The sequence below is a fragment of the Archocentrus centrarchus genome, chromosome 15 (assembly GCF_007364275.1).
Source record: "Archocentrus centrarchus isolate MPI-CPG fArcCen1 chromosome 15, fArcCen1, whole genome shotgun sequence".
Classification (NCBI taxonomy): Eukaryota; Metazoa; Chordata; class Actinopteri; order Cichliformes; family Cichlidae; genus Archocentrus; species Archocentrus centrarchus.
This window is the reverse complement of record NC_044360.1, coordinates 9,122,777-9,266,955: the sequence shown is the minus strand read 5'-3', so window position 1 is coordinate 9,266,955 and position 144,179 is coordinate 9,122,777. Positions and strand designations below refer to the sequence as shown.

Genomic DNA, 144,179 nt, shown 5'->3' with positions numbered 1-144,179 from the left:
CTAGATAGAGTTCCTGCAGAAGTCTAAATCAGATCTTATGTGTTCAGCCTCAGTTACTGCAGTGATTTACCTGGGTAAAAAGAGAGTCATATTTGGGACACACAAAACTCTGACTTTGAGTTCAGCATAGGTCGCTAACCTGCTAATCTTGCAAAGTACAACCTGACAACAGCAACCACCATCATTAGAAGTCAGTGCACTTCTGTGGAGCTGGGTGATCTGGAAATCTGTGCCATCTCTGAGATTACATGCTGATGAACTGCACTGAATATCCACCTTTATTTAAATTTGCTCAAGTTTGCTACTATCAGCCATTTCATCAGCACTGCATTCACTTTCTTTAGTGTACTTATCAGAGGAGAGAGTCCATTAACGTGGCAGATTATAAAAGCTTTAGTATATTTTGTTGAAAGTTTTTCAGGTGTTGTCAGGGTTTAACTTTTGCAACAATATAAGTAGACAAGCAAGCACAGGTGTTGGAAAATTGTAGATGCCTTGCAGTTGAAGTGTGACTGCTTACTGTTACAAATTTGAAAAGAGCAGCCATTTTATTCTTAGTTTTTGATATTTTTAGTTTTGTCTCTGTCTCTTCTTTCAAGAAGTTGTACCACACAGTGCCAAATACAAAGTTCACCTCTACTTGCACCACACCCTTATCCATTTGGATCAGTTTGCATCTTTCTTATGAATTCACATTCAAATGAGCTGCTTTGAAAATGTGCTTAGCATAGTCTGAAAAAAGCCTTTAGAAGCCCGAGGAAAGGACAGGATTTTAATAGGCAGTCAGATTTTCACTTTTATCCATCCATTCATTTGCGGAAGGGAATGGATGGATGCCTGGACACTATCCCAGCTGTCATAGGGCGAGAGGCAGGGTACACCCTGAACAGGTCTCAAGGCCAACACACAAAGACAGACAATCATTCACACTCACTTTTACTGGATTAATTATATTAATTAAAGACATGACTTTCAGATAAATGTTCATCTGCTGTAGTGTATTGTATTGCATTGTGAAAATCTGTACCAACTTCAGTTTTTGCATTTTGCTCCTTACAGACCCTTCTTTAAAAAAATTGATTTGAAAACATACAAACACATTAATAGGAGTGACTAGAATTTAATTGACTTCCTCCCCAGTGAATGCTTGTGTCCAGTCTTGGCAGGTTGTCACTATGGGTTCAGTAGGCAGCTGTGTGGTTGACAGTCTATTACTGGTTTCCTGATGGCCTCAGTGTATGCTGTCAACTTGGAAATCCAGAGGGGGAAAACAAACTATTTATTCCATGTGTCCACATTCTCCTTCTCCCTTCATTTTGTTCTTCTTCTGTATTCGTCTTTTTTCCCAAAGCCCCCTCTTTGTGCCAGTTTTGTTGTTGCTTGTGTAGCACTTGAAGCTGAATTTGATTTGTTTGAAAAGTGTTAAGTGCATGAGATTTTACTGATTTCTTACGTCTCCCTTGCCCCCCCCTTCCTTACATTAAATCTGTTCTTCTGTCATATGCTTCAAGATCTCTTTTGTATCTTTCCCATTGTGTCTTTACCTCCTTTTAATGTTACTTTATGGTAATAATTTTACTGTTTTTTTTCTTGTGTTTTTCTGCAGCCTGAAGCCATCTCGACATTCACCTCTGAGCCAGCTCTTGTCTCCTTTGCCGAGGTCTTCTGTAAAACCTCTGAAGGAATGAAACATGTGAGTTTTACATCCAGAAATAGATACGGGTGCACTGTGAAGGCAGGTTTCCTCCATAACTGCTTATCCTTGGAGTCATGTTGCTGTTGTGGGTGAGCAAAAGAGAGCCTGTGGCTGGTTTGACGAAGCACAAGGAATGTAAAATGGTATTGCAAAACACTCAGACTTAAACAGTGGGTTTGTTGTTTGTTTGTGTATTTGTTTGCTTGTTTGTTTGTTTACTTTTTGGGGGGGGGGGCTTAAGGGATGCCAGCTCAGTGATGAGTTATGGTTTACTGTATGAATTTAGTTATTTATTTTAAACATATGTGTTAAATATAAGTGCAAACAGCCGGTAACACTAGACCTTTTTATTTTAATATCCAGGTTCATGCAGCATATAGTTAATTTTTAGAGAGTTATTCCAGACAAACACACTAAGGTTTTTGTAACTTTTCCAAGGAAGTCTGACCTTTCAAAGGAATGTAGTCATTTTATATCTCACATCTTCATTGTTAACATGGTTGGGAGGGAAATATAGTTAGACTGGAATCAAAACCCTTTAGCGTAAGGAAGGAACCAAGTTTGTGGAGGAGCTCTGACTTACAAAATGGAATTACAAAAAGATAATTAAATGTTTTATGTGTTAGAAAAGTGAGCGTCAATGAAAGCAGCAGGGAAAACACCTGAATAGGTCTCAGATAAACAATAATTTACATACACTATGTATTCCCGTGTCCTGATTCAAGTCTTCTACAGGAGAACTCATTTAAGAGCATGATTTTATCCTTTTACAAATAAATTAAAAACGACTGTTCTGTATATTAACAGTAAAGAAAATTTTAGGAAGCTACTAGAATAAACAGTAAACACAAAGATGAGTAAGAATAGTACAAGTAACAGGATAATGCATGTTTCATCTATGCTTGCTTTCCTATGTAATATTTATATTTTGAGTGTGACTGCAAATACAGGTTGTCTGTAATAAATGGATGACTGTAAGGTCTTGCCCTGTGAAGGAAATTAGATAAACAACCATATCAAGGAGCATATCAGCTTTCAGTAGATATGAGATGGAATTAAAAGCAGATAGGAACTGTTGACCAGACTTTGTGTCTGTGTTTTGTATGTTTACAAATGCTAATAGATTGTAGAGTTGTTAAATAAACCAATACCTTGAAACATGTGTCTGTACAAGCAAACACAAAACAAGTTTCAAGGATGGCTACAGTAGGTCTTGGTAGAAATATTCTTGACCTTGGCATTGACTCAACATGCCAAAAAGAGTGAAATAATAGCCATGCACATGGCCCTTTAAGCCCATTCTGCATAATGCAAACTAGTTTTGCAAATATTAGGTCATAAAACCAAAGTAGTGAATAAATTTAATAGTCACCAAAGTTATAACCCCCTAATATTCTTGCACAGGCCATTTTAGACATCTGTACTAAATTTCATATCTATCCATCTAGCTGTGTTTAAGGTCTTTGATTCAGAATCACAAATTCCATGGTTTTAATGAGCTGATCATCACTTTCAACAATAAATATGGTGAAAATGAGATCACATAACAAGGAGATTGACTGATCAAGTAAGAACCACAAACAGATTTGGGGATTTCAATCAAAACAGTTTTACATACAAGCATAATTAATAAAAGAAGCTGTGAGTAAAACTAAGAAGAAGTTGACGTTGAGGTGCTGCAATGTGGCACAAGTTGTGCACAGATTGTATAGATTGTCTTGACCAATGCTTGATCTTCTTATTAATCACTTGACTCTTATTTTGAGTAAAGAGGCTGCATCATCACGTCAGGTTAATTGGTTAGATTGCACAGAGGTCATTGGTTTCAACTTGCATGGTGAAACGGAAGAAAATGTATCATTTTGGAGCATAGCATTCTGTAATTAAATTTAAGAACAGGAAAACATCTATTTGCTGTTCACCCGGGTTTATCAGTTCAATCTCAACAGCTCTGCCTCTACATCTTATTCTTTTTTTTTCTTTTTTTTTAAACTTGTTTATTAAATGTAAACATAGTCTGTAAATTCAGGAAATTATTTTCTGGCATGTAATTGCAAGATTTGTTGCTGTCTGGTTTTAATGTAGTGTGAAATAGCTCCATGTCTAGTGTTGAATGCACAGATCCTAACAGGCTCCATATTTCTCATTATGATTAATGCTTAAAGTCTGGAATTTGTTTTCAGTCAGTGTTCAACTTCTATATAACAAAATGATTTAAGTTGTGTTCTGGGGAGAGAAAAACAAAAAACTATGATCCATATTTTATACATATTCCCCCATTTGCTCAAAAGTAATTGGACAGTTGACTGACAAGAGGTTTCATGGTAAGGTGAGGCCTGATCTCTCCATTACTCCATGACAAATTAACCAAGCATTGGTAGCTTTTCACTGGAACTCTCAATATGAACTCCAATGAGATCATTAGGATTGAATACAGAAGTAAATTGATTATAGAGATGGCAAAAGGTTTAAGAGAAATCTGGTACATTGGCCAAAAAGAAGAAATGCATTGGCCATCCAGTTAAAAAACAAACAAACAAAAAAACTGTTCACATCTATCCAAGTCAAGAACCACCCTTTAGGCATATCATTGTCAAAATCAAGAGGTGCCTTCATGAATGGAAATGAAGCGGGTTTACAACAAGTTGCAAACCAGAAAACAATTAAAAGAGTCTGGACTGTTCTGGGAGGAAAAAAAATGGAAGAAATTGGACATTTTTCAGTCAGTCACCTGATCTCAACCTGATAGAGCACACTTAATGAAGAGAAAACTGATGGTAGAAAGACCCAGAAACAAGCAGCAGCTGAAAGCAGCTGCAGTAAAGCCCTGCCATAGCATCTCAAGTGGGGAAACACAGCACTGTAGATAAATGGCCCTAATTCTCAAAAACTGAAAGTCTGAACTTAAATCACGTCGGTTTTGTTTTGTTTTGTTTTGTACACTTTGGCTGTATTTATCTGAAGTGGAGGGGAAACAATATGGAGGATTTCAGGCTACTCGAGCTATGATAATATGCTAATGATATGAAGCCTCTTTCTCATGGCTGATTGACTTAGCCTAATCAGGTGATCATACTGTGCTGTGTGATTGGCTGTACCTACCTGACCTTTATTAACTGAAATGGAAAAAGTGGGGATTCCCTATATCGAGCAGCTGACCTAGATCACTGAACAGCTGGCAGTAGCTACATAGGGAGAAACTGGGGAATCCCAGATTTCTAGGTAAAGAGCCAGTCTATTTATAGTGACAGCAGTTTTAGGTGGCAGCCTGTGATGCCAGCTTCTGATTAACTGAGGCATGTTGATCAGGGATGACTCTTGGCCATAAATAGTATAGATTATGACTCATCATTGAGCAATATTAAAGCTATACATACTGCTCAGCAATATTGCTTAAATGTAAACATAGTTGCATTATATTTTGTACATGGTTGCATTATGATTATAGCGATGTTACATAATATATACAGTACAATAATATGATACATAATGCATTGATATAAGAAGATTATGTACTGTAGTATGGGTGCATTATGTAGTAATATTCCTGTATACACTTGAATATGATGTGAATACCTTGAGAGTATGCATTATGTCTGACTTATTGTTATAGATTATATAAATAGACATTTGGTAATATACACCCTTCTACAAGAGAGCAGTATGTACTTTCTCTGATTTGATAGAATATCAGTCTCGTAAAGCATGCTTAAAATTATTGAGTATTGTTAATATTGAAAACACATTTTTGCTGGAATATGCATTATATCTTTACTAATCTGGGGTGACTAAAAGTATTTGGATAAAAGTTTAGGGCAAGGCACAATAGTTTTGTAGAAGGTAATAAGATTTCTGAAGAAGGGTTTTCTATTATGAAATGGGGCTGTAATGTCATCCTGACTAATACATTTATTTTACATTTTCATTAACTGCAAGAGGACATTCGGATCAGTGATGGGTCTTGTTTGTTTTTGTGTGTGTGTGTGTGTGTGTGTGAGAGATTTATATATACTGTGTGCTCCAATCTTGTTGAGTTAACACTCAGTGTTTTCTTTGCAGAGAGAGGACACTCTAGTGTTGTTTTCAGCTATGCTGTACGAATGTGTGACACAGGAGTGTCCTGAGATGCTGCCCACGTATATTGCTATCGAACAGGTAATGAAAACACACACTTGAGTATTGCGATGACTGCAGAATCAGTCCTCCTGACTCTTTGTTGGCAGTATTTTTTAGTATTTATAAAGCAATTAACAAGTAACAGTAACACAAATCTTCCAGCAAATAAATTCCATGAAATGAAATTGTGGTATATCTCAGATTCGTTTTAAGTTTTTCATTATTAAGAGAAATTAACAGGAAAACTTTTACCTAAAAGTTTGAAAATTAGTGCTTTGAAGCATTGTTGTCAAATATCTGGACTAATAACATGGTATTTTAGCAAATTTTTTACAGTATACAGTAGAATTTCTTTCTAAGAAATATAGATGTGGCATAACTGGATATACCTTACAGCCCTGAAGTAGCTGCTCTGCGTCTTTTAAGGTATGTTAACCCATTGATTTTGGTGGGCCTCTTAGGCAGTGTCAGCTCTGCATCGGGGTGACTTGCTGCAGACCTTTCCCCTGTGGCAGCTGCGTCTGGTGCTAGAGTTGTGGGACAGCAGGATGCAGCGCGGTCCCAATAACCGGCGCGACACCCTGCTTACTTCTGAATTTCTGCCGGTCATGAAGAACGAGGTGGATGGAACGCTGGACAGCTGGCTCAAAGGTGAAGAGAGATTACGCATACATGTCCAACCCTTTTCTTCGATAACCCACAAATCGTAATACAGCTGGATCCATAATTTTTTTGGACAGACATAATTTTTGTAGTTTTGCCTCTATACACCAACTCAGTGGATTTTAAATCATTTTATACATAGACCCTCAATTTTTACAGGACAGTTGACTGACAAGCGGTTTTATGGCCAGGTGAGGCCTGTCCCTATTTACTGACAAATGAAACAGACATAATAGCTGAAGATGATTGAATTTGTATTTTTTAACTTTTCGATGCAATTTTAAATATGGGGCCCAAAGAGATGTCAGTGCATGTGAGCGAGGGCATAAAGCTGAAAAACCAAAATAAGTCTGTCAGAGAGAAAGCAAAAACTTTAGAAGTGGCCTAACAATCTGGTATATTTCTTTAAAAAAATGAGTGCTTTGGCCAGCTCAGCAGCATCAAAAGGCCTGAAAGACCACAGAGGAAAACTAAAGTCCAAGATGACAGAATTATTTCTATGGTTAAGAAAAAAACAACTTCACAACAGGGTACAGGGCTATACAGCTACAAAGCTGATAAGATGGTGTTGATCAGTGCAGATAAATAATGACCAAAAACATACAGCAAAAGCAAGCCGAGAGTTTTTCAAGGCAAAGAAATTGGATCTTCTTTAGCGGCCAAGTCAGTGACCTGATCTCAACCCACTAGAAGGCAAAACTGAATGCAAAGAGACCCACAAACATCAGCTGAAGGCAGCTGTAGTAAAGACCTAGCAGAGCATTTCAAGAGAGGAAACACAGCATTTAGTGATGCCCATGAACTCTAGACTTCAGTCAGCCATTGACCACAAATGATTTAAAACAGCTCTTTTATTTAAAACAATGTTAGTTTGTCCAATAAATTTTGAGCCTCTGAAAATGGGGACTGTGTATAAGAATAGCACTTAACAGTCAACGCAAAACGTTTGTAAAACCCCTGTAATTAAAACTGAAAATCTGTATTTTAATCACACACATGTTGTTTGATTTAAAGTCCACTGTGATGGCGTACAGAAGCAGATCTACAACAAAACATTCTTTGTCAAATAAATAATGGACTTAACTATAAGTGGGGTACTTCAAGGATTAAGGAAGGCGGTTTAGTCTTACAAACCTTTAAAGTATATGTGATGTGCTCAAGTTGAAACTACAAGTAGAACATCAAGTAGAGTCAGATCATAGTGTTTGATAGACAGTTGAATGTGGGTGAGATTTTTAAGTGACCTTTGGCTTAAGCACTAACAATATCTGTACTTTGCACAGTTAAAGATGAATCAAGAATGTGAACATAATAATTAATGAAAATTATTACTTTCATCCCAAACACATTGAACACACAGGGATGCATTACACCCAGCAATAACAATAATATATAACAAGTATGCCCTAAAAAAAGCTGATGTTTTTTGTGTTCTAACAGTTCAGTTCCTGAGTTGAGGCTTTTAGTGTTTGCTTGCACAAACATCTGTCTTGTGAAGATTTAAGAATTCACATCTGTAACTAATTCATTTTACCCAAAGCACTGCTGTTAAAATGTTAAGAAAGGAATGTTTCAACTTCAACTAGATTCTTGACCAGCAGAGATGGGGTTTTCCTCTGTGCTGTGTAAAGAAGAATCTGTTTGTGTTTCATTTCTGATTGCATTTACACCACGCTTAAACAGATGCAAAGCCACATGGCATGTGTTTGTAGAAGCAACAATAGTTTGCTGTTACACGTCTGATGTGGGTATCAATTGATCACGATGAAAACAACATGAAGCATGCTGAACAAAGGCTCAGATATCTTCTCTTTCTCAGAAATACATTTCCAAAAACCACTCCAAACCTTCTATTCACTGTGGGCCCTGCTCTCTGTTGAAGTGAGTGAAACAGTGTAAATTATTGTCTCTTACCCGGTAATGACACAAGGGGGATGTCTCCTGTGTTTCTCATATTGCTAAAGTAAGGGGAAAAATTTAAAGCACAACTCACTAATGACGTCAGACCTTTAGACTGCTCTGAATGCTCCATTTATTTATTTTTATTTATCTGTTGATTTTATTTATTTTTTCTTTTTAGTTCTTGAATTTCTTTAATCTTCTTTCAGCTGCTTCCTTTAGGAGTCACCACAGTGGATCATCTGCCTTCATCTCACCCTATCCCTAGCATCTGCTTCTGTCACATCAACCTTCTGTACGTTGTCCTTCACTGCATCCATGCATCTTTTCTGTGGTCTTCCTTTTTTTCTCCTGCCTGGCAGCTCCATATTCAACATCCTTTGTCTAATATATCCACTGTCCCTCTTCTGCACTTGTCCAAACCATCTCAACCTTGACTCTCTAACTTTGTCTTGAACTTCTGTAATGAAAGAGGATTTGCCTAATATGGTCATCTCAGACATACATTTCTAAGTGTGATCACAGAAGCCACATCCACCTGTTGCTCAAACCTTCTATTTATGTAGAGCAGCCAATCAGAAAAAAAAAAAATAGCCAAAAGAAAGAGGAGCTGCAAGGGCTTGTTTCAGACAGTAGATGAACTGAAAGGCTGCATTAATGCCAAATATACAATAAATAAGGATTATTTAGAATTGTGAATCATAGAAAACTAATCTGGCAGCATACTCTGCTTTGGTGTGTGGCTTTGAATGCCATCACCTTGGCCTCCAGTATCACTGTGAAGAATCTTGGAGTCATATTTGACCAGGATATGTCCTCCATTGCTCACATTAAACAAATATGTAGGACTACTTTTGTTCTCCTACGCAGTATTGCTAAAATTAGAAACGTCTCGTCTCAGGGTTATGCTGAAAAACTAGTTCATCCATTTATTACTTATCAGCTGGACTGTTGTTATTCATTATTATCAGGCTGTTGTAAAAGTTCCCTGAAAAGCTTTCAGTTGATCCAAAATGCTGCAGCAGCAGTACTAAATGGGACATATTGGCTCTCCCATATTGGCTTCCATTCATTGGCTCCCTGTTCTTGAAATGAATTTGAAGTCCTTATTCTCACATACAAGGTCTTGAATAATCAGGCCCCATCATATCTCGAAAAACCTCATAGTAGCAATGGAACTCTTTACTCTCAGACTACAGGCTTACTTGTGGTACATACCGTATTTAAAAGTAGAATGGGAAGCAGAGCCTTCAGCTATCAGGGACCTCTCCTGTGGAATCAGCTCTCAGTTTGGATTTTGGAGATAGGCACCCTCTTTACTTTTAAGATTAGACTTAAAACTTTCTTTTTTGATAAAGCTCATAGTTAGGGCTGGATCAGGTGATCCTGAACCCTCTCTTAGCTATGCTGCTTTAAGCTTAGGTTGCTGTGGGACTTCCCATGATGCACCTGAGTATTTCATCTCCATTCTCCTCTTTTCACTTACCAGGTCTTTGTATACCACTGCTGTATTTCATTACATTTTTCTTCTCTTTCCCATAGTATGTGTTTTGTCCTGTCTCCCTGTGCTCTCCTTTTTCCTCTGCTCTTTCCTCGTCCCCAGCCAGTCGAGGCAGATGGCTGGCCCTCTCTTAACATGGTTCTGCCGGACATTTCTTCCTGTTAGAAGGGAGTTTTTTCCTTCCCACTATTGCCTAATGCTTTCTCATAGGGGATTATCTGATTGTTGGAGTTTTCTCTCTAATGTTGTTGGGTCTTTACATTATAAAGCGCCTTGAGGCGATTGTTGATCTCATATGGTGCTATATAAATAAAACTGAATTGAATTGAATGGAGCAGGAAATTGGCATAATAGTCCACTTTAAGGACAATGTGACAAGTTTTATGAGGTGGAGTCAGCAGTCCACCGTGTGACAACTGTCAGCTGAGTAAAGTCAGCTGTTACCCAGACTCCATTCAAAAGTAATCTCTTGTTTTTCCTACTGCTAAACAAGCTTACTTGCATTAATATCACCATGTGTATTAACCTTGTGGACACATGCTAACAATTATAACGCTATTTACCATGTTACCATTAATTTTCACAGTGCCTACATGTGATAAGGAGTTTGCTCTGTTGAGCAGCAGTGTCACATGCTAAGTATTTCACAGGCAGGATGTGTTTCAGCTTGTTTTCCTGTAACGGGTGTAGCACATTAATGTCAAAGTTTAGAAGTTAAACAGACTGTGTATATAGTTAAACAAGCACACATTCCATCACAGAATATACACACACACACACACACACACACACACACACACACAAAACCACACACAACATACTAACACACACTTATAGTAATAAATGCATAGTAAGCGGCGTGGGAAACAGGTCGTTGGAGGAGACTGCATTCATGCAAATAACTCAAACATGCCTTCACTTTCATGTTGTGTGACGCCTCTCGCCTCTGGCAGACAGCTGAAAGGAAATCCAAACTAGCTTGACCTCAAGCATCAGGAATGTTAAAGTTCTCTGGAACTCACCCATGAATGAAATATGTATCAACCCTTACATTGCCTTCTGTCTTTGTCAGAAGTAACTTCATGCAGCAATGAATTCATGCATAAAGGAAACTGACATACACCTGAAGTCACACAGATTTCCCAATGCTTATGGTATTTGAAACTTTTTGCAACCTTTTCTCGTACAAGTGTTCTGAGAGAGAGACAATGAGATTCCTCCCTTAAAATTACCAGGGGTGTTTCCTGTTGAGATACAATTAAGGATGTGTGCATACCCTGGGGACAGAAAACACAGTTCCACAATGTTAGCTTGCTTGAAAATCAGCAGTCAAGAGGTGAATTTGCATGCCTCATACAGCAAATATCCAGAATTGCATATTTGCCACATCTGCCTCCACTGTCTTACTAGCATGACACACATTTCAGTGAGATATGAAAGATAGTATCAAGTACAGTTTTGTTTTGTTTGTTCAAAATATACCATACTTGATAATATCAACGCCACAGACTATCAATCTGCTGTTCTATTTGCTGTCACCATTACTAAAGTGAAGCTGTAAACAGAGGTCAAATACTGCCTGTTGAACAGCTACTGGTTTGCTTTAAAGCAGCCTTTTATTACTGTGGTTTCATTGCAGAACCATCCTTCATAAAGTTCTTGGCTCTCACCAGATCACTGGAGCAAAGGGTTCAGTGCTCTGGCTTTTAGTTCCAGAGGGATATCAAACAGGTATAGCGACCACTTTCTGAGTCCTGTCGTTTTAGGCATAAAAATCGCTTCTTTTTTTCTTTTTTTTTATTAATTTTTGGAATTCATTCAGTGTCTATAAGCCAGATTGGTTCACACTACCATGTATGGGCAAAGATTTATGCTATGGCAGATCAGCTGATGGAAACAACAGCAGTATTAGTATTTCACTAGTTGATTTACTAGTGTTAAAATACCCAAATCTGTGTAAATACTGTAAATAAAATAATTCTTTGCATTGTCTCTGTTTTCTTTCCTAGAAAACAGCTCAGTATTGAGGTCCTACATGAGGGGCGAGGCCGTCTCAAAGGAAACCCAGTCAGTCATGTTGGCCAGCTTCTTGGTGTACCGGTCAATCCCCTACCTCAAGAACACACACACACAGCTGGAGAGTAAGACAAACATGTGGTCACATGAAACTACATACCTTTACCTGCATATGCATATATTTGTATGTAAACATCCAGCATACTGTTGACAGCAGCAGAAATTTAGCACCATCACCTAGATTACTGCAAGACAACTCAGGTGGAAAGTAACATTTCTAACATCTTGATCATACAGAACGACTTGAACCCATTGCAGATAGACTTAATCTGATGAAAACTGTTTACTTGTCTAAGGCTCTATTCTCTCTCCCTGCAGGTTGCAGCTCATTTGGGGATTTATTGTTACATAGCAGCCAGTTGGGCATCCCTCTCAGAGACCTGCTAAGGCTGGTACCTGTCCTACTGGGTTCTGGATCTGGACCACAGACAGTGTTTGGATTCCCATTGCAAGCATTTTGATCGTGATTTTCAGAACTAGTACATGGGCTGATAATCTCTCAGAGAAACCCTTCAAAGCCTTACACTGCTAGCACCTGTGGGACTGACCTCTGCCTTTAACAGCTGCAAATGGGTGCAACAAGTTGGACAAAATGTGACCATTAGACATCTTTTGTCTAAATGTGTCACTGCGGCACGGCTGCCTTGAATTGAGAAGTGACTTTTTCCCTCTCAGCCTCTATGAAATGAAATAACTAATATTACTATCTTTGTAACATATTTGTATTTAGGTTGTGTTTTTTTTTTTGTTGTTTTTTTTATGGCATAAAGAACGTTTAGGCTGCAGTAATCGTGCAGTACATGTGGCAGTTGAAGATTTTCAGATTGCTCACAATTTCAGTGGCAATCAAGTTAGACCTGAACAGAAAGAACTGAACATCATAAAAGTCAGCTGTTGTCACAAACCAGTTTTCAAGTTGGGTTCAGGCCGCCGTGTTGCGTGAACATGCTGAAAAGCTAGAAAAGGCAATAAAAAGCAAAAGTACCTGCACACTCCGTGAATATTGTGTTTATTCTGTGGCTTAATGTGTACCAGGGAAATTCCTCGACATAATCGAGACATCAGCTGCCTTATTGTTTTCCTCTTTGTTATCTCGCCTACCAATATGTGGAGGGAGGTTATGTTTTTGGTCGTGTTGGTCTGTCCGTTAGCAGGTAACATGGAAAATTATGAACGGATTTTGAAAATTTCTGGTGTTGTTGGCAATGGTACAAGAAAGAATTGATTACATTTTGGTGGTGATCATGATTTGGATCATGATCAAAGGAGGATCGATGATCTGATGATCCAGAATGCTAAAAATTACAGGGTCAAAAAATAATTCACTCCTGTACAGTAAGAAATATAGCCAGTGACATAAACCCCAAAATGTAGCTGAACTTGATGAAGTATGACAGCATTGGGTGGTATCTATTGTCGTATCGCCACATAAAAAATTTAGGTTGAGCGAGATATGCGCTCTGAGTGCCCTTCTAGTTTAATCTTATTATGTCGATTACTTTGAAGAAATGTGCAACCTATGTTTTAGGAGCCAAAACCACCCGAGTGCAGTTCCGCCTGCTAGATCTTAAAGGTGCCGCTTAGCAATGGCAGCAAATTAGGAGAGGTAACCATGTCAGCTGACGTGTGTTACGTGATGCACTTCAAGTGACACGGGTTACAAACTCTTTGAAAATGCTGCATTTCCTGGGTTTTTATGTTTCTGACAAAACCCGGTGGCTTGCTGCTTATTAAACCCTTAGAAGAACTGCATTCATCTTTTTTGATATGCTGTTGCCAGCGTCCTTCATGTCTTGTTTATTTAGCTCAGATCTCACTGTTGTGGTGCCAGCACGGCATCACTGTGGACAAGATAAAGGTCCTTTGAAGTGATGCATGAAAAAAAATAAAGGGTCTGTGTTGTTTTGGGTGTCTCGCCACATGAAAGGAATCCCCTGATCTTCCAGTGATTAGTTTTGTAGTAAAGCAATGTCTTCCACAGGTTTGCTGGTTACTTGCACTAAAAGTGGGAAGTTTTCTCTCTACTTTATGTGCTTTTGTCTTATGGTCAAACTGAATTTTGCTTTAATTTGCTTTGTGAATCTCTATATCTACAAAGAAAGTGTTGATATGGCCTGTGAACAAATGGCCACCTTCTAATCCTCAGCAATTTTTAACCTTTATTTAACCAGACCACATGCCTTGGATCTTTTCCTGCCTTGGAAGTTTGAGTTATGAATTGTTTAATGACCATAATACGTAATCTGAATGGCCAGATTAAAATGTAAACAATTCCAAGAAATTCAGTCAGCAGACTGAACTGCACAGACACACTGCTAGTAGTAACAAAAAAAAAAAAATCATTGATATCTAATGAAATAAGGCATTGTGCACAGTGTAAAGGTGTTTTGTTGAAGACATTTATAGTTTTGTGTTGCTGTTGGATTTTTTTTTTAAGCTGAGCTTAGATGAAAAATTTGACACCCCAAACTGTGGGATTTTCCTAACAGTTCATAAATGCAGCAGAAGTGCTTAAAAATATGTAGTGGAGGAAATTCCAGTCAGTGAAAACTAACTGACCATTTCATGATGCTTATCTCTTCCAAAGTGTTTAAAGAGTCAGATTTCTACAAAAAAAGCTTCAACAGCAATGAGCAGAAATAAATGGTACTTAAATTAAATGGATGAAGTGATACAGTAAGTCTTGGACAAAACTAAAGAAACTAAGAAAACCATGTTGGATATACCAAATTTTTAAGAAAGTGATGGGATATTGTTTATTATAAGACTTGATTAAGCTTGTAATTGCAGTATGAGTCACTAATATTAAGAAATTGAAGCTAATTAAAATTTTGAGATTCAGTGACATTTGCACCCTGTGAGGATAAAACCAAATATGATCAGGAACCCGTTACAAGAAGGACACTCCTTACATTTTCTGATTATACTTTCATGACTGCTTGACTCATTTTCACATCTTGTGCTACTTACTGCAAAATGTGTTGGTGTCAGCTATTAAGGTGCAGCCCTAAAAAAACCTTTAAGTTAGCACTCAGAGTGTCTTGGATGTTTTCCTCTGGTTCCCAGATGCTTTTATGAAGTTGCCTGAGAGCATTCAGATTTTAAGTTTCAGTATCAAAGTAATCCAGTGAAGGTTGTCCATACATCCATGGATTGCTTGCATACAAGAATTTTTCAATAGCTAGTTTGGGATCGTTTTAATTGCATCAGTTTGCAAAAATGTAAATGGACTATATTTCCAAAGTTTTCACTCACCCATCAAATCATTAAGTTCAGGTTTTCCAATCCCTTTCATGGCTACAGGTGTATAAATTCAAGCACATAGGCATGCAGACTGCTTCTACAAACAATTGTGAAAGAATGGGTTGTTCTCAGCTCAGTGTATCCACCTGTGCAACAAGTCCAGTCGTGAATCTTCATTGCTACATAATTTTCCACAGCCAACTGTTAGTGGTATTAAAACAAAGTGGAAATGATTGGGAACAACAGTGGCAGGCCATGTAAAATGACAGAGCAGGGTCTTTGGATCCTGAGGTGCATAGCGCGCAGAGGTTGCCAACTTCCTGCAAAGTCAGTTGCAAACCTCCAAACCTCATGTGACCTCCAGATTAGCTCTAGAACAGTGCGTAGAGTTTCGTGGAATGGGTTTCCATGGCCGAGCAGCCGCATCTGAGCCTTACATCACCAAGCACAATGCAAAGCATCGGATGCAGTGGTGTAAAGCGCAACACCACTGGGCTCTAGAGCAGTGGAGACGTGTTTTCTGGAATGACGACTCATGCCCTTCTGTCTGGCAATCCGATGGAAGAGTCTTTGGTTTGGCAGTTGCCAGGAGAACAGTACTTGTCTGACTGCAGTGTGCCAAGTGTAAAGTTTGGTGGAGGGGGGATTATGGTGTGCGGTTGCTTTTCAGGAGTTGGGCTCGGCCCCTTAGTTAGTGAAAAGAACTCTTAATGCTTCTGCATATGAAGCTTCCAACTTTGTGGGAACAGTTTGGGGATGGCCCCCTCCTGATCCAACATGCTTTGTGCGCTAGTATGCAGTCAAGGTCCATAAAGACATGGATGGGTGAGTTTGGTGTGGAAAAACTTGACTGGCCTGCACAGAGTCGTGACCTCAATCTGATAGAACAACAATGAATTAGACCAGAGTCTGTGAGCCAGGCCTTCTCGTCCAATGTCAGTGTCAGACCTCATAAATGGGCTTCTGGAAGAATGGTCAAAAATTCCCATAAACACTCCTAAACCTTGTGGAAAGCCTTTCCAGAATAGTTGAAGTTGTTAGCTGCAAAGGATGGGCCAACATCATATTAAACCTTATGGATTAAGAATGGGATGTCACTCAAGTTCATATGTGTGAAAACATTACACTTCCTGTTTACAATACTCAGTTATAGGAACTGTAATAAGAGTAAGAATAACAGGAGCATCAAAATCAATAAATACTAACCCCTTTTATCACGCTTTTCTATTAATATCTGGATATGTTTCTGTTCCAGTGTTCGAGGCTGAAAACCCTCCACCTTAGCCTTTAAAGTCCTTGAAAAGTCTTGGATTTTGATTCCCAGCTGGGTATGGAAATCCTAATGTCATGTAGTTCCTGTGTGGGAGGGTTTTGAAGTGTGTGTTTAGCTTAGAGTCTTAGATCATTTCTAACCAACAGCTCTAAGAACATTCCAGAGCAAATGGAAAACATCCGAGCAAACAAGTGGCCCACACCCACCTCGCAGAGCTGCAACACACAGAGCAGAACTTCACGCTAGTGTCAAACTCTTGAGATGATAAAATGTGGTTGTATTTTAATATTTTTCATCAAATTCCTGTTTCCATTTACTTACGTTGCAGATGAGGTAAACATTTCAGCTTCCTACAAAATAAGTTCCCTTATGACATTGTGTTAATTCTGTCTGTCATCCACACATAAGACAGGTTATAATGAAAGCACAAGTGTCCTATCTGGTTTTTGAATTTACCCTTCCTTACACTGAGGCTAAATTCCATGGTTTTTGTGGACATAACAGGATTTGAAGCATCTGCTAAGCACTCCTTTGGCTGGTCCACCCACATTTAAACACTATTGTGTTTCCTGCTGTTCTAAACAAGTCCTCTCTGATGGTTTTGACCTTGAAAAGGCTCTAAAATAACAACCAGACATGATTCACATAGTTTTGAAGGATGAAAAGACATTTTCAGCCCCAGTGCTCAAGATCTGGAGTTTTATTTTGCCTCAAGAAGACAATTGTGGTCATTCTATTATGTCTTTCTAACATATTTCCTGGCTTTTATCTGAATTTGTCTGAATTGTTTGGGTGGATATGGTGCTTGAATCCACTGGTTCCTTTTCTCATCACAATGAAGTCCTTTCTTTACAGAGACATAAAATAAAAACCTCCTTTGTTGGTTAGCTTCTGTGTGCATAGGAACCCACAACTGGGTCCATAAGTATTTGGACAATGACATCATTTTTTATAACTGTGTTAATATATAAAAATTTACTGTATATTAACTAATGAAAATCAGACATTGCTTTTGAATTGTTCAAAAGAATTATGGCCTATTTCTCATGAGCAGACTGCCCCAGCTGTTTCAGGTTTGATGGGTGCCTTCTCCAGCCAGCATGTTACAGCTCCTTTCACAGATGTTCAATAGGATTTCGAATCAGGGCTCATAGAGGGCCACTTCAGAATAGGCAACTGTTCTTAGCCATTCCTGGGTGGTTGTGGCTGTATCATTATCCTGTTGAAAGACCCATGACCTGCGGCTGAGACAAAGCTTTCTGACGCTGGGCAGCACATTTTGCTCGAGAATTCGTTGATAGTCTTGAGATTTCATTGTACCCTGCACAGATTCAAGACACCTGGTGCCAGTTGCAGTAAAGTAGCCCCAGAACATAACCGAGCCTACTGTTTCACAGTATTTTCTGTGTATGCTTCATTGTTTGTGTCTGTGAGCACAGAGCTGATATGATTTGCCAAAAAGCTCCAGTTTTATCTCAGCTGTCTAAAGAAGCTGTGGTTTGTGAATATGCATTTTGGCAAATTCCAATCTTGCTTTTGAAATTGTTAACTAGTGGTAACTTCCTGAGGCACACCCATGGGGGAAACCCATGGGGAACTGTCTGACAAATTTGCTGATTTAGCACCTTCTAGATCACTATTTTGGTTTAAAAGATACCACAAAATAAAATTGCCAACGAATACCTTTATTAGTCCCACAATGGGGAAATTACAGTTAACAGAACACCCATCCAAGAAATACAAACATACAGACAAACACAAACAGGGGGGACAGGTGTCTGAGGTCATGCAGCGATTTTACCGGCGCTACCTTTTAGCAGGAAAACAGAAAGAGATACACTGGGATAGGTAGGTTCAAAAAAATCATCTCGTACTGTGTTCATTATGAACACCTTACGAGGTTCCAAAAAAACACCTCAGCAAAGCAGTAGCACATTTAAAGCCTCGAGAGCACTAGGGTGGGTAGGGGAGGGGCTGCCAGCGGAGACGAGCAGGATGTGATGGCCACACAGCTTCCAAGACCAGCAGTTCATGATAACGCTCATGATAAGATGGTATAGTCAGCCTTGGTTGCCAGGATACCAGTTCATACAGGCCACAACACGGGGCGGGGGTGAAGAGCATCTGTGTACAAACATCTCCAAGAGGCGATTTAGAGAGACAGCATCCAAGGCCGTCTGGGAGCCAAATTCCAAATAGTGCAATTGTTTTGGTTCAGGTCGTCATAACTATTTGCTGACAGACTTACAGTTTTCTGGTTACCTCTCAGAAGTCCAATAATCCGAATTTGGTTCTACTCTGCCACGCAGAACAGAGACTCCAAAACTCCTCCAGATGTAATCCATTTTGAATCAGCTCTACTGAGTCTGATTGAGTTCGTACTGTTTCTGCATCCCTCATAGGCAGCCTTACTAGGGCCTAAACAGCTGCCCGGATACCAGGTATCCCCAGGTCCAATTTGGGAAGAGAAATCCTGGTATCAATATATATACCACGTCCACACAGTGCAGCCAGGAACGTTATCTTCCATCCCCACAGGAATCCATAACATAGCCAGCCGGGTGTGTAGTCGGACCAGAGGAAAGAGGGTTCCCCTTCTCCCAATCTCCTCGTGATGAGAATTTGGCCATCAGTAGTGTTGAGAGACCAGCTGACCAGATCCATAATTTAATTTCCAGTTCGGGGATGTGTGAAGAGATGCTCTAAGCAGCGAAGCAGCAAAAAGCAGGCGTACATAGGGAAGGCTGGGGAGAAGAGAAAAATGCGTCTGTCTCCACCGAGAGCAGGAAAAAAAAAAAAAAAACGCAGTATTTAGCAGCAAATGGACAGCTATTGATAATGGTCAATAGATAATGAAATGGATATTTCCCACAGGGAAATGAACATTGGAAAATGGGTAATGTATAATGTAACTGATACAATATCTCGCTCAGGTTAGTATTATTGGATAACAGGTAATGAGTCAGATATTTCCCCCAGGAAAGCAAATATTGGCTCATTAATAATGAATAAATCCTCATCTGCTGAACATGTAAATGAGGAGCTGTTAACAGGTTAACCATGGTGTGTTTTCAAGTTGATTATAATCAATGCTAGCTTGCTTTGCTAACCCTAAGAAAGGGAGAAATTGTTAAATGCAGCTTGCCCCTTTCCTGTATTTTGTATTTTTTTGCATACTTATCAAACTTAAATGTTTCACATTATTCAGATTTTAATATAAAATAAATTATAAATATAAAATCACGATTTCATTTATTAAGGAAACAAATCTTTCCAAACCTGGGTGAAAAATTAATTGACGCCGAAGCCCAATAACTGGTTGTGCCACCCTTGGCAGCAAGAACTATAATCAAGCCTTTGCAATAACTGGCTCTAAGTCTTTCACATCACTGTGGAGGAATTTTGGTACTCTTCTTTGCAGACCTGTTTTAGTTCAGCCACATTGGAGAGTTTTCAAGCATGATCATTCCAAAGCATCTCAGTCTGGTTTAAGTCCAATCTTTAAAAAAAAAAAAAAGTCCAAACTTTGACTGAGCCACTCCCAAACCTTTTTTTTATTTATGTAATTACTTGGAGTAATTCAGAGGTGGACTTGCTGGTGTGTTTCAGATCATTTGTCCTGCTGCATAACCCAAGTGATCTTAAGCTTCAGGGCACAAACTGATAGCCAGGCATTCTTTTTCAGGATTTTCTGGTACAGAACAAAATTCATTATTCCATCAATAACTGCAGGTTGTCTAGGTCCTGGAGCAGTGAAGCAGCCCCAGACTATCACACTACCACCACCATGTTTCACTGTTGGTATGATGATCTTTTTTTTTTTTTTTTTGAAATGCTGTGTTAGTTTTATGCCAGATGTAACAGGATGCAAAGCTTTCAAAAAGTTCAAAAAAGGTTTGTCACTCATCAGTCTAGAGAACACTTTCCTCACAGTTTTGGGACTCATCAAGCTGTGTTTTAGAATATGTGAAATGAGCCTTTGTGTTCTTTTTGGTCAGCCGTGATTTTCACCCTGGAACTCCCCCAGGGATGCCATTTTTGCCCAGTGTCTTTCTTATTGTTGAATCAGGAACTCTGACCTTTTTTTTTTTTTTTTTTTTTCTTTTTTCTAGCCTGTCATGTCTGGCAGTTTTCGCACTCAGAATATGATCCGAATACGCTGGTGTACCAAACATATTTGCTTTTCCAAGAATAGCTCTTTAAGTTTTACAATAGGATACTCTTGTTAGCATGTATTTAGTTTGTATTTTGATTTTATTTTATTTATTTATACCAGGCGTGACAGGCAGAAAGGAAAGGGTACAAAAAGGAGTGAGAAAGAAAAACAAAAACAAAACAAAGGTGAGAAAAGAATAATCAAAGAATGATATCCACATATCTACACCTGCACACACATACGCATACACCCAAACACACACATAATCCTGCTGTTGCTTGCAAGTAATGTGTGTATGTGCCTCTGTCATGGAACGTACCAGGAACTCTGACCTTAACTGAGGCAAGTGAGGCCCACGGTTCTTTTGTGACCTCCTGGATGAGTTGTCAGTGGGCTCTTGGAGTAATTTTGGTAGGCCGGCCACTCCTGGGAAGGTTTGCTGTTGTTCCAAGTTTTCGCCATTTGTGGAGAATGGCTTCCACCATATTTTACTGGAATCCCAAAACCTTAGAAATTGCTTTTAATCTTTTCCAGACTGATAGATGTAAATAACTTTGTTTATCATCTGTTCTTGAGTTTTTTGGGGGGGTTTTTTGGCAAAATGTGTTGCTTTTTGAGGTCTTTTAGCCTACTTCACTTTTACAAACAGGTTCTATTCAAGTGTTTTCTTGAGTCAACAGCTCTGGTAATAATCAGGTCTGGGTGTGGCTAGTGAAACTGAACTCAGCCTTCCAAAAAAATGTGGTCATGTGGCTGTGGATAGCTTTCTTCCCTTAATAAATAAAATCATCATTTAGAAACTGCAGTTTATATTTACCCGGGTTATCTTCGTCCAATATTGACATGTGTTTCATAACCTGAAACGTTTAAGTGTGACAAATATGCAAAAAAAAGAAAAATCAGGAAAAGGGGCAAATACTTTTTTACAGCACTGTAAATGTAGAGCTAGTAAAAAACAATATACATAATGAAAATATATCCAAATTTTATTATTTGCACTGCTGCCATTCATTGACCTCTGTGCTTGCATACCAACATGCCACGCATGTAGCATTGTGTTTGAGTGGTATCTAGTAACACACTGCAATTTGTAAGATAACCAGGCACCCAGTGTCTGTGCTACATATTTAGCTGGCTGATAATATGCATGTGGTTTCCTGGAAACACATGCTGGTTCAGTCAACACATCTTAACAAACATTCTGGAGAAAAGTCACATGATGTTAATCAGTAAACAGAACCCAGGAACAGGAACTGGGATGGCCTGTGGATGTCTTTCAGATGATCAAAGTCTCGTGGTTTTAATAGTCCTCAAGTCTCGACTGAGGGCCATCTAAATTACTGTACTTCTTTCTTGAACTTCCTCATATCCCCACTGTTGTGATGCTGCAGGGCCACATGTGTTCAGACAGAAAAGGAGGCATCACACATTTTCTGGGTGGGTAAAGGCTCATGCTCATAGAGAAACTTAGTTTGGGGCATTACAGAATGCAGATCATTGTGGGAACACATTCTTTTGCAGAAAATCTGTGTTTAGATCTTATCTCAGTTTTTCCTCTGAAATTCACAAACACAAAGTTAGGTAAGCCTGTTTAGATACCTGGTTTAAATCTAAACAAAGAGAAACTAAACTGAAGTTCTCTTTACCTGGTCTCCATTTCTTTGCGGTTGCTAAATTAAAAGTAACAGCAGATATCATTCGATCGAATATGACTTTGAGACTTAAACCAGTCCAGACAAAACTGCATTAGCACTTACGTGTAGAGATTGATGCCAATAATTTATTTTCAACAGTTAAAGAGAAATACTCCTCGCTGCATAGCCAAATGGTTCAAATGGGTAGAGCTGGACCTAACACCACCTTTCTGTAGGTAAGGTGGAGCCTGTCTACAGACCAGTTTGCTGTTAATACTATTCCATTAAAGTTCACCTAGAGGATGGTCAGACGAATCATTCTAAAGGACTGAGTAACTGTAGCAAAAATCCCACATCTATTCTTAGTTTTAGTAACTATAGTATGTATCAGAATTTGAATGTCCCTTATAGGAAAGGATAACAATTTTGCCCATAAAACATCATTCTGCTAAAGTGTGCTAATTCTAATTAGAATAGAATGCCTTTATTGTCATTATACAGGATGTACAATGAGATTGGAGGGCCACTCCTGTTCAGTGCCATGTAAAAGAAAATCAAACTCTCTAAAATAAAAATATTATAATCTAGTATGATCAATATAATCAAGAGATATACAGAAATAAACAATGTGTAAAATATACAAAAAATAGAATGTATAAAAATATATACATACATTGGTGCATCTGTACATTGTAAGAAAAGTAAATATGTGTATACATATAATAATGAAGATGATGAATATTGCACTTGGTGAATGAATATTGCACTAGTGAATGAATACTGGATATTACACAATATAGGAATGTCAGATATTGTTCAGTATGAATAATATAATATTGCACAGTTACAGTGGGTGAGTGTGAGAGTTCAGGGTGGTGATTGCTCTGGCGAAGAAACTGATTGCTCTGGCAATTATTATAACGAACTGCTATTCTAACTGGATATGTGGATTAAAAAGTTGCAGAGTGCTGTATGACATTACTAATACTTACAAAAACTTATTTACTACAATAGAAAATCCCTTAATTTTTTTTTTTTTTTTAAAAGGAACTTTACTTTTGTCTTTACCTCATAACGAAAACATTCTTGTGCCCCACAGACAGTTGGAGCAAGAGCCAGTGCATCTCTAATGAAAGCATGTTAAGACACATTGTTTACACCCTTCTTCACTATTGCATGGAAGCTGGGAACAGTGCGTTTGGATTGGCAAACTAGGGAGGTAGCTGCCTTTTATTTTTTTGGGGGGGGGCAAGGGTATGCTCCAGCTAAAGGGATTACACTCCTCAGTCTCCCTGGGAAGGTTGATTCAGGAAACTCTGATTCGAGAAAAGCAATGGGGTTTCCGTCTTGGTTGCAGAAAACTGGAGACCAGCTCGTTATCCTCTCCAGGATATTCCAGGATGCATGGGGGTTTACCCAACTAGTCTGTGTTTTGTGGACTTGGAGAAGGCATTCGATCACATCCTTCAGGGTGTCCTGTGGGGCTTGCTTTGGCAGTATACAGTATTGGGACCATTGTTAGGGGCTGTTCAGTTCCTGTCCAACAGCAGTGAGAAATTGGTCCACATTGCTGGCAATAAGTCAGTTTCCGGTGGCTGTTACCCTTTGTCACCAATTGTCTTTTTAAGGATTTTTATGGATTGAAATTTTGTGCAGAGCTAAGGGGCCGAGGGTGTCAGATTTGGTCCTCTTTGGACTCTCATCTGTTTTTAATAGATGATGTGGTTCTGCTGGCTAAATCAAGCCATGACCTCCAGCTTGATGTCTGAGTCCATGGTTCTCAAATGGAAAAGGGTGGAGTGCTCACTCTGGGTGGGGAAGGAGTCACTGATGTGAGGTAGTGAAAGAATGACGTCTTTCTTCAAAGAGTGGAAAAGCTTTAGATATAGGGTGAGGGATATTTGCGAGGTGCTCAGAGTAGAGCCACTACTCCTCCATATCGAAAGAAGCCAGTTAAGGTGGTTCAGGCATGTGATTAGGATGCTCTGCATGCCTCCTGAGTGAGGTGTTTTGTGCATGCCCAACTGGGAAGAGGGCCTGGGGCAGAGTAAGGGCATGCTGGAGAGATAATATCTCTCAGCTGGCTTATGAACACCTTGGTCTCCCCTTTCAAGAGCTAGAATAAGGTCTGGGCATCTCTTCTTAGACTGCTTGCCCCCATGACCAAGATCTGGATAGATTGCAGAGGATGGATGGATGGATGGATGGATTGATTAATGAATGGATAGTTTTAGGACACTGTTGTGCCCAAATGTAAACTTTATTCTTGTTTCTTCGTAAATATATTTACATTATAAGCTAAATCGTCTATTGTTAGATGTGTGTAAGTCATGCTGGATCATATCTTAAAAGTACTGTAGAATGTGAGATTGTGTAACAATGAGTTGTTTTGTCCCAGACTACAATGAGGCATGTCTTGGGAAAGAGACATCCTTGACTGAATGCAGTTTTTTGTAACGTCAACATTTGCAACATTCATTAAGCCTGTGGGAAAAGATCTACCTCCAGAAAAAAAAAGAGAAAAAAATCTGTTGTGTTTGTTTCCAAAATAAGCCAATCTAAGTGTGTCATGGGTGAACACACCCTCAGACTCTGGCTTTTCTCATGTTTTAACTTTACACACAGGAGCACTAACACTTGTATTTTGTTATAACCCTCCTACAAACACGGCCCAACTGTGGACCACCAAGAAGGCAAAAACAAGAAAACCAAGAATTATGCAGACATGAATAAACAGGACAATTTATAAGGAATTCTGAAATTATGCTTTTACATTAGTAGATACAGTAATTACAGAGAAATCCAGAACTGTGTACAAACAAAGAGCCTCAAAAATGTATTAAAAACTGTCACTTCCTTTAAGATTTTCTGAGTAGGGTCAAGAAGCCAGATTGTACAGTAAAATCTAAATGCCTGTCAAAAGAGCTGGGAAATAAGCATTTGCATATATTTTATATTTTAGAACAGAATACAAACTTTGCAGCTAATCTTGAAACAATAATACATGCTTTTAGAACGTCTCGTCTTGATTACTGTAATGCACTTATGACTGGAATAGCCAGGCCTCTATTGCTTGTCTACAGCTGGTGCAAAATGCTGCTGCTTGATTTTTATCTGGTGCAAGCAAGCGAGAGCACATCACTCCAATTTTAGCTTCTCTTCACTGGCTTCCAGTTCATTTACAAATCCATTTTAAAATTCTTTTACCTGTTTTTAAGTCTCTTAATAGTCGTGGCCCATTTTATCTATCTGAACTGCTGCACCCATATGTTCCATCTTCTGTTCCCTTACTGTAGGTCAGCAGACCAGATGCTTTTACTCGTTCCAAAGACGCAACGCAAACTCAGAGGCGATCGAGTTTTTGCAGTCGCAGCTCCAAAATTATGGAATGATTTGCTATTGTATGTCAGACACGCTCCTTCAATTGCTGTTTTTAAATCTCGTTTAAAAACACATTTTTGTTCCTTGGCCCTCAACCGAGTGTGAGACACTTTTATAGTTCTTAATTTATCGATTTATTTATTTAACTCTTACACCTTTGTTTTGTTTCTGTATCTCATTGCCTTTTGGCCTGTCTTGGTCTTTTATGTATGATGTTATCAGCCCTGTTGTTTTTAAAAGTGGTTTATCAATAAAGTGGTATTGTATGTATGGTAGTTAACAAAAGGCAGTTGACCTTTCTGGCCAATCCACAACATGGCAGTCCAAGAGTTGCTGCAACCACTGGTGCCGTCGGTCTTGGGTTCCTCCTGAGGTGGCGCCTCATGTGGCGAGAGTATGCAGGCATCCTGTAAGATGAAGGAACTGATACCACTGACTGGCTGCCACGCTCACCTGACCTAAATCCAGCAGAACATTTCTGACACCGCTAGGTTGCACCTCATACTGTCCAGTAGCTCAGTGATGCCCTGGTCCAGATCTGGGAGGAGATCCCCCTGGATGCCATCCATCATGTCATTAGGAGCATGCTATGATGTTGTCAGGCATGCATACGAGCAGGTGGGGGTGGGGTGGGGGGGCCTTACAAAATACTGAGTACCATTTTGAGTTGCTGCAGTGATATTTCGGCAAAACAGACTAACCTGTCACAACATTTTTTCACTTTGATTTTTGGAGTGTCTTTGCATTCGGCCCCTCTGTAGGTCGATAATTTTCATCAAACAATGAGTGTCATGGATGCCGTGGTGGCTCAGAGGTTGAGCAGGTGACCATATACATATACCGCGTGAGGGTGTGGGTGGCATAGGTTCAAGTCCCGGCCTATTGCTATTTACCGCATGTCTCTCCCTGTATTTCTCCTTGTGATTTCCTGTCTCTCTCCACTGCAAATAACAAATAAAGCCATGAAAGGCCAAAAAAATTCTTAACAAAAAACAATGAGGGTAACACAGGTGCTGGAGCCTATTTCCAATCCCTATGAGATAGTTCCCCATCCATCCATCCCCCTGTCACCATATCTGTAGAACATCTTTGAGATGAATGTGCAACTGATACATCTGCTGAAATTATGTGATGCAATCATGTCAGCATGGAGCAAAATCTTGTCAAGTAAATGTCATCAACAATTTTGGCTTTTTGAAATGCTAAGTATTTAAAATAATTTGGCCGAGAAATGGTCAGGCTAGGTTTTGTTCCTGTTATCAAATTTTAGCTGAGCTAATTGTGTGCTGCCTTTTCCTCCATATTTAACAGTCACATATGAGAGTTTTCAAGTTGAAGAACTGAAACTCAGTAATTCTTTAGAAAATGTGAGATCACAGGGAAATACATTTAGTTTTGAGTAAAGAGAAACTGACTAATCCAGGGCTGCCCTTATTCACTCTCATTTCTATGCTCAATAGAAATCTTGTTGTTTGTTCGTCTGAATTACCATCAGGGATTAATACACTGGAACTTTGGTTAGTTTTTTGACAAACTGGGTGAACACTTTTTTCATAGCAGGAGATCCTGAGATGACAAAACTACACTTCATCCTCTATTTTATTTCTAGACTTCATGCAACTAGCGGTTACATCAGTTCCATTGCTTAAACTGAGTTTGCACGAACACAGAAATTATGTAAGTCTGAACAGGAAATTTCTCACTCAGCATTTACACTGAAACTGGGCAGAGTTCATCTTGGTTCATTTTGTTAAATAAAGAACTGTGTCCACACGAGGAAGTGATCATATGCATTCCACTGAGGCCAAAGCATCTTCAATGACATAGGTTACCACTTCCAAACATGCAGAGCAGTGAAGAGGACACCCTTTACCATCTATTAATAGTGCATTGTTAGTTCTGAGCAAGGCACCAAGAGCCAAACGAAACATGCAACAGGGAAGTCACCCCAGCTTTCGCCCAAACTTCTGCTTTTGCTTCCTGTGCGTTCATGAAAATGTGCTCTATTTCCCTGTCTTTTAATGCATGATTGCGTTTAATATATCTGCATAATGTCTTGCTCTATGAAGCATGGCAGATGAACAGTATATAATATGGGTTCCCTTATCAGGTGCAACACATAAAAGATGGACTTAGTCACCATGACGTCATCCATTGGTTAGCAAAGTCCTGTTGGTCTCAGGAGTTTGCTAATGGCAAGATGGTTTGTTGCCACAGTAGCTGGGGGCAAGTTGTCAGTCACAACATAGGCCTGCCCTAAAGCATACCCCACTCTCTTCTTTTTGATGAATTAGAATTTGTTTTGCAGGAGTCAGCCTCTGCTGCCCGTCAGAGCTTCACCTCAATGTCTTTTACATATGATTTCATGTTAATTAGTAAATGCACATTTGATGAGCATTTACCTGCAAGCATCTTTGTGACTCACCAAGCTTCCAAAGCTGCTATGGGGTAGACACTTTAAATGCCACTAAATTTTGAAATGTGTGAAATGCCCACAGCAATCTCAGAGATGGTTTGCTGTCACATCCCCTTCTCCTAAATTTGGAAACAATACCACAAGGGTAATCACACTGTTGACATTAAACTATTATTTCTACACATTTTAATGTATTTTTATGCACTACTCCCTGGTTCCAGGTATTCTTCTTTAAAGTTTGTATTCTGCTTTAAGACTCGTGCACTGAGTTTACATGCACCATTGGTTCATAAAGATCAGTGAGAGTATGTATCCTGAACCACTGTTAAAGATGTTTAGGTAAAATATGTCTCCATGGGATCTAATTCAACACCGATGGCCAGAGGACTCCATTCATGAGGCTTCTCCTGGCGCCACATAGAGGGCTGGGCTGACTGAAAACGGTGGGTGTGACCAAAAATACGAAAATGTATTACACTGCAAGTCTTGGCAGACTCTTCAGTATGAATGGTGGAGCTAGAGCGGAGTTTGGCGCAGCAATTAAGAAAGTTAGTAAGAGGGGAGAGAATGAGGCAAAGCGCTTAAGTGTCTTGCTGTGTGTTAGAGGATGACTTTTACGTACTGCAAAAGTTTGAAAGTGAAAGAAAATGTGTCAGGTCATATTGGTGCAAAAGCGCGCCTCACAAATGTTGGCTGAATTTTAAAAAAGAAACAGAAGTGCAAATTTTGCGCCTGACCGCCAGTGATGTGGGGGTAAGTCTGTCAGTTCATATTACTTTATAAATTACACGCATAAATGTCAAATTCTCCACAGCTGTACTCCCTTCAAACCCCAAACGAGGAAGCAGACTGACTTTGATGAAACTTTGCATTCACTAAAGCAGATTTTTTTTTTGCAGGTTCACTGCGGTATTTCAGTACTTTTTGCTCAGAACTAGACACAGCAGAGATGCAATCTGTTTTAAGAGTTTCAGAGAGGTTTGAGGGCCGTGCAACGCTCGCTCATGCGTAATGGGCGGTTTGCACAAAGATTAAAGGAAGTATGCGGTGTCAGACAGAGATAGTAACCCGGCCTTCCTCTTCCTTTTTGTATTTTTTAAAAATGTTATTGAATGACTAGACCTGAAACGGTTTTCTCTGACATGGCTGCACCCTATCCGCATTTTTTTCTGTGTTTAGTATCCAAGCGCGTCACGCGAGCTCCGCCCGGTTATTATTATCGTGAGAAGCCTGCAAAAAAAAAAGAATCCATGTGACTTGTGTGAACTTCACTGAGCCTTTTTATAGTTCATTCTTATCAGCATGTGGTTGGCGAGCGTCACCTCCTGGAAAATAGTCTAACCAGAGCGCAGTGAGCGTCTCTTCGTTGAGCCAAAACTGCTGTAGCCAAGGAAGCGACTGGGAGAGGTGCGTTTACGTGCTGTCGGAAACGAGAAAAGCTGTAAAGAACACCCCCCCCAAAAGAAAAAAAAAAACTACACAGAAGTTAAGAAGTAATTGTGCAGTTCTGAATTATATATATAAAAAAAGAGCAATGACATACAGGTATTTTGTACTTCACCATCAAAATGATGACAACAACATAGCCTGAACACATGGATTTTTAAAATGGATACCGAAATTTGTTTTTTTAAAAATCTGATTTTCCCACACACTCGCCGATTTTTTTCTTTAAGACACACGGAACATAAACCGATTTTTCTAACTTTGTTATGTGCAGCTACTTATTTATTTCCTTGTTTATGCTCAGCCTGACACTGTTGGTTGTTGTGTTTGTGGCATTCCATTGTGCCAACAGGGAAGTTGCAGTTGCCCTCTGTTGTGCAAACTATGCAATATCAACGCTCCTAACATGGTTGAAGGGTGTCTCTACTGTCATACTGTAAGTGCCGATACTGATAGATTGGCAAATGGGTAATATCAGGCAATAATATTGGCACTCTGATACATTGGTTGGGCTCTAGAATAGAAAAGTTTAAACCACTAATTGCCACAATTAAAAAATAAAGTAACTGCCAAATTAGATTCAGCTTTCCTTATTTCCATCCATCCATCGACTCGTTCTCTCCATTTTTGTATTATCTTTTTAAAATAAATCAGAACTTATTGCTTGATACATAAAACACAATAAAACAAGATTTTTGAGCATTTAGGAAACAAATCCAGGTAAGGAGAAAAAAACAAACAAACCCCAAACTGAACATCTGCTCTGGTTTAAAATTTTAAATTTTTCTCAGTAACAACCAATCAAATGCATTGTAGCATGTGTAAAAGCCCATAAAAAGCATTGCCTAACAGCTTAGGCTGAATCACAGTATCTCTGTGACAGTGTAACAGATTTAGAGTATACTTTGTCTTACTCTCGCCAGCTCTAAAGTGAAGGTCAGGTTCCAGGCCTGATCTCCAACTGTTCTCCAAGCTGTCTGACCCACCACTGTGTTCTCCAGCTTCAGCACGGCACTCACTTCCACATTAAAACACACACTACCTACTGAGCTCTACCTACTGGCTGTAGCTCAGTAGGTAGAGCAGGTCACCTACTGATCGGAAGGTCAGCGGTTCGATTCCTGGCTACTCCAGGCTACATGCCAATGTATCCTTGGGCAAGATACTTAACCCCAAGTTGCTCTCCGATCATCCTGTCGGAGTATGAATGTGTGTGAATGCTAGTTAATTAAAAGCACTTAGCTTAGTATAAACATGGAAGTGCTTGTATGAATGTGAGTGCATGGGTAAATGTAAACATGTTGTGTAAGCGCTTTGAGTGCTCTGACTGAGTAGAAAAGCGCTATATAAGAGCTAGTCCATTTACAAAAACGCTGATTTTTTTTTTTTTTTTTTAAGATTTTCTTCCACTTATATATTTCAGTTTTCTTTTCTTTGCAATGACAAAGGATAGCTTACTAATTAACTCACAAAGCTATCTCACACTTTTTGATTGAATCGCTTATGACGTTTTCATTTTCTGAGACATGTGGTCTGAAGACCCAATTATAGATGGTATATAAAAGAAAAGAATGCCATTGTGCAAGTGCCTTTTTTTCTAATGACAGCAGTAGGCAACTCATTTGATGAAAAATGGAAACCCAGTGGGAAAATGACCCTACTTCTCTAAACATTTTCTTGTTGGGTTTAGGGTCTTGGTTACTAGTTTCAAGTTTGTTTGTTTTTCTAACACAGCATGATGTACATTTGTAAATTATGGTTTATATTAGAGTAATACAGACAATAAAGAGGTAAAACTTATGGGTGATATCATGGTGGCTGTATCCATTTTTAAAATTTTATTATACAGTTATTGAGGTTGCTAATCAACTGTTGATTTGAAGGATAAAACCCTGAGATCAAATAATTCTTACTTTATATCATCTTTCATGTGGTTTGCACAAACTTCAGTTAGACTCTGGCCAAGGACCTCATAATTAATAGCTGAGCAAACATCATTGTATAAAAACTTTGGATATTTGGGTGCTCATTTTTGCACATTTGTTTGCAAATTAGAAAGGGCTGGTTAATTCATCTGCTCTTAAATGGGGCACTACAGTTACAGCTTAAGCTAATTTGACATGAGCAATTTGTTGGCTGAAATTTCACCACATGTTCTACTTTGATGTCAGATTGTTTAATATTTCCAGCAGTGTTTGAACTAAACACCAGCAGGAACAAATATTCCCCGAGTTTTTTCCCCTTCTCTTTTTTCTTATTTCCACTTGGTTTTCCATCACGCGCAACTTAAAATACTAAAGAAACAGCATGAGACAGTACCACTCAGCTTTCTACTAACTTTCTTTTTCATATTTTCTTTTGGCAGTTATCCTAGCACCCCCTCATTTCTCTGCTTTTTGGACTCATTAAGAGTAAAGATGTCGGCTAACTCTGGTGTAAAGCGTGTGTGTGAGTTTCATAATGAGCGACATGGGGTTTCCCTGTCCCTATTTTCTTCATTCATGTGGCTGGAGTCTGAGAAGTATAGAGTTGCCATCCCGGATATGAGCTGAATATTGAGTGAGTGCGTTTGAAGGAGAGAGAGGAAGAGAAACTGCACATATGTGAGAGTGAGCATGAAAAAGTTTGTGTGTGAAAGGCAGACAATAGGAGGAAGCTTTTTTTGAACATTTTATTTATAGCTTTATTTTATGGAGGTTTGTTCTTTGACATGTATTGTGATCCCTGTGTTTGTTCAACTCTCTTTGTAACACACACAATCGTGCATTTCTTCTTTGTGTTGCCTAGTGACCCGCTGCAATATAGAAACTTCCTCTTGTCACTTGCACCATTTTGCATCCCCGGTACCTAAATTGGAAGCTTACCAGGAGGAAGTAGCAGAGCTCACACTTGTGCACTTCATCTCATGCTTATATAATGTATTTGTGTCAAAGACAGAGACAAAATGAAAGATTGCATTTAGGATACCAAATATATGTTTTCCAGTAATACTGATAAATGCGAATTATCTGCTGATGTTGTAATACTGTAATGCTGAGCAGTAAGTGAAAGGGCTGTAGGTAAAGCAGGTTTCTCAAGCTGTGTAGCATAGTGTAGAGCTGCTGCACCTCACTTGTGTAGGCCTCTGTGTGAAAAATTCTGAAACTCAGAAAGTGGTCACCTTGGTCACGTATGTTTAAGTACAAGTGTCACAATAGCAGCTTTCAAATGACAGCGTCTCTACAGTATTTTTTCTTACCATGACTCTGTGTCCGAAAACAGTGTAATAAAGAAAAGAAAAGATTGACTTGATGTGAGAAACCTGATAAACCTCTTGGGTTTTTGACCTATTTCTGTTGTGCCCTCTAGGAATTACTGAACCACAGAGATGTCACATGGTTGTTGTATTCATGATGACAGTAAATTTCTCTCTTGAGTATAGCTGTGATATTCAGCCATTGTTTTGTGAGTAGGTAAGCATGGAAATGAAGTCAAAACAGGAACTGACAGATTACAGGTTGCTGTGCGTGTGCTGTGCCTTCATCTAGACACATTAGGGGAAATATACATAAAAAGTTGCTATAGAAACACAGGCAGAAGTAGGGAAAGGTAAGAGTCGAAGCTGTGAAGGTCATTTCAGGTTCAACTTATTTCTTAAAGGCAGGCGAGAGTCAGCTTAATTTAAAATCTGTTTGTTTGTTGAAGAGAATTGCAGAACCAAGAAAGAGATTGGATTTAAATGATCGACATAAAGTGAAACCCCACTGAAAGCCAGAGCTGACCAAACCAGTTTAACCCACGTTAATGCTGAGACCTCTTTCCTGTAAGATTATATTCAGTGAGGTCCAAACCTGAAGAATCCAAAGAATCCACCTCTTATTTAATTTAAAAAGCTGAAAATAAGATTATGAAGTGAACAGTGTTCCATCCATCCATCCATCGTGACAGACACCCATTCACACTTACATTTATACCTACAGCCAATTTAGAATCACAGATTAACCCAACATGCAGGCTTTGATCCATGGGAGGAAGCTGGGGTACCCAGAGGCACAGGGAGAACACTCAAACTCTGCACAGAAAGGCCTCAGTTGGCTGGTGGATTCATAATCAGGATGGTCCTGGGTTCCACTGTGTGAACTGCATGAGGAGCAAAGTCAAAAGAAACCTGATGTTTTACCTTTGATGTTGAATCTCTGCTGACAGACAAATAGATGTCAAGGCTTTATTCATAATCTAATGTATTTGTTCTAGTGCATTTATGACTTTAACCTCATTGATTGCATCATTTCCATGTTGCTTTGTCACCCCATGGTTATTACTTCCCCTTGTATCAACAGATTTTTTTTTTTTTGTCAGTTTTGTCAGTAGTGAAAAGAAGCTTAAATATCAACCTTTGAACTGTTGCAACAATTTAGTTAGTAAATGTACATATCTGGCAGATACAGAATAATTTAAGTGACAGAATATTTATGCTTCTGTGTGTGACTCTAAGGAGAATGTGTAGAACTTTTTAGATTTGGTACTGGCACTTTTATGCATGTGAAGCTAATGATAAATATTGATTAGCTCACGATGATTATAGCATTGCAGCATGAAAAGAAAACATCCACATGTACGAGTTTACAGGAGATGTTGCCTGTACTGTGCTGCGGCTGGGTTGCTTCACTTCTCTGAGCATGCAGTCAGCAGAGGACTGTAGAGGCTACTTCATGTTGCAAGGAGAGATGCAAACCACAGATGGCTCATTCAAATGAAAGTAAACCGTGTGTCTATTTGTGCACCGACCAAAGGCAAATGAGTAGGCAGCTTTTACATCACACACCGCAGACATACTGAAATTTCACTCGAGTCATCTTGCAGTCACATGTGTGATTCTTACTGGCTCCCACTGAGCTCGAATAATTGTGTCTCATTACTCAGGTTAGAAATGAAATTACTTCTAATTTCACATAACACTTGTTAAATTGTAATTGTTAGGTTTTAATTATATTGGCAAAGAAAGACCAGATAAGTCCACATAAGTCTGTATACTGTAATTATTAGTGTCATTCAAAAATCTAGCAGTTGTACGTATATTTTAATGCTCTCACTTCAGCTGGAGTAGTATCTTGTTCCTCCTCTTTTACCACCTTTGGTCTTGATGAAACCTTCCCACGACCACAGTGGATCAATTCACAGATGTAAAGCGGCTTTTCTTGACACTTTAACAGTGGATTTTCCCTCAGCAGCCACTTTCATTTCCAGCTCTAGCAGTTTCAGTAAAGAGGTTTAGGGTCTCAAAATGGTTTCAAAGGCACAGTATGACATTTTGGATTTTTTCTTAAAATTTGCTGAAAATTAGATTGAAATATATACCAGCCTCATATCTGTACGTATCATAATGACTAAGCTGGGGGGTGGGGGGACAGCTAAGGTGCCAAAATTTTGTTACTGTCAAGGTTTACAGTCAAGCAGCAGAGATTCTCCAGAGTGTGACTGAGCTTGAATGGTATTCATTGGGAATCTAAAACCACAAAAATACAAAGATGCAACATGTTAAGGTTAACCAGTGAGATTTAGAGGGGCTGAACAAAGCTAGCTGATTCTGTCAGCTACTATACAATAATGGTACAGCTGGTTAATAGCTCCTACATCAATTCTGTCTACCTTTGAAATTGTACTATATAAAAAATATGTATGTGTGTGGGATTTTGTGATTCACACAAATTGTTAGCCAATGAATGAGCATGTGGTTTCAGAACAATCACGAAGCGACACGACTGCTCTATGTACACAAAAGATGGTGGAGAACTTTGCTAGTCACTATCTGCTAATGTGTGCTAATTTCCTTGTTCCGGTGTGAGAATTAACCCGATGTTCAACATTTGACTTTTCTCCCGGATCCTTCGAGCCCCTCACTGCCCTATGGGAAGCACTTAGAAACAGTGGGAAGGAAAAACTCCCTTTTAACAGGAAGAAACCTCCGGCAGAACCAGGGAGAGGCAGCCATCCACTGAGCCCAGTGACATCTGTTTTTTAGGCGCTTCAGTCTTTTTAGATGTGTCACTGAATTGTAAGTCTTTCCTCCCTTGGTCTAAAAAGCGCAACTGCATCATTTCCGTATTGCTTTGTCACCCCCATAATTATCACTTCAAATACAAACAGATACTTCTATACCCACTGCTTACTGCCTTATCAATAAGTCGGAGTGAACCTGTTGCAACAGCTACACCAGTTGCCATCTTTCATATGTAGTTTTTGCTGCACTTGTGAGTATCCTTCTTCAGCATGTGAGGATAGACTAGAACACTTGTAGGTTTATGCTGCTCCTGTCAGTTCTGGAAGAACTGGAGCCTCGGTACATATGCTACTTAAAGTTCATACTTATGGTACTAAAAAAAACCCAAATAAATACCATCACATTTTCAGAATTTTGGTATCAGAAGCTATCATAAGCATGAGTTCTGGTGACAGCCCTAGTACTGAATCCCTACCTGCCACCATCCTAGCTCCTCTGTTGCAGGTGCCGGGCCTAACAACTTTTCTGGATGCTCTTCTTAAAAAAACTGTTATGTCTTTACTTTTTTGAACAATAAGACAGCTATACAAGTGTCCAAACACTGAATGAAGTAGCTGGATTTAAAGATACTGAGCACCAGTGTAAAAAAATAAATAAATAAATAAATAAAATATATAAAATTTTCAAATTAAATGTGCTAAAAGCTCTCAGATCCTGCAGTGTCAGTAAGCTCTGCTATGCTGTAAAGATACTGATTCACACAATTCTTGAGTCTTCGTTTTTATTAGTCTCTTTCAAAAAGTGCACATGGTAATCATGTACGTTTTGTTCCTCACCACAGCATGATAATGCAAACACATTCACAGTCACTAGCGTCACTCACAGCAGTGGGGCAGCAGCACTTCCTCTTCTGTCACTGTCAAGTCTCATTTTGACATAATATCCTCAGGCAGGCTAAAGCCCTCTTATCTCTCCCATCTCAGCTTTTCAGGAACTAAATAGCAGCCTTGTTTGTAACTTGAAGGGCGTTGTGTTGCACATTTCGGACTAACCAATGGGCTTTGAACATGAGGGTTGTTAAGAAACACCGTCTTTTAAAACAAGAAAACCGCAAAGTTTGTTTTATGAGACATTCACATGATGAGAACAAGAGATTTTGCTTTGGAAAACTCAGAATACAGTTTTTCGTTATCCATTTATTCATGGGTGAAAGTGTTAAAACATTTGTGAAGGTGTTTGTGCAGACCGTGAGTGAGTGGGTGCACTATGTGTGCATACCTGTTGCTCCTGTGGCCAGATTTAACCTTTTATCCTTTTTTAGGCAAAAGTGAAAGTACAGTTGCTTTGGAGGCAGCTCAACACGTGAGCAGCAATTCTGTCTTATTCTGTCCAATGTTATGAGCTCATAACTTGATATATTTTCTCTGAGAGCTGTCTTACTGTACCTCCAGTTAGAGTGGGTAGAAGTTTTCATTCCTAGTCTCCAATATTTCAAGGTATTGTATTTGATTATTGATGAAACAGAAGAAATCTGGCAAAGCCTTCATTTCTTTTAGTCTGTGTCAGTGTTATCAGACACTGAGCTGTGCTGAGATCATGTTTTTTTTGAAGTATGCACAGCAGTTATGAAAAGCTGTAGTGGAAGCGGGGAGAAGGAAGCAGAATGCAATGCATGCAGTTTCTTTTTAATTAATAGTTTGATATTGACACTGATGAAATGTTAAGCCTGAATTTTAGGGCCTAGGAAAGACTTAGTAATGCGTGTGAAGGCTGCAATTTGCCTGTTGTAAAACTGCAGTCCTGTACATTAGCTTTACCACCAGTAACTTTAAAAGTTAATATTTTTATCCTGTCAGAGGAACTGCAGTAACTTTAGCACAAGCAACAGAACTAATTTGCATATCTTAACAGGAAACACTCCCATGTCTGATATCAGTACTTTGAAACAAGTTCTCTTCCTCAACTGAGAATTGTTCTTGTGAGAGTGGTCGCAAAATGCTCCACCACACCCATATTGGGCAGGTATTTTTGGGCGGCCACGCTAGTTCACAGTTAAAGATACTGGTTTCCAGTAAGATGCTACTCTACTGTGAAGCTGAGAAGATGGAGAATGTGTGACAGTTCTTGGGTAGTCGCCAGTGGGGGTTTAACTGTCTCACACCGTGGAACTTATTGATAACTAACGGTTGCCACGAGTGCACTGTTCACTACTGTGGTGTTTTTAGTCAGAGCTACTGGTTTCCAGTAATGAACTGCAACCAGTGGCTTTACAGCAGAGGAAGTGGTAGTGGCAGAGCCTGAAAGTGCATTCAGAAAAAGATGAAAAAGTCTTCACGTGTCAGTTGCTTATCTTTCTATGCAAAAAATTTTTGCAACATGTGCATTTATGTATTTGCACTTTATTTCATTGCACTGATGATACTGCAGCTTCCTGTGACTGAACAGAGTGAAAAAGGGGTCAAAGGTCAAACACATAGTGCACTGCAATGAAGAGGACAAAGGTGCATGTGTGTGCATCATGAGGTATTGCAACACTTGCTCACTCACTTCTCATCCGCCATGCTTAAAAACTGAGCTGGCACACAGAATTGGCTTGTTAGTGGCTTCTGCTGTTACAGTGGCAGAGAGAGCCTGTGTCTGACACTACACCTGTCAGGTTTACAATTTAAACGCTAGGAAGTTTGCACAGTATATGTACATCCTATTTTACTTTGTGAATGGAGGTGGAGCATTGAGTCATACAGAGTTATATCGCCACCTTGTGGAAAATTACAGACAGTATTAAACAGCCAAACTCCTTAATCATAGAGCTACACTACCACTTTGTCTCCACCTGCTGTGGTGGACATGGAAGCAAACTTAGCTTAGCTTTTACTTTTCAATGTGTATTTCTCCAGCTCTATTTTATTATTATTTTATTTTATATTTAATTATTGTACAGTGTTCTTTACTACTACTTCTCATACCTGCAGTCTTTTAAGGGAGAAATGTACTCAACAGGGTGTGCAAACATAAAAATGGACAAATAAGACAGAATGCAACATTTGTACTGATTGTAGAGCATGTAGCTGAACCTAATTTACAGCCGGCTTTACTTTCAAATGAATGATTAATAAGTAACTGAATTAATCTGTGTGTGACAGTATGTGAAAGTATACAGTATTTATACTGTATAGAAACGCATAATGTAATAGAAACAACAACTAAAAGAGCTGCAAGAAAGCACTCTTTCCATATGACAAAGACGCACCAGACTGATTTAAATTTCTCAACTGTTGGATGGGTCTTTCTATGGTATGACAGATTATTCCAGAGCCTGGGAGCACGAATAGAGAAACCCTGGTTACCTTTAAATTTTTAGGCCAGAGGGGGCGCTGTGGGTTCATATGGCAGCAAGGGCAGGAAACTGTTAACTGTGACTAACACAGAAGTCTTAGTATATGGCACCTCTAAACTGCACAACACCGTATTTATTAAGTAAAAATGCAGATTGGGAAGGTGGGGACAGATAGAAGGTAAAGTCTTCAACCAGAATCAACCCATGATAGGTAACCATTTACTCCAGAACCTGCTTGTAAAGGCACCTAACATGTATTTACACTCACCAGCCACTTCATTAGTTACACCTTGCTAGTACTGGGTTGGACCCCAGTTGCCTTCAGAACTGCCTTAATTAACAATGTGCTGGAAACATTCCTGAGAGATTTTGGTCCATATTGTCACGATAGCATCATACAGTTGCTGCACATTTGTCAGCTGCACATCCATGATACAGAGCTCCTGTTCCACCACATCCCAAAGGTGCTCTATTGGATTGGGATTTGATGACCATCTGAACCCATTGTCATGTTAAAAAAAAAAAAAAGTTTCAGATGATCTGAGCTTTGTGACATTGCATATTATTCTGCTGGAGGCAGCCATCAGGAGATGCAATTATAAAGAACCAGACGATACCCAATTGGTACTAAATTTTTCCAAAAATTATACCACCGTTACACCAGCAGTCTGAACCATTAATACAATACAGAATGCATCTGTGCTTTCTTGCTGTTTACACCAAATTCTGACCCTACCATCGAAATGTCACAGCAGAAATCAAAACTCCTCAGGCAACATGTTTTTTTGTTTTTTTTGTTTTTTTTTAAGTCTTCTATTGTCCAATTTTGGCGAGACTGTGTGAACTATACCCTCAGTTTCCTGTTCTTGGCTGACAGGAGAGGCACCTGGTGTGGTCTTCTGCTGCTGTACACTATCTGCTTCAAGGTTCAACATGTTCAGAGATATTCTCCTGCATACCTCGATTTCAGCAAGTGTTTATTTGCGTTACTGATACCTTCTCATCAGCTTGAATCAGTCTGGCCAATCTCCTCTGACCTCTGGTATCAACAGGGCATTTTCACTCGGAGAGCTGTTGCTGTCTGGGTACTTTCTCTTTCTTAGTCTTTCTCTGCATTCTTTGTAAGCCCTAGAGATGGTTGTGTGAAAAAATCCCAGCAGATCATGAGTTTCTGCTTTGAGTTGCTGCCATTTGTTTGAGTGATTAGATATTTGTGCTGATGAGCAATTGAACAGGTGTACCTAATGAAGTGGCTGATAAGTGTATATCCATACAATGTTGAAGTCACTATGAAAAACATTTAATAACTGCATTTTTAATAAGTGGTATTGTCAGTTTTTTTTAATTTAATATTCTGAATATCCCAAGGACAACTAAATTTTACACAGATGAAATAACAGCGACAGAAATTCCTTGTCCTTACTGTGAGTCCTAGTTCATGTGGTTTTAGTATCAGCAGAGGGCAGTGTATTCCACATCATCCGCATGAGCTCAGCATCTGTGTGTTGGATTTCAGGCTGGGTGGATTTGTGCCCTCCAGCACACTACCAGTGGATTCTTTGAACCTCGGCTATCTCCAGAGATTGCACAGCTGAAACCACGCCCCCTTGGGGATGGAGAGATTGACTGGTTGGCGAGTGTCAGCTGGAGGTATTGATTGGCATACTTAAAGGCAACAATGGAGGAGAGCAGTGAGAAACAGTCGGGTTCTGGTTCACACAGTAGAGCAGACCAATCAAGGGAGCTGTGACGATGTGTTAGGCTGATTCCTTGTGTGTGTGTGAATCCTTTGTAATGAATATTGATTGAGTTGAAGTTTGCCAGGGACAAAAAGGCGGCTGCACCTGTTCAGTTCTCCACTTGTCTCTTAAAAGCTTAAAATAAAATAAAATATAAAAAATCTGCATGTGTCAAACTCCCTAAAGGCATAATTTATAATTTAATCTATATTTAACTTCCATTCAAATGAACTATAAATGGAGTAAAAAAAAAAAAAAAACAGTAACATGCTCATAGTGACTCTTAAAAAAAAAAGAGAGAGGAATTAACCATCTTAATCTACATGCTAAAATTATTAAGTATTATTAAGAAACTAATAGGTAGTAAACACATATACCATCCTTAAAAAAGGGTCAACCTCATGGTGGTGCCAGAGAACTGTAAGAAACTGGATGACTTGACTTTTTCTCCCAAATGTTCTGAGATGTTTTAGTCTGGACCATTCTGCATGTACCATATATTCTGTAATGGTTGATCTTTTACTCTAGTTTTGTTTAGTTTGCCCAGGTCTCAGTTCTTTCACTATCTTAAACTTCATCTACCATCAGGGACGTTTGGATCTATTGTAATTCACAAACTCCCAAAACTGGACCGACAGAATAAAAACCTGTCCCCGTTTCTTCTTTAGGCAGAACCTTCACTTTGTCTTCATGTAAACAAGGCAGGGTATGTAGGAACATTAAAATAATGTAAAAGGCAATTTACTAATTTTTTTTTATGGTCCTGTGATAAAACTCAGGACTCAGGCTGACTAGAATATTTGAAAAAAACTATAGAATAGGATATGAGCTGTTACGCATACCCAACTGTAAAAGTTATGTATTTAGACATATTTCATTGAAAACAGGATTATATTAAGCATACTAAGCACAGGCTTTGATCCAAAGGAGTTTTTAAAAATGTCTCTGTGTGGACAACAGCAACACTGCACTGGAGGCATTACATTCATGAGTTTTACATCTGACAGACTCTTGTGATCACAATAATTTTTTAACGCCTTAGGAGATTTTTTTTTTTGGCACAAATATTAACTTGGGCTCAAGTATGCACTGTTCTTCACTGTGACCTTGCTGCAAGTGATTCTGGCCACAACCCAAAGGTTCATTTGCTTAATTTGACATATAAGTGTTTGCAAAGAAAAAATGGAGTGATGATGTTTTATAGCCAAAATGTCAAAAGTCAACTCTTGAAACTGCACTGGAAGGCATATTAATATAATTCATTGGAATTAATATGAACTGACGTGAACACCAGCAGTGATTGTTCTTTGTTTAAAAAAAAATTCCTTTTTACTATCTTCAAAACAGGTCACCAATGGCTAAAGACAAAACAAACAAACAAAAAAAAAAAATGAATGGTCCTAAATTTGAAACTAAGTTTGAACTAACTATAATTTTCGGCAGTGACCCAGGAAGAGGAATGCAGTAGGGATTTTGGAACAAATGGAGATGTTCAGCAAAGTCAATGAATTGAATTACGGTTGTGGTCAAAAGTGGAACATTCATCATGGGCATGAATGTCATGGTAATATTAGGCTTTTAATGATGTCTTTAAACTGTTCTTTTTTCAAGGTGGAATGATTGTACAGCATACAGCTTCAGAGACTTTACAGAACAAAAATTGGGGGCACAAGTTTGAATTTATTTTGGATTTTCTCTAATCCACATACAGTCAGAGGTATACATAAACACTGAAATGTATTCATACACTTACTTAAATGTTTTAATACATGGTGCTCCAATGTCTTTTAACCTGACAAGGCCAAGGACTATTAAGTTCCCATTAGTGATCATGATTGACTACAACTGGTTGTTTCTTTTTGCCAGCATAAAAAAGATTTCTTTAACAGCACTCATTGGACTGACCAATAGTCTGGATAATGGGAAAGTGCAAGGAACTCAGTGATGCTTTAAGAAGGAGAATTGTAGATTTGCCCAAGTTGAGAATGTCTTTGGAGCCATTTCTAAGCAACTGCAGATTCCAAGTTTGAACAATTGTACGCAAGTACAGGTTATGTGGATGTATCACCACTTTGCCAAGGTCTGGAAGAAGACCCAAAGTGTCACCCTCAGATGAGAGGAAATTAGCTAGGATGTTCAGGAACAACCCAGGAACCACTGAGGCTTGAGCCTGCCATGAATTAGAAACTGCTGGGAAAAAAAAGGACTACTTCCAAATCCTGTAACTTCACCTCAAATCAACAGCTAGACAGTTGAAACTTGGACACAACTGGGTGTTCCACCAGGAAAATGTATAAAGCAGGCTAACAGTAAACTTTTGGAATGGCCTTCCCAAAGACCCGACCTCGTGAGTGCTTAAAAGCCGTGTCCATGCCAGGAAACCAACCAATTTAAATGAACTCTGCCAATTCTGCTAAGAATGGTCAAATATCCAGCCAAAATGACACCAGAAGCTTGTTGATGGCTACCAAAAGCAAGATGCAGCTTGCTAAGGGCCATTTAACCAAATATTAATGAGGGTGGGGTGGGGTGCGTGCATATATTTGAGCCTATATGTATACTTCTGACCCTGTGTGGATTAGAGAAAATCCAAAATAAATCCAAACTTGTGCACTGAATTAACGTAATTAAAGATGTATGCTGTGCAATCATTCTGGTGTGGTAAAATAGCAATTCAAAGAAATCATTAAAAGCCCAAAATGACCACAACATTCATGCCCATGATCAGTATGTGGGCATGTATGTAAACTTCTTACACCTGTACTTTTAACATTTCAATTTTTGACTCTGTATGTCACTAGTTTTCCTTATCATGTGTCCATTTCATACAGTTGAGTAGTCTAAGGTCAGAGGCAGCATGTTTTCTTGACATACATGCTGTTGTTTCTAAATTTAACACCTTAAAAACAAATTATATTTGAATCACCATCAATTAGAAAGATGTTGGTTTATGGAAAAAAAAACAGCTTCTGTTTACCCATAACGTTCCACACTGTGGCAGGCAGAAGAGTCTGGATTTAGTTTGTGTTTTGGTTTGACTGGGCGTTTGATTTAGAGACGCAGTCTGTCTTAAAAACTTATTTTGGAGACAAATGTGAAAGTCAGACACGGAGTGACCTGGAAACTTTGGCTTTCATTTGTTTCCAGTCAGAAAATGTAACGTAGATGCCGCCTCCAGTGTTGTCTGGATGGGTTACACTCATACCTTTGAGTGAGAACAGAAAGTGAATAGGCCTATTGCCAGATGTTGATGAAATGTTATAGTGTACAGTTGCTTGCTCTTTTCTTCTGAGAAGGGCTACCTTCAATGGCCTATAATTTTAACTAAAGAGTAACACTTGCTGACTCTCAATTCCAAGTGCAATTTGCAATATTTTTTCTGGAAGGTTTATAAAATTGCACTATGAACTTGCCAAACTCATAAAATCTGTGAATTTTTTTATTAGTGCATGCATTCATCATCTGTCAAAATGTTAACAGTCTGGGGCATGTCAAGTTTTAGATAAATGTGTTTAAATGACTTTTAGTTTCTATGGGGCTGAGTCACTAATGGAGACGGAGACATAGCCCTGGTGGTCTCACTCACAGCAGACACATTTTCTTTGTCTCTCTGCCACACACGTTCAATCCATTGGACCACACACACATACCATCTAGGGATATGCACATTACTTCCCACAATCACATGCAAAATGTTAGGATGCAGACATTGGGACTCCACATCCACACTCTGAGACAAATAACAGTCTGTTTCTGAGGGAACTGTGCCCCCTCACACACCATGTCTGTCCATATGTCTTTGCAGGCTAATCTGGAGCACAATGGGATCTAAGAGTGCCACCTGGAAACTAATAGTGTTTAGGCTCAAGAGGAGTTGAGTCATAGCCTCTGTTTCCTCTGAGTCATGACCTCGGACCGGCCCAGTCTGGATCAAGAAGCAGAAGAGACCAAAGGCTGGGGGTGAGATTGTAGGAACTGTATAAGGAAAGATAATAAAACTGAGACAGGGAATTAACTTGTTTATTAGTTGTAATTTTCTTGCATTTATAGTAAATTAAATGTTTTCATGTAGACTGTCTTGGTGCTAATTTTTGAGGCTCTTGTGGGTTTGTATTGTTAAATACACATATCCTTAAGTTGCTGAGTGTTCACAGAGCCTTCTTTATAATGAGGATTCCTTACTGGAGGTTTGGTTCACTTACAGCAGTACAGTTTTGCTGAAGTTTTCAGCAGTCAGTCTGGCAGCAAGTATTGGACTTAGTTTGCAAAGATGTACAAAGAATGTACAAAGAATATTCATATCCATCCAAAAAAAAAACAAAAAAAAACCCTGGACTTCTGTAGTGTGCAAGCTTTTTTTTTTTTTTTTTTTTTTTTTCTTTGTGAGAGTGTAAAATAAATAAATAATTAAATGATAAGATTTCTGCTTGAGCTGACACATGCTTTATGTATTATTTCATGAGATTAATGTGTGTAGGTGTAGCAGTGATTTACAGTATTTCACAGTAGTGGTGAAAACTAAAGGAATGAGTATGCCTTATCCAAGGAGTCCCATAAAATCTTCATTAAAAAAAAAACAAAACAAAAAAACAAAGTGACTATCAGGCTGGTATGTGCTGCATATTTGATGATGGATAAACGTGTCATGACGGTAACAGAAAAAGTGAGATGCAGTAAATTGGTGTGTGGGTGTTGGACCATTCCCACTTGTAAAATTTCTGAGCCCTTCGGCCCAGCAGTGTTTCCATGGTAAACACAACTAGACAAATTGTTCCACTTGCGTCAAAACCGCCACTGCAGCAACCAGTAATGGCAAATTCAGGGTTCAGAGGACAGAGGAGGGAGTGTTATTTTGAGAAGATGGAAAGGTTCTGGCAAAGAGATGACATGATGGAAATCATAAGGTGAGATTAAAAGACATCTCACCATTTGGACATTTTAAAATGTATTTTGAATACATTTTTTCAGCATGTCCACTATAGTGGACAACAGGATGATGTTCATACAAACAAAATAGGGGAACTGAACGATTTAACTAATATGTAATATGGTCATTAACCAAGAACTCCAACCAAGACTCCATAGGGGAACAGAATGTGAGATATCCTATTCTGCATGGATTTTGCACCCCCTATTAGGACATGGGGATGCTTCTATAGGACACTCTGGCTTGCATGGCCATGCCCCACGGCTTATCCATAAAACACCTGTGCTGGCGTGAAGTTGCTTATAGTTTGATTGCAATGTGTCTCCGAGCTGCCTTAAAGCTGGAAAGTCTTTTACTCAGAGAACCGAGTTTATGCACTCAGGCTATTTCTCCACTCCGTTACATAATCCATATGAAAGGAGTAACTCTTTACCATCTCTTCTCGGGGTGTCTTAGAGCCCAATATCCAAACCACCACAGCTTAAGTAAACAAATGTACATATTTGCATTGACAAGTGTCTGCCACGACTCCAGGGTTAAAGCAGACAAACTGCACTGCTTAAAGTTAAATGTTGCCTTTCATGTGACCTGTTAAGGTTGTGCATGTTTCTGTTTATGTTAGCGGTTGGTTTAGCAACACACAAAAAAGCTAAATAGTTAGAGTCTAAGTGTGTGGTTATTTCCTGAAGCACCAGTTTAAATGTTTTTGTCAAACTTTCAATAATACCAGTAGGGTATTGTTTTTTGGCCATAACAAAAAAAATATAAAATGCTGACATGGCAATTTTTTTCTTTTTATTTTTAGTTGGATATAAAAATTTTGATTAGCAAATGTGTTAGGATAGCAACCATTCATTTAAAGAGGAGTTGGTGATAAAGTTTATTAATGTACTAACAGTCAAATGGCATAACAGTTCTGCTAGTGCTGGCTGGAAAGCACACTGAGAATAACCTGACTTTGTTCTAGAACAATTCATCATTCTTATAAGGTTAAAGCCAAACAGTTCAAACACTTAAAATAAAGGCCAAAATAAAGGCAGGGCAGAGTGGGTCGTCACACCCCCCTCCATAAAACCAGAGTCCTCCATAGGATCTCTGGCCCTAATCAAAACTTAAGCTTAACCAGTTTAAACACATTACCCTGATTTCACTCATTAAGGTATTAAAATAAATTGGAGCTTGAATCAATACATCTTCAGCCACATCATGACCTCCAATATGCTGGCTGTTCAAGTCTGACAACTGGGAAAAAAAAAAAACAAAAAAAAACCACCAAGCGCAAGTGTCAAACACAACAGAGAACCAAGGTAAAAGTTTAGCATCCAGACCACCACACTACAAGAAGTCATCTCAAGTCATCTGGACAGACTAGCCACAGACAAGTTACACAAGGAGGCTAACAACAAGGCTGGTTTTTAACCCCAGCCAGAACAACCCCCACACAAATGTTGTACAATCACTTTAAGCTCACAGTAACCTACCCAAAAGTGTGACAGTCACAAACCAAAGGATTATCTAGACAAAGATACTATCCAAAAACAAAGCTAATATAGTAACAAATAACCCTCACCAAAAGTGATCGGTCACAAACACAAACAGCAGGTTACCCAAGATGTTACATAATCCGTACCAACTTCACAAATGTAACTTCAAAGACTTCTCTTAGCAATACACAATAAAAAAAAAAAAAAAAAAAAAAAAAAAAAAAAAAAAAAAAAAACTCACCTAACCAAACCCAATCCAAATGCTAAACTGTCTTTGCTTGTTCCAGCTCATAATGGAGCCACTTAAATACCTTTTAACAGCCCTCAGCTTTTGCTTTTCCATGTCATGTATTTGGCAACATGCTCCACTTGGCTGTGCAGAAGACATCTGATAACAGGTGGCTCTGATCATGACTGATCAGCTTCCTTGTGCCCAGCCACCCACACTCCTTTTTAGCCAACTGCAGCTCAGTCTCCAATCATATCAACCAGCATTGCTCCAGGTCAACTAGTGCATCAAAGAGTCAGGCCACACAACCAAATTGGAACTCCCCCCTCTACTTATCTGCCTACCCAACTTACCTATTCCATAAACCCTAGTCTTCATGCAGATTAGCAGTGGGCTATTTTAAACACTTAACCCAGCAACCCAGTTAAGGCCCCAGCAAGCTGGTTACTCACCTGCCAGCTCTGGAAGTGTACCCGAGCCAAATGCTCTAACCGCACACCACACAAAAACAACAAACTAAAAAAAACAAACAGGTCCAAAAGAACCATGTTGCTATTCCTACTGAGGGTGAGTCCACATTAGCCAAAACTCACTGCACTAGTGAACCACTCAATCACTGTTGATACCACCCCCCTGCCTGAGTGGGTAACACACACAAGCTGCAGGACTAACCTTACCATCCCGAGACAACTCAAATCAACCAGAGTTCAACTTCAATCCTAAAACACATCTCCCTAGACATAGGGTACAGCAAACCATCAATATTGCACCTTACAAACCCAATGTCTCAGCCGCACCTCACAACATCACAACGGCCACAAACCATTCCAGCATTATCCCAGACGAGCCCCCACTTGTCACGAACCGGGCCGCACGGCCATGACCAAAAAAAAGGGGAGATGCACAGCAAGGCTGATTTAAAATGTATTTTATTCTAAATTAAATGAACAGAAGCAGAACTCAAACCAAACATGATATGTGTAGTCAGTACAATCAGTAGTGTCAGTGAGTGCATAAGTAAAAAAAAATAGTGTCTGCAATGTTGCCAGGTGCAAAAACCCAAAGTAATGTCCCAAGGAGGAGAGCCCCCAAACAATTAACCTGTGGGAACTTATAGAGCACTGACACACAATGGGTCCAGGTGTTGCCAGTGTCACTAATCAGCAAACGAGCCACTCCAGCCCTCCACTGATTACCAGAGACCTGCCACACAAACAGGCCAAAATAAAGGCAGGGCAGAGTGGGTCGTCACAACTTATTAAACAAATACTTGTTATAAAATAATTTCAGTAATAGTGTTATTTGGCTAATGCAATGCAACAGCCATCACAAATGAAAGTTACTGTGTCACAGAGTTATGTTTGCACAAGATACAATCTGTAGTGCTGGTGTCATGCATCGCAGGCCCACCAAACTACTGATAAAAAATGAAGATAAAGTTTCTTGAACTTTGAAAAATCCTAAAATGGCAATGCAGGCAAAAGACCCAGCTTGGCATATAACAGCATAAGTCATAATTTGGTTGGAAAGGTCATCATGGGCTAGTTTATGGAGGAAAACCCTGCTCGGTGCCTTTTAAAGGAAAGAGAAAAGGGAAAAGCTGAATTCTTCAGTTTAAGGGTGTCAGATTTGTTTTAGACCATCATGGGACATTTCAGCTGATCAAGGCAGAGTTTAGCAGCTGTTTCAGTTATAGGAAAACAGGCCTATTCACTGATGGATTGGAAGAGTTTGTTTACTAATTACTTAAAATCTACAAAATACAATTTTGTTGCAGGTGTCTACATGGTGTCTCCACCATGTAGACGCGGAGCTGCAAAACTGATGCAGGACCTTAATACATCTAGTCATGTGGACATTCATAAGCACATACAAATACTTTTTTTTTTTTTTAACTATAACTTAAAATGTAAACAATAACTGGAAATCTAGAAATATGAAAAAACAAAACACTGTCTTCACAGTACACATATTCCAGCTGCAAATGAGCAGGAGCTTGATTCCCACACGGACACTAAAGATAGAACGCTGTGCTATTCATTCTGATAATATGTGTAATGGCTCGCCTTGACTCATCTATAGACTCAATCTCCCACAATCCTCCCACAATGAGCACTCTGCTGAGCCAGCATTTCTCAAGGTCTTACATTTTCTCTTGTTCTCTATGGACGTAGTCAGCATAGCTACGTGGCAGTGAAATAAACAGGCTTATTTTTCTGTTTTGGAACACCCAAGTTGATTTCCGGGTCCTGATAAGTATGTGGTTGAAGCTGTTTCATGAAAACAACCTCATTATTTTGTTTTAAATATTTTATTGATTTTTGTCCTTATTCTTATGGATAAGGAAAATAAAAATTGCTTGTTGAAATGTGTGTGCTGTATTGTGACGACGTCTTGAAGTTTCTTGATAAAGCAGATTAAGTTTCAGTTTCTGTGAAGTTCTGTTTTTTTTTTTTTGCATGTTTATCTGTGGCAGCTGCTCATATCAACTGCCTGTTTTTTTTTTTTTTTTTTTTTTTTTTTTTCTAGGTGATTTTTTTTTTTTTTTTTTTTTTTGCCAGAGAGCTGACACGTACCAAAATTCTTTCAGTGTAGGTTTCATGAGAATCATAAATTGTAATTCATGTAAAAGGTTATAGTTCATTGCTCATCTTTGGGGATTTTTAAGGTTCATGGCTTTTCCAGCAGCTTCTGGGTTGTGATATGTATTTTTAACATTTAGTAACTTCTGTGTATGTAATTTGGATATTTGTAGCATTTCCAGTGGCTAGGTTTTAGGGATGGTTGCCAGTTAGTTGAGCCACTGTGATTGAAACCAGGATGCCTTGGCACTGTGAAATGTCTTAAATCCTATTGACCGAGGTGACACTTTGACTTTCTGTTTGGCTCCACGTGCTTTCTGTTTGGACCACTTATAACCTTATGCATTTTGCTGACTTTTCAACTGATACAAAAGTCAATCAGGTAGCAAGTGCTTTAAGTCACAAAAATGATGACTGATTTCTACTTATGCTGACACACAATGCCCATTTAACTTCATATGACTAATTTGTGTAAGTGCATTTGCAAAAATGATTTACAGAGGCATGGTGGAAAGTAAAGGGGCTGGGAATCTGTAGGTACTTAGTGGGCTTACGGCTTTCCCAGTTCATATGTTTAAAACACTCACGACCCATATCTGCAATGTTTGGAGCAGGGTTTCAACCACTGTTGGCACAGTGGTTCTCAAACTTTTTCCTGCCAAGCCCCACTTCAAAAACTATGCCCCCATATTTATGGATGGAGTAACATTAAAATGGGTCTAAATTGAAATTCAGTGAAATACAGGGCAGTGCAAGCATAAGCAAATTCTTTTTTTGTCCATTTTCTCTACAAAAATCATATCAATTCAATTCAGTTTCACTCTGTATTTTCCCTGGTCAGCCGCACCCCACCCCTTTTATTCTTCACCAGTGGGGCCTGATCCACAGTTTGACACCCACAGCGTTATCATATGTTAAATTAGGATTATGAGCATTGTACATACATCGGTTTTGTTGGGGTGAGTAATAACCAGATGAAGTTGGCATGTAGTGCACCTTTTTGCTAAATGCTACATGGCTATAGGTACTGCCACTGTAGTACGTTTCGCTTATCAGTAGCTATGGCAATACTGAGATGATCCAGTTCTGTTGCTTCAATTTTAATAAACAGAACACAAAACATTTAAAGTTTCAGAGAGCAGCCAAATTTCCCGTTTCTTTTAAAAAAAATCTGCCCTAACTGAAGCATGTAGGGGTCATGCTAATGCATACTGAATGATCTTCTACTAGACATTACCATATTGAGCCTGCATTTTAGCAGTAATGCTGCAAAACTGTCATATCCTGTTCATCAGCAATATACAGTAATTAACCAGGCTGAACTACAGTAGCATCCGGTGTAATCTTCTGTTACTGCCAGTATGACTATGCATAATTTGCATGAGACATCATACCCAAGTCTATACTTGTCTGTGTCTATGGGTATATAATAAGGGTGTGTGTGTGTGTGTGTGTGTGTGTGTGTGTGTGTGTGTGTGTGTTGGGAAAAGTGTGGGAACTGCAGAGGAGGAAATGTGTATTTATGAAGTTGGCTCAGAGTTCCCATGATTTCCTCCGGATAGGAGATGTGGCTGGACAGGGGGGAATTTGTATTACAATAACTTCAGAGACAGACTGATTCATACTGTCAGTGCAAACTGTAAGAGAGTATGTTGGGGTTAAGGTTACATGTGACTGCATTGAATATCACAAGAAAAAAACTGCAATAGAATGACACACTCTCAGAATCATCCAGTAATTTTGTAACTCTATATGTTGCAGTGTTTGTATGTCAGTATGTGTAGTGCTCGGCGAGGTGATGAATTCTTAAATGTCACCAAAAGGGCTGGACAAGATAACAACGAAGATGCTTTAAGGGCTCTGATTTACAAAAAAAAAAACAAAACCATTTCTACCAGATCAAAGATGGAGGATTTAAAAGAAATCATCACGAGTTGCCTGAGCCCTGGGCCCTCCCGTGTTTGCTTCCAATAAGCAATTGAAGATATACCACTTTTGTGATTCATCAGTCTTTAGAGTTCATCAAACTTATTGTCCCAAAGTTGCACTTTCACCATCAACTTTATTCCCGGTTTTGACCTCAGAGCCCTACCAACTGAGTTTCACTTGTGTAATTATACATAGCTCATACAGTGAGGCTGCACTTGCAAACACCACCTAAATTGCAGAACTTTTGCAATGCAGTATGGTTTTAGAGAGCTATGTTCATTAGTTATGCCTTGCTATTACTAGATTGGGCATCCTTTTGCCCACAGAACTACCTTAATTCTTCACGGCATAGATTGAGATCTGGTGACTGTGGAGGCCATTTGAGTAGTGAACTCATTGTCATATTAAAGAAAGCAGTTTCAGATTATTTGAGCTTTGTTACATGGTGTGTTATCCTGCTAGAGGCAGCCATCAGAAAATGGGTACACTGTGATCATGAGTGTGGCAAGGAAATATCCCACCACCATTACCCCAACACCACCAGCTCCAACCATTGATACAGGCAGGATAAATCCATGCTATTCATGTTGTGTAAAATTCAAATTCTGATCCTGCCATCTGAATGTGATGGCATAAATTGAGACTCATCAGATGAGGGAACATTTTTCCAATCTTCTATTGATTAATTTTGGTGAGCTTGTACAAATTGTAGCTCCAGTTTTCTGTTCTTAGCTGACAGGACTGACAACTGGTGTGGTCTTCTGCTGCTGAAGCCCGAGATGTGCATTAAGAGATGCTCTTCTGCAAAACTTGATTCTAATGAGTGGCTATTTAAGTTACTGTTTCCTTCCTATCAGCTTGAAGCAGTCCGGTCATTCTCCTCTGACTTCTGACATCAAGGCAATTTTGTTAACTGTGGGTCAATAGATATTTTTTCTTTGTCAGACTTATAAAAGAGAAAATAATCAGGTTGTTCAGGATATTCCAAGTAGATCAGCAATTTCTGCCTTTCCTCCCCATTCTGATGCTCTGTTTGAATTCATTGGGTTGTCTTGACCATGTCAACATGCCTGAATGTCTAGAGTTGCTGCCAAGTGATCAGCTTATTAGATATCTAATAAGCAGATGAACAGGTATACCTAACAAAGTGGCCAGTAAGTGTCTTAACTCTTTACTGGGCAAAGAATCATATATGGCAACTTGATTTGTGTTATAACAGAAAACACAAAACGTCACAAAAAATGAAAAAGTCTAAGATTGAAATTTTGAATTTCCAAGAATCTCAGTGAGTGCTCTATGAAGTGTTAAGAATGTAAAAACAAAAGTGAAAATTATGCCATGTCAGGCCACCTGCTGTGTATAAAAGATAATAATCTAGTGTTCTTCGGGAAATGGTTCTAGTGTTCAACTCTCCTTTAGAAACCCATCTAGTTTTTTTTATATTTCTACTTGTGCTGTCCTGAGGGATTGGAGGGATGTTTCTTTCTGTGGCCACTAGGTGGTGCTTTTTCTGTTTGGGGATTATCGCCATTTCTGCTTATCCTCTGTAACCCGTTGGCAGCCATATTTGTTTTTCCCTTGCACTTTGATAGAGAGCACATTGTGGATTCAGGTAGCCAAAGTATCTGCTATCATCCTCATCTGGGAATCACTATAGGGAGCATAGTCTGTGAGTATGGTTGTAATAAGATGCCTATGTTTGTTTGTTTGACATGGATATTTTGTACAGTTAACCAGGTTAAGTTGTGTTTTTGTTTCATCTGGCGTTTCGTATGTAATGTGTTATGTTGATAGCTTTCAGCTAGCCAAGCTAGTAGCCATGTATGTGAAATAGGCTTTAAGAAACTGGTAATACATATGGAGCATGTATGTTAAAGGGGGTTCAATGTGTTCATTATTGTCATTATTTGCTTCTTTCATTTCAGTTTTACCCCATTCTCATGCTGTTAACCTAAATGGTGGTGCTTAATAAATCCATCATACAGAGACTACAGTGTGTGGAAGGAGTTGTCTGTCTGCCTAGTGAAGAAAGGGGACTCTTTAACGAGGGCAGAACAGTAAAAAGACTGGCTCGACGGTGATTTCAGCTTTGTTGGATAGCTATCAGACTAGCTCAACCTTTCAACCATGATGTCCGACGCAGAAGGGAAAACTCATGACACTAGATCAGTGTGCTCACATGCATCAAAATCGTCAAGGTTGTCGACACGCTCCAATAGATCAGCAACTAGCTTGGCTGCAATAGAAGCACGCGCCAAGGCTGAAGCAGCACGCGCCAGAGCATCTTATGCATAAAAGGAAATTGATGTTAAGGTAGACAAGGCTCAGCTAAAGGTAGAAGAAACATTCCTTGAAGCTACGCTGGAGGCCATCCAGCAGGAGAAGGAGGCAGATGCAGCTTTAGCTGAAGCTACTGTCCTTGAAGCAGCCATGGAGGTGGCAGACAGCCAGACGCCGTCCAGACCTCACGACACTGACCAAGACTCAGCTCGCAGATCTGCAGAAAGAACTGAGAAGTATGTTCAGGATCAGTATGCCTACACAAGAGCCATCATTGACAATTCACAGCCTGAGACTGAGGTCAAGGTTCCCCCAGCTGAGGTAGAAACTCCTCCAGCAGGCCCTAACACTAAGCCACTGACTGATTCTTCCCCAGCGCATAAACCTGTCCATCTAGAGGGGATGCAGCAGTTATTTCCACATGTCCCTATTCACACTGAAGCTACTTCAAGCCAGCGCCACTCAGTGGTTCATTTCACACCTAAAAAGGGAATGGGGCAGAACATCCCACAGTTTAATTCTAAGAACTCATCGTCACCCAGGGATAATACAAGGGATAACGACCAGTCACTTAGAGGACCATACCATGCATTCCAGGAATCCCGCTCCGAGGTCTCAGATTTAGCAAAGTTCTTAGCTCGCCGTGACCTACTGACAGCTGGACTCACAAAATTCAATGATAAACCTGAAACTTACTGGGCCTGGAAGTCTACTTTCTCCAGTGCCATTGAAGATCTAGATTTGAGACCCAGTGAGGAACTTGACCTGCTAATTAAATGGCTTGGGCCAGAGTCTGCCGAGTATGTGAAAAGAGTGAGGTCAGTTCACATCAGACACCCCGCTGAAGCCCTTAGTATGGTCTGGGGAAGACTAGAGGAGAGCTACGGATCAGTGGAGGCAATGGAGACTGCGCTCTTTAAGAAGCTGGAACGTTTCCCCAAAGTCTCTTATAGAGACCCACAGCGTTTGCAGGAGCTAGGCGACCTGCTCCTTGAGCTGCAGTGTGCCCAGGAGGAAGGTTACTTACCGGGGCTCTCCTACTTGGACACTGCACGCGGCATTAGTCCTATTTTGGAGAAATTGCCCTTTACTCTTCAGGAGAAATGGATGGTGCATGGAACGAGATACAAACGACAGCACAATGTCAGCTTCCCACCCTTCTTTGTTTTCTCCAGCTTCATTCGGGAGGAGGCAAGGATGAGGAACGACCCGAGCTTCACTACTACAACCTCCAGCATTGCACCACCTAAGGGAGAGAGATTCACGGTGAAGATGTCAAGGACTCCAATAACGGTACACAGAACAGAGGTGAACAATACTCAATTAAAGGATGAAGATCAAGGGTTGGACAGCCCTAAAAAGCAGTGTCCTATTCATAAAAAGCCACACCCACTGCATAAATGTAGAGCTTTCAGAGAGAAGCCCCTGGAGAGTAGAAAGGTCTTCCTTAGAGAAAACGGCACATGTTTTCACTGTTGTTCTGCAACCTCTCACCAAGCAAAAGACTGCAGGGCCATCATTCAGTGCTCAGAATGTAATAGCGATAGGCACATCGCAGCCCTTCATGCTGGTCCAGCACCTTGGTCAGTAAAACAAACTATCAGTTCTTCTGAAGAGCATGGCGGGGAGGAAGAGGAGTTTCCCTCTCCTTCAGTCACCACCTCGACTTGCACAGAAGTCTGTGGGGATGGCACTACCGGGAAATCGTGTGCCAAAATCTGCCTTGTTTATGTGTATCCTGAAGGTCAGCCGGAGAGGAAGGTGAGAACATATGTTATCCTGGACGATCAAAGCAATAGGTCTTTGGCCAGATCCGCCTTCTTCAAGATGTTTGGCATCACCAACGGCACCTCCCCTTATACACTGAAAACATGTGCAGGGGTACATGAGACTGCTGGCCGAAGAGCAAGGGGGTTTGTTGTGGAATCCGCTGATGAGAAAACCAGTATGGCCCTACCTACACTTATCGAGTGTGACCAGCTACCTGATAATAGGGCGGAGATCCCCACGCCAGCAGCTGCAAGACACCATCCTCACCTCAGGTCTCTAGCTACCAAGATACCCCCACTCGACACCAAGGCCGAGATTTTGCTCCTGTTAGGAAGAGACATCATCCAGGCATACAAAGTCCTAGAGCAACGCAATGGACCCCCACAAGCTCCCTTTGCACAACGAACGGCTCTTGGCTGGGTAATAGTTGGAGAAGTCTGCCTTGATGGTGCTCACAAATCCTCCCATGTGAACACCTTCCGAACCAACATTGTGGAGAATGGACGACCCAGCCTCCTTAGTCCATGCCCCAACAAATTCAATATCAAGGAGAGCTTCAGCTCCAGTGACCAGTCACAGAATTCTCCTACTTTAGACCATCTATGGCAAACCGCGCCAACTGACAGAACAGGTCTCATGGGAGAGTCGGTTTTCTGCTACACGAAGGAAGATGACAGAACAGCCCCTTCTATGGAAGATCTTGCCTTCCTGAGGATCATGGAGAAGGAATTCTGTCAGGACGACTCGAATAGCTGGGTAGCTCCACTCCCTTTTCATAGCCCAAGGCAACGCCTCCCTAATAACCGTGAACAAGTAAAGAATCGTCTCACTGCACTGACCCGTATGCTCAGGAAACACCCAGAGAGGAAGAACCATTTTGTCGAGTACATGAATAAACTTCTTGAGAATGGGCATGCCGAAGTAGCTCCACCCCTACAACCAGATGAAGAGTGCTGGTACTTACCACACTTTGGAGTTTATCATCCCCAGAAGCCGGGACAAATAAGGGTGGTATTCGACTCCAGTGCCCAACACCACGGGGTGTCCCTCAATGACGTCCTCCTCACTGGCCCTAACATGAACAACAGCCTGCTCGGGGTATTGCTGCGGTTTAGGAAAGAGCCAGTGGCTGTGACGACTGACATACAACAGATGTTCCACTGTTTTTTTGGTGCGTGAGGACCATCGGAACTTTCTGCGCTTCCTCTGGTACTGCAACAGTGACCTTGACGATGATGTTGTGGAGTACCGGATGCGGGTCCACATCTTTGGAAATAGCCCATCGCCATCTGTGGCCACATTTGGGCTCAGGAGAGCGGCTAAAGAGGGAGAGGGAGAGTATGGAATGGAAGCAAGGCAGTTCGTTGAGAGGAACTTTTATGTTGATGATGGTCTGATCTCGCTCCCAACAGAAGAGGAAGCCATCACTCTTCTTCAGAACACGCAAGACATGTTAGCTCTCTCCAACTTGCGGCTGCATAAAATATCATCCAACAGAGTTGCTGTTATGAGAGCCTTCCCCGCAGAAGACCTGGCTAAAGGGCTGAAAGACCTGGATCTCAACGTGGACTTTCCACCCGTGCAGAGATCTCTAGGAGTCAGTTGGGATGTCTCTGAAGACTTGTTCACCTTCCAAGTGTCGGTCGCAGAGAAGCCCTATACGAGGCGTGGGGTCTTGTCTTCTATTAACAGCCTTTTTGACCCACTAGGATTCGCGGCCCCTGTAAGCATTCAGGGGAGAAGTCTACTCAGGGAGCTTTCCACAGGGGTTAGTGACTGGGATGCCCCTCTAACCAGAAGAGAAGTATAAAGAATGGAAGCTGTGGAGAGATGCTCTGAAAGAGCTGGAACAAGTCAAAATTCCACACCAGTATACCTCTATTTCATTCAGCCAGGCACTACATAAAGAGCTATGTGTTTTCTGTGACGCATCCACGATTGCCATAGCCGCTGTTGCCTATGTGCAGACAACTGACGTGAGCAATAACACAGATGTTGGCTTTGTGTTTGGTAAGGCCAAGCTTGCTCCACGCCCTGAGATGACGGTTCCATGGCTTGAACTGTGCGCAGCTGTTTTGGCTGTGGAAATAGCAGAAGCGATTGAGGATGAGATGGACACCAGATTTGACACCGTGACATTCTATTCTGATAGCAGAGTGGTCTTAGGATACATTCACAATGAATCTAGACGGTTTTATGTGTATGTACACAACAGAGTGCAACGCATAAGGAGATCAACCAGCCCAGAACAGTGGAAATACGTCTCTACTAATGATAACCCTGCTGACCTGGGCTCAAGGTCAGTCCCAGCAGGTACCCTGACAAGCTCAATATGGTTATCAGGACCAGCGTTCCTCTTGAAGTCAGCCAGGCATACAACAGCCTCTGCTGCCTTTGACTTGGTTGACCCAGAGGCTGATGTTGACATCCGTCCACAGGTTGCTTGTCATGCCACCGGTTTCAGCAGTGATAGATTAGACCCTAAACGGTTTGAGAGGTTCTCAAGCTGGCGATCACTGACCCGTGCGGTAGCAAGGCTTGTACACATTGCCTGCACCTTCAAGAAAGGCAGCGCCTGCAAGGGCTGGCATATCCATGAAAACCACAATCTTAAGGAGGACTTGGACCAAGCGAGGAACATTTTGGTCTGTAGTCTGCAACAAGATGCCTTCGCTGAGTAATTGGAATGTATTCGAAAGGGAAAGGACATTCTGAAACATAGCCAGCTCTACAGATTATGTCCTTACATCGACACTCTTGGTCTTCTAAGGATCGGAGGACGCCTGTTCCAAGCGAGCCTAGGCAGAGACGAAATTAATCCCCTAATCCTCCCTGGGAGGAGCCACATCACAACTCTACTCATCCGCCATTACCACGAACAGGTACAGCATCAGGGGCGCCATATCATGGAGGGCCCTTTGAGAGCAGCTGGCCTGTGGATTGTTGGTGGAAAACGGCGAGTTAGCAGCATCATCCACCACTGCGTTAAATGCCGAAGACTACGCAGAACAATGGAGACTCAGAAGATGGCTGACCTACCTGTTGACCGCCTCCGTACAGACCCACCTTTCTCCTTTGTAGGGTTGGACGTCTTTGGACCATGGATGGTCATGACTCGTCGGACTAGAGGAGCAGTAGCAAACTGCAAACGGTGGGCGGTGCTCTTTACATGTATGAGCACCAGGGCCATTCATATTGAAATCATTGAATCAATGGACTCTTCAAGCTTCATAAATGCTCTGTGGCGATTCTTCTCTATCCGAGGACCAGCCAAACAAATAAGGTCTGACTGTGGCACAAATTTTGTGGGACCCTGTAGAGAGTTGCGGCTAGAGTCTCTGACAAGCGATAAGGAAGTGCAGGGATATCTGAGCAGCAGTGGTTGCAAATGGGTCTTCAATCCCCCGCATTCATCCCATATGGGAGGCAGCTGGGAGCGTCTGATAGGTCTGACAAGGCGCATCCTTGATTCCATGCTGATGAAGATCGGTCCATCAAAGCTTACCCATGAAGTTTTGACCACATTCATGGCAGAAGTTTCGGCAATATTGAATGCTCGCCCGTTGGTTCCTGTATCCACGGACCCAGACTCCCCACTTATCCTAACACCAGCGACACTTCTGACACAGAAGGTCAGTGCACTTCCTCCATCCATAGGGGAATTTGAAGAAAAAGATCTCTACCGCAAGCAGTGGAGGCAGGTACAGAGTCTCGCCAATATCTTTTGGCATCGCTGGAGGACAGAGTATCTTCCTACCCTGCAGAGACGCAAGAAATGGCAAAGGGAAGAACGTAATCTTCGCGAGGGCGACGTCGTCATACTGAAAGAAAGTCAAGTTAGAAGAAACGAATGGCCTATGGGCATGATCATCAAAATGTTTCCAGGAGCACATGGGAGAGTTAGGAAGGTTGAGGTTAAGACAATGAGAGAGGGTTCATTCAAGACCTTCCTACGGCCTGTCTCAGAGACCGTCCTACTCTTCTCCCCAGAGACCGATTAAAGTTTACTTTCTTCACGCTGTGTATCATTAGTGGTGGCATCCTTTCAGATACCAGGCAGGGAGTGTGCTGTCCTGAGGGATTGGAGGGATGTTTCTTTCTGTGGCCACTAGGTGGTGCTTTTTCTGTTTGGGGATTATCGCCATTTCTGCTTATCCTCTGTAACCCGTTGGCAGCCATATTTATTTTTCCCTTGCACTTTGATAGAGAGCACATTGTGGATTCAGGTAGCCAAAGTATCTGCTATCATCCTCATCTGGGAATCACTATAGGGAGCATAGTCTGTGAGTATGGTTGTAATAAGATGCCTATGTTTGTTTGACATGGATATTTTGTACAGTTAACCAGGTTAAGTTGTGTTTTTGTTTCATCTGGCATTTCGTATGTAATGTGTTATGTTGATAGCTTTCAGCTAGCCAAGCTAGTAGCCATGTATGTGAAATAGGCTTTAAGAAACTGGTAATACATATGGAGCATGTATGTTAAAGGGGGTTCAATGTGTTCATTATTGTCATTATTTGCTTCTTTCATTTCAGTTTTACCCCATTCTCATGCTGTTAACCTAAACGGTGGTGCTTAATAAATCCATCATACAGAGACTACAGTGTGTGGAAGGAGTTGTCTGTCTGCCTAGTGAAGAAAGGGGACTCTTTAACGAGGGCAGAACACTACTTATGAACACATTAAACAAGAATAAGATTCAATCAGTGAGGTTTAGATTTGTCAGCCTTTTTTTTTCTCTGCTGCTTTCAGTCTTGCAAAGCTACACTAAACACTGTGCTCAATCTAGTGCCATCTCTTAAACTAACTAGAGTCTATGTAAGTTTCATTGCCTGTAATGTCATCAGTTCATTTTAAATGTTATAGACTCAGTTTTTAACTCACACATATCAGATCAATAAGCTTCAAAAAACATCTAATTAACCAAGGCACTCAGCCTGGATTCTCCAGTCTTCTAGAGTGTGGATGTGAAGGAATGCAACTCCCCAGTGCATGAAATGAAAGCTTAGAGACCATACCCCATGGGAATTCTGGGAAAAGGGAAAGCTGTCTGGGTGTTGTGCCATTTTCTCATGACACACACACATACAGTAGGGTCAGGTCATGACTTGCCTTCTCAGGCTTTTTCCTAAATATGCATACACATGTTTGTACTTTGGGGTTTGTGATGAATTCAGTCATGACAACTAAACTCCTAAACCCCCACCTGAACCCTGAAGGTCCAGACACCAGAGGTCTGTCCCAGAGTTAGGACCAGTTTAAACAGCCTTACTTCCAGTATGTCTTTTTTAAATTCAAATGAGTTCACACAAAGATGGACACACACACACACACTCTTCTCTTTTCCTGCTTCAAAGGAAAAGAGTTAGAAGAGTTTGAAGTTGAAAGAAGATAGATGGCAAGTTGAGTAGGAGATTCTGTGTGTGTGTGTGTGTGTGTGTGTGTGTGTGTGTGTGTGTGTGTGTGTGTGTACCCAGAAGTTGGCCAGTCATTAGTAGAGCTCTGTGCGTTGGAGGAAGTGGTGGTTACTGATGACTCAACCGAGCCATGCATTTCATTCTTTCTCTCTCCAGTCTCTCTCTGCTCTCTCCTCCCTCTGTCATTTGCTTTTCTCTGTACATTCTATTCATTTTTCTTTTCTATTCTGGATCTTTATTTTCTATTTTACTCTCACTCTTTCAGTCTCTGTCCTTCATGTTTTCTCTCTTCTCCTGATTCATCTTGACCTTTAGAGACATCCCTGAGTGTGTATTTGTGAGTGTCTGAGTGAGTGTGTGTTGTGTGTCTGTGAGGGATATTCAGCAATGTGAGTGGGAAGATAACTGGCTTCCTTCAGAGTGATTAAAACATTCCTTCTCTCTTCTTTTTTCCTCTCTCTCTTTCTTTCTCTGCCCTTTTTAGTTTTCACTGAAGACTTTCTGATGAAGATGAGGATGAAAAGAGACAAACTGGTAAGTCAACTGCAAGCTGGACATTAGTTTTTTTTATTCAACACTTATGTTTATCTGGCTATGAAGAAATAGAGTTCTAGGAAACCCTCTTCTTTCGTATTGTAATGTGTGTGCGCCATTCGATGGTAATTTCTCTATAGTTGCAGATAAGCTTGTCTTCTTTAAGAGCTTTGGTAAAATAAATCTAAATAAAAGTAGAGTTCATAGGTTGAGTGATTGTAAAACTGGAGAGAATGCAATCTCAGAGGGCAGGGAGGAATCAAGGACTAGATTGAAGATATTACGAATGTTTTCGGAACGTTATGAATTTGACTGCGTGGCCATTTGAGTTCATTTTATTCCTTTTAACTAAAAAGAACAACAACAAAGAAGTTAATAAGTTAAAAACAGAGCGCACTGAGTGATTTATTTTTCCTACAGCATGCAAAACACAGGTTCGCCTTTTGCAGAGATGGGTTAAAAAAATAGGAAATGTAATGTAAAATCTGACAGTGGAGAATCACAACGATGGTAAATAACACTGCGATGAATAATATTTTGGGTTTGTTGGCATTCTGACAGGTTGCAGCAAATAATGGCTATATTTGGCACTTGGCATGTAACTCGCTGTGCTAAACTTAGTCATTTAATCATACTGTGACGCACTGACCGCACCTCTTAAGGGCTAAAGCGAAAGTTGCGGCGTTATATCTCCTGGTGATATTGCAGCAGCTGTCCTCACATGGAGCAAGGGCATCAAAGAGTTCCAGATCAGGAGCACTTTAAGCACTTTGATCGATCTGTGTACAAGAATGAGTCTCTTAGTGACGTTAGTGGGAGTTTCACAATCTGCACTGACGCAAATCATACAAGGTTTGTAGGCTGTGTAAAATCATTGTGCTTATGAGGCCAGAATCAAAAACACAAACACTACGCTGCACTCCAGATTCACATTTTGAATGAGCAGAAAGGTCCTTTTGAGTAGACTTTATTTCTTCACAGATTGCGGTGTTATTACAATGTGCCAGACAAACAGTACCAGTCAAAAATTTGGATGCACTTGCCCTTTCATATGAATAGGTAAGTGTGTACTGTACAGTGATGCATAGATTCAAAAAAATAAATTAAACTATCACTTGAAAGATGAAGGTATACATTTATGTTCATCAACTGCAACTGGAAAATAGCTTTCTTGGTCGACTTGTGGTGACAGCCACGTCGAACACGTCGAAGCACTGCCTTGTATCTATTTATCTGACCAAAATCATAATATTGGGCAATATCAGCTGTACTTGGTGTTAATGCTGCACTCAATGGCAAATGGAAACTTGTAAATTAAAATTTTTGAGTAGGAAGAATGGAAGAAAACATGAAAAATAGGGCTAGCTACTAGGTAACTGCCTACTAACATGTCTGTTGATGAGTATTTGTTGCCGTGTTTTTTCACACTTTTGTATACTTAATGCACAGTTTGAAAATTATGTCATTTTGAGTTGTGACTCCCTACTTAAAGGCATATCAAATGGAGCTCACTTCTTTGGTGTGCATTATTTAGCTATAAAGTTGTGGTTGTTCATATTTGACTTTGGTGTCTAGCAAATGGGAATGAATGAAACTGATTAGCAGCAGTGATATTTGTAGTCAGTCCACTTGTCTGAGTCTCTCTCAGATTCTCAGCCTGCTGGCAAAGTCATGAAATGACCACTTTGATGGTTGTAGCAGACTAAGACACCAGAAGCCATGTTGCAACATGGAGCCCATTCATTGCAATGAAAGCTGTATAAGTCAGGAAAGTTTTAGGCAAAATGGCTTAAACTGTAACTTTAAAAAGGGTAATTTAGTCCAGAATAAACGGGACATGTATTTATGATTGTAGCTACAGATGCAGTCCTGCAGTGCTGTGAAAAACTTGATAGCAAGATGGTGAGTGTGTCTAGCCTTGGTGCTTGCTAACAATCTTGCAAGTAAAGCCCGTGTGGAAGTGCCTGAAACTCAAATTCTTTCCGGTGACCAGTAAGGGGCGACTCTTCTTTTTACAAATAGAAGCCCAGTTCTATAGACATTAACTGGAAAATTACCCTCAGCTCCCTTGATCGGTGATATCAGTAAATGATTTTATGGTCTCAATCGCTGATTTCAAGTCTCAATTGAACACAGCATGATGCTCATTTTGTAAATTATGGCACCCATTTGCCAAAAATGACGATAAAGCACTGCACAGTGTGGTTTAGGGCGAACTTCGCTTGTGTTTGGCAAATCGCTTCAGTAGGAATGTGCAGTTTCCCTTGGTTTCTTAGAGTCACTGCTCGTGTCACATCCAAATAACAAAATAGCAACAATAAAAATACACAGATTGATGTAACAATATCCAGCTTTCATATACAGTTCCAGAAAAGCCTTCTTTTCTAATTTAGCCTATTGACTACTTAGCTGTGTGGGGTTTTATTTTTTGTTGTTGTCACTTGGACAGATGGACAGTTTGTTGAGCATGCGTGTTTGTGAAGTAATATGCTGAGTTTTCTTTATACAGGCAGATGCACAGCAGATACACTGAGTCTTGTTAGTGCATACTGTGGATGTCAAGGCATGGCTCAAAAATCTCTGAGCTATGCAGTTGGAGAATTTAATGCTAGTGTTCAGATCCTTGTGGCTCAATGGATATGGAAAGTATAATTTGGGCTCAAGAAGTTACAACCCTGTCATTCTTGCTTCATGCAAAAAATATCCATTCAGCCTCAAACCAGGAAGTCAGCTGAGTAGTCGAACCAATTAAAACATGATAAAGTGAACAGCTGTGCAAACTAAATAAACTGCCCACAGGCAGTTATGTCACACAGGGTTATTTAATCAAACATGTTTAATTAGAATTTGTTAGTGTAGACTTCTGGAATGCTGTTGGAGGAGCTTGGCTTTGTATCTACTGGGACCACAGATTCGAAGCGGAAAAGATTCAGATACGCTAAATCATCATTTAACATTAAAGATATTTCTTTTTAAACAGTTTTAAACTGTTAACATGACAAAAACGCATTAGCAACACCATTTCTCTACTACACTGGAGTGATGTGTTTGACCTTGACCTTCGTTAAGTCTTAATTATTACTTCATTGGTCTGCACATTACTAGTCTTGTATATGAAGTGCTTCGGACTGCATGGCTGTATGAAATTGCAGTCAAAATATGTACATAGAAACACATATCTTTCACTCTCTTTCTTGCTCTCTGCTCTTTCAAATACTCCTTTCATTCCACGCACTTTTCGTAATGTTTGATAAGTGGTATCAGTTTCCATGTATTGTCAGATGGTACACTCACTCACACACAATGCACAATACACTCTCATCCACCTATGCCAGCCCTGTTCCGCCAAGGCTCCCCCCGTTTACAGTAAATGTATGTTTTTGTCACCTGCGGGCCAGGATGAAGTGATGCAGTTAGTTTTGGTATCGTGTCCGTGGCCATGCATCTTCACCGCCAAGAGAGAGACTGAGAGCAGTGCAGCGTGGGTAGGCGTGGGAGGGCTGTGACAGAGATGACTCAGCTCTCTGTTGCCGGGTAGAGAAACACGAAAGACTCTCCCACCCCCATACATTTAAAAATTACTGTTTTTAAGGTAGCTGTCATTCAAACCTCATACTTTGGTAAACACTCATCTAAACCGTTCATTAATCATGTATGTAGGGTATGGATTAATAACAACAAAACCAGGCAGGAAACAAAGAATCATTGTGGTGGCGAAGGAGTCCTCTAAAATATGTTGTTCAGTTAACAGGAATTAATTAGCTGCTTTGTAGCATGTGAATGGTGGAAACAGCCCCTTGTGGTCCTTACTCCTATTATATGTAGACATCCAGTTATTCAGACACTGCATCCTGTAAAGTACATTTGCGTACTGTATGATCTAAGTTGTGCAGATATGTTTTAATGGGAATGTAATGAAGGAATGTTAATTGAAGTATCTGGGAAGCTGCAAAAACATCTGTTAACTTCAGTGTAACTCTTTTCACCTAAATAAGTCTCATTGCAAGCTTTTTTTTTTTTTTTAGGCTTAGCTTGGTAGAAGAATGTATGGGATGAATAACAAGGCAATTTCTGTAAGCTGTTTTGTGTCATTTCCTGTCATATGATGCTGAGTAATGACACTCGGTCTCTGACCATTAAACCCAGTCATTTCATACTGTTAAATGACACAAAAGGAAAAATGCATAGACATGACATGCAGTATGTAAAATGTTTATATACGATTAATCATTTATAAGTTATTTGGAGAATAAGGTTGGGGTCTTGAGACACAGCAAGATCCTCAACACTTGGCACAAGTGTTGTATTTTTTTTTCCCTGCATGTAGACCATAAATCTAAAGTTAAAGTACTGCCACCAAGACTCTGCAGCCTCAGTGCAATATAAAAGATGTGGCTCTTAATTCACTCAGAACATAATTCAGCCAGTGATTATGTTTGACAGCTCATTACATATATTTGAAAACAGTTTGGTCAGTCAGTCTGGCAGCAAGTATTGGGCTTACTTTGCTTGTACAAAGAGTATTCACCATCCATCCATCCATCCATCCATCTTCTTGCACTTATCCAATTCAGAGTTGAGGCGAGGAGCACAATATTCAGTTACTCCTGCTTAAATACCACTTATAGTGATTATTAAAATGTCTCATTGAACTATGCACAAGGTATTACATTAGTTTTGATGGTATAAGCACAGTTAAGGGTTACTGAAATTTAGCATTACTTTCTAGAAATATAAGTGTTAAGAGTTTTCAGTTGCGTTTAAGATTGTACACATCAAAGTACAGCAGCTTTTCAATGCACTTGACAGGTTTACACTTATATATTTAAAGGCTTGTTTATGGCAGATAAGAACAGCTATAGAAGAAGTGAGAACCTGCTATGTGTCATCTAGAAAATTAAAGTAACAACTGAAGAACAGAAAATGACTCCGCATCATGTCTCCCTCGACAGCGATTGGCTATTTTTCTCTGTGTGCGGCTACACTGAATTTAGATTTTTTAAATATATTCCTCTTGAGTTAACACTTACACATCAGTACATATATTAAAATTGATTTATCAATATACTGCAAGTTAGCAGTACTGATCCTGACATCACTGACCAATCAATTCAGTTCCCATCTTTAACTAAAAATATCTTTTATTGATTCACATTAGTAGCTGTGTTGGAGCTTTTGTATTCCACAGTGTTTCATAAGATTCAATTCAATCCAGCTTTATTTGTATAGCGCCAAAACACAATTATTCATTAGGAAGTAGAAGTTGACAGAACAGCCTCATCACAATCTATCATCTATTTAGTATTTGGTTGGCGTGAGGAGGACTTTGAGTGAATGCACCTTGTTTTGAAACAGATTCAAAGATTCAAAGATCAGGAATAATTTTTAATTCAAGTACACGAACTGTACAATACACTCTAATTTTACTATTTATTGTACTATTAGGGTTTAGTTACAAATGTTTTATCCATGCTGTTTTTACTTTTATGCTACAAAAAAGCTGCAGAAGAGTGCATACCAGAGCAGTTTTGACTTGGATTCACTAGAAACGAGTGAGTCGAATGTTTTTTGTTTTTTATTTTTAATCCTGTGTGTGTTACAGTAAATGCAGAAAACGAGAACAGACCAAAACAAGTGGTTATAAAAAGACGATTAAAAAAAAAAAAAAAAACAACGTAAGACAGAACTAGAAAAATGCTTTTGTATGCATGTGTGCAAGTGTGTGCACGTACGTTTAGTATTGGTTTGAATCAAACTTGGTTTTGGTTTGTCTTAACATGAAACCATGACATTGTCCTTAAAAAGCCTTTCATTGTAGAAATTCACGAGTCAGTGTTGTACAGTTTTTCAGTCATTGGGTCAAGGTGCTACATAACTTAATAGAAATGAATATCATTGTGTTAGAGTGAAAATGTATTATAATAGATTGAAATTTCCTGTAGAACAGAGCCTCCTACATTTCTTTTTATTATTTCACATGAAAAATTGACTGGAGGGCTCCACATAGTATCCTTTAAATAAAAAAAAAAAAAAAAAAGGTTGAGTGATTTTTTTTTTTTTTTTCTTTTGAAGGGTGTGTGTGTGTGTGTGTGTGCGCAGTATTGCAAGGGTGTGTGTGCACTATAGGACAGGTTCTGAGCTGGCTGCGAGCTTTCTGTGTCCCTAAATGACGATAAACCCTTCACAAAAGTCAGGATAAGGGTGTGTGTGAGTCAGATGTCAGGTTTGAGATCAATAAATGTTAAAACTGAATATCCTGTCAAGTTGAAAACAGTAGTAGGTCACTAGTTTGTGGGCGTGTGTGTTCTGTTGCACCTTTACTCATCATGAATTATGCTTCAAGATACAGTAAATGACTAAGAATGCCACAAACATCACTCTGTTCATTACTCAGGAGTTGTAAGAGACAAATGACAAAGATGTTTTCAGAAGCTCATATTCTACGGTTAGCTGTCTCATTTGTAGGCTTTTATTTTTGGTAACTCTCAGAGAAAAATGACTGTTCTTCTGTTAGAGACGGCGCTTGGTGAAATACAGAGGTTACGGGGTTCAAATAATTCTTTAAAATGAACCCGCCTCAGCCTGAAATTGCTTTGTGCCGCATGTTGATCCTTTACTATGACCACATTCGGTTAAAGAAGCCAGGATAGTTACTGTAAATAAGGTACAAGCACTGTCAGCCTCTAGTGGTGCTTCTTGTCTGTGCTTCATTTTTCCATTTTAATGTCAGTATAGTTCCCTTTTACAAGTTCATGTTGTGCTGCTTTTTAAAAAAAAAAAAAATTATCTTCTAAATATTATACTCTAAATACTATAATAACTATGACGATTTTGAGCAGGCTTTCAAATGAATGTAAAATAAAAACATGAAAAGTTCTCAGATGTAACAATTTGATGTGTGCTTTGTGTTTGGACGATTACTTCTAGTCTACTATATGTGCTCATGCTGTGAGGAAACTAACAAGCCTTTTTTGAGTCATTTTTGCAAATTAATTAAACTGGTTTATAAACCAAAAATAAATAGTTTTTTAAAAAATGTGATGGGACAAAATTATTCAAAAGACAAAGCTTACACTAAAGAATTTTGCAGCAAACCAAAGTGTATAAAACATGCTTAATGGTTGTGCAAAAAAAAAAAAATTGCCCTTCTGATATCATTGTTTATCAGAAAAGACTAATTTTAATAAATTCGTACAAGTCACTTTGGAAAATTAGGGCATAATCACACTAGACATTGTACAACGCTTAGAATAGTAGCTCTTCATTAGTTATTATAAAGCACTATTTAATGATGACTATATTCTACATTTACAGTATGAGGCTATTAACTGAGAGATTTCTGTCAGTAACCTCCTAATTACTGCTAAAAATCTGTCAAGCTTACTTGTCAGCCTATTATCAATAATTGATGGCTTGTTCAGGGAAAACTAGAGAATATGCTTTTGCAGAGTAAGTTATTAGTAAGTGCTTTATAATCACTATTGAAGAGCCAGTAAAATGGCAATATGTGGTTTAATAAGCAACTACTTAATAGTGAATTTGTATACATATTACTAGTATTGTTAATTGAAGACAGAAAACGTGCATATTTGTTTCATTTTTTTTTGGTACCGAACTAAAGAAACTGTAACTTTGCCGCCCTCATAGTCACCCTCTGATTCCCCATTTGAACCGCACAGTTTCGACTTCGTGTCAGGTTACCTGCTTTAAATGTGAGATGACTGTTTTTGGGTCTTTCTATTCTTCTGCGTGATCTGCAAAACAAACAGTGATGCCCGGGTGAAGGCAGGGCGTGTAGAGAGAACAGCCGTGTGGGAAGGTACTGCAGGTCTTTATTCTGGGAATTGATGGTAGTAACAATTAAACCCGTTAAAGGATAGAACTCATCTCCCCCATGGAAACATCTGTTTATAAAGGCTATATATAGAGGGATCAACAGCGCAGTCAGTGTTTTATAGTGCAACATAGCTGATGTTTCTGAGTTTAGGAGACTTCAAATCAGCCTGCAGGTGCAGGATCTTCTTCATTTTACAGAAAATAAGTAATTTCATATGTATGTATGATACCAGTCAAAAGTTTGGACACACTCACCCATATTTAAACTTTTGACTAGTGCTGTATATACTTTTTTCTTTTTACATAAATGTAAATACTCATACTTTACTTCTTTTTTTGTATATAGATGAGGTGACTATGTGGCTGCTAAAGGGAAACAAAGCATACATTAATGCTTTTTTTTTTTTTTTTAAGTTGGTTGTTTTCTTTGTGAAATTATAAACCATAATTACTTCATTTTTTGAGGTGAACTATATCCTCAGTTTAGCAGCACACATTAAAGGTAAACATGTACCATTGGCTCTGTGATGGGCTTGTGATTTGTACTCTCAGCCTGTGACAGGTGGGATAGAGCTAGGTTCCAACAACAGCAGCCACGACAGAAATGTCAAGTTATTGTCCTCCTAGAAACGAGGTAGGTTTACATTAAAGCCTGCAGAGGTCTCATGTGGCACAGTCAGACTTGACAAGTTTGTTTCCCATTGATTAATCAAAAATATCCAGTGGAATGGTGATGAGGTGTTTAGCACTGTCAACTCACAGCAAGAAGGGTTTGACACCACTGGCCAGCTTACGGCTTTCTATCTGGGCTTTGCATGTTCCTCATGTACCTGCGTGGGTTCTCTCCAGGTGCTCTGGCGTCCTTCCTCAGTCCAAAGACAAACATGCTGGGTTACTTGGTGATTCTTTATTGTCCATAAGTGTGAATATGAGCATGAATGCGTGTCAGGTTCTGTGTAGCTCTGTGAGAGGCTGGCAACCTGTACACAGTGTACCCAGCCTTTCACCCTGTGATGTCTGGGATAGGCTCCTGTGCTCCCGCAACCCTCAGCTGGAGAAGTGGAAGAAAATGGTTGGATGGAGAGCAAAAAATGAATTAATTTCTCCTTGGATGAGTTCATTTTAAGCCCAAAATGCTGGTGACACAACAAAACACCTGTTGAAAGTACTAGAAAATGAATATATTTGGATTTTCTCAGGTTGACAACATTTTTAACTCACTTCACAGGTTAGAGCAAAAAACTGTTGCACTTTTCAAAACTCAAAATATATTTTAATTTTTGTGCTTCAGGTAGTCAAACATCATTGAGAATGACATTCTTATTTATTGCTCTAGTGATTTAATATGTAGCTCTGACTCCTTTAGCCTTGCTGATCAAGCTGAGAAACAGCTTTTCAGGAAACACTGTTTCCCCCTCATCACTGCATCAGTAAGTCATCATGCGTGGACTGTTTACCTGGTTGGAGCAGCTCTCACTGCATGGGTGTTACAGAAACTGAAACCTAGGTAACTGACAGTAATATGAGGTCATGCTATACTCGGTAAATGTCACTGGGTGTGTGAAAGCCAGAAAAAGGGAAGAGGCGATAGATGATTGTAGTTTATTTTTCTATCCACTAGAGGGAGACTCCTTCCCACAGAAAAAAGCCTCGTCTTTCGTCTTTGTTTTCTCCTCTGCAGTCCTCACACTTCCCTCCGTCTAAAACATATTTTAGGCCAATTAAAACGCTATTTTCGACGCCTTTTTTGACTTTCGATTAAATATGAGTGTAATGTACGACCATGAACTATATCACAACATTAATATCAAGTCTGCGTGACTGAAGCTGTAGGCTATTGTCACATCTTAGAAAAAAGTTTATCCAACTTTTCTTTTCGGACAGTATATACTATTTTTAATTTTTAATCCAAATTTGCCCAGGTAAGTTCTGATAGGGCAGTTGCGGCTGTCAGCGCTGAGTTTAAACGTATTTACTTGCGGGTTTTCGTCCATGTTTCTTCCCTGTGATTATAGTTTAAACGGGAATTGCGATGCTGTTTTTGGTTGTGACATCTGTCATTCCTCATAGTAACTGTATTTAATAAAATTCACATAGTCTACATCATCTGTCATTATCGAGCAGTTTTGCTCTGAAATGATTTACAACGGTCTTCCTCTCGCATCCTCTTGTAGCCCGCATCATTTACCGCAAAAATGCGGTCATTTTGTACTTTTTCTTTCCACGTTTTCAACACCAGCAAATGTCAAAACTCACTTTTACCAAAGTGAAATAAAATACTGCGATCCCCCCACGTGACCTACGTGTTACACACATCCTTGACAATTAAATATCTCACTATTCATAATTCAAATTTTGTGCGCGCTACTTTGTAGACACATTTATGCACCCCGATGAGATTTTTAAGGCATAAAGGAATTACATAATTATAAGTGCTGCTGTAAAAGTCTCGCAGATTTTATGGAAAGCGGGAGCGGGCAGTAAAACTTATTTGTAAGGAGCATGAAGCGTCCGTTTTATGTCGGCTGGTGCTGGAAATTAAATATAAAATCAACTGCATTTTCAGGATGATTTTTTGTTGCTCAGTGTGATTAAATAATCAGTCATGCAAACGTGATTTATTTTATTTATTTTGGTAGCGTGTACATGTGTATTTTAGCCCCATTTCCCCACTCCTCAAGTCTCTGGGCTCTTTGGACTTTGGTTTTTGCGGTGAGTCGATGGCCTGCAAAATTCATAGCATGTCCGCGTCTTCTTTGAGACGCAAAACAACTATTTACCTAGAAGGGAAATAGAGGGACAAAGGGTGAATGAAATTAAACCTAAATGTGGCCTCCGTTTGGTCACTTCACATCTTGTCGTACTTCAGTTTGATTCGAGGACAGAGTGGGTGTCTGGGGTTTCGATGCGTCCCTGTTTTTAGCACCTCATTTCCCACCAGCTATACAAACGCGTTATCTTATCAGACTGCTTAACGTCTGCTTACAGTAGCCCATCACTGAACTTGGAATATTAATAAAAAGTATATATATATATAAAAAAAAAAGGTCGACAGAAGCTCATTTTATTTGGCTATTACAAAGGAGTTACCGTGATCTGTCGCCTGCTTTCATATTGTCTGTGCTTAAAATAAAAACAGCACTTCGGACATCTTTCATAAACAAAAATGGCTTCATTGTTGCGAAAAAAAATGAAGGTCGTCACGTGCAGAAAACCTAAAATAACAATAACTCTCGCAATTTCCCGTGTCTGTTTTGTGTACCGGCATAAAATTCACCCTGTAAACAACAAAAAACAGCAAGAACCAGTTATCAAAAGGTCGCAGCCTGATAAGCTTCCTGTGTGATGTGAAGGCAGACATTTGACATTTTGGGTTTGTTTTTCCTTCTCACACTTTCATACACACAGAAGGAAATTCAGTCAATTTCACAAGCGCAGGAATTATCGATGATTTAAAAATATATAGAAGCAAACGCAGAAGGTGTGAAAGATACTTTAAATATTTAGATACTGCAGTAGATACTTTATTACATTTTTTTGGAACATATTGCACTTATAGTAACTGCTATTCATTTCCAATTAAACTCGACAAAATGACTGAACAACAAATGAAAAAGGTTAGTGTCTTGCAGCGTAATTGTTTAGAAGAATTATTAATCTTTTGTGTCATTTTCTTTTTTCTGTAAACACAACTTTGAACTTTGAAAGCTAAAACTGATTCTGGAAAGAAAGAAATGGACGAGGGAACAACTTTGAGGTAAATTTCAGTTATTCAACATCCGAGTCATGCTTCTGCACATAAACAGAAGAAATATGGCAGGAAAAGTCAAAACCAGATTTGAACAAGCTTAAACAAGCACCCAACTGTGAAATCAACTTCAGTGTTTGAATTTCATTTTCTTTGAACTTTGAATATATAAAGTTTCAGATCTTTATTCTCGCGTGAGTGTGTTTGTGTGTTTCTGAGTCACCTGCGGTTGTGAGGAAGATAATATTCACCCCACTGATGTCTCTCACTTTAAGTCAGCGTAAACTAGATATTAGAAATGTTAAAGGTTGAATGGTAGCTCAGTGCAGGGCATACGTTTGAGGTGTTTAACGTGGGTGTAGGAGTTGGACTGTGTTTACTTGCATTTCACGCTTTGGCTGTGAGGCTCGGCAACCTGAGCTTTAAGCTGCTGTAACTATGAACCACACAAAATAAATGTATAAAGTGTGTATTGAAAAATAAAGGATAATTGGACTACTAACCCAGCCAACCAACTAATAATTTAGTGTCATTTTAGGGAAACATTAATTTATGCTTTGCTCCTGTAAAAGATATTTCACAAATCTCTTCCTTTATACTCCTTTAAAATAAAACAATTACAGCATGAAGATTAATGCCCTGGCAAGTACAGTTTAAATGGATAAAAACAACAACAACAAAAATGACAAAATAATTTTTAACATGATTCTGGTTGTGACTGTGTGTAAATGTATTTAGTTTTTGGCAGACTTGACTAGTGAAAATGATTTAACAGGTTTTTAAAGGGTCTTTTGGCATTTAAGGAATTGTAGAAATTGTTATTGCTGTATTAAATTGAAATGAGGTGTGTGATATCTTGCTCAGCATAAATTGCTGTCACCACTTTACTGTCCTTATTAATTTTGCTCAATTTTAAATATTTTTGTTTGTTGTTAGTTTGCTTGTTTACATTAAAGTTTCTTCACATTTTCCTTGAACACTTGTTTCATTTTTTTAATATGAATTTGAGTTTACTGAGCATGAACTGTCTATGCACCAGCAAGGGCAAGAACTGATTACAAAGACTGTTAATGTCCAAGTCCAAAGCTGGTAGTGTTGATCCTTATTTTACTTTTGTATTTTGATTGTTGTGGATTTGTGGTTTCGAGTGCTTGTGTGTTAAAACAGGCCACCATGGCTGAGACTGCTGCAGTGACGAGAGCAAGTTTGTTATGCAAATGTTAATTAAAGCAGTGTTCCTCTAGCCGTGCAGTGTATAAAACACGCCAGTGCGTTCACAAAAAAAAAAAAGTAGACATGTTTCTTTACTTAATTCTTCATATAACATCTCTGCTGAGTACAAAACAAGCTGGTAATTTTCTGAGTTAATGTAGTGTGCTAAAGCAAGTGAGCCCTACTTAATTTGAATAATTCCACTTAAAAATAAATCAAGTGTTTATATTAGTTTTGCTTCTTCATTTAAGGGCAGCTCACCGACTAAATAAAAAGTTACCAGATATCACCACCTTAGGTTTAATAGTTTTTGCTGAAGCTATAATTGACACGGTTTTAAACTAAAAACTTCCTAGTGAAAGCTTTTATGCAGCTATTTGAATTTTAAAAAAATGCAGCTATAGATATGTCTCCTCCTTCACTGTGAAGGCCATTCCCTGTGCCTTTGACATTTGAAGTGTCCACCTCATGCTTGAGTGAGCTGAAGAGCAGTTTTTACAGTGATGTATGTGGCAGAAGTGCTCTTGCTCAAATGTGTCTTAGCTTCATGTTCAAGGTGGTCCCAGAAATGTTTCTTCAGCAGATGAATATAATGACAAACTGCAGGCTTTTTTAAAAATCTCTGCACAGTGAAGATTAAAAAAATGTCTGAACTTTTTATATCTAAAAACTGAAATATATGTCTGGGTTACTGGGTGAATTAATTGCATGCTTCTTTTATTTGCTGTTTGTTTTCTCTCTATCTCTCTGAACATGTCTGTCTTGAACTGGTCCTTCCATAGATTAAGGGCGGGGGGAGGGGGGGACTGAAATTCCTATATATACCAAATAAAACAGCACAATATGGGCACAACGGTGCTTTTATTGAAACCGTATTCATCTGATCTGGGGCGATACCTTCTGCACGTGGGCATCAAAGCACAGCGTGTTATACTCTTGTGGTTTCGAGTTGTTCTGCGTTAATGATAATACAGCTGTCTGTTTTTGAAGAAGTGATCGTTGACTTTCAGTTGTTTTGGATAATTAAATCTGCCTTTTATTTCACTAATGTCCAGTGAGAAGTTAAAGTCTCTGGATTAGGAAATACTAATATTAAATTTGAAGGAGGAATTACAGCTTTGAGGTTATTTTAGTGTCTCCACACTTTAACCTTAAACATTGCAGATCAAATACTTGCAAACTGGGGTCTCTATGCAGGGATAGAAAAATCATGTCTACTTCTGTGGTTTTGCTTTGATAGCTGTTTATTTGTTGTTGAACTGAAATATGTTCTCTGTAGTTTCATTAAAATTGTACTGATATGAAATTAAATGCATCACTTCATTCTGCAGCTGCTGACGCGCCATTTGATTTAAACTTGGCCAAAGACGAGGTTGCTGTTCCTATTTAGGAACAATCTATTTGCTCGGATAAATTTCCAGCAAGGTCTGTCGTACATAGTTTTTCCAGGAAATGTTTCCTTTTATTTAAAGGGTTACAGTGAGAAAAAAATAAATATCAGTTTGACCCAAGCTTCTCCTAACCAGCTGCTGATTTAAGCTACCTTACAATAAAACAACATTTAAGGTCTTAGGGACCAATCGAGTCCTGGCTGTTTTACACTGTAAACATTCCTGATGCAGCAAACGGAAAGCAGAGAATTACAAAACTCCTAATCAAAGTTTAACACCCTCAATTCAATTTTATTTATATAATGCCAAATGACAAGAACAGTTGCCTCAAGGCACTTTATATTGTAAAGTAAAAACCCCAACAATCAGATGACTCTGTATGAGCAAGCACTTGGCGACAGTGGGAAGGAAAAACTCTCTTTTAACAGGAAGAAATCGGGGGGAGGATAGCCATCTGTGGCGCCTTGTTGGGGGGTTTGTTTTTTATGTCTTCATATGTTCAGTGGAGTTGGGTAAAGGCATGTTGCAAAGCCAAAGATTGTTTCTCAGTCACAGAACTCAAATGTGGACAAGACAAATCCTGTTTATTAATCTTTCCAGTGCATGAGAAACCATGAAATATTGCTGCCTATGTAGTTTAGCGTTTTCATATACAGCTTCAATTTTTTTAATATATCTTTTGAGAGGAAATTTTAGGATGGACTCTAAACTAAAGTAACTGTTAGGTTGGGTAAAGTGAAGAGAGGATTGGACGTAAAGTAATGTGTTTGTCCACTGTGCATGCTCAGGTTATGTAAGGCCACCATGCAAGGTGATGTTGAATCAATAACAGCATTAAAAACACATCACTGTTCCAGTGTTTATATCTGTCAGAGATGTCCTAAAATAACTGGGTCACTTAGTCCTTCCACAGGACATTTTTCAAGTGAAGATTTAATTTTAATTCAAAACTTATTGGAATTTAATCATAAGAGCAGTTTATGTTGTTGTAGAAGGGTCCATTAGTGTGGATTAAAGTCTGCTGTTTGTGTCAACCTAACCTTCATAAGGAAATCAGGCAGGGATCCCGCAGTGAAGCAAGGCCAGCTAAGGAAATGAGATATTATTATCATTAAGTCATCCTGTCCCTCATACACCTTCACACCCAGCATCTGAGTGTATACACTGCACGCAGAGAAACACACAAACCTCACAAACCTACATACTCACTTTGTCTCTCTCACATTCAGCACTATATCCATCATCATGCCTTTCTACACTGACTATAATGGTAAGACTATACAGGTCTTGGCAAACATGGGAGAAAACCTCATGGGTCAACTTGACAGATATTATAAATCTGCTGTGTGTGCACACTAGATTTTTGTTTTTGCCACCAAAGTAAAACTACAATCTCCCATTTTACAGGTGTTCATGGATCATTAAATTCTTAATTCCAAATTAATTTATTCAAAATTTCAGCCTTACTGACTATTAAGTCATTCAATTAATTTTTCAAATAACTTGAAATGCTTTAGGAAACATTGACTTCTTTTGATTTCATGCTTCTTTTAAAGCCTTTGGAAAGAATAGGACAGGGATTAGGGTGTGGATGACACGGTTCTTTTTCATGCTTTTGGTTAAACATTAGTGACTTCGGTGAGATAATCTTGGGTATCGCTCCTTCTGCTGGTTGCTCCCTGTCACTGGTTAAAAAAAGATTTATCTTTTAAATATTCAGACAGCTAACAGTCAAGTATTGTTTGAAAAGGAAAGTGAAACTTTCCCCTTTCGCATTATGTCCCGACATGTTTCTGTGGATTCAGAAAGTATTATCTTAACTATACGTGACATTCAGGTTTTGGCATCTCGCTGATGAAACTGGTTACCAAAGGGCACTGATTTCTTATCTTGCTGCTTTCACCAACCTGGTCAATCAAATTGCTGATCAACAAATGAACCACCCACTGCTGGCTACAGAAAATAGGTCAGCTTGACCAGTTTGACTCTTATTCCCAAAACATGGTTATGTGCTTTGGTGGTCTCTGGCACAGATTAATGCAGCATTGTGAGCACATGTTATCTACTATCATTTGTACGCTTTACCACGTAACTAGCCTCGTTCTGTTTCCAGCCAACCAGTTTAGTTTTCAGGACTGATGTCATGTTCTTGGAATTTTTTTTTTCTATGTGTTTAAAAGGATAATATCAGTGGCAGTAGACTCAATGTGTTTAAGTCTTTTTGAGTCATGAGATATTACATTTACTGTAATGACTCAATAATGGACCTTTTTCCTGCCATAATTGTATTCCTTACAGGATAGCAAAACCTTTGAAAGAGCATGTCAACCTTCACCTTGGGGAATAAAATTGTAATCCTTAATTTTACAAGCTTGTAAATTCTAATGTAAGCCTGTAATTTGGTGCCCGTTGCATAGAAAATGGAGATAAATGTCTGAAAGTTAGTGGATCAAGATTTAGGTTGCTGATTTTTTTTTTTCTTTTTTTCCAGAGGAATTTCCATTAAATAGCAGCCTTATTTAAACTGAATATTAAAAAAAAAAAAAGACTTATTTAAATTTGGAAACTTTCACGTTGATAACCAAAGAAATGAGCCAGCAAACTCTATCCACTAATGACTGAGTGTGGTTCTCAGCAGAATTTTCTATAGTTGAAACCGCATACAGTAGTGAGTTGTGTGTTTTTTTTTTTTTGTTTTTTTTTTTTTGCCATTGTGCAGTAAACTGAGTAAAAATTAACCACCTGGCTCAAAATGTCACTTTTCTTTCTTCAATTTTGGTGCATTTCCTGATGTTCCACACATTGTGAGCATGGCATTTAGAGCAGATGAGCATGACCTTTGAACGTTAACATTGAGAGAAAAACTAATTTGAATCTTGCACACAGCTGTAAATAGCAGGTACATCTTCCTGTTACTGTATAGTCTAAAAATATGCAGAATTCTGCAGGAGTGTGTGTGTGTGACTCCATATTATGTTCATTGTGCACACAGTGATGGAACAAGCATGAGAAATCTGTTTGTTGTGGCTGGTATACCCCAGGGCAAAGTAGATGAGGTAGATTATTTTCAATTTTTGTTTGTTGAAATTAAAAAAAAAAACAAAAAAAAACTGTGTACTGTTATATACCAGATATATACTGGCTTATGAACCAAAAGGACCAATATTTGGAAGCAGAGCTGAAGCTTAGTCAAGTGAATTTTGGTTTAAAATCTTTTCACAGTTAGGAAATGATTAATGTTCTTTAAATTGATTAATCATAACTGATATAAGAAATCCACAGAAAAATTGATGTGGGGAAAGATGAAAGAAACTGAAAAAAAAATAAGTCAGATGAAGTGTGGAGAGTTCAGGTGAGGGGAGTGCGTGGGCTTTATTTGGTGCCACAGATGGTACACACACACATACAGAAAATGTTAAATGTCATCATGACATCTCCTTGAATAGTAAAGCCTTGTCTGAAACCCACAAACCTTTTCTCAGTTTTCTTTTTCAGAAGTTGTCAAGAAAAAAAAAAAAAAAAAAAAGCAGAAAACTTTGGTTCACCTTGACAATGACTGAAATGTTTTTGAGTCAAGATATGTTCACATTCCTGGAACACACGAAGAATCACTGCCACAACTCACCTGTTTTATTTATCAGAAACAGTTGCTTTACGATGGATTCCCCTTTCACAGGCCTGCTTGTTCCTGTCTACCAGTCACACCGTACAGTGCAAGGAAATGATCTGCTAATTTGAGGTAGAGAGATCATGTGCTGAGCGATCACAGGCGACCTGCTTACTGCCTGCTTCTTATCTGATCTGCCTCTCACTGATCTAAAGCCATGTCATCATTAAAGCAGAACTCTGTCTCATCTGCCTGAACTGGACTTTCCCAGTATTTTCTATCCTTCATCACTTCTGACTAAAACTTTTTCTGAGGCAAAGCCATTTCATAATCCTTCTCTGCTGGGGAGTTGACCCGCTTGGGCGCAGCCCTACAACACAGCCTCAGAAAAGCATCAAAATATATTTTAAGTAGTTATGTCAAAAGCACAGAAATCTTTTTGTGTTATGGATGGATGGATGGATGGATGGATGGATATTTCACAGTGTGTAAGTTGGCTGCTAAGGACAATGGAATTGTAGTACACAAAATTGCAGCTGTCTAATTTATTCAATGTCATGTCTGTCATCATTTTGCACTATGCTGAATCGTACTGCTCTCCACCTCCTGCTTTCATGCATGTATATGGAAGGTCGGGAAGGTGGAAAACAGCGCAGGTGCAGAAATAACAACCGTCTTTTGACTCTAGTGGTAGACTGGAATACAAGAAGTGATGATACCATGACATAACAGTAATTTTGGCTTCAGATTAAAAAGCAACTTCAAACATGTATTATAAAGGTCAGAGTACATGGTAAAATACAGTCACATCATGCTGTGTCGCAAGAGTTATGTTAAGACAGAAAATGGCATGGGTGATGATGTTAGCACAAGTCTATAAAATTACATTCATTCTCTCAAATATTGCCTACTAATAATTTCTTACTGCAGTCAACAGAATTTGTTCTTCTGTTCAAAAGACAGACCATGGTGTCTTTTTTTTTTTTTTTTTTTTAATTAAAGGTCTTTGAGTTATTAAAGATGCTGAGCAAACTGTTTGCAACTTGCACGCACCTGTGGCCTATAAATCACAGAAAAGTTTGATGGGGGCCTAGGCAGGAAGAGAAATGGCAATCTCAGAGAACATTAAAGCCAGGCAACATGTATTACTTGGCTGACTCAATAATGCGTTGATGAATGCAAACAAACGTGCAGCTTGGGAGTGTGCTGATGTTGCTGTGAACAAGGTGGATCAAAAACAAGGAACTACAAAGTTCACTACAAGACTGAACACTTAGTTTTAAACAAATAAATATTATCTCTAGGCAGAGTGAGGTTACTGAAAAAAAAAATGCTTATTTTCTGCTTAAGTCATACTTTATTATCAAAAATCCCAAAAGAATAGGGTGGGGGGGTGGGGCATGGTTTAATGTCAGTTGGACCCACCACCTGCAATAGCAAAATACAGAACAGCTCAACAAGTCTAGAAAGCTTTGACTGGATTATTATTTTTATTATTTTAATTGTCCCGAGGTTCCTGTTAAGATTCTACTGGAGGTCTACAGCCTGGCAGAAAAGACACGTGCTATACAATAAATCTTTTTCTTAGCAAGTTTACCTGTTAAAGTTTCTGCCCATATAATTGGCCAATTATTCATGTCTGAAACTTATTACAAAGCCACCACTGTTTGCTTTGTAGGTTTGTTTCCAAGTAAGGATAGAATGTGCAAACTCCCCTGCCTTTAAGAAATTCTTCCAAAAACTCACTGATTAAAGCCAGGTCTGCCTAGTGCTCAGCAGTTTTCATCTGAAGCAATGAGCTTGTTGGACAAAACATCTAATGTATGGCAACTATACTGTCGTTAAATAAATTGTCATTAACTTGCTGATCTTGAAGGATTAGTAAGGAGCACTTCCCAAAGTTGTTTGTCACATTTAAGCCTGTAAGAAGATGAATGATGGCCACAAAAAAAAAAAAAAAAAAAGTTCCATGTGGATCAGCGCACAAGGTGCTTTTGTCCAGCTTAAAAATCCTCATTATTTTTGATGCCATCCACATTCAATTTTGCATGTTTGCACAGTGCGGCATTATATTCATGAAATGCTTCAGGCTAGTTTGGCTCCATTTCACAATCATTAGTTTATCTACAGTTACTGGTCAGATAAGTTTTTCCCCAAAAAAGGATGTTGTGAAATGATGACTCAACATGTCACAGTGGGCGAGGTGGATTTACTGCTGACAGGAAAACTACCTGTCTCTCAATACATTTCTCACCATGGCCTGTCTTGCGCATTTTCCTAGTGACAATAAATGCAGGATTTTTATTTATTGGTCAGAATAAAAGCTAGCAATGCCATTCAGTTTCTGATGTGACATCTGGCAGGCTGGCCCATGTGAAAGAGTAACTTGTCTGTATTTCCTAACCGTTTTTCAAACTTTGAGTTGCCAAATCACTGGGGTGCACCCTGACTTTTCACATGGGAAAAAAACAAAACAAACTTTGTACTTTTGATACAAAAATGCAAAATCATGCAGTTGATTTTCTCTGCATGGGAAAATTACACATGAACATTAGAAAATGTTACTGGTTCTCTAATCTAAAGTTCACATGATTGCATTTATTTCAGTTTATTAATTTCTTGCTAATGTATAATTTTAACTAACTGGTAAGGTGCTAAGGTGCTGCTTTTTTTTTTTTTTTTTGGTTTTATGCACATGCTCTTGAAACTACCATTGCAGCTGACATTTTTTGTGTCTGTTTTGTTGCATGTTAACTGGGTTTCTAACTGCTTTACTTTAGATAATGTATCACCCGGAAGATAAAACAAGTGGAATTTAAGCTTGGATGTTTGAGTCCAGTTTTAGCTGTGCTAAAACTTATTTTTTGGTGGTGAAAAACACTGCTTGTCACGGTTTTATGTAATATCTGTTATTATTTGCAAATTGTAGAAAACCAGCAGGTCACGTGAAATGTAGCTACTTAAATTTGAGTAAATATGTAATAAGAACATAAACGTGCAACCAAAGTCAGCTTATCAAGGCTTCTTTGTCTGATTATGCCCTTAAAGTCCATTGTAGTGAGATTTTATCGACAAGCTTTCAAATTAACTTTAAATTATTCTCAACTTGAATGTTTCTTGTGCAGTGACCTGTTAAATAATATTGCTGTGCTGACATATTCTTTCACTTGTTTTAGTGTACGGGGTTCGTACTGAACACAGACAAACAAGCAAAGTATTTTTAAAAGAATATTCACTGTCTTATCAACCAGTGTTTGTTTGTCTGTGACTCTGCGTGCGTGAGACCTTTCCCACTTGTGGTTGCCTTCTCTCCTAGACCGTAGGAGGCCTGCAGTCTTTCACATCAGGACAGCTAGACGTCTGCATGCCACCAACACACTGAGGCAGAGAGACACACACACACACACACACACACACACACACACACACACACTGTTCTGTGATGTAGAGGCTGATAAACAGACACTCACATTGTGAGGAGAAAAGAAGTGCTAAGGTGTAAGGGCACACTGTAAGTCAAATAGTCAGTTTACCTCCCACCTGCCCAGATAAAATCAGCTTGTTGTTAAAAAGATGCAGCAACATGTTTTAAGTCTAAATACTGGGGATGTTTTTTTTTTGTTTTGTTTTGTTTTGTTTTTTTTGGGGGGGGGGGCGGCTGTTGTGCAGAGATTTAATATTTCTCCTGTTTTGTAGATGATGTAGCATTTTATATATTTTCATATAGAACTTTAATTAAAGGCCTATTGTTATAAGTACAGAGGCAGGTAGACTACAGTAAAGGACACATGCACAAATAGTCCATGTTAAAAAAAACACAGCACATAAACCCACATTAAATGTCACTGGATTGATTCTTGCAAAAACCTTAAACTGTTTAAGGTAGACCTGCAGCTGCTTTGCTAAATGCAATCATTAGGATGCTTACATGCTAACAGTTATAATGCTAGCATTTTAATGTATTTATTTATTTTTAGCAGCTATGTTAACTGTGTTCACTATCTAACCCTGTGTGGAAGAGTAGCTAAAGGTCATGGAAATGACTGGTTTTGCTATTTGTTTGGATAGTATGGAGCAAAGGTGGGAAAATTTAAGGGTCATAAAATTAGTATAACTTATTTTAAAAGTGGTATATTTGTACTACTATAGTACTATCAAAAATTCTTGGCAATCTATTTGCAGTTTTCCTTAAAGAAAATACAAAAGTTAGCCTTATGCTAGAGGAAAGGTTTTGCATACCAGACAGTAGCAATCAAGTAGAGATAAAAATGAAATGGCATGTTATTGGTCACTTGATGTCTTTAGATTAACTTTAGATCGCTTCCACTTTCTTTCTTATCGGATTGCTAATAATAATGTTTTTTATTACCATAAAACAAAACATCGGGTCATTTGGTTGTGTTCTTAAAATTATAAATGCATATTAGTTAAAAAAAAAAAAAGTCATTTATAGTAGACGGGGGTTCTAGAGCTTTAATTTAGTCAGTTCCCGTTAGGGGCTCATCTTGATTGTCAGAGAATACCTCGAGACGAAATGCCGCGCTTTGAGCATTTGGCAACGATATCGTGGCAGATTTACTAAAGTTGGGCATATTAGGTCAATGCACCTTCTAAATTGTATTGTAATTCTATATAAACTAAGGAGAATTAAGCAGACTGGCCTCATTGTTTCACAGTGTTTAAACTTTGCATTTAGGAAGGGAGTGTGAGTCAGTGGTGCACGAGTCTTTAGGCTTCAGTGCACTTGGAAACAGCAGGTAGTTTTGTTTTCTCTTGGATTTTTTTCATTCCTTTGCATTTTAATGGAATTTAGCTTGCGTTATGGATTGCATCACTTGCACCTTGTCATGTGTCAAAATTAAATTTGTATTTTTAATTTGTAGGAGAGATCATAAAGAATAGTCTTTTTATGAAACACATTTTAAGTGTTTTGTTTTGATTGACCAACCGTCCCAAACCGCTGATTAGTCAGTTTTCATATTCTTTAAACAAAGTAAAGAAGCACACTGACACACAATCTAATGTTTTACTTTGATTAGTGCTTTAAAGATTATATGGTTGTGTAAATTTTGCTCAGGTAAACATTTTTTTCACCATCACTGTTAAATGTGATGAGAAATATGTTTTTTTTTTCAGTAGGAAGTTGTATTTTTAAACTTCTTGTCAGGTTGGGGTACGTCTCAGCCGATAGTGGTAGATGTGACCTATGTTTGACATCAGACTAACATGCCAGTCAGACAGGTGGGTTTGGTTACCGGCCTGACTGCAGACGATTACTGGTTTATCTACTCCTGCAGTCTGGAGACAGGCTGTTGTTGGTTTATCTACTAGAAAGAGCAAAGCTTAAAGTGCAGATTGTTCTGCATCACTAAAACCGCCAGAAAGATGTTTAATTGCTCTGCTGAAAGCCCAGAGACGTTGTTTTTTTCCCCCCCTGTAGTTATCAGATTTCATTACTGAACAGCACTTAGACACTGATTAAACATTTGAGAGGTTAAATTGAGCTGTACTGCTGAGTTTTAATGCATGAGTCTCATGAATTATGACATACACAAAGTGGCTTTAGTGTAATCGTGATTTAAAACCCATGAACATATATTCAGTGTTAAAATCATCCAGTATAGTATGTATGTGTTCCTCATAGATCTATTTACTGGATCTATGTGCCACATTATTTATCAGAATGTGTCAATTTCAGATTTCTCTCATGAACTGGCAACAGCACAGTGCAAAACAGGATATTACTTATTGTGCTGATCACATGGTTAGCAGACATTTGAATGGAGTTTTGCTCTGCTTGTTGTGTCCCATTGTTGCCTGTTGCTGGGGAGCATTTCCCAGCAGAATGACCAGTGACGTGTGAAACTGCTTGTTCAGACTTCAGCAAGCAGGTGCTTAACTGTGCAGGTTGTCAGGCATTTCTTGTGTGTCCCATTCAAAGGTCATTGTGGCGGAAGCTTAGCATCTTTGTAAAATCCCCAGAAACTAGTCCAGAATGTTTTGTTGATCTTTGCACGCATGATAGTGGTTTAATAAACTTGCATTGACTTCCCCTGATTCACTTCCCCTCAATGTGGGATTCTTAAGTGACCTTCCATAACTCAAATAGATATCTATGTCAACAATTAGCAAGATAGTAGGAGACTGAATGTCAAGGGAGACAGTCCATTGTAGTCTGTCATCATTTTCTCTGCACATTGAGAATTAATAAAAAAAAAAAAAAAAAAAAGAAAGTAACCACTGTGTGTCTTACTCAATCTGCAAGACTTCAGGGTTTTCTTCTTTTGAATCATTTCAAATATTCAGTCAACGTGCTCAATGGTGCAGATGGTCCTCGACCCAGCATATGGGCTCTTAAAGTGCAAGGCAAGGGCGTTTAACTTTGAATCCTCTGTTGCCAGCAGACCACCTGGTTGCTGGTTACTCAAATTATAGAGTGTAGTGGGGAAGTGAAGGAGGACATTTTATGCAACTCTTCTCTATTAGTCAGCACAGCTGCAGCACAAAGTAAGAAAAAAAAATGCAGTGTGTTTCTCTTCATTTGGATGTTTATTCTTATATTATACACTCACTATTCTGTGTCTGAAATTAATCTGGCTTATTTTATAATCCTGTATATTTGCTTCATGTGTTGTTGTTCATGTTGGCTCTATCATGGCTCATGGGATCTCTTCAAAAGAACAGAGACATTTTTAATGTTATAACCACTGTGCTTTTATGCGAAAGTAAAAAATTTCTGGGAGTGAATAATTATCTAACTGTATACAGCTGCCACTATGTTTTCCTTGCAGGAAAGGTTACAGATGTTGGCAGATGCTCTTATATAAAATATGCAATTGTGCCTGCAATCACATTATAATGTCACAAAGCATTTTGCAAACTTGCATAATATTATAGAATGCCAATGGAACGGAAGAAGTCCCGAGGTGTTTTCAAAAAGTCTTATCCACTGATTCATAAAGTGAGCGAACAATGAATCACACTTCAGGCACTTAGAGTCATCATTTTATCAATGAGGCATCAAGCAAAGAAGACTTTAGCAAAATGTAGTCTGCATGTCGGGGGATGCCATGTTTTTTGTTCTGATGTCTGTGGGGAACAAATAATTTTACACTTGCTATTCAGGCACTAAAAAGATTAAGGGCATAAGGGAAGTAATGAGCATATTGTGAGACACACAAAAGGTATGTCACATTTTGACAGTCATTGACACATTTAGTCAGTCATTGTTAGTTGCCCAGGTCAACCACAGACCATAAGTGTTTAAACATACAGAGCACAGGCACATGCGTTTAGTTTGCTCATAAGGGTAGTTTTTAAGCCGGGGGAGAATTTTACTCATTCACTTTCTCCACGTAGTTTTTCCGAACTCGACTTTCTCTGCGTCTTATTTTACACCAGCTGCAGGCAGGCAGGTTGTGTTATTAGTCACAGTGAGTAAAATTAAAACCGCTTAATTTAATCTTTTAATACCACATGATCCAGACTGTGAGCAAATTTAAAGGATTAATTATTATGATTCAAAACTAACAGGGACACACAATTTACTAATATAGAAATAATATAGCCCATATGTTCATGCAGCAGGATGTTGTCTTGAAACGGTGTGTGGAGGTGTGCGTGGCTTTACTTGTCACCACTTCACAGCGCATTCAGCAGATGGCGGTGTGTGTCGTTTTGACATTTCATTTCAAAATGGAGCTGGCTGTTTTGAGGCCACAGCTCCCAGGCTCTGTTCAGTCTGCAACCTCCCACATCCCTGCTCTGTCAACTGAAAGATAGGTACACACGCACCACAATTTAACCAACGTGTCTTTCTGTGTTACTTTTTTCACTGTTTTTTTTTTTTCCCTCTTTCATACCTTTTTTTTTTTTTTCTTTCACTTTTCTCTTGTTTCTGGTTCAAAAACATTTCTATGCACACCAAAGGGTGAAAAGTAGATTTTTCTCTATTCCTCCGCCTGCAGTGAAACTGAATCAAAAAGAGAACTACTTTGATCGATGAGGCATTAAAGGTGACATGATTCAGACTGAACCCACGTTTTAGAAACTAATGCTTCATAGTGAAATGTGAACTATGACTGTGAAGGTAATGCAGAATTTGACAAACCCTTTTTTTTTTTTACATCAAAAGCTTCCCACATTTCTTTTGAATTTAATTGTACCTGTTTCAAATTGTTAAGTCACCAGTCTTTTTATTACTTTCATTTCTGTTTCTCACATTTTCATTTTATCTTTGTAAGCTAAAATATCAGTGACACCAAATGAAAGGCAGCTAGATTAGTTCCTAGATTAAAAATTGCATTCATGTCTTTATTTGTTTACAGGCAGAAATTAATAGATTGCTCTTATTTATGGAAACTCTTTATTTTGTTCACAAAACCTTTTTTCTTTCCTTTCTTCTTCTTTCTTGTATTTTTTCCTCTTATATTTTCTCCTCTTTCAAAACATCAGTGGCAGAGAGAGAGAGAGAGAGAGAGGAAAAGCAGATTTCAGCGACTGTTGTCTCATCCTCTCAGCTTCCTTTTGACTTTTTGAAATGCACACCGCGCCTGATTGCTTCAAAGCTTAGCCTCAACGTCTTCTCTTTTGCTCTCTGACTAATTTTGATAGTAAAAGATGCAGCGTAAAGCTGATCTGTCTCCCCTTTTTACTTTTAGGTGACATAGTCATGCTGGATTATGTCACGTTTTTCAGGTGTCTTTTGTGAAATAGGTCGGGGGGATGATCGTCTCCAGCAGTAGCTATTTACATCGCACAGAGGCAAACTTGGTGTCTGCTGTCTGGGGAAAAATTGTCCACCTCAAATCCGATTTGACTGTATGTTCACCATTTTAGTCTGATGCTAGAAAATTGTAGCTAGAGGCTGGCTGTTTTTTTTGTCACAGGCCCCTGAATGTTCCTCCGGGTTCCTGAGTGTGAAAGGCAAGTTAAACTGTCAGTGTCGGCGTACATGAGAATGCTAAGTAATTATCTAAATCTGGACTTGTGCACAAAGTGTGGTTTAATTGCATTATGTTTGTGTTTTTTAATAAATACAACGACCAGTAATAGTGAAACTCTGAATCAGAATGAGATTACTTTGATCGATGATTCTTTAAAGGTGACATATAAACTCTTGAACTGTGGGTGGAGTGGTGTTAAATGTTGGCAAACGGTTATTTTCTTTGTTAGGTCCGATTTACATTTATGAAAGTGTGTCTTCACTGAGGGGATATTTCATCTGTCACTAACAAACAAAGGACTAATGTGCTGAAGCAGTCAGTATTTTAAAGAGTGTTACCATAACTACTCAAGTCTATTTTCACATTTAAATTATAGTTTATGAACAAATTAAACAGTATAAATTCAATATGAGCACTGTCACACTCCTTATCTGTGACTTGATAGGTCATATTGAAAGTGAAGCAGATGCTGAAACACTAACGTGACATTTTATTTGTGTCGAATATGTTTTTCAAAAATATGTATGTCAGTTTCAAAATGGTCAAAACTAAAATGTGAGCCCTAACCGGTGACTGATTGTGAGTTAATTGGTGTCACACTTGTTTTCTTCTTATAAATAAATCCATAAGTCATTCTGAAACTATGATGCTTTGGAGTGATAATATTACCAGAGCATCAGGGGAAATTTGCTTTGTGAATGTTCGGTTCTCTGCCAGCCCACTCAGTTTCGACTGGAAACAAAAAAAATCTTTTAACCTTTTCAGCAACAACAAATGCGTGCTTAAAAAAAAGAAGAGAAAAAGAAAAAGAGTGAAAATGAGGGTGGCTGGATATTGTCAGTTGTGCTTGTTTTTTTTTTTTTGTTTGTTTTTTTTAATTTTAGACTGTTCAGTAAAAATCCTGCTGTTGTGATCCTGCAAAATTGTGACTCACCATTCTTTGTGTTTTGGCACATTTTTTAAAATATATTTTTTATTACATACCTCATTTAATTTATGTCTAATTATTTCTTTCTGGTTTATGACAGAGTAATTTCAGAGACCTTTTTATAGCACGTTCTGCACATACAATTTTGGATCATATTTGATTGTACTGGTGTCCCAGGTGTGATAACTGCAGTTTCATTTTAATTCATGATACTGAATTTATTATTTAGGGTAGTGTAAAGTTATTGAGTTGACTGCTTGAGCTGGCTATAATTGCTTCTGCTGATTAGTCAAAGGCAGAGAAGCATTTTGATTGTTTGTTTTATATTTATCATACATAATCATCTTTCCCATTTGTGCCTAAATTGTGTCCTTCAATATTGTGATTTTGTTTTTAAGACAAAAAAAAAATAGTCAGAGTGTAACTGTCAGATTGTTGAGTGCTTTTTACAACTGATGAGTTAGTTATTCCTTTTGCTGACTTTAATCTCTTATCTTAATTATAACCTTAATTATTTGGTACAGGGTTTGCTGCAGGCAGTTTTCTCGTAGTGCTCCCACACAGTGGTTAGTCTAAGATATTAAATGTCAGAGACTGTATGAAAAGACTCCCTGGTCTAAAATGAGACAATAAGTAAATATAAACATGTTTATGGTTTCAGACAAGCAGAGTTGCATGCTCAGTGTCTGTGGGTGGCATCACTTTGTTGCCATCAGTGACTGTTTGACTAATCATGTCACAAATTTGTTCCGTGTGTGTGTGTGTGTGTGTGTGTGTGTGTGTGTGTGTGTGTGTGTGTGTGTGTGTGTGTGTGTGTGTGTGTGTGTGTGAGAACAGCTACTATGTATTGATCTTTCTGTATACATGATTAGTAAACATGCACTGATTAGTGCATATCTGAGTTTGTACATGTATCCATGTACCGTGTATATTTGTGTGAACGTGTACAGTAGTACACTCTTCCTGTATCACTATGTCTGCAGAGCTGTATTTATGTTGTGTTTGTGAACCTGTGGTTGTTTGGGACTTTATTATTTATTTATTTATTGAAGGGGTGGGGGTGGAGGTGGGAAGGGTCTCTTTATTAGTGTATTTCTGCACTTTGGTATTTATTTTGACTTTAATATAGTGTATATGTATGTGTAGTGTACACACATTCATTTTTTTATGTTTTTGTGTACTTTATTCTCTCCCTTTGCCAAGATCTAGTTTTGTTTTTGACAGCATGCATGGTTGTTTGTTTAGATTAATATAGTGTGTACATAGCTCTGTGTATATATTTTAAAAATATTTTCCTTACATTTCTTTTACATGCTCTTTGTGCATGTAATACTAAAGTGTGTATGTGAACACCTCTCTTTTTTTGTGTATGCAGTTTTGAGTGTATTTCTTCACTCTTGTGAAACTACATGTATTATTTGTGTATATTTTTGTACAATAAGTATAGTAGTGTCTATGTATTTCTAATAATGTATGTGTTTGTCTTTATATGAAGCCAGTTATCTATGTTATGTCCCTGTGAGTCGCTCTAAGCATGTGCATCAGATTTTTATATATATACACATACACACTACATGCATTTTGATTACATGTTGCATGTAATATAATATTACTACTGCTATACCCTAAAACATCCATGTGCTGTTGTGATTGTGTGCTGTGTGTGTCTGTGTATGCAAATATGGTATTCATGTTTAATTTATTTGTACAATATATTTACAGCTCTGGGAGTTCTGTGCATTTCTGTGTGTACTTTTTACACACTTTCATAATAATTATGAAAATTATGACAACAACAGTTGTATGTGTAATAGTGTGCTTCCTGTGTATGCGCATTTGTGAATGTGTTATTTTTGGCTGATATGTGGACAATTGTGTATATGTGTTAATTTACCAGATTTTGTAGCTTTCTCAATATGCTTGGATGCATAGTCACTATTACTGCTAGTAATAATTTCACTGTTGTCTGTGTGGGTGTATGACTGCTTGTGCATTTGGTTAGAAATGGTTACATATGTGTTGTTGTTGTTGTTGTTGTTGTTGTTGTTTACATCTGTTATTTTTTTGTTTTTTGTAAGTGAATTTCTGGCTCAGATGTGATTACCTTTGTATGTTTGTAGATTTAAATAGCTGTATGTGCGCCCATGTGTGTGTTTACATGTAGTACTTGTGATCATCCATAGGTGTGTAGAGTACATGTGCTTCAATTTATGAAAATATTATGATGTGTGTTAATTCTGACTTTTCTGCAGATATAGATTAATAACAATTTAATGGATACAACAAACAAGCTAAAATCAATGGATGTGAATGCCGGTCTGGCGTTTAGTCAGTATTGTACTGATACAAACTGGTAATGTTTGCGTCAGTACAAGCTGTAACAAAATACAGTAATGTTTATATTAGACATTTAATGCTATTAAAGGATTAACAATCTCTCACATATGTCACAGATGTTAAATGCAGATTCTTCCATAATATCACATCTTTTGTGACTGTGAAACTGATGTGAATCATATTACTCCCTCTACAGTCAGATTTAAAGCTGTTGCATTAGACAGCCCTATTAACCACAGTCATCAAAACTCCTGAAACAATAGTTTCCAGTACTGAAGTAAACCTTTCTAGACTTGAGGATTTACAGACCGGTGAAAAATTACAGGAAAAGCCTGAACCCTTCACCCGTACAGTGAGAAGATCTGATGGCTTGGTCACACTGCCGGGGGCAGTTTGCTTGTATGTTTTGTGTTGTGTGTTTATCTTCACGTGTCCACGCTGAGGGTAGGGTCTCTGTACATCAACATAAAGTTGTTATTTATCCCACGATGAAAGATTTTCTATCCTGATGCGCATGATCTCTCCCAGTATGATCACGTTCACAGGGCTCCAGGGGTCAGTGAATGGTTTTAGTGTGTAACAGATTTGAATCATATGCTTTGGCCTTCATTTGAACAACTGTGTGAGTTTTTGGACTGACACCCCCATCATAAAAACATTAAATGAAGGAATCATTTGAAAGAATAATGAACATTATTCCCCTCCAGTAATGCTCCAGATAGTTGGTAAACCCATGCCAAGGTCCTATGAAGCTGTTCTACCAGCATCCAGTGGTCCAACAGTACTACTAACTAATTTAATTTAATTTAATCTCTCTTTGTCATGCAGGACTCTCCTTGAGGTCTAGGGTCAACATACTTACACGCTTTTATGTCAGTTTATCCTTTATTCTATGTGAGTATTAATGCATGTATGTGCATTAGCAGTTCCAGTGTGTACAGTGGGCTACGTGTGTGGGCTGCAGAGTGCATGTGTACATTTGCATGCACATGGACGTGTGAAAGAGTTTGTTCCCTCTTCTCGCTGCTCATCATCTGTCCCAGGTGACATTTAAACATTCAAATCAGAGACTGTTTATCATTGTGTGAGGCCCAGGAGAAGATTTCATGTTTTGTTTTAGATAATCACAAGCACTGCTTCATGTAAAGAGTCAGTCTCTTCCTGTACAATCGTCTTGACAGATGATGACGTCAAGAAAAGGCCTCACATCTGCCAGACGTCAACTTTTCAGGAACTAAGAGAAGCTTGTTTTTAGCTTCATCACCATGTTGACTTCTTTTTTTTTTTTTTTTTTTTTTTTTTTTGCTATCAAAACTTACTTGTGCTTTTTATAGCTCTTTAAAGTTACTTCATGTTGTATATGTGTGGTTTTTATTTTTAAACTTTTCGTTCTATCTGGGTCCTGGAGACCAACGGTCCCCTTAACTGCAAGCATGAGGCTGTCACAAATACCTTTGTGACAGCCTCATGCTTGCAGTTAAGGGGACTGCAAGCATGTCCCTTAACTGCAAGCAAGGGGACTGCAAGGACCGTTGGTCCCCTTAACTGCAAGCATGAGGCTGTCACAAATACCTTTGAATCAACAGAAATCTGAAATATGTTTCTATTAGTTTTCATATTGTCACCTTTGTGCATTTTGTAACAAGGGGAGGGGTTCTGATAATGGAATGGAAGTACTGGAATTGAGGCTGACAAAGAGGAAATGATCTGTCAACAAATCACAGGACTTACACAATAGTTTTAAAATGGCATTTTCAATATTTTTTTGATATTATATTTTCTATAGTATGCAATGTAGCTGGCTGTCAGCACGGTATGTGAAAGCGTTGTTAGAGCAGCATTATTTATAGTGATGTTTTCCATCCATCCATCCATCCATTCGCTTCCGCACATCCTGTTAAGGGTCGCGGGGGGGCTGGAGCCTATCCCAGCTGTCATAGGGCGAGAGGCAGGGTACACCCTGAACAGGTCGCCAGCCTGTTGCAGGGCCAGTGATGTTTTTTTTAAATAAAAAAAAACTAAAGTGCAAAAAAAAATTTTTATTTTTATATATCTTTTTAATGACAAAAATATATTTATGCCACAGATCGCTGAGTCTTAGGGCATCAACACTTCACTTCCTGAGGAAAACTCTATGACAAAGGCCTGCATTGATGCATTAAACAATGATATCTATTCAACTATTGCCAATCTGAGCTGCCTGAAATTTGCTCGAATGTTCTTTTACTTTGATGCAGTAGACTGTGGAGCCACATCACTGCCATTTGTTTAAAAAAATGGATTTATGAAGGATATGCAAATTTACATACAACATTATCTGTTTCCAAGCCCTCCTTATGTAATCTGGATGGGTGTCTCTTTGGGCAAGTTCAGGCTCTTGAAACTGAAATTCAAATGACATGCACAGATATTTATCTTGTTTTAGTGTCTGGATTTCACCTCCTGTTTACAATATAACACTCAAGTACATGACAGTTTTGCAGTTTTAGGTGATCAGCGATGTATTCAGGCTGGCTGCCCTGAAATTGATTACAGCAGTGTGATGCTGTTGTCTTTGTCAGTTTTCAGATGAAAAATATTAAAGACCTGTACCCTAGTGCCATTTTTACTTTATGGTTTTATTTATGTTGAGTTAAGTTGGTTGTATCGGTATCATTTGAATAGTTGGTGTTACAGTTTTTCAGTAAAACATTTCAAAGCATTCACACATCCTGACTGATACGCAGCACCTGCATGACCCATCTTGCATCTCAGAAAGTCCTCATAATAACATTTCATTATTTATGCTTATTTTTTGCATTAAATCTAGAACAAAACTTGGGACCCAGCAGTAATCTACAAGACCTGCAGAGGACCCTTTTATAAAATTAAATTGCAACGTTTTCAGTTGTTTTTGGATAACTATTCTCCAGAATGTGCAATCATGTTGCCTTTTTTATAATAATTCCCTCTACTACTGACACTAGTGTACTGTGAAAAATGGTGGCATACCATATATTGATCTATAAAGTTACATCAGCATTCACCATCACTGCTGCTCTTGGCTCCACTCCTCTGTGACTCTAAACCAAATCTGGTTTAAAGTCCTTGAAGAGCTTTAGTCTTGTTTGGATACGTGGTTTTAGAGGAGAGGAAGAGGAAAACAGATATAAATGCAATGTCTCACTTGAAAAAACTTGAAAAAGCATTTTACTCTATTGCTGCGCCTTGCTACATGTGTAAATGCACATACAGTAGAGCATTGTATCAGTAGTGTTGACAAAGCATCAAGAAATACTTTCTGCAACTGAAGTATTTTACGTACGCTTGTATTTTACATCTTTCAGGACATTTTACAAAGACAGCAGCTTTTCTTTTGTGGATGATTTTATATGTCAGTTGTATCAACTGAGCTTTGTTAAGCAATAATATTTATTGGTGCTCAAAACAGATGTATCAGTTCATTGCAACTGTACAGATTTTCCAAAACTATTTGCCCTTTATATTTATATTACAAAATATAAATATAACGCATGATATAACATGAATGCATTTGCGTCATTTCTCAGGCACTTATGATTGCAAACATGATGGCTTGATTTTTCTCAGACTCCAACCAAACTGTAACCAATAAATAAATAGTGATTGTGGTTTTGATGACATAGACAAATTAAAATTGTATATGTCATCAGATCAGGAAATGCTTCACAAAAAAAAAATCAGTATACTTGACATCTGTATATCTTGACATGTCAAGATATACAGATTTTTTTTTATTTTTTTTTTGTTCCCCAGAAAGCTGATCTCACCCCTTTTTCTTTAAGCTTCATTCTTTTGGTGGTGTTGTGCCTGAGTCCACAGTTGAGTGGCGATAATGTTGAATCTGCAGGCAGGGTGCTAACGTCAAAACAAAACATTAGCAGTATGTATGTTGGAACCATTGCTCTGTTTGAAGTTTTGTTGTGGAAAGTTAGAGGTTCCCTTGAATATTAATCACAACTTTGGCTTAGTCTCAGTGGCCTATCATTACGTGCTGTTGTCTCCATAAAAAGCTTTTGTTCTAGGAACCACTTTGCTATTGTCAGCACAGCCAGTGACCTGTATAGGAACCTCAGATAAATGTAAACATGCCACAGTACACCATATACTGAGAACTGAAACATATTGATTCTGGATTTTCCCTGTGCTCCGCTGCCTGAGCCACTCACCGATATTAAACCTCTCACTTCCTTTTTGAAGCCGCTTTGTTTACCAGCCAACACGCTATTTTTACAAGAGGCCTCTGCCTGCTCACAAACTCAGTTTACTATTGAAAACAATGTGTTCTCCTAAGCACGTATTTTGTTTAAAACAGCACAAATATCGTTGTAACCTCTGATCTTATGTTGGAAGTGCATCAGAAGAGAGACGGACTGAAGCAGTAATTTAGGCTGGGAATTGGACTTCATCCCAGGCCACACAAAAACAACCAGACAGCTAATTTAGAAGGATAAACCTACGTATACATTAAGGATGTCACAGTATCAGAATTCTTGCAGTTTATGCTACCAAAAGGGGGAAAAAATACAATAATAATCACTCAATAATGAACTCACCTTTAACTCTTATTTTCTCACTGTATTGGTAAATTAGTTAAATTCAAAATAAGAGTGGAGGTGGAGACACTTATGTGTGTCTTTGGCCTGTGGATACTATGGCAAGAGCACAGAGTTAAACTCTGCATATTCTAAGAGTTCCCTAGAATCACTCCTGCATGTTTTATTACAGCTGTCAAGTTGACCGTTCACAGCAGGCCAAAAATGACCCTCAGGCTATGGAGAAATGTCCCAGTAGACAGTCAGCCACTGCTTCTTAGCATCTACAACTAACAGATTTCTGAGTGAATAGTTGTAAATGCAAGTGAAACCACACACACACACATACATATATATATATATATATATATATATATATATATATATATATATATATATATATATATATATACACACACACACGTGGTATATATACATGGTAAAGTAGGTCAGTACCCTAGTGGCTTCCACTGTCGTGTATGTCATTTTAAAAGTTAAACTTCCAGAGGAAGAAAAAAAAAAAAGGATGCGCTGCATTTTAGTCAAGACAGAGTTCACTGGTAAGATGAATCATTCAGCGCTTCTCTCTTCTTGTTGTCACGGAAAGAAAGTATTGGTATTACATGTTCTTTTATTTATTTAAAAACAGGTGACCATTTAAAAAATATGAGACATTTTTAATAATTAGTTAAATTTAGTTCAGTTAGATTTATATAACGCCAATTCTCAACAATATTTACTTCGAGGTGCTTTCCATTCAGTTCAGTTTTGTTTATATAGCACCAAATCACAACAAAAGGTCATCTCAAGAGCTTCCTTTTAATGGGAAGAGACCTTTTGCAGAAGCGGAGTCAGGGAGGGGCAGCCATCTGCTGTAAGTTGTTGGGAGTTAAGGGTTAAAGAAGAAAGAGAGCATAGACATTGTTAGCGCTACCTTAACAAAATAACAATAACAATGAGACAATATTAAGTACTGTAATGTTGAATATTTCCAACAACTTTCATTTTAAGAGAAAATCTGAGGCCTTTATTTACATTTATTCATTTTGCCTACACATTTGTTTCAACAGTGATTCCACTATGGACCAAGAAATTATCACAAACCACTATAATGATTACTATAGTAACATGTTAAAAGCGCCTTCTGCATTTGGTTAGATATTTTCAAAGTATTCAGCCTACACTGGTTCAGAAATGCACTCTCATTTTAAAAGCAAAAATCTTCAGCTTCCTCCTTCGGCTCCTCCTTTTAGGGGTCTTTGATTTGGCAAATATTTTACACCGGATGCCCTTCCTGATGCAACCCTCCCTGTTTATCCAGAATTGGGACTTAAGAGTGCACTGGCATACACATTTGATTTGCTTAATTTTTCACTAATTTCTGCTTTGGAAATTAGTGAAATGAGTAATGGAATATTGTCAAAGATGTTCGTACATTTGACAAAATCACCTTCTGCCAACTCTGCAGTTCACAAATTTCCTTAGAGATGGCGTTTGATTTCTTGCTCTCCTTGATGGTGTTATCCACACAACAGATATTACAAAGTGAGCATTAGTGTTATGCTTGCAAAAATTTGTTTGTGAAAGACTCATACAGATCTGCAGATTGTGATCACTGACTAGAGTGACTCATTTAGTTGCATAGTGAATTACCTTGGCTAGAATTTTTATTGATGGTCGACTGTGACTTTTTTGATGTGGGGAACTTAAAACATTAAAATTCAGTAGATTTCACTGTTTAAACGCCACTCTGCATTTAATCATTAGTTATTATTAATCTCTGGCTCTCTTCCACAGCATGTTTTGTTGTCTTGTCTCACTCCCCTCACTCCCAACTGGTCGTGGCAGATAGCAACCTCTCCCTGAGCCGAAGGTTAAAAGGGAGTTTTTCCTTCCCACTGTTGCCAAGTGCTTACTCATAGGGGGCTGTTTTGATTGTTGAGTTTTCTCTGTAATTATTATGTAGTCTTTATCTTACAATATAAAGTGCCTCAAGGCGGCTGTTTGTTGTGATTTGGTGCTATATACCTCAAATTTAAGTGAATTGAATAGGTTATTATCAGTTAATGTGTCAATAATTGATCCTATCCTTTATCTTACATTCTATAAAGCATCAGGAAGTAGTGGAAAGACTTTCCAGAGTAATTATTGTAATTATTACTATTTTCAGCCCTGTTTATAATTGTAATTACAGATCCAAATCTAAACAATATTGCATTACTCTGACACAGTGGGGTCAGTTTGGGGGTTTTAAAGAAATATCGATGGAGGGACAGCTATACGTGTGGAGCAGCTGAACTCTCCAAGCTCAGAGCCTCTAAGTATTTGAAAAGTTGTTGTATTTGTTGAGTGTTCAAATCTGGTGCACTAACTTTAGCTACTGCTATAATGTACCTGCATATAAAAGTGGCATGTTAGAGTAGGAGGGTATGCGAGCACTTCACATTCACTGTGAGGGCTCTACAGGAGTGCTGGGGTGGAGCTGATATCGTTAAACCACAGTGTGTTGTGTGGACGATTTAAGCTGTGGTTGTGTAGGATTTGAAGTACTTATAGGGGTCTCAATATGTAAGCTAATGAGTAATGGAATATTTTCTCTGCATAATTAGTATATTTTTTACAATGTGTAGTTGGTGATAGGAGTTGATGTAAATTAAGCTTTATTTATGAGCACTTAGCATTTATTTTGCACAGGACAGCAGACCAGACCGGAGGAGAGGGAGACGGAGAGCAGGGGAATGAGCAGGAAATAGCCCAGGGTGGAACCAAAGCCAGGCCCCTGTATTTTCCTTTGAGCGTATGGGTCGGCTGCTCAACCCAGTAAGCTATTCAAACGCCCCACAGATTAGATTTTATTCATATAGAGAAATTCCCCTAGCTTTTGTCAGTTGTCGTCTGTAAATGGACAGCTTAGTTTTTGTAAACAATAGTTTGCTTGTTTCTACAACCATGGCCTTCCAGCACTGAAAACACAGACGGCTCACACCTACTGTATAAGTAAGATTTAGTCCAAAAACTGTTTTTTGGTTTAAATTTCTGCAAAAGCACAACAAAAAAAATCTTTGTAGTCGTGCAAATTCAAAGAGTCAGGTTTGCTGATCTTGTACTGCTGCAGTGTAGTTAGAGTAGCTCTGGTGTGTGTGTGTGTGTGTGTGTCTGTGTGTGTGTGCGCTTGCATGTGCATATATGTGAAAATAAAACTCATTATGTAGTGTTCTGCATGTTCTGTCAACATAGAAATTGATCATTTTACTAGTGTAAGTATATAAATAATGTTTTTAGGGATGAATATGAATAGAGTGATTAAGAGGAGTTGAAAACCTTGATTTTATCTATTAGTCAAGATCTATTTATTATTTATAATTTTCAAGGCATCTTATTACTGCAGCATCAGTGAGTCAATGCAATATTTTTTACTATGAATCCTCAAGGGAAAACTGTCCTGCTGTAGAAAATTTCAATGCGCAAGGCCAAAATAAAAGAGGAAGAGGATGCAAAAGGATATAAATAGCACCACAGCATTTTTTAAATAATTGCTTTATAAAAGAAAGATATGATATGAAGATATCAATATTAAAAGTTGACCGCCCACATCTGAGCTTCTGTCACCTTCTTTTTCTCTCTCACACACACGCAGACTTCATGCTTAGTTAAAACACACCCACACGAAAAGGCCCCTTTGCATCTGTCTGCTGTGTGTGGGATGAGTTTTCAGACAGGGTCTCATGTGTCAAACAATACACTGACATGTGAATGGTGAGAAACAAAACTTGAAAAAAAAAATTCAGAAGACTTTTGGCACAGACTGTTAAACCAGGGTTCCCATCACTTTCTCTCTGACCCATATAGGAAAGTTAATGGGTTAGAACTTTGTAGTTTTAAATAACAAGTGTGTCACCTCTGCCAAAAGGTTTGCAATTTTTAGCCCTGTTAGTTATTGGGATACCTCTAAAACCCTGTGTATTATTTACAGAGAAAGTCAGGCACTCCATATCAAAACGTGTCTGTGGTTTTTCAGGAATTATTTTTAATAAGGAATTCATTAAATGTTATTTATTTTATATATATATATATATATATATATATATATATATATATATATATATATATATATATATAACATTTCATTTATTCTTTGTTTAAAAAAATATTTTTAAGGATTGTTTGATATCACTGATATCAAACAATCCAATCATGCATATTTTACTTAATTATGAAACGATGTGTAGTCATCCAGCATCTTTCAGTGGTTAACATGTGAGAGACAATGAATTCCAGCAATGAGGGCATCCCGCTTTCTCTCCAGAAAATTTTAATTATGTGCAGCAATGAAAACAAGGTCATTTTAGTTTTCTGAGAGAATTCAGCTGCAGAGCTGTTCTTAAGCGGCACTTCACAGGTAAATAATGGGTGCTTCGCACATGATAAATGCACGCAGCTCTTTCCGTACGGAAACTGTATTTCTGAATAAGAGCGTGCTGTGTGTGTGAGTGCATGTACGTGTGTCTGTGCGCGCGTGTGTGTATACCTCTGCACAAACTTTGCACCATTCATATGGAGACATTTATGAGTCAGCTGAAAGGAGTGTGATATCATATTGCACCCAAGAAAATGATAACATCAAAGAATTTGGTCAACATTTTATGTAAGCTTTAACACTACAGATTTCCCAAACATTTTTATAGTAATATTCAAAATGTTGAAAATTAAAACATGTTGCAAACATAGAACAGATGAAAGATTTTTCATAGCAACTATGCTAGTATGATTCACAGTGGTGTATAATGGCTGTTATATTGGCCCATTGGATTGTTTTGTGGTGTTGTCGTATATTACCAATGCTAGACTAAGCACAAAGCAAACCTAACTTATGTCCAGAGAATTTTGTAGGGGTGTATTTACATTAATAAACATAAATGTCATACCAACTGTGTGCTTTAGAAAAAAAAACTAGCAACACTGAGATTCCTCAGTTCCTAAAAATTAGGGGAAAAATGGGAAAATTAAATTAAGACCTTTGTTTTATATTTAAACAAATGCCATTAAAATTAAAATTTCAGATGCATTTGATTTACAGTTTGAGAATCTTTAGATAATATATCTGCTCATTTTGAAAGCTGTGTTTCCAGGACTCAATTCTTTGCAAGGTGATTTGCTAAAGTGGGGATTTTATTTCTTTTAATTTTGCAGGGCTAAGACACAGGATTGAGAAACAGCTTCACCGCAGGACTATCAGGCTGGTTTCCACCACATTCACCCATCCTGACAAGCGATGGGGAAACCACCCCAGCAAAATTCATCTGGTAGGAGTGAGCACATTTGTAAACTACTGTACTTGGCAGTCTGATTAGTGTCTTGCTGATTATATCAAACGTGTTTATCCGATTTTAATCCTTAGCTATTCCTACTGTGTGTAGGTAATGTGACATGGATTATATATTTGCAAGTGTAGCCAAAGATAAAACATGGGAAACCCCTGACCTGCAGTAAAAGTGGTTTACACGCCTACCTGACATTACCTTATTTTGTGGTAGTCTGCTCTCCTCCAGCTTGCAGTTGCAGACTATAAAAGCACTTCAGCCAGGAATAATTTCACCTCATCTTGTCAATTTTGTGATATTCTTATATTTTGCCTAAATTAGTAAAGCCTGTAGTTCATTAGTCATTTAGGGTATCAAAAGTCCTCCAACAGTGTGTCTCAGTTTCTGTATGCAGATTACAGCAGGGCAATGCTGTGATTCCCTCTGTGTGTTTTTGAGCAACAAACCTTATCTATGTTGCCTATCGATATTCAGTTTCAACAAATCTCTGCATACAGTATAAACAAGTGCAACTACAGTGTCGAATGTAGGGCCTGTGTGCCTTGTTTAAGATTGGCTAAAATAATTATAGCATGAACAACTGTTTTTGCAAGTTTTATCCACTGATCTAAGATTTGCTTCAGTTATCTTCCAGTCATAAGTCTGCTTTCTTCACAATAAGCAAAGGGACAGCATACATCCAGCATTGTGTATACTGTAATATGAAAGCTGAACTGTATGGAAAAACATTTTTTAAAAATCTAACGTAGTTCTCTTACTCCATCTGTATTTTAGTCTCTGTGGTGGACTGTGAGTGTGACTGCAGCAGTTCAGATTAATTAAATAAAGTGGACTCCAGTCATTTATCAGCATGTTAATGGTCAATATTGTGAATGTCATGTTGTCAGATGGAGGAAAACAAAATGCAACTGTCACCAGGGGAAACTCATACTGTAAATGCATGTTTTCAGAGAGACTACCTGGAAACAGAGGGAGTCTCCCTGAAATAAACAGAAGAAATATAAAAATGGCAATAAATTAGGAAAACCGTAGATGAAGTTGGAGTGGAGGCTAAGTCCAAAAGTGCAGCAAGTAAGGGAAAGCGAGACCTTTATGTGAGATTATATGATAATTTTCTTTATTGTGCTAAATGGACAGAAAGCCTATTTGTCGAAGAAAGGCAAAAATGTCTTTCTGGAACTCCCATAAACATCTCTGATTATAAAACTGTGATTATTCCCACTGGATTACTGTGATTTGACCCACCAGTCACAACATGTTTGCATCTTTATCACAGTAATTTAAATGTGATTAAGTTGAGAATGTGTGACAATAGCAGCTTTTTTTCCCCCTGACAGTTTGGTGGAAAGATTGCAAGGATAATATGTCAAGTTGAAGAGGCTTGTTGGTAGATTTTACTCTTCTGTCTCTTACTAAGACTGTTGGCATGTTAGCAAAGCTACTAAATTTGTTACTACATTCAAACACAAATGCAGCAAATGCAACAATAGATACTCAAATATGAAAATTAACTGATTAAGGAAACGTTTCATATTAAAGTAAAGATCTAGAGAGGAATTTAACAATTCCACCTTGAGCAAGAAACTGATTAAATTGGGGAGGAAAAAAAGTCAAATTTTGTGGCAATGTGAAAATTTTTTGCAAATCATTCTATGATTACTGATAGATTTCTTTTTAACTGGAACTCCACCTTGTGCTTGTGCAATAATTGTCATCCCTGAATAGTAACGTGAAGTAGCCTGTTTACAATAATTATCTTAACAGGCTTGATTAAACTGCAGTTGGAATGAGATTAGCATTAAGTTAGAAATTTTCCTTTAGTCACAATAGTTAGGATACCAGTCCCTGAGGCTTGGTCCAGTACTATGTTTTTAATTCTTTCAAATGAAAAGTGAAAATTGAATGCAGACCTGCAAGGCTTTTTTTTTTTCTGTCAGCCACATAATTTAATTAGCCAACTCTCTTCAGGGTACGTGCATGAGAGCAAGTGCAGCATGATGGTTTCCAGTCTGTTCCACACGCACAGATGTACAAACACGGTTGTTTCCATCACTTAAGAGGACACTGACACACTTCCTGGAGACTTGCCCCAGCCATAACCACTACTTACCTTAAACCAAGTCTTCTCCCCAAAATTAATTTGCACCTACAGGAGACTTATTTTCCCCACTAATAGGGAGCTGAGCCATACACTGTGATTGTGTAAACTGATTTTATGACCCTACAAAATGAGTAATGCAAGTATGCACGCACCCACTAAGCAAAAAAAAAAAAGTAGCAGATGTTATAGATTTTCCCTCTTGTGCAAAGCAGCCTGTATTCCTTTACTTGTTTTGACAGCTGTGTGTATGCGTGTATGTGTGTGTGTGCATGACCATATCACAATTTGTGGTAAATGTCCCAACTCTCGTTCTGGTCTCTGGCTGAGCCATTTATCTCCATATCCATCTCTCTAGTCAGCAAGTGAACTCCTTCTTTTGTAAAAAGCGAAAAGAAAAAAAAAAAGAGGAGTCCAGTGGAAAATAAATCAGTCACTCCCACTCTCTTAGCACAATACTTGTATACCCACATGGACATACAGCAATTAAGAATTGAGAATAGTTAAAAATCTATAAGCTATGGCATTTTTGTTTGTAGCTTCTACTGGAAAATTATGAAGTAAAGTGGCATGCACAATGATTACAGCTACTGAAAGAAATTAGGTAAACCCTCAGACTCTTGATCTATGTGTATTTTTTTTTTAACCTTACAGTGAAACTTTGAGTTGTTAGTTATCTCATACAATGAAGTCTTTATGACCAGCGTGCACATTACAGCAGCTAATGACTCTAATCTTATCTGCTCCTTTAGCTTAAGAACATGTGAGTTAAAGTATTACTCAAAACTTAAGAAACAAATTGTGAAATTAAATGCAACTAAAAGCAGATATTGTGTATTTTTTTAATCAATACAGAGTCAAAGTGAACATGAAGTACCCATATGTGTTATGTAAATCAACCAAGCAAACAGTGTTTTTGATAGGATTGTTGTTTTCAAAGCTTTGAACTGTGTTAAATGTTGTAGGCGGCTTTCGCATCATTTGATCACAAGGGATCAGTAAGACAACTGAAAATGCTGATTTATTTTGCTACATGCTCCGTTGCACTGGGCGTCTCTGAGCTCTGAAAGCTTACCAGATTGTTAGTTTGCTCTTAACAGTTTTTTTGTGTGCTTTCCAGTGTTTACATATATTGAAAACAAGTCAAGTTATCAAGTGCTAAAGAATTTTAAAGATGTGAAATACTTATTGATGTAGTTAGATATTTTTAAGTGTTTTATGTTTGCGTTAGTATTGTAAAAGCCAGTAAAAGTTCAAAATAATCTACTCATGCGGCCTTGCAGTGCTTGCCATTACTTAGGCTTCATTACAAAGTTAATGAAAACTTACTTTAATAACTGTCTGTGGTGTGTGTTGTGAGACACATGAGACACATTTATTTGGAAGCAAAATTGAGTGGCACAGAGAGGAATAAACAGGACAAAAACAATCTGGCAGAGAGGATTGACAGGAGGATGTTATCCACTACACAAATTCCTCGCGTTCACCTTTGATCTCCAGCCAATGCATACATCTGGTGTTAAGTACTCCGAAGCCTGCTTATTGCTGATGCAGGTTTCCAATTCATCAAAAGTGACAATAAGAGAACACATCCACTCATCCATCAAGCTGCATCATCTCCTTTCACCAATAATGAATAGAGTGACTTAACAGAGAAATCCCATGGCATAACCTGTGATCTTTAACCAGTAAGCAATTTGTGTTAACACTCACGGGCTGCACATAATAAATGTAAAGTGAACATCAGCTAGCTTCAAACATATTGTAGCATGATGGATGCAAGAAAATCTTTTATTCCTTTAATCCATCAGCCCTCCCACTATATCACATAAGGCAGCATACACTTTACACACTAAACACCTATTTTTCATAGTGGTACTGTAGATGTTGCTCCATATTGGTTTGTAGGATACTTCAAAGTAGAATGGGAGGCAGAGCCTTCAGCTTTCAGCCCCCTCTTCTGTGGAACCAACTCCCAGTTTGGTTTCAGGAGACAGACACCCTCTCTACTTTTTAAGATTAGATTTAAAACTCTGAACCATCCCTTAGTTATGCTGTAATGGGCCTAGGCTGCTGGAGGGTTCCCATGATGCACTGAGTATCTCTTCTTCACTCACCTCTTTTCGCTCTCTCTGTTTATACACCACTCTGCATTTAATCATTAGTTATTATTAATCTTTAGATCTCATCCGCATTATGTTGTCTCCCTCCCCTCAGCCCCAACTGGTCATGGCAGATGACTGCTCCTCCCTGAGCCTGGTTCTCCTGGAGGTTTCTTCCTGTTAAAAGGGAGTTTTTCCTTCCCACTGTTGCCAAGTGCTTGCTCACAGGGGGTCGTTTTGATTGTTGGGTTTTCTCTGTAATTATTGTAGGGTCTTTACCTTACACTATAAAGAGCCTTGAGGCGACTGTTTGTTGTGATTTGGTGCTATATAAATAAAATTGAATTGAATATCTCTTTGTTGCTTTATGTCCTTGCAATATCAAGTCAGGTATTTTTATTTTTTACAGCTTATGTAAATTGAATCTTGCCAGGCATTAAAAAAAACATGCTTAAAATGTAGAAATAGCACTAAACGTTTACTTTGTCAATATGCAGCCAGTTAAACAACAAATGGTGGCTCCTGTTTGGGAGGTAGAGTGGATTGTTGAAGTGTCCTTGGGCAAGATAGTGAACCCCAATTTGGCCCTGATGAATCTATTGGAGCGTAGGTGTGTGTGATAGAAAACCGCGCATCACAGGGATGTGATGGACCTGGTTTGGCTAAACACCACTGGAATTGGAATTGGCCTGGAGTGCTGATGGTAGCATTTGCTTTTGTTTTTCTTAGATTTGGAGCATGTGTCTCTAGACTTCTGTGCTTGTATTTATACTGTTCTTACGGGCCACTGTACCTGCTGATGCCTTTTCTTTCACAGGACTGTTTTTTTATTTCTTGTGTGGCACTTTGCAAATGAGGATTCCGTTACTTTGGCAATCTCAGTTTAAAAGGAAATATTAAATAAGTGCAAGGTTATGAATAACAGCCCCCCCCCCCAAAAAACAAACAAACAAACAAGCGAACAAACAAACAAAACAAAACATTGCACTTCAAATCTAACCTCTCACGGAGCCTAATCTATGAAGAACTAGTCTTCATATTCAGCAAAATGGCACAAATTTCCTATTTTGTCTTTAGAAAAATATTTATTTATATTAATATATTCATGCAGAGATGGGATGTTATTAAATATCTTAGCATGTTGAGTTTCTTTTTGATAAATGCACTCTGCACTAAGGCAAACAGGGAAGACAAAGCACAGAGTCATCCATCAGACTGGTTAATCGGGTCCTGTCTCATGAGTAAATTATTTATCAAACTTATATGTCTTTGTTCTTAGAGAAAAGGATCGCAGTAGTGAACAGACACTCCCGTTTTATCCCCCTTTCTTCAAAAAGTTGTTTACTTTTGAGGAGAAGCTGACTGTGTTATATTGCTCTGAGTGTGAGCAGTTTGAGTTCTCGGGCCATTGTACAAATCAGTAAGGGTATTTATGTAACAGTGTGCTGAGATCTGGCCATTGACTGTAATATCAAACCCTAAAAATGCTGCAAGCAGTGGAATTGAAACATCTTTCGCAGCAATATTCAGTCTGAAACTAAGTGGCCCTCCACTTTAAAAGGGCAACAGACTAATTCATCTCCTCAGCTGTTAACAGAATGATTAATAGCATCACCAAAGCTGAAAAATTTCAAGCCATAGTCTGTAGTCGCTACAATGGCGACAGTGTGAGGAGAGAGGTTGGGTTATAAATGGAAGACTGTAATTTATCTTGTTGCACTTCTTACAAGGTCTTTAATCACAGTGTCCACCTATGGTACTTTAAGATTGCTTAAAGACATTCATCCTCAGGAGAAGATCCTGTCAGTTAGGGGACAACTGGAGAGATTTGTCTTAATAATGGTAGTTGTGTACAGTTTGTGTACTGTATCTGTTTATATTGTGTGGATTTACATAAGATGGCTTAGTTTCTGGGGATGTCAACTGTGTTATCTCTCTCAAAACCAATTTCAAATAAAACTGCCAAAAGCAGAAAATTTATACTTGTGTAAAATGCAAAGAGAAGAGCAGGAAATGCAAATGACTGCATTAGTCATTAAAAAAAAAACAAAAAAAAAAGCTGATTTGATCAAATCCTTGAAACAGGGGATCTGTATTAGCAAACCGGTATGTCTGACCAAAATAAGACACCATTTAACAAAAATAACTAAATAAGATGGGGATTGTAAACATGGATGATGAGTCATAATTATCAATATTGTTGTGTTAAAAAATAACCACAATTTGAAATAAAATATGCATTTTAACTGCTGCATATTTTTCAGAATAAAATGACTATGCATATGTTGTTACCAGAATAGTGCAAATAGAAAACATATGGTCCATTCTCAGTAAAAATTTCTTTTGCTTGCAACTGAGTATAAGCTTTCCAGAAATTCATCTGCTAAAGGCCTTAAGTGTAAATGTCTGCTAACAGCTTTCATCTTTTCCATTGATGCACAAGGGCTCCTATTGTCTGTTGTGTAGCCAAAACTGTAGGGCTCTTTTTCTCAAGGCAGAGCCTCAGAAATTCTTTGCTTTAGTCTGTTTAGACTGGGCAGACGGGGTCCATCATGACTAAGCAAACCATGGCCACATCAAAGCCACCCTAATTATTAGCCTCAAAAGTAAATCTGATACATTAAATTATGTTTATTTGAGCACAAGTTTCAGGAACCTTAATTGACCCCAACCATATTTAACCTTGCTTTAATTATGAAAAAGTCTGTTTTATTTTAGCACCTCCAATGTTAAAAACATGACTAAACAGTTAATAAATGTCAAGCCTGTAATATTTTACTCACTGTAATTCACTGTAGTTTTTGGCAGAGGTTATGCTTGTATGCTCAATGGGGTGTTATAAGATTGTATAGCAGAAGAAAATAACCAGCAGTTGATAATTGGTTAATGACTTTGGCTTGGGGGCTCAGAGAAAGCTTTCACTTTATTTTAACTGTTTCAAGCCAGAACTGTGAGTGATTATTTATTGTCTTCAGTAAAAAGCCATGAAAACTGTAACTATAGAACTGTAATTTTAAGAGTAATTACTGCAGATATCCAAAGCGTTCACAAGCTTTTTTCTTGAAACTGTTATCGTCGTGCACAGACTGTTTCCTCTGCAGGGAAGTTTCTTTTGAGGCCGCAAATTATGCTCTTTAGACAGCTAGACTGATAACTCAAGTCTCACCTGCTTCAGAGCTGGCGAGGCTTGTGAGTAGTCTCAGATACAGCCAAGTTGAACAAGCTAATCTGGGTCAGGGTAAAGATAGCTATCCAGAATTATCTTCCAGGTTTTAAACACTTATGATCAGTAACAGAAAAGCAAATGCAGCCACTCTTTTAATTTTTCTAGCATAATGATTTCACTTTTCATGCAATGCTAGGAAATCTGTATAAAAGTGAGGGCACATATGATGCATATAGTCACCGAGTCTGTATATAAAACACAATATAGTGTGTATGTGAATAAATGAAACGGCATATCTTTTATTAATAGTTTATATTAAAGGTAAATAAAGAACTGTAAATAAGCCTGGAAGGCTCAGTTTCATGCTCTTCACCTCACCAGGTGAGGGTGCATTATATATGCACAGGCTGCACAGCATATAATCCCCCTATAAGCAAATGCATTACTGCATGCAGTATTATGCATGGTTGTCTGGACAAACTGGCATAAACAAGAAAAGGAATAGAAGATGATGAATGGGAGGATGTCTTTGAAAAGTGAGTTTCTTTTTAATTATTTTCATGTCTAAACATAACTTCTCTAATTGCCGAGCCTTTGTCTGTGGAAAAAAAAGGAAGGAAAAAGAAGCAACACTTTGGTTTAATAAGAGTGGAGAATCATCTCTGGATTGTGAATTAGTTTGTATTTTTAGTCATGATCACAGCCCGACATTTCCTTTGTTTTGATCAGTGTTGCCAGAGAGCGAGAGAGAGGCTACAGTGATGTTGAACAATTTAACACAGATGTTTATGTGAATTTATAAACACTAGGTTGTAGCAAAGAAATAACATCTACTACATTTTCCAGTCCAGTTGTTTTTTGTCTAGACCTGTTTGTGTTTACAAAGGTGGTAATTATCTACTCTAAGTGTACAGAATCCCACTTTTACTAAAGTTAGAAAAAGCTAAGTCTCCTAACTTTGCTGTTGACTATATTTGAAAAAGCACAGTTAAGAATTGATACACTTTTGAGATAAAGGATTATGTGGTCGCCTAGGATTCAGTGTAGCTCTTCATAAAATCATGTATTTCATAAACTTTTGTGAACTCTAAAAACATATCTGATGAAGATAAAAACATACAACCTTCCCACTGTAGCTGTATATTTTCTGATAAAGAACTGTGCATGTCTTCATGGTGTTCAGTTCTAGTATCTGAAAAAGAAATATGAGCTGAATCTCACTCCCAGCGTGCTGGATTCTGCATCAGTTTTCAACATGCAGCGATCACTGTGAGCAGGTATATTTTGAGTTAACAGTTGTGAGTTGATAAAGAATTCAGTGGGTTTGTTCTCAGTTGTTGTTGTTTCAGTTTATTTTTTTTTTGAAAATGTTTAGTTTTATTGAGTTTTCATTAATTTTAAGTTTTAGTCTTATTAAACGTTGTAGTGTGGGCGGTATTTCTCGGGGCAGAACTCTAGACGTTACAGTACTTTGTGAAAGCAGTTGACTCATAGTCATGTAGCCACAGGTTATCACATTGTTACTAAAATATTATTATACTATTACTAACTTTTTTTTTGCTGCAAAGGGATTGTTACATTTCCTTCCACATTATTACTCCTCATTATTGCACATTACATAATTTTCAGTCTAATATTACTCAGTTAAAAAGCACTGCTGATGCCTGATGCAGTTAAATGGTATTATGTGATTACCAACACTTTATTCCCCCCATTCCTCACTATTACTATATTATTACCAAGCTGTAAGATGAAATGCTACCAAAATTTGTTGCAATAAAGAAAATTCTTCCTGCCTCCTTACTTGACTTTAGTTGCCAGGAACGTTTGCTTTTCATTATTCAGTATAACCAGTCCAGCAATGATGCCAAAGTACACCTTGTTTAAATCTAGGAGGCACTGACAGCTTTGATATAAAAGGATGTAATTGGCGCCTTGGTAATGAGAACAGGGGTAACATGCAGGTGCAATCTTTATTTTTTAACCTGAAAAATAGGCTTATAACACTTTCTTCAGCTCTGGGTAGTAGCGGTAGGCATTGCTATCAGACCTCATACAGTCTATACCTACATTACAATACAGCAATCTTCATTAATAGTGCAGCGTGTAGTAGCCTGAGAAAGACCTTAGAGTTAGTAAAAAGATGCTGCTATTTAAGCATTCCTGGGAATAATTCAGCTCAATTTGATTTACAGTATATATAGCACCACTTCACAACAACAGCTGTGAAGTGGTGCTATATAAATCTAGTGGCGCTAGACATTCAGTGACTTTTACAGTGTCATCAGCTTGGTATCGAGAGAGAGAAATACTCTCACCTCCTTCAATTTATGCACTTAATTAAGAGATTTCATCCTTCAAAAATTTCCAAAGGCTGTTGGAAAAGAATCAGCCAGTTAGCATGTGTAAATCCGATAACTGAACCTGGCAAATGCAGTTCAGGGTGCCCTCCATATAACTATAACATGCAACTGGGCCCAGTAGCAGCAAGTGAGCATCACCTCAGGCAGGTGAATGCTCAGTATGCTGTCATTATCTTACAAGGCTTTATTTTAGAATTAAATCTGAACACTATGTCTTAATCATTTTTTATTTTTGGTATTGGAAGGCTATTTTATCATCAAGTATTTTTTCATCTGTTGGCAATAAAAGCTTATTGTTTTGCACTGTGTACTTGTCTAACTATTTAATCCCAGATGACCACTTAATCCAGTGTCACCTTATATTTTAACAGTTTCTTTATGCCTTTTCCTACACTTATGATTATTTCCATGTTTTCCCATGTCTTGCCCTGCATCCTAACAATATTTTTCTCTGGGTTTGTTCCAGTTGAGATGTTGCTGAGGCAGTGTGTGGTTATGACCTCATCATCATGAGATGGAAAGGCTGGTGACTGCAGGCAGCAACAGAAGAGGTGGTGCTGTGTTGTGGTTTGCAGCTGCTGGTTCTTGGCAAAATAAATTTTGCTGTGAAGATGCCTCAGGGAATTATATGCTCAAGGTTGAAAGGATGAACAAAAAAAGAATTCAAGAGGTATTTGTGAGTCAGACTGTGTTTGTCTGTAGTTGTGACTTAGATGAATCTTAGATCAAATTTTGAGTAATCAATGCAGAAACTGTTTATTATTTTTTTTTTTTAACTTGATCAGAAATAGATTTTTTGACACCTGTTTCATAGCTTAAGTCTTAACTTGTTGATTGAGGCTGCTGGGTAACACTACAGTGTTTTAAAGCCATTAACATGCTGTCATTCATGCGTTGAGTGGCTTTCATGGCTATTGTCACACATTAAAACCACATTGTAAAATTTCAACATGTAGTTATTACTGAGAACATGTATCATTCATTAGGAATGTGCACACATTTTTATGTTAGGAAGAGTGTTTTTTCCACTTGTCCTGAGATAAACCGAAAACTGTTTGTTAGCCTGAAAGGGACAAAAACTTCAGGATGTTTGAACGGAATTTGATCTACCCTGAATCACAGGAACACTTCAACAACATCAGGGAACCTTGTTAGACAGGGTTAAAGAGTTTGCTTAACAGGGGAGCCTCTTTGTAGGAATTTAATGACTCAGCTTCTGTTTGGAAATTCCCAGACCCTAGGGAGCTCCTCTTTTCTATGTTAAGAAGAAAGATACAGCCATTGCTTTTGTCCTTTATATGGCTAATATGTAATGTCTGGTATTAAGAGAGTGACGTGTGGAGAGGAATGGGCAGTACACACGATTGGGCAGAAACTTTAGTGAGCTGATGTGAGTCATGCTCCAACCTGACACCAGGTTGACTGACTTTGTAAAGATGGGTGATGCATCACCACTTTCTTCTGCACATGTAACAGGTGCTGCCATTACATTTTCCAATATAAAGTGCTACCAAATTACAGCCTCCTGTTTGGGCCAACTTTACATGTAGTATTGCCCTCAGAGTCTTGACTTTCTAGGCCTGATGTGGAAGCTTGTTGCACCTATTTTTTCCCCCCATATTGGTTTTACTCTTTGTGTGCAATAGGATTAGCATCATACTACTAATTATATTAGTCTTCACACTTAGTAGTCTCAAGGCAAAAATAAGAATATCAGTATCATTTACTGCAGTGCAACTAAGTTTGTGGTGTGAAAAAGACAACAATAAAGACACTGCGATTAGCAAAAGAAAAAGCCCTTCAATGTTTTCAGGTATCATTCCTAAACAGAGGAGGCCACCTGTGAAATGGGTACAGTACTCAGTTTGCCTGCTAACCATTAAAAGATGCATACACCGTTTTTATTTCACCAAATTACTTATCTAAAAAAATGTTTTCACAAATGAGCACTTTACATCTACATTATAATTAATATTTAAATGGGAATAAATAGCAAAAAACATATTTTGCTTCTTCCACTTCACTTGGTTTAGGTTTACTTTGACCCCTGCTACAGCCAGGCGGTGGTATTGAGGGCCAAGCAGGAAGCAGGTTCTCAAAGCCACATCTCTTTCCCCAAGTACTACACACACTCAGATTGTAAATGATAGCACCAAGTGTAAGAGTTTAAAGTAACCAGAAAACTTAGCTGTGCAAAAAAAATATACAATATTTCTCAAGTGTTGTGGAGTTAAAGTTTCAGGTTTCAAGGAAACTTTTCAGTAAAGTGACACTTTTTAAGACAAGTGGGTGATTGGCCAGTAAACTGAGGAATTTAATGTGGTATGGAAATGCAGTTTGCTTCAAGTGTAATTTCTTATGTAATATGCCAAATAAAATACAAATACAAAGGAGGGGGCAGGAACAGAGCTCAGTTTGTTCATGTATGTAATGTAGACAAAAAAATTAATTTAAAAAAATGCTGAAAGGAAGGCTGTGTGTGTGTGTGTGTGTGTGTGTGTGTGTGTGTGTGTGTGTGTGTGAGAGAGAGAGAGAGAGAGAGAGAGAGACCAAAGAGGAAAGACTGCATGTGAAAGAGAGCAAGAGTGGTGAGAGGAGGGGGGGTCAGATATCTTTAGCTGCCTATAAAGCTCAGCATGCTTCTCATTTTAGGCAGAAGTGAATCCTGGCTGTAAGAAATCATGACAATACACCAATAAAGCATCTCAAAGTGAGGAAGTTGTCTGTTGTGTTTGTTGGTACACTTAAAAGAATTGCAGTTCACATTCGTTTCAGTTCACACTCCTTTTTCAGCTTTTGACTGGACTGGCAGGTATAACTGGAAAGGAAAGAATAACTGAGATGTTTACTACAAATTGGGGATCTCTGTACTAATCTATTGAAATATTTATCATGACAAAACTTCAAAGGGATAGGTGGCACACATTAATGTGATTTTTTTTTTTTCAGTATTATTCAGGAAGTGTTGCTATCTCTTGTTTATTTATTTTTTCCTAATGGCAGTTCTCTCTCTCTCTCTCTCTCTCTCTCTCTCTCTCTCTCTCTCTCTCTCTCTCTCTCTCTCTCTCTCTCTCTCTCTCTCTCTATATATATATATATATATATATATATATATATATATATATATATATATATATATATATATATATATATTATATATATATTATATATATATATATATATATATATATATATATATATATATATATATATATATATATATATATATAATATATATATAATATATATATATATATATATACATACGTATACATACATATATACATACATATATATATTAGGGGTGGGACTTTAATGCGTTAATTTCGATTAATTAATTACGGGGAAATTAACGCGTTAAAAATTTTAACGCATTTTAATCGCACTTTGCACCGTGGAACGTTTCTCAGTGCGCGAGTTCCCGGCATACAGATTATATCGACGCACAATGTCCAAATTAGGGGCCGCATCCTGCGAAGGACCCGGCCCATGTCTTTCGCAGCCCACGAACACCACAAAGGCCGGAAGTGAGCCGCTAGCCTTCATATCACCTGCCGTCACCTCTGCGTAGCTCATGTCGCCTAGCAACCGTGAGTGCGAAGCACAGCTGTGTAAAGCAGCTGTTAAACGGAGAATGAACTTTTTCTCCTTTTTGTGGTTTAATTTTAAGTCTTTAATTCAAAATAAGCTGTTAAAACAAGCATAACACGTTTCAACATCAAGGAATACAGCTGAGAGAATGATTAATTCCCAACTATAACAAGTGAGACATTAATGTTGAATAAAACTATCCAGTTATGATGCTTAACTTTAATTTCAGGAGTTTGCTTATCACAGGAGCACTTCCACCCTTCGTTGGTCTGTGTAGCAGACTGGTGGGAAATAAACAAAATTTTGAAGTTTAAGCTTATGTATATTGATTATTCATCAACTAATCTTAAATTAATATTTCTCAGTGTCAATATTGAAATGCGATTAAAATGCGATTAATTTCGATTAATTAATTTACAAAGCCTTGTAATTAATTCGATTAATTTTTAATTTAAATAATATATATAATATATATAATATATATATATGATATATAGAGATAAGAATATATAGATATATATAGATAAATATATATATAATATATATATAGATATATATATAATATAGATACTATATATATATATATATATATATATAAATATATATATTATATTATGATATATATATATATATATATGTTATATATTATTATATATATATATATATATTATTAATATATGTATATATATGTATATAGTATATATATGTATATAATATATATATATGTATATAGATATATATATATGTATATATATACATATAAATATGTTATATATATATATTCAGATATATTGTATACATATATATATATATATGGGATATATTATAACAATAAATACATATAGATATATATACCATAATATGGTACATATATCATATCACATATATATATATTTATATATACATATCTATTATATAGATATCCATATATAGTGATATACTATTATTTATGTATATTTATATATATATATATATATTACATATAATTATGATATTTGTACAATGTGTATGTGTATATCTGTTGTATATATATATGTGTATATATACTATATGTGTATAATATAATAATATATAGGTGTATAGTTGTGTGTGTTATAAGATACCATTACAGTTGAATGACTGATGAGCCTTATCTAATGGAATTTAGAGGTGATATAGAGATAGAAAATGTGAGGCTTAAGTGCGGAATATAGAAATATGATAGACCATAACCAAGTGGATATTACGATAGATAAAAAGGATGAGAGATATAGAGACAGTAACAGATACATCTAGCGCTCCTCAGAGAGAGAAACATGTAATAAGATACATACATAGAATATCAGTATATCAAGCCAGATAGAATGCAGGGCGATAAACCTGAAATTTATACTGAAATTTACTCGAAGTGCAGTTTGAGATGACAGGTGAAGAGATATATAATAATTAGGGGGAGTGGGTATTCAGAAGACGATGATGGAAGTGGGCGACAGAGGAGAGTTACACCCGTTAGACATTATGATATACAAGGACAATATATTACGACGGATTTATGGATGATTTATATTAAGTAGAATCAGACCTGCAATGCCATCCAACTAGAGCGAAACCGATTAGTGACTTCACTAGTGATTTTTCTGTAAAGCGATGAAAAAACAACTCACCATAAATGAATCATGTAAGCCCCTATATGTTTCTTGATACTCATTTATGGCTTCTGTTTACTGGGTTCGGCCTATTCACATGAGCGTGCTGTCCGTTCAATCGCTGAGTCATTGATGGTGGTCTATCATGCTTCCCCGTGTTGATAAATAAAATGGTAAGGACGTTATGTAGGTCAACCAACCGATTTCGTTAGACAGGCCTGAAGCTTCTGGGTTTAATTTTAGCGGTGACGTATCATGTGAGCAGAAACGTCTTGACACGTCAAGAGGAAGTCATGGAGGGAAGTAACGGAGCGAATCCGCCCATTTTTCAAAATAAAATATAGTTTAGGCGCAGATAATAAGTAAAACGGAAATAATTTAAGTTATTTATTCTTTATGTGCGGCCCGGTACCAAATGTCCCACGGCCCGGTACCGGTCCACGGCCCGGGGGTTGGGGACCTCTGCTCTATACTATTTATTTGCTGTTCATGGCTATTTCAGTGTGGTGAGATATACAAGGCTGCTTAAAAAGTCAGATCAGTAAACAGTTGGAAGGTGGTTCACCTTGGTAGGTCAAAGGCCATTTTGGTCAGTGATATGTGGCTAACATCTGTCTTCAGGTTATTTCACTTCAAGTTTTTTCAAGGTGCTAGTTGTGTGCAACCAATTCTCCACTGAATCAACGAGATTATGATTTTCATTTCAATTTAATAATCAAAGGTTTTTCAAATGGCGTATGATCAGTTGTTGCAAAAGCAGCAGTGGCACACAGCCCACTAAAACCTTAAGGTACTCTAGGCAGTCATGATACAGTACATGTCATTTTAGATTCAGCACAACTTATATTTCATAAGGCTACATAAAATTTATATAGGGCAAATGTCCACAGACATTTACTTAGAAAACATGGGTACAAAGGAGCTCTGTATAAGATTAGAATATTCTTCTGTACTAAAATAATTCAGTAATAGTTTGTTAGCTGGTGGTGATTTTCTCAAGACAAATATTTGTCAGGGGTTTATAATAGTGGTGTGGGGGAAAAAAAGCCAGTGGATATTTCTTAAATAAGTTTAGTTTGAATAAGTCAATCTTCTTCAAAATAAAAGTTTCAAATTTAATTTGTGGCCAATCAAATTCACAGGTTTCACTAATGGAAGGGTAATATAGGCACAAAGTGAAGACTCACTCACACTGAAAGTTCATGTCTTCATGCTGAGGTCGGAGAATGTCACAGATGTGTATAAACAGGCACTCGTCACTGAGTGTACAGAGGTTGGATTAAGTCTGTTTTGCTTTTCTGAAAACCTTTCTTCAGATTTTGAAAAAGCAAATGTTAATAATTTGTCAGTTTCAGTAATCATCACGCTGCTTAGATCTTAATTTTCTGTCTCTGAAAAAGCAATGTCATAAACTACTTTGTGTTCAATAAACCAAAATGGAAAAATCAATTGTTCTACTTTTTTTTTTTAACTGTATAAAGGTTGTAAAACCTTAAAACAAGTAAAACGCAGTCACCCTTAATTTAAACATTTCCTTTTTTCTTATAGTGATAAAAAGCAAATTTTTCTATATACTTTCCTCCGTCTATCCATCTATCCATAGATGGCAAGAGGGATGGATAATGGAAAGTACTACAGTTGTATTTGTGATAACTAAAATTATAGAAAATTTATGGAAAAAAAGGCTAAGGTAAAAATTTAAACATGAAAATGATGAAGTGCATCAAAGAAAATGCCACTAGCCTCTGCCATTCGCACCACTGGATGTCAGACATACCTACAAATGGCAATAAACGAGGCAACAAATTGGAAAGCTTGATGCTGTTCTTCAGTCTTGCAGGGAAGACTGCAGACTGGAAAGTTTGGTGTGTCTGTGGCTTTGTTTTGATTAGTTGATCTAAACAGAGATTAGATGTGTCAGACAAAAGCAGAAACTAGAAAAGACTGGATGTAATATTGACATTTTGGTCAGGTCATGTGAGGCGACGCACACAAAACACACCAATAGCTTGGTGAATGCCAGGACATGTTATCGGTTTATCCCCGGCCATCTGCCTATAAATTATTTATCTTGTCTTTGAGTCTGCAGGCAGACAATCATCGGGAACAAATGGGAGATAAAACATGGCCAGTGTGTCTAAAAGAAATTTGGCTGCAAGATTACAAATGTTATTGTCTGAAAACTAATTTTATTAGAATAAGGCACTGAAAACTACAAAAGCTTGAGACCATTCATTTTAATTGCTCTGATAAAATATTTACAAGTCCAGACACAGACAGACTGTAGGATAACTACAAAGAAGCCCGGCTACCTGTATGGAGTAGGACGTGCACATTTTTTTTTTCAGTAAAGCAAAGTAGGTGCATAGGTGTGTGTGTGTGTGTGTGTGTGTATGTCTGTTTTTATAGCAATCCACTCCTTTTTTTCTAGCATCATCTTAAACTTAATAATTCAAAAACAAATTTCTACCCCCCCCCCCTTTTTTTGGGGGGGGGGGGGGGGGGGGGCTACATACCTTAACAGCAAGTTAGCAGCCATGTGTTAGCTCAGTGTAAACCTCAGTACAACATCAGTGAGATGTGTATGTGGTTGTAGGCCCTTAAGACCCAATTAAATACTCCAAATCTAATGTACAGCATATAGAAATGATAGACATATTTTACTGTTTTACACTCTGTTCAACAGAAAATAGAAAGTAAAAACCAACAAATCAGCTGGCATATGATGTGATCTTTTTTTTTTTTACTCGGCTGTTTTATTACCATTCACAAATTTTTTTTCCTGCTATTCCCTGCACATTGTTATAGAATAATACCTATCTGGATAATATCCAGTTCAGCATAAAAAAATCCTCATAACTGTATATTGTCTAGTTTCCTTCCCCTAAAGATGAATTTGTTAATGTTTTCTGATCGTAGAGTTTCAGAGTAACCTTGATTCTTTGGGATGATACCCTGCTAATCAGGGTCTGTGGATAATTCTTTCAGACACTCCAGCTTGCTTGGCCATGGACCTAGAGTCTCTCACTCAGAGCACCAAGGTCACAGTGTAACCATAGGTTCTCTATCATAACTAGACTATCTGTCCACTCCATACATATTACATATTACATGGGGTAACTCCTTAAAACACTCCAAGGGGAGATAGTGCAGCCCAATATCCCAATACACCACAATACAAACAAACACTCATGAGGGATGTCTGCAGCTTCCTCAAACCTAGATGCAGACACCACAGGGTTTTTAGGGACATCAATATCCAGGGTCCTGATTACCCTACTGACAACCTCTGAAAAATGTCTCTGGCCTAACTCTGCTTTTAAGGAGCCTGGCATTGGCTGGCCAGAAGAGGAGAAGATAGAGGAGTAGATCAATATATTCCACCTGTTCCTTGGCTTAGATTCTAGTTTTCATATTATGCATACACTACTACATTATCATGATGTAATTAGTAAATGCTTCAATTGGGGTCAGCACTGGATATACAGCTAGAAGTTTCTGTTACTTTCACAGTTCCCTGATAATGATGAGTCACTGGAGTGTTTTTGGTGCAGATATCAGAACATAATAGGAATATAAACAGCTACTCATCAAGATGTGGTTTAGGTGCATTCTGGCAGCTGGACATTTGAGTGCAAATGTTTTTCTTTGCTGTGCTGACTCACTCATACATTAACCTCCTCCTTTTCTGTCAGCTTTACACTGCAAATGGCTTTAACATAGATTCTACCTCTTCAGTGGGTGACCTTGGGGCTGCACCGTGAAGCATATAGCAAAAGAAGAAAAAAAGGGCATACATGCTAGCTACCTACATGCCGTATTTCAATCTTTTTAAAAAAAAACAAAAAAAAAAACATCATTGCCTACATGTATGTGCTTTAGTCAAATAAAAATTGGCTTTGGTGTCTTTAACATCAAAGTTGGAACAACTCACTGTAGAGATAAGTGGTGGTTTGTGAGCTCTTAAACAATAAGCGCCTTTAGGCAACTGTTGGTTGTGATTTGGTGCTCTATAAATAAAGTCGAATTGAAAACTTGGAATGATCACCTTTTTGCTTAAGAAAATTCACACAAAATTTTCTAATTAACATTGTTAGTTTTTACATGCATGTGAAAAATTAATTGAAATATACCAGTACTGCACAAATAATGTGCCGTATTGTTGCAACATCCCTAATTTTTTGGAACAGGTTCAGTTTTTTAAATTTTAAGGAGACTTGCATTTCAAAGTTTTCCCTAGAATCTCATATGATTGTTCATTTTGGCCCTGTGGAGTTGTTACATGTAAATATTTTTTCCTCAGGGATTTACCCTACGGTACTTATGTGACACCTGATGATGGATAATTGTGTAGCCATCATTTTTTCAGTTTTTATGCTAAAATGTATTCAAATCGCAAAGAAGAAAGCTGTGCTTGTTTTGTTTTTGAGCTGCCAGTGAGCTGACCAGTTACAGTATCAAGATGACAACGCTTTCGGTACGTCACAGAGAACCAGAGTGCAGTGCTGATCGCAAGGACACTGTTACATAAACAAAGAAAACAAATAGACTGTCACGTCATTTTACACAGTGTGATGACAGCAAACTAAAGAAACACACGTGAAGTTGTAAAACATGCCTAATGATTGAAAAGCTGCATAGTAAATGGAAGGATTTGAATTAGATTTCTTATGTGTCAGAGATGCGCAATTAAATATAAACTTTTTGTTGGTTTCTTTCCTAATGTGTCTTCAGTGTGTTTTCTTTTGAATTAGGTTAGATTTGGATTAGCTTTCCATGTACTGAATGATAAAAACAACATGACAGATCATCTGTCTGTATGTACCACACTTATTGTACTGCCTTAGGCTTCTGTGCAGCACTTACTGAGAATACGCCCAGACATGTCCAAGGGCAAAATTGCCACAGAGACACACACACACACCCAAATGCACATATGCACACACTATTGAGATACACACGCTTGGGTACAACACATACGCGCACATAGCTGTGGACTGTGGTTAAACCAGCTGCTCAGCTGGTTTACAGCCCAGATAAGGCAGTCCAGCCCCACTCTCACATCATGGATTCGCTCACTGGAAAAATCAACAACAACCACTGACCTCAGACAGCCAGTTAGAAAAATTCTACATGTACAAGCTGCCCTCTTCAAAGAATTACTTCACTCAAATTACAAATAATATAGAAATTACACATTTGTTGTATGCAATTATGCTCCTGGTTTTGGAAATCTTTACCAAAGTTATGAGATAGCTACTTGAGACCTATTTATACAGAACTGCTTCATTATAATTTTTTTCTATCCAATTTTGCAAGATTAATAACTAAGAAAAGTAGATAGCTTATCTTCTTTATATAACTCACAGTGGAAACCAAAACTGTGATACTAGATAATAATAAAGGTGCTTTCACAAGTAACTTGTTTAGTTCAGGGGTGTGAACACAACAGCTGAACACGTGATTTTTACTGTACACTTAATAGGTAACAAAATACTCCATGAGCTGCTAAAATGATAAAAAATAATCATCTTATGTGATGCTTATGACGCAAGACCTCTCTGCCCTTCTACATGTGTGAAGAACGCATCAGATGAAGAGCGCAGCATTAATTCGTCAGTGAAAACAGATACACTGACTTAGTTAGGTCGAGCATGTAAGGGCATCTAGGGTGGAGGTGGGTTTCAAAGCAGCATGGAGTGCAAATAACAGTTTCAGGCTAAAGCAGTTAATCAAGGATTCTTTATTTTCATTCTCATCACATTTGCATACAGTGGAACAAAATTCTGTCCTCAGGTCCCAGTGTTGCCCTTGTAATAGTTATGACATTCAAGTAATTTAAAGAAGAAGTAACAATAATATAAAGAAAAGTGTATGTATGTATGTATGTATGTGTGTATGTATATATATATATATATATATATATATATATATATATATATATATATATATATATATATATATATATATATACATACACACAGGGTACCCACCCTTTTTGGAGTTGCTGGGTGGGGTGCTGGAGAGTGCTCCATCTGGTGACTCCATAGTCTTGCTGGGAGACTTCAACGCTCACGTGGGCAATGACAGTGAGACCTGGAGGGGCGTGATTGGGAGGAACGGCCTGCCCGATCTGAACCCGAATGGTGTTTTGTTATTGGACTTCTGTGCAAACCACAGTTTGTCCATAACAAACACCGTGTTCGAACACAAGGATGTCCATAAGTGCACATGGCACCAGGACACCCTAGGTCGCAGGTCGATGATCGATTTTGTAATCGTATCATCAGATCTGCGGCCGTATGTTCTGGACACTCGGGTGAAGAGAGGAGCTGAGCTGTCAACTGATCACCACCTGGTGGTGAGTTGGATCAGGTGGCGGGGGAAGATGCTGGACAGACCTGGCACACCTAAACGTATTGTGAGGGTGCGCTGGGAACGCCTGGCAGAAGCCCCAGTCCGGGAGATCTTCAACTCCCACCTCCGGCAGAACTTCGACAGCATTCCGAGGGAGGCTGAGGACATTGAGTCCGAATGGACCATGTTCCGCACCTCCATTGTTGAGGCTGCTGCTCAGAGCTGTGGCTGCAAGGTGGTTGGTGCCTGTCGTGGTGGTAACCCCCGAACCAGATGGTGGTCACCGGAGGTGAAGGGAGCCATCAAGCTGAAGAAAGAGTCCTATCGGGCTTGGTTAGCCTGTGGGACTCCGGAGGCAGCTGACAGGTATCGACAGGCCAAGCGGAATGCAGCTCGGGTAGTGGCCAAAGCAAAAACTCGGGTGTGGGAGGAGTTCGGTGAGGCTATGGAAAAAGACTTTCGGACGGCATCGAAGCGATTCTGGCAAACCGTCAGGCGACTCAGGAGGGGAAAGCAGTGCTTCACTCACACTGTTTATAGTGCGGGGGGGGTGCTGCTGACTTCAACTGAGGCTATAGTCGGACGGTGGAAGGAATACTTCGAGGACCTTCTGAATCCCACTGACACGCCTTCTGTAGTGGAAGCAGAGTCTGGGGATGAGGGGGATGACTTGACCATCACTGGGGGTGAGGTCACTGAGGTAGTTAAACAACTCCTTGGTGGCAGAGCCCCTGGGGTGGACGAGATTCGCCCTGAGTTCCTGAAGGCTCTGGATGTTGTAGGGCTGTCTTGGTTGACACGCCTCTGCAACATCGCGTGGAGATCTGGGGCAGTGCCATTGGATTGGCAGACCGGGGTGGTGGTCCCCATCTTTAAGAAGGGAGACCGGAGGGTGTGCTCCAACTTTCGGGGGATCACACTCCTCAGCCTCCCCGGTAAGGTCTATGCCAGGGTGCTGGAAAGGAGGGTGCGTCCGTTAGTCGAACCTCGGATTCAGGAGGAACAATGCGGTTTTCGTCCTGGTCGTGGAACGCTGGACCAGCTCTTTATCCTCTCAAGGATATTCGAGTGTGCGTGGGAGTTTGCCCAACCAGTCTACATGTGCTTTGTGGACTTGGAGAAGGCATTCGACCGTGTTCCTCGGGGTGTTCTTTGGGAGGTTCTGCGGGAGTATGGGGTGTCTGGCCCATTGTTGCGGGCCATTCAGTCCTTGTACAACCACAGTGAGAGCTTGGTCCGTATAGCCGGTAATAAGTCGGATTTGTTTCCTGTGGGTGTTGGACTCCGTCAGGGCTGCCCTTTGTCACCGATTCTGTTCATAATTTTTATGGACAGAATTTCTAGGCGTAGCCAGGTGGCGGAAGGCTTCTTCCTTGGTGGCCTCAGAGTCTCATCTCTGCTTTTTGCAGATGATGCGGTTCTGTTGGCTTCATCAGAGGGGGGCCTCCAGCTCGCAGTGGAAGGGTTCGCAGCCGAGTGTGAAGCGGCTGGCATGAGAATCAGCACCTCTAAGTCTGAGGCCATGGTCCTCAGCCGGAAAAGGGTGGAGTGCCATCTCCGGCTCAGGAACGAGTTCTTGCCTCAAGTAGAGGAGTTTAAGTATCTCGGGGTCTTGTTCACGAGTGATGGGCGAAGGGAACGGGAGATCGACAGGCGGATCGGGGCTGCTTCTGCAGTGATGCGGACGCTGCACCGGTCTGTCGTGGTGAAGAGGGAGCTTAGCGTAAAAGCGAAGCTCTCGATTTACCGGTCGATCTACGTTCCTACCCTCGCCTATGGTCACGAGCTTTGGGTAGTGACCGAAAGAATAAGATCGCGAATACAAGCGGCAGAAATGAGTTTCCTTCGAAGGGTGGCTGGCCTCTCCCTTAGAGATAAGGTGAGGAGTGCGGCCATCCGGGAGGGGCTCAGAGTAGAGCCGCTGCTCCTCCACATCGAAAGGAGCCAGTTGAGGTGGCTCGGGCATCTGATTAGGATGCCTCCTGGCCGCCTCCTGGGCGAGGTGTTCCGGGCATGTCCCACCGGGAAGAGGCCCCGTGGTAGACCCAGGACACGCTGGAGAGATTATGTATCTCGGCTGGCCTGGGAACGCCTTGGGGTCCCTCCGGATGAGCTGGAGGAGGTGGCTGGGGAGAGGGAAGCTTGGGCTTCTCTGCTTAGGCTTCTGCCCCCGCGACCCGGCCCCGGATAAGCGGAAGAAAATGGATGGATGGATGGATATATATATATATATATATATATATATATATATATACACACATGTATGCATACCTTTATAAAACACACAATACTGTATATGCACCTGTGTGTGTGTACATACACACCCACACACATAAACATACACGCAGAATGTACTATTACATACTAATAATTACTAAATACAAATATGGAATTAACAGTTTAGGATGTGTAGTGATGATAGAGACCTGTGGTGCCACAGCAGTGACTTGTGCAAATGACAGCAGCAATAAGTGTGCAAAAACAGTCGAGCTACACAGCCCCACCAGAGTTCAACAGTCTTACAGCTTCAGGGAAGAAGCTGTTCCTCAGTCTGGTGGTCCTGCTCTTGATGCTCCTCAGCCTCCTGCCTGAGGGGAGGGGAACAAAAAGTGTATGTGCTGGGTGTGTGGGGTCCTTCAGGATGCAGGTGGCCCTTTTCCTGCATCCTGTAAATGTCAGTGGTAGTGAGAAGCTGACTCCAACAGTCCTCTGTGCGGCCTTCACCACCCTCTGCAGAGCTTTCTTCTCTGCTGCAGAGCATCTTCCGTGCCACACAGTGATGCAGGAGCCCAGGACGCTCTCCACCGCACATCTGTAGAATGAGGAGAGGATTGAGCTTCCGAGTCCAGCGTGCCTGAGCCTCCTGAGGAAGTAGAGGCGCTGTATGCCTCTCTGATCAGACTGGAAGTGTTGTTGCCCCAGGTGAGGTTGTTACTTAGGTGAACACCAAAGTACCTGTACCTGGGGACCACTTCCACCACAGATCCTTCAGTGTTCAGGGGGAAGAGGGGGTGTCTGACCCTTCTGAAGTCCATGTTCATCTCCTTTGTTTTTACCACATTACCACATTGATGCAGAGATTGTTCTCTCCACACCAACCCTCCAGGTGTTCCACCTCCTGCCTGTAGCTGGACTCATCGTTGTTAGCGATGCATCTGACCACTGCTGTGTGATCTGCAAACTTCACAATATGACAGCCAGGTTGTTTTGCTGAGCAGTCATATGTGAGCAGGGTGAACAAAAGAGGGCTCAGCACACAGTGCTGAGGATGATGGGGGAGGAGGAGAGGTCATGGATCCTCACAGATTGCAGCCTGTTCGTCAGGAAATCCAGTTGCAGAGGGAGGTGCTCAGTCCAAGTGTGAACAGTTTGTGCACCAGGTTCTGTGGAACGATGGTGTTGAAGGCTGATGTGAAGTCCACAAAGAGCATACGGATATAGGAGTCCTTACACTCCAGGTGGGTGAGGGCAGTGTGAACCACAGAGGAGATGCTCCTCCGTGGACCGGTTCTTCCGGTATGCATATTGGTATGGGTCCACAGTGACATCAATGGTATCCTTGATGTTGGCCATAACCAGTCTCTCAAAGTACTTCATGACTATCGGGGTGAGAGCTACTGGCTGATAGTCATTCAGACCTGTCACTGTGGAGCCATTCAGGACCGGGATGATGGTGGTGGACTTTAGGCAGGTGGGGACAGCTGCCTGTATGAGGGAGGAGGAAAAGGACACACACACACACACATTAGTACTGTTAAAAAATAAAAATTCTGTACTGTAGTTAGAGCTGCCAACTACACATAACTCTAGAGAGGTCATGTAAAAGGGAAGTGCTAGGAAAAGAAAAAGAGAAATAACTTTAAAATGTGGAACACACACACACACATACACACACACACACACACACACGCGCGCACACACACACGCACACGCACACACAGGACAACATAAAGAATCATGCATGTAGTGAACTTAAAAGTATTAAACAAACCAAAATATGTTTTGGATTTTAGATTCTTCAAAGTCGGCACCTTTTGCTTTGATTACAGCTTTGCACACTCTCGGCATTCTCTCAATCAGCTTCATGAGCTAATCACCTGAAATGGTTTTCCAACAGTCTTGAAGGTGTTCCCAGAGGTGCCGAGCACTTGTTGGCTGCTTTGCCTTCACTCTGCAGTCCAAATCATCTCAAACCATCTCAGTTGGGTTTAGACCAGGTGATTGTGGAGACCAGGTTAACTGAAGCAACACTCCATCCTCTTTCTTGGTTAAATAACCTGGAGGTGTGTTTGGGGTCACTGTCCTGTTGAAAAACAAATTGCCTTGGGGTAAATCGCCAACAGTGTCACCAGCAAAGCACCACAATACCATCACACTTTGTCCTCCTTACTTCACAGTGGGAACTATGTAGGAACCATCCACTGACCTTTTCTGCATCTTACAAAGACATGGCATTTGGAGCCAAAAATCTCAAATTTGGACTCATCAGACCAAAGAACAGATTTCCTCTGGTCTAATGTCTATTTCTTCCTCTTGTCGTTCTTCCTTGTTTACAGTTCACACTTCGTCTTTATTTTTGTTCACACACAGCTTTATACTACTCGTGTAATGTTTTGTCCGCCAGCTCTAGCCGTTGTCTTTGCTGCCAACTCCTCTCCTTCAGCCACACACATGTCCCAGCAGACTACTGCATACATTTAAAGACACACAATCAGATTACGTCAGCCAGCTGTGCCAGCCAGCCTCTACCTGATGCTGTTCCCCCTGAATCCACTGCACCACCTCTTCCCTACAGCTAAGCCACAAACCACACCCCGCCGCCACATAACCCTGTCACCCGACTTAGGCCAGGGAGCCACCCCACCTAACCTAGTCCTCCCTCACAAGTAAGAAAGGAAGTCTTCTATAACCATCTGCGTCCCCGGCCTCTGGATCACCTTGAATTTGTATGGCTGCAAGGCTAGATGCCAACGGGTGATCAGGGAATTGGCATCTTTCATGTGATGGAGCCACTGTAGCGGGGTGTGGTCCAAGCAGAAGGTGAATGAGCATCCCAGGAGGTAATAGCAACCACCCACCAAATCGCCAGGCATTCCTCTTCTACAATGCTGAAGCGGGTCTCACGCTCGGACAGCTTCCGGCTTATGTACAACACTGGGCAGTCGACCCTTCTTACTTGCTGGGTCAAAAAGGCCCCCAGCCCTCTTTTCAAAGTCTGCAGAATAAAAGGGAGGGATAAATTAGGAGTGTAGAGCAGGGGTTCCCCACAAAGCACCTGTTTCACTCCCACAAACACCACCTGGCACTGTTCCATCCACTTCGGGACATCCGGGGCACCCTTTCAGGTGAGGCCAGATAAGGGGCTGGTCAGCTCTGCAAAACTTGGAATAAACCTGTAGCACTAACCAGCCAGCCCCAAAACCACGTCATCTCTTTTTTGGTCTTGGGATGTGGGCAGGATGCGACGGCTGCTGTCTTCTCCACCTGAAGACACACCTGTCCACCTCCCAAGAGGTACCCCAGATACTGTACCTCCATCCGTCCAACCGCACACTTCTTTTCACACTCCAGCACCGTGGCCACGCATTGCACATGCTCTGTGCAGGTGTCACTATGGATGATGACATCGTCCAGGTAGGCAGTGACATATGCAGCATGTAGACACAGCGCCCTGTCCCTGAGATGTTGGAAAGTGGCAGGGGGTCTGAACAAGCCGAAAGGAAGGGTGATGAATTGGTACAACCAGTTTGGGGTGGAGAAAGCTGTCTTTTCCTTAGACTCTACAGACAAGGGACTCTGTCAGTAGCCCTTGGTCAAATCCTGTGTCATGAAAAAGCAAGCAGTGGCCAACTGATCCAGGAGTTTGTCAACCCAGTGCAAGGGATAAGCATCAAATTGTGACACCTCATTCACCTTGCGATAGTTGACGCAACTGTATAGACCCATATTTCTTCACCACAAGAACTATGGGGATACACCACGCATTGGTTCCTCCAACAACTCTTGGGATGGCGCTCTCACTTGATGTTGGCTCTCACTGCAGTATCATATCACTTCTTGTTCCTGTTTTGGAGCACACTGTTGTTTTTGTGTAACTTTGTTTTGTATCTATTAGCTGCTTAATCTGTGTAGCTTGATTAATCTAGATAACGACTTATTTCATAGTGTAATCTTCACATGCTTTATCCAAAGCACACTCTCTGCTGAGTCACCTGTAAATTATATTCACAAATTATATTCACTCACTTAGTGTGTTTTTAGGGATTCGCTAGCTTAGCGCAGCTATTAGCTTAGCTCTATGCTGACTCACTAACAGCATGGGTGCTTCTCCTGTCCCTCCTGCACTTTCCTGGCCTGTGTGCCATATGTTTACTCCTCTGCCTCCTTTAGCAGTAACGGTACTTGTAACAAATGTAGTCTTCCAGAGGCAAGAGCAGGCAACACTGAAGGAAATTTGAAACTGCTGGCTAAGGGCTAAATGTAGATGTAAATGTTGGTAAAATAATAATTCACGTTGTCAGTAATGACACCCAGTTATGGCAATGGGAGGTCACTAATGTTAATATTGATTCGGTGTGTTACTTTGCTAAAACTATGTTGGAATCTATAGTTTTTTCTGGACCCCTCCCCAGTCGGACCAGGACTGACATGTTTAGCCACATGTTTTCCTTAAATTGCTGTCTGTCTGAGCAGTGTCCAAAAAATTACGTGGGCTTTATAGATAATTGACATCCATCCCACTTTGGATGGAGCAGCTCTCATTTCTAGAAATCTAGTTGAATTTATTAACACACAAACCCCCAAAACAAGCAAACAAACAAACAAACAAACAAACAAACAAAAAGTGACTATCCAGGGTTGAGACCAGGAAACAGAGTTGCAGTCTTACATGCCTCTCTGCAGCTTCTCTCCTCCTACTATCCCCCAAAACACCATCCCCATAGAGATGGTGCATGCTCCCAGACCCCAAAAAATCAGCCAAAAAAATTTTTAAGCATTAAAAATTAACAAAGAATGAACAATATAGCATCCTCAACTGCATCAAAGAGTAAAATAGTTAAATGGGGATTCTTAAACATTTGGTCTCCCTCTTCTAAGTCCCTGTTAGTGAGAGTACTGACAGGGACTAGAAAGAGAGCGCATATTTCTCCCATATTGGCTTCTTTTCATTGGATCCTGTTAAATCCAAGATAGAATTTAAAATCCTTCTTCTTACACATCAGGCCTTGAATAATCAGGCCCTGCCTTATCTTAAAGACCTCATAGTGCCATAACACCCTAATGCTAGCTTACTTGTGCTTCCTAGGACACTTAAAAGTAGAATGGGAGGCAGAGCCTTCAGCTTTCAGGCCCCTCTTCCACAGTGTGTCTTTTGTCATGTCTCCCTCCCCTCACTTCCAACCAGTTGTGGTTCTGCCACAGGTTTCTTCCTGTTAAAGGGAGTTTTTCATTCCCACTGCCACAAAGTGCTTGTTAATAGGGGGTCGTTTTGATTGTTGGGTTTTCTCTGTAATTATTGTATGGTCTTTACCTTACAATGTAAAGCACCTTGAGGCAAATGTTTGTTGTGATTTGGTGCTATATAAATAAAATTGAATTGAATTGAACTGTGTGACACTTCTGTTACTCCCATCTCCAGCATAGCAGCCAATTCTTTTGAACTATTTGTCTTTTGTGTTCAGGTAACCTATAGGTCCATGAATGCACAATCACATTTGGGCAAGTTTCAAAATGGTGCTTTATAATAGTGGTGCAACTGGGCAGGGGAGAGAATATATTGCAAACTGCTGCTACAGTGCAGTAACATCTGCTTTCTAGACCGGTGTTCAATAGTCATCACAATGGTTATCAAAGGGAGAAAATCCCGTGGAGGCCTCCTGCATGGCAAACAGGTTCTATCCAGCAATCCCAATTGCGTTCAACCTCATGAATGAACTTACAAATCATGGACTTTAAGGTCTTATTGAGGCGCTCCACCAGAGAGTTGGTCTCGGGGTTGTACACTCTGGTCTGAATAAACTTAATGTCCAATAATTCATACAGCTTTTTTAATGTGTGAGACATGAGTGACGTGCCCTGGTCAGTCAGCATCTCTTTCAGGATACTGACTCTGGAGAGGATCTGAAACAGTGCCTGTGCCACACTCTTTGCTGAAATGCTGCACAGTGGCAGTGGTTCAGGCTATTGTGTTGCACAATCCACCAGGACTAACACAATACGATATCCCTGTGCACTCCAGTGAAATGGCCCAATGAGGTCCATGCCAATGCGCTCCAACGGACCTCCATTAATGGTAACAGGAGCAAATTCACCTTTGGAATTGGACAGGACACACACCACTGGCGTACAGTTTTTTCATATCCCATGTGACCAGCCATTGGGTTATAGTGAGATACCTAGAAAATTAATTTCCGATGGCTTTCAGGCACCAACAACTTGGTGTGTTCCTCTCTAGTGTGAGTGTCACAACTCACTTGGTACAATCTGTCCCTAATCAAAAGAAAATGGGTGTATGTCTGAGCTGCCTCAGGGCGCCCCATGTAACCTTTAATTTTTATCACTTGGTCTAAGGCTGAGTGTAGTGTGTCAGGAGACTGGTCCAGTGGAAAATCTTCCATAGAGTGGTTCACGAGAACCGGTGGGGTCTCCTTAGAAGGCAGCTCAGCGGACGTATCTGCCGAGCACAGCACAGATACCACCACCTTCTAGATACTCTGTTGTGAGCACACCCCAACACCACCACCAATTTATTAAATCCAGGCCAATCTGTCCCAAGAATTAAGGGTGTGTAAGGCAGCAGCTTTAACGCTATACACTTTGTCCCTGTGTCTAATTTCCACTGGCACCATGGGATATTTGTGAATGTCACCATGTACACACTTAATTTCCACCCATTCTGCTTCCAACATTGCCCTAGGCCAAACAAGGGTTTGGTGGATCAGGGTCTGCAAGCAGCCTGGCTCCACCATAGCTCAGTGGCCCTTTTTCCACTGACTGGATGCTGATGCCAGTGTTCAAACCATTCAGCGTTTTTTCCACCGTGAACGCACTCAGTGCTTCGCCGAAAACCTTCCAGCACTGCAAGCTAGCTGTTCTGGAACTAAGAATGAGTGATGCAAGCAGCAGTAGGGCGTGACTGCCATCTTGAGGTAAAGTTTTCTACCGCTATTTCACTGCATGGTGTGTATTACATGAGAAAAGAGATGTGATTTTCACGGATGTGAATTAGGTTGGGCCCTAAGGCTGAGCTTGCTGATTTGTATCAGTTCATATCACAGATAAAAGGATGCAAGGACTTGTCGTCTTGCTCAAAATTGCTGTCTGTGTTTACCTTGTGCCGCACACAGATGCCGCAGTAGTTTTGTTTGGACTGTAAAATATGTTCACAGCACAAGGGGAGCGTGTTCTACCACACTTGTGCCCTTCGGCTTCCGTTTCCAGTCAAGGATCCGCCACATTAATATGTAAAGGATCAGCTAGCAAAGTGCAGTGGAAACGCAGGCCAGTTCTTAAGTGGTTCGCCGGTTCATTGAAACTGATACCAGCACTGGAACAATCACTGGCACCTCGGCAGTGGAAACGTAGTAAGTGTGTACATTATTGCCACCTTACTGGACCAGGGAATGTCGGCGGATAGATCACCTGTCTCTCCTTCATCAACGGACACTCTCTATGGAAATGCCCTGGCCGCCTGCACTTCCAGCACTCCTGCCCCAGCATCTGTTCTGCTTCCTGTGGCTGGGAGGTAGCATCCTTAGCCGCTGGGACCTAGGAAGGAAGAGCAGAAGAGATCAGGTCAGTGGGTGGGCGTTCTGGTGGCCACACCACCCTCGAAGTAGGAACCCCATGAAGAGTGGAGAGTTTCTTCCTCGGTGCTGGTATCTGCTGCAAGGTGATTTTCCACCAGCGTGACAACCTTCACCAAGGTTGTTGGTTGGTGACCGAAGACCAAAGCTGCCCTGTGACGCCGGTGGTAGGCTCAGTGCCACCAACTGCTCCTGCCCTGTCAGTAGGGGCAGCAGCCACACTGCCCACTCAGTCTCCGGCCACCCACAGGCCTCTAACGTGGCCTTAAACCTGTTCAGGAAGGCCTGCAGGTCATCTGCCTCTCCCATCTTATGCAGCGTGATGACTGGGGGAAGCTACGGTGGTGGCTGACCCCTGGAACCAGACCAAGCAACTAGATTCTCCAGCACTTGTGTGTTCTGGTCGGCCTGGGCCTGCAATGCCTCGAGCTGTTGATGCTGCACCACCGTTGCTCCTGGTGCATGGTGGCCAGCTCAGTCACCATCTGAGCCAGTGTGTACATCAGCTGTATTGGCCGTGGGTCTGTCATTCTCATGTTGGGGGAAAGTTAGGTGCCAGTGTAGCACGACTATTGCGATGGGGTCTCCAACACATGCATCAAACACCTGTTTACATTTCAGTTTATGTCTGTAATGTTTTGTCTGCCAGCTCTAGCCTTTGTCCTTGCTGCCAGCACATCCCAGCAAGCTACTGTATACCTATAAAGACACACAATTAGGTTATGTTGGCCAGCTAAAAAGAAGCATTTGCAGTGAGCAGATGGTGATGCCTTTTTTTTTAAAAAAAACAAACATATTTTTACAGCAAGGGCATGAGCAAAACCATCCAGTCTGAGTCAGCTGAATGAAGGAATAATGACTGAGAGGGGTTACTCACAAAAATAGGTATAGGTTTGAATAGGGTTGAAACGTTCAAAATATGATTTATTGTCTGATGTTGATTTACTCTGTGTCAAAGATTTATAATTCAAGGATTCGGCATTGTCGTTTGCATCACATTTACATGCAGTGGAATCAAATTTCTGTTCTCAGGTCCCAGCGTTGCCCTTAATGAAGAATAAATATAAATTAAAAGCTCTCACGTGCACGCACACACACACACACACACACACACACACACACACACACACACACACACACACACACACACACACACACACACACACACATATTCATACCATACACATATACATAACTGAATAAATATAAACAATATACAGAATAAACAGTTTGAGCTGGAGTAAAGGTAGTGACACCTGGTGCCACAGCAGTGATGAGTGTGCAATGACAGTAGCATGAGTGTGTGCAAGGATTGATGGAGGGAGAGCAGTGCAGCTACACAGCCCCACCAGAGTTCAACAGTCTTACAGCTACAGGGAAGAAGCTGTTCTTCAGTCTGGTGGTCCTGCTCTTGATGCTCCTCAGTCTCCTACCTGAGGGAAAGGAACAAAAAGTGTGTGTGCTGGGTGTGTGGGGTCCTTCAGGATATATATTGAGCAGGATCCTGCTGGGGTCACACTTTACATTGTAATCCAAAATATAATAAAACTGTATGAAAGAGTGGCACACTTTTGCATTGACATTCTATCACTCCAAAAACACACTGACTTTGGGGGGGTGCATTTTATTCCAAAAAACTCTGCAACTGCATGATTTATCTCACTGTAACTCGGTGTGATCTGCTGTTTCATAGTTTGGCTAAAAATCTTTGCCTGTACTTTACCTTCCAAAATCATTTTTTTTCCCTTCCATTTTTGGCCACAGTGGCTTTTATCCATAGTCATGAGAGACAGGAAATGGGGGAAAGACACACGGGAGGACACGCGGGCAAGCCGGCGACAGGCCGGGACTCGAGCCTGTGCCGTCTGTACTGCAAAACGGTGTGTGCGCGTGGTTGCCGGCTCTACCACCAAGCCACCCGGGCACCCAAAATAATTTTCTTTTTTATGTAATTTGTATGTCCAAAACAAAATATTTGCAGTTGGGTTGAAACATGAACAAAACTTTACAGGCTTAAATGTCACCAGCAAAGACACAAGACAGGAAGGAGGGAGTTTCTGCAGAATCTGAGACTGGGATGGAAAGACTCATGAGAAATATTTTTTGTTTAGTTTCTCTTTCTGTTTGACTCAGTTTGTTGAAGGCAACACAGCAGATGAAAGTGTTCAGATATGTACCCCATGCCTTAATTCGATCAACCAACTGATGACATTTACTAATAATTTCTCCAGTACCGTGAGTGCAATCACACTTGTACAACAATACAGTATATAAAACTGAATGATCCAGCAAAACCTCAGTTTTATTCAGCAACAACATTTAATGGGAACATTTAAGGGTTTTCAGGTGCTTCATATGTAGTTTTGCAGTTAAAGTATAGCAGATAAATCAGAGAAGATTACAGTCTTGGCTAAAGTAGTGTCTTGAAGCACAAGGTACAAAACTAAGTTCTCCTTTCTGTAGAAAAGCCAGACTCATGATCAGGAGTACTACACATCCAACATCCACTTCAGCCGTCACAAGACAAACTCGTGCAGTTTTCTACAATTTTCTTATGCAATTAAATTGCAACATCAAATGCCTTTCAAAGGAAACATAATGTAATCAGGTTCTGATTAATAAGACAACAATTAGAGTTTTTTGGCAATTCCACAGTTTTGAGGTACAATATCCATTTGTAGGTCAACCTTCATTAAAACTTTTTAAAGCCAGGTGTATGCATTCACAGCATTTTAGGATTTAGATAAAGATTTTGGTCTAGTTTAAAGCAGAGTCCTTAGTGACTGCAGACATGACACATTATCTTGCCGATACCTAGTCACAGATGGGAATCTGGATAGACACCCTGCTCTCCATTGGCTGAGTTATGCACTTGTACACCCTGCCATCTAGCCCAACCCCCCTTATGCAAATTCTACTGCTGTTCAAAAATGTGGTGTTTCATTTATTAACAAAAGTTTATTCTGAATAGGAATGTGCTTTCTCAAGTCATTTGCACTGCAGCCCAGCACTTTTCTAAGCGCTTCCATAATGTATCTGTGTTTGCCAAGTAGCCATCAAAGTCTTGCAGTTTAAAGACATTATAAGGTCTAACATGTCTTTAAACTTCCTGGCCTCTAGTACAAAGTCCATGTAGCATCTGATTATGGCCATGTGAGAATAGCAAAAATAATAGTTTGGTGAATTTGCAGCAAGGGAGTGGGCATTGTATGTCCTGCCTCCTGCACACTCTATCCAGGTGGTGCCCTTGTCTAAACCAAATGTACTATTCCCAGAAGAGAGACCATCTCTCACTATGTGCTCCATGTGAAAGAGAACAATTCTGGACAATATCACAACCTTGTTGTTGAGGTAGCTAATTTGCTTTAACAGCACCCCACCCCTCCCCCTTAATGCATGAAAATAATGCTAACATCAGATCAGAAAACACAAACTTTTCCTAACCTTACCATGTGCTGCTAGAGCCTTACAATTATACTTAAGTTTAATTGTGACTAATAATGACTAATCAGATATTATTTCTGAAGACCTTTTCTTGTCATTGTTAACACTAGTGGCTCAGTAAAATGTTTTTCAGGACACAAAGAGGAAGAGCTGAGGCATAGATGTAACCACTGACACTGCACATGGCCTCTTTGCACGAAAGGAAAACTGTATTTGACCACAGGGGTTTGTAACGTCGTAACTTGCCCACATTTTACAGTTTTTCTTAACAGCTTCTTTTATATTTTGTGTATTTTGTATATTTTTTGTGTATATATCTATATATATATATATATATACTCTTGAATAATATTATATCTCCAAATGATAGCTGGTTTGTAAGCACAAGTGGCTGCTGAATCATACAGAGTTAATTCAGCATGAAAAGAAAAGCATCTCGTTGCATCTGTGACTTTCAAATCATTAATTTTCCAAACATGACCACTTGGGAACTCTGCGTAGCACCCATTCTTCACACTAATTTGGTGCAAAGTGATTAGAATCCAGTCCTGACATGTGAAACCACACACACACATATATGCACAAACAAATGTGACACAATGCGCTATTTTGAAAGTAGTTGAGTAGATATGATTTGCATTGGTGGTGTGGGCATATGGTGTGGCAATTGCAAGCTTTAAATGTCAGATCTATTTTTGTTACAGTTTGTTGTTTTACACATTACCAATTTATTTTTGTAATATCAAAGTCAAAGGAGAAATTGTAAAAATTAGTCTACATTTACAACATTAAAATAAAAAAGAGGAATTATGAATTATGATCCATCTAAAAATTGTTTGTTCACTTAGAACAAAACAAGACAAAAACTAGTGCTCAGCTGTCATGAAAAGGACATGGGTACACTGGCTTTCTTCTTTTGAAATTAAAGGAGAAGGAAGTGGTTTTTTTTTTTCCTTGTGTTGTATAAAAAAAGAACAGTTGGCATGAAAAAGGCTTTTGCAACCTGCATACACATGAAAATGAAGACTGGTTAAAATGGAAAAGCATGTTGCTGTGTAGATTACGCATGCACACAAACATGCATACACACAGCTGTTGAGTTTCAGGAACGTGCTGTCTTTTTTCCTTTTTCTTTTTTTTCTTTAAAACAAACCGGACATCAGGCGGACATGTTGAAATCTGAATCTGCACAGTCATACTCAAACTGACGTAGTCGTGTGTGATATCATCCGGAAGTGTTGCAATTTCTTTCTTGTGTCAGGGATACAAGATGAGAAGTGCTTGTTCTTATTTACTTAGTGGTTATATGAAATAACATTCCAAATCAAGCCCTATCTAGCGAGCACTAGATACTTTTGTTTGTTAGAGGACTATATCAAAAGTAATTAAAATTGTCTATTGCTGTCAGTCTGGCTGTATATTTTTGCATATAGTCAGCTTTTGTGCAGATAATCACTGTTGAGTGTTGTGGTACCCTTCAGTACTTCAAATCTAACAAGTCAGCCTTGTGCATTTGGAGAATTTACAGAGGTCAAGTCTTATGTGACTACAGCTCCTAATTCCACATAAGAAAATTAATTGTGCAATATATGACAACAGAGGAAAACTTTTGAAAACTTTAAATGCACCAAGCTCAGAAGAACTAGTTGCTATGACTGGACAACAGGAGCTCATTATGAGGGGATATGTGTAGGTTTCTAGAATTTATAGGACTCTGCAATGACTGTGCACTGCAAAGCTGGCAGGTAGTCAGCAGGAGAGCAGATAGTATAGCACATTTTACCCCTCAGTTATGTGTTATAGCAAAGGGCAAAAACTCCCTGCATCTGCATAAACAGTCACCTGACGAGATGAGGCATGGAGTCCACAAGACTAAATGTGGTCATTAAAACAAGCAGTAGATCCTTTGTAACCTAGGTTTATTTAAGTGGTCAATAAATTAAATAAAGGTTATTAGTCAGCAAATCTAACACACGGAACGGAGATCTGCTGCCATCTTGTTGCAAGATGACAGGTGTACTTGGATTCAGCGATCTAAATGAGCCAAAAGGAAACTGATTAGGCCAGGCCACCTTCCTCTATTGTTCCAAGGTCAAGTTCTGATGTTCACTCACATTTTGTATGCATTTTCATGGGTACTCGAACCAGTTTACTAGAACTCAGCCTCATATGCATCAAGCTGCAATGCACTGTGTCTAAAAGAAAAAAATAAAGCCTTTACTTGTTTTGTTTTTTTTATGAAGTTTTTTTTTTTTTCCCCCTCTGCAACCTGGAGTAGTTTATAGCAGGGGTGGGCAGTTAATTTTTCCAAGGGGCCACATGAGAAATTGGAACTATTGTGGAGGGTTACACCAGTAAGCTTATAAAGAGATGAATATTGAGCAGAATTTAGTTTAGCTTTTTTGTGTAGCCATCCAGTGGCCAGTTCCAGTTTCTCATGTGGCCTCTTGGAAAATTCCATTGCCACAAAAGGGTGTATTCAGATGGGTAGTACATTACAAATGAACATCTACATGAATGCCAGGACCACTTTCAACCACTGGATGAGTAATTACTGAGGTCAACAAACATCCTGACGTGGGCAGTACAACCCACAATGACATAATGTCATGAATGATAAAAAATGTATTGCTGCACGAAAATTTGAGTGTAAGAAGGTGTGTGGGGATATGTGTTTCCTGACATTTTTTATAGTACACTTTATTTTATTTTTTTGCGAATTTGATGCTAATGTTTCAGTGATGGGAACATCAAGCTGCACTGTGTCACAGTACAGTGCTGTGACAAAGTATTTGCCCCCCCCCCCTTTTTTTTTTTTTTTTTTTTGCATATTTATCACACTTACATGTTTTCAAGCCATCCAGAGGTGGACTTGCTGGTGTGTTTTGGATCATTGTCCTGCTGCAAAACACAAGTATGCTTACACTTCAGGGCACAAACTGATGGCCAGACATCCTCCTTCAGGATTTTTCTTGTAGCGAACAAAATTCGTGGTTTTGTCAATTACGACAAGTCGTCCAGATCTTGAAACAGCAAAGCAGCCCCAGAACATCGCACTACCACCACCATGTTTGACTGTTGGTGTGATGTTCTTTTTATGAAATGCTGTTACAGTAGTTTTATGCCAAATGTAATGGGACACAAGCCAAAAAGTTAAACCTTTGTCTCTTAGTCCACAGAAATTTTTTTTTGGTAAATGTGAGATGAGCCTTTGTGTTTTTGCCCAGTCGCTCTTTTATTGATGAATGATCAACACTGACCTTAGCTGAGGCAAGTGAGGCCTGCAGTTCTTTAGATGTTGTTTTGTTACCACCTGGCTGAGTCGTCAGTGCGCTCTTTAAATAATTTTGGTAGGCCAGCCTATCCTGGGAAGGTTCACCGCTGTTTCAAGTTTTCTCCATTTGTGGATAATGGCTCTCACTGTGGTTTACTGGAGTTCCAAAGCCTTAGAAAAGGCTTTGGAACCCTTTCCCAACTTTTCATTGTCACTTTGTTTCTCAGCTGGTTCTTCATGATGTATTGCTTTTTGAGATCTTTTAGCCTACTTCACTGTGTCAGACAGATTCTGTTTAAGTAATTTCTTGATTCAATAGGTCTGGCAGTAATCAGGCCTGGGTGTGGCTAGTGAAACTAGCTAGTGAACTCAGCTTTCCAAACATGTGCTTAATTTATAATTTAATTGGGGGGGGGGCAATTACCTTTTCACATAGCGCGAGAAAGGTTTGGACAGCCTTTTCTCTTAATAGATGAAATAATCTAAACTTTATTTCAAATGCATGTTAAACCTAGTCTTCTGAATCCATTTTTGGAAATGTGTATTACCCCCCCTTTATTTTCATTACAAAACTTGCAAGATTTCCTCAAAAAAGTTACTTTTATTTTATAAATACAAGAAAAAGTTAAAAGCTGGAAATACAAAAATATCCATGAATTGTTTGTTGGAGGAGGCCTGAAAAAAATAATGATGAAGTTAAATGATTTATGTTTTATTTTGTTTTTTACAGGCAACCTAGTGTATCTCACAATTTTGTCTGGATGTTCTCTAATAAAACTACATCTTATTATCAGATTGGCTATCAAGCTGTCACTACATGTGCCAAAGAATCTGTCACTTTACCATTACTCAGCTTGCACATGCATTGGATTTGCTTCCCTCACTCTGAACATATCCACAAATCTCAGCTCTCTTTATATAGTTGTACAAGAATAGCACAACCAATCACAAGCAGCTGCAGGTATTTTGAATCCCCCAATCAGCTGCCACATTAATGCTAGGGAGATGACACACAGTGAATAAATAGAATAAACAGAGGCAGAGAGTTGATTGGTGGGAAGAGTTTGAATCACCAGGCAACAGTCCCTCATTGGTGGACATGATAACCAATGACAACTTGAGAAGAAAATGAATGACTGATTCATAGTTAATAAAGGGAGAGCAGTTTTAACTTCAGCTGATCCACTGTTTTAAAAAATGTTGGTATGAATACTGATTTGAAAAATAGTTCATAATTCCACCAAGTGACAAATGATACTTTCTATTAATTTCCAGATTGTTTTTTGTAAGTGTAAAGTTCCCTCAACCCAGGTTTAACCCCATTTTCTCCATATTCTTCATGTCATCTGTCATCTCAACTGAAGGTTGACTTAGTTTGCTAGCCAACCACAATATAAACCAAGTTTCTATCAACTTGCACACATATTTTCACTCAACTGAGTAACAATTGCTCTCTAAACTCTCTGCTCTCTTCCCTTTCCCCTCACCCCCCAGCTGATCACAATGGATGAGCCTGGTTTTGCAGGGGGTTTCTTCCTATTAAAAGGGAGTTTTTCCTTTCTACTGTTGCCAAGTGCTTACTCATAGAGGGTTGTGTGATTTTTGGGGTTTCTTTCTAATATTGTAGGGTCTCTACTTTACAATATAAAGCACCTTGAAGTGACTGTTGTTGTGAACTAGTGCTATAAAAATAAAACTGAATTGAATTGAATAGCTTAAGTCTGAGCTCCTCAAATTCCAGGGGAACTCCAGTTATTGCATGTTCTTGTACCATCACAATCAACAATGGCAACCATCACCTTAGTGTTTGTAGTACAGTTTGCAGTAAAAAGGCCAAAAGAGCAGGAAAGCACCACAGAGTAAAGGCTGAACCTGCACACATAAACATGGGAATGTAGACTACTTTGTTTTTTTTAAATGTCTCCATCAAGCTACATAAAAGTGACACTGTCTACCATTAATGCTTATGGAAAAGAGGAATAGATAAAAAAAAATAACTGGCAGTGACCATATCTGATGGCTTCAGTTTAGAATTAGAGCTGCAGTTTTTTTCTGTCTCTCTCCCTTTGTGCCACTACTATCACTTCAGTCAAACCAAAGAGAAGCCAAATCCAAGGAACTCACATTGAAAGTCCAAAAAAGTGTCCATCCAAACTGAGTAGGTATATTGATGTTTACCTATTGTTAAATATCTTTGTGCACAAATTTCTGCCTACGAATGCCAGTCTATCTTTCTATGATTTCTCAGCTGATGCCTGAACAACAATGTATAATGTCAGTTTACAGACATTGGTGCTTTAGGAATATAATATATGGGTAAGACATTAAATGTTGGGCAACTACATGATACCAAGGCAGCATCACCTATTTGGACACACTTACCTATATATACTTAAATATACACTTATAGAATGCATTGAAGTATCAACTTCATCTTTGTCTTTCTATTTGGTTTCCCTCAAATTAAAGTTGGTGAGTTGAACTTTTGACATGTATCTGCCTTTGCTGACTGCACTATGAATGTCATGTCAATGAAGAACAGAATCACTGAGAGCTAAAATGTGATGTCAGCAAAGACCGGAAACAGCTGGAAGGGAGCAGCGGTAAAAGTAACTGAACAATGACAACAAATCTTGTTTATTTTGGTTCATATTCTACCATAAAATGTCCATCAATATCCAGTGATAAACAGTTTATCTGATTCTAAATATTCTACAACTTAATACAAGGAGCCCTCCACAGTTGAAAGATTGGGGATCTATACTGACCTCATGTTTACTTAAAAGAAACCATAGAAAATGTTGTTCCGTGTTGTTCTGGTCAGTGGAATTTTTATTAGGCAGGAAAAGCAGTGCAACAAGGCTGTGCTGTTCTGTCACTTCTTTGTGTTTGTGGTCTCTCCTCAGTGAAACAAAAGATAACATTTGCGCTTACTCCAGTGTCAGTGGAAAGTGCCACAAAGAGCATAGGGAAAATGTTTTATGTGAATATCTCATGAATTTAAAGCTATCTTGATAAACATTCTACTGTTCAAACATTAACTAGGCCTCATTTCAGCTCCTCAGCCTGATTTTTTTGGATCACAGGAATTACCTCATAATTTGAGTCATTGCCCATGTTTAATCCAAGCATCCACCAATGTAACATTGAAGTACTTTTCCTATTTTTTTTTTTAATATATATATATTTACTTTCCATTACAAAATTGTCTTAATGATATCCATTAGGTTTAAAAACAGGGGGTTTTGGTTAATTAAAAGTGAAACTGAAAGTCTTCTTGCATGCATCTTCCGCAACAAGTATGAACTAAAATCATAGCACATAATGTTAATTACTTTGCCAAATGTTTGTGCTTGAGTCTTTGAGGACAGATTTTAAAAAGTTATTTGGGGATACTTACAGCCAACCCTGTCAGCTGTGATTTTTTTTAAACCAGTCCATATAAGTGGTTTTGTTTAGTGATATTTTGTAGCTAGTTAGAATTTTAAAGGACCCACTGTTTTGTTAAATTTGTTAGTTTAGCCAAGGCTTCACAAATTGGCAGTGATTTTCTAGTCTTACTATAAGTAGAAAGCCAAGCAAGGAAAATCTTATGTTATAGACTGTATCACATTCAGTACAGCATTCTGATTATGATGAAAAATATGGGGGGAAATTCAGTGCAGATGACAGAGACAGAGTTTTTTTTTTTTTTAACTTTAAGGGACATACAGTTGAGCACATACAAGTTTATGCATTTTTCTGTGCAGGCAGTTTTTTCTGTGTTTTGAATGAGAATCAGACTTAGCTCTGCTGCCAGGTACTTTCAGATGGAACAAGAATTCACCTTGGTTTAAAAAAAAACCATAATGGAACACAGTGCTTAACAGATTAATCATTAACTATCAATGATGTCAACTTTAGGGCAGTTTGCAGCTTTATCTTTACTTTCTTTGGCCAGTGGGGTATTTTCTCTGCCAAGTATATGTGGGAGGATATGCTTATGCTAAACACTGTCATTCATCTGTATGTCTTGGTGGCAAACTTGTGGTTCATCTCTGCTTAGTAATAGGGTCATTGTGGTCATGAAATATTGCTGTCAAGCACAGAGTCTACCCAAAGACATTAATGGACTTCTAAAGTAAGTCAGGCTGATGACTACTGTAAAATTACCATTCTGAGTAATCGTTCTGCACAGTAGGCTGTTACTGCTTTAAATTCTGGTAGTCTGGTTTAAAGAAACTAATTCTGTAGCCTCCAGAGACCTGGCCCATTTATTGATGTCTTTTACAATGGACATTCTTTTCACCTCTATCTTCCTGAAGTATTTGGAGTTACCCTAACAAGCTCTATAGTATTCTGTAGAGGACATCCTGGGCTTTCCAGTGATGTGTCATGTATTGGCATTGCATGCTGGGAACTTTACTTTTTTCCTCTTTCAAGATGGCTGCCATACCAGCAACCACATTTTATGGAAAGAGGAGAGGTAAGTCAAATATTCTTTATCTATTGCTATTTTTACCATGTTAACTATATATATTATTGTTCATAAACATGTTAATAACAATATTTTTACATCTGAAATAACAGTGATTTAATGAATGTCAACTGTAGTGGACATCGGGACAATTTTAATGTATTTAATGACTGCATACAATTGTAGGAGAACGTAGTGAAGCAGAGAGGATTCTATACCAGATGATAGAGGGAGATTCAGATTTGGAGCTTTCAGATGAGAAAAAGGATGAGGACGATGAGTATCAGCCTGTGATAGGAGAAGATGATGAT

The 144,179-nt window shown here is 39.1% G+C and overlaps 1 protein-coding gene and 1 long non-coding RNA gene across 3 annotated transcripts in view; both read left to right on the top strand.

The window, feature by feature from the left end:
• Nucleotides 1-12,978, top strand: part of LOC115793103 (anaphase-promoting complex subunit 1) — a 76,376-nt gene extending 63,398 nt beyond the window's left edge. The window contains 5 exon segments of the mRNA XM_030747867.1: nt 1,607-1,693; nt 5,756-5,851; nt 6,274-6,463; nt 11,885-12,016; nt 12,270-12,978. Of these exon segments, the coding sequence (XP_030603727.1) occupies nt 1,607-1,693; nt 5,756-5,851; nt 6,274-6,463; nt 11,885-12,016; nt 12,270-12,412 (648 nt within the window). The 3' untranslated portion in view covers nt 12,413-12,978.
• A 15,576-nt stretch (nt 12,979-28,554) lies between these two features.
• Nucleotides 28,555-118,915, top strand: LOC115793719 (uncharacterized). 2 transcript variants are annotated; one of them, XR_004021122.1, is made up of 6 exons: nt 28,555-28,807; nt 44,362-44,516; nt 61,659-61,708; nt 101,456-101,568; nt 111,782-113,834; nt 118,901-118,915. It is a non-coding gene; the product is annotated as an uncharacterized LOC115793719 (long non-coding RNA). The 2 variants fall into 2 exon arrangements; XR_004021123.1 differs by lacking the exon at nt 44,362-44,516.
• Nucleotides 118,916-144,179: the final 25,264 nt, after the last annotated feature.